A 144,179-nucleotide genomic window follows, 5' to 3' on the forward strand; every position below is an offset into this window, starting at 1 on the left:
TAAAGACATACGGAATATATTAAGAAAACTCCAATTTTCCACCAACCAGAAGGCCTAAGAGTCATCAGATAACATCTCAGGCATAGCTAAGATTTCAGCCCTTTGCTGTAACGACCTAACTAATGTCCCCACCAATGTACTCAAAAAGTGCCAGGATCACGGGCTCACCAGGATCGCAGACTCTCTTTGTTCTGCTACTGTAAAAACTTCATGAGTCTGCTCTCACATTGGAACACGGAATTTGCCATAACCTAAATCTGTGTTTCTGGGCCATGATCACTCAAATTTGTCTCCAAAAATAAACAGATAGATAGATAACCCTCTTATTCTTTTTGAGGTGAGCGCTGTTTCTGCATTGGCCATAGCAACAGAAGTCAGAGTGGGCCAGGATCTCTTCAACACTGAGACAACTTTCAATATGTATAGCTTCCTTCCCAGCTCTTCCTTACAGAGACACTTGGGAACATATTATAATTCAATTTTTAACTCAGGATTTTTACTTGATCCACTTAATACTTTTCTTACAGATAAGTTATAAATATTGAGATTAGTTGTGTTCTTGTATATGATATGGAGTTTATTTGAAGTGTATCCATTAATTTCGCAGCTAAGTTTTTTGTTGTCCTTCATAATCCAAACATTAGGAGCATTAAACCAGGCTTTTGTCCTTATAATATAAAATAAATAAGAAGACAATGGTTTGAAAAACTAGGCCTTAATTTAGACTGATGAGGAGTTTCTTGTACACTGTTTTGTTTATGTTTTACACAAGCCCATACATTTATAGCATTCTACAGAGGAATAAATAATCTCAAGTCCATGGGAAATTTTTGTCTCACTTGCATAAAGAACCATTTTCAGGTCAAAGGTTTTTTTAAATTATTATTATAATTCAATTAACTTATTTGTTAATACATTCAGTTGAATGTATACATGAATGAACACATACCTTTTTAAGATTTATTTTTTTATTTTTATGTGTATGAGTGCTTCGCCTGAATGTATGTCTCTGTTCCACATGTGTGCCCGGTGCTCACAGAGGCCAGATTTCCTGGCTGTGCTACCACGTGGTGCTGGGAATAGAACTAGAACCTGGGTCATTTGGAAGATCAATAACTGCTCTTAACTGAGGCCGCATCTCTTCAGCCCCTTAATGCAGAAATCCTAACTAATCAGTAATTCTGTTTTTAAAAGCCCAATGTAAACTCTGAATGAATGTATTAAGCCGCATTCCGGTAGTTGACACCAGTAGCAGACAGTGTTTTTACCGTGACACCGATGGTTAAACTCGGGGTCTTATATGTGCTAGGCAAGTGTTCTACCACTGACTTATACATCTAGTCCCGGAGTACATTATTTTACAGATGCCTTTTTAAAAAAAAGATTGATTTTTGTTATTTTTAATCATGTATGTGTGTGTGTGTTTCTGTGTGTGTCTGTGTGTGTGTGTGTGTGCGTGCGCGCGCTTATGTGCACATGAGTGCAGAGTCCAAGGGAGGCCACAGGCCTCAGATTCCCTGGAACTAGAATTACAGGCAATTGTGAGATGCCACAAGGGTGCCAGGAATCAAACTTCTGTCCTTGGGAAGAGCAGCCAGCGCTGTCACCTGCTGGAGCCCTCTGCTGGAGCCCTCTGTATAGGCCTGTAACAAGCCAAAGCTCGAACTGTCTTCATTGCCCAGGTCAGGACATAGAAAATAGAGTCTGGTTTCAAAACTGACTCTCAAACAGAGAACCATAACTTGGAGCCAAAGCCTGGGATGGAGGGCCATAAATTTTTCGTTGGTCCAGGTCTAACTTTATGCTAAACCACACTGTTCTACAGTAGTCGATAGAGAAAAGTTAACCACACATGCAAACTGACTGTTCTTATTAGTTTCAAATACAAAGCTTTTGCATATGTCAGCTAAAAAAAAAAAATAGGCTTTCCCTTCACACCTCAAAATAGTCTCATAATATTTTACTTGATTTTTAAGACAACCTGCAGGATTCACTATTTTTAGTTAATATTGCTCATTATATTTAGCAGTGCACATCAAATGCCTTAAAATACCTATTTCTCCCCCACTTAGAAATTCTTATCCTCTAGAAGTAGTTAAAATGCACATGTTTTGTTACAAACATTTATTTATATCAATTTATAAAACTGAAATTGTGAGTAACTTAAACGCATAAAGTAATGGTTCAGTAAATGACAGCCCTGGTATTCCAAAAGACGTGCTAATGTATCATAACATGGGGAAATTCTCATGTTTTCTTTTCATCTTACTTGGGCTGTGAAGCAGAAAAGGGCTACGACGAAGAACACATTTTTGTCACAATGCAAGGGCTTTAGTTAACCTGTAAGCCCCACTTTGCCCAAGGACAGACAACTTCCCAGAATGCCAAGGGCACTGCTGTTCATGTAAGATAACATGTCACATGTTTTAGCTTCAGTGGACAAGGTTGGTTACCCCAACTGCACCGGGTGTGCTTGATCTCACAGAGGTACAGAGGTAGGACGAACATCCGAGTATGCTTGCCCCGGACTGGACGAAGGCAGGAAGTATGCAGCCTGTGGCTTGGCCCTTCTAGACTCCTGACTGACGTAAGTCAGCGCCATTTCTCTGTGAATCCTGTGTGTGAACCTTGCCAGTGTCCACTTTCCTGACCACTATTTAATAAGAAAGCTTGCTTTGATTGGACAATCCTGGTCGGGTCTTTCTCCTCAAAGTCTTCAGGTTTAACAGGAGCTGTGTAAGATGAACTTCCCGTGGAACAACCTAAAGAGATCAACCCATGTTGTAAATATCTTTGAGCTTTACATCTTTTTCTTTCTTCCTCCCTTTCTTGTCTTCTTCATCTTTGTTTCTCCTCCTTCTTCTTCTTCTTCTTCTTCTTCTTCTTCTTCTTCTTCTTCTTCTTCTTTTTTGAGAGGATGTAAGGAGTCAGAATCTGTGGCCTTGTGTATGGTGGGCAATCGATTTTCATGTGCTGGTATGAAACAGAAAACTTCCTTCTAAACTTCCTTTTAAAGCTATAAACAGAATGGCTGAACCTCAGCTGGTTCGATCTTCTGTGCTAGGTTCAAGCTGAAAACACTCCCACAGCAGTCCTGAAGGAGTCAGTGTAGCTAGCCTCCCTGGCTAGAAACACAACGCTGTGGGTTTTCATTCACAAGCCGTGGAACTATTAATGTGTTGTTGCACTTGTGCCCATTGTCCTCAAGATAGCTCTTTAGAAATAGCCCAGAGCTTAGCACGCCAACACTCTGAGTGGTGGCTTGTGATACCACATCACAACTTTGCTTCCTGGTTCAGGAGTTGTTCTATAAGGTGGCAATGTTTAAAAACAATGGCCTTTACAAGTCACTGAGAGCCAAGAGGAAACAACAGGGGTGCCTTTCATCTCTGCTGCTGCTTAGAAGGCTCATATTGTTCACACCTGGGAAGCGGGGCAGGGAGAAAGAAGATCCTGGTCTTCCATGACATGTATAAAGATTCAGAACAGGGAAGGTGGCTCAGTAGTTAAAAGTACTGACTACTAGCGGGGCATGGTGGCGCACCCCTGTAATCCCAGCTCCTGGGAGGCCAAGGCAGGCGGATCTCTGTGAGTTCGAGGCCAGCCTGGTCTACAAAGTGAATCCAGGACAGCCCAGACTACATAGAGAAAACTGTCTTGAAAAAAGAAAAAAAAAGTACTGACTGCTCTTCCAGAGGGCCCAGGTTCTATTCCTAGTACCCACAACTATCTGTAACTGCACGTCCAAGGGCATCCAATGCCTTCTTATAGACTCTGTAGGCCATACATGAATGTGGTACAAAGACAGCCATATATACAGGCAAAACACCCATACACATAAAATAAAAAATGAAAAGTAAATTTAAAAAGTAAAGATTTGTGTCAACTTGAAATATGACCTACACTGCAACGTTGCAAGAAGTTGATACATATCTTAGCCATAACCTTCCTACTGCCTAGTCTTTCAAACAAAAACTAACAACATATAGTTTGAAAATACCCATTCATTTTTGTGTTTCTTTGAAACCATATCTAATTTAAATTCAAGTGTTTTATGGTGAGAGATTTTTTAAAAACTTCCTAGAACTTTTTTGAGACTCCCTCAACCTTTTCCATCCTTAAGTCACAACTATGAACCTCTCTCCCAAGCTTCGCCAACTTCAACTGTAAAATGCAACCCAGAACCCAGCATCCCCTCCTGGCCAGTGGCTGTGGCCCATCAAGTCACAGCTCAGTAGAATCAATAGCTGTTCCCAGCTCCATTGGTCAGCAGTCTTCTTAGGGTGCTGGCCAACGTGGCAGGCCTTAGGACTTTGGTTTGGTTTCTACGTGGTTTTGTTGCGATTATTTGAATTAGAGGCCTTTCCATTAGCACTGGCTGAGGCACTAGTTAATTTTGTGTCAGCTGCCACAGCATCATCAGATGCGAATCCATTCATTCAAACCCACACTGCTGCGTTAGGGTCAGGTACGGAAGAACTCTTGCCTCCCGTCCCCTGGGTGTATTTAGTGCTCAGGTCAGAGTTGCTGCAGCTGTGTCCTGTCACTGACTGCTTTATGGTGGCCAGGAGAGTTGAGGTTGGCTGCCAGCACTTGGAATCTGGAAGAACACATGGACACATTATTCTTTTTCTCTGAAGCTATCCAATGCCTCTTCCGGTCAGATGGAGAGATAGTTGGAGGATGTTATGAAGCAGCCTAGCAGCTTGCTGCCATGGCCGCCACCACCTATGTGTGACACTGCTGAGAGAGAATGGGCTTCCATTTACCCTCAGCCAATCACAAATGAAGGTGCAATACTGTAAAAGCTAACCCAGGCAGCTTCTGGCTTTACTTGTGAGGAACTGTTCTCTTCACTCAAAGACTTTACACTGTGTCCTGACTGCACTGCGAGGCTGGAAAGATGGGTTTCTGTGCTCACAGAAAACAAATGAGGCTTTTAGTTTAAGTTGATTTTTTTTCTCCTTTAAAAAAAAAAGTATTTATATATTCACTTTACACCCTGGTGGCAGCCCCCTCCTCCCTCTTCAGCCATTAACAATTACAGTTCTCTCTACTGGGGGGGGAGGGGAACGACACTCAGAGGCTGCAAGTTTTTACTTGGACTAGATGAGAAATGTTTTGTTTTCTTTTTTGTAAAGTGTTTTGCTCAGCGTGATGGAAAAGCAAAATACCATCATCATTATCACTGTCCTTCCTCCACATCGACTTTGCTCCAGATTCTTGCCGGTAACTCTGACTAACATCTGAGTCACCGAGTTTCAGATGTTATGTATTTCAACACAATTCCCAGGCTAGCAGGGCTTTTATTTATTTTGTTGTTTCAGGACCCTAACGTCCTTCTAAGTTTCCGATCTCCTGTCACAAGGCAGACAGATGAAACTGCTGCTTCAGGGATGAAGGGCCAAGAGTCACCGAGACGTCAAAAGATTACGAAGGAGATTCAGTTAATGATAAATATTTGTGTTTCTACCATGGTAGCAGAGTGAGTTTAAAAGGAGAAGAACAATCAGTGAAAATATGGAACGGTGAAGGCTCAGAAAATGCAGGGTACTTGCTAGTTATTCACATGGCAAAGATGCATGTTTGTTCTTGTAGCTCCTCCAACGAACTATTAGTGGACGGTCTGACCTAGCACACCACTTTTTAATAGAAAAAAATTCATTGCTTTAATTATATTTTCCTGTTTTCTGTGTCTTTTGTCATCAGTCCCAGGTTGTCTATAGACTGTCTCTGAATCTTATGTCAATTCTTTAAAAGGATTTATTTATTTCCATTTTATGTGTATGAATGTTTTGCCTTCATGCTTTTAAGTGTATTTACTGTGTGCATGCATGGTGCCCATGGAGGTCAGAAGAGGGCGTTGGATCCCCTGGTACAGGGTATGGATGGTTGTAAACTGCCACGTGGGTGCTGGGAACCACACCCAAGCCCTCTGCAAGAGAAGCAAGTGCTTTCTTCTCCTGAGCTCCCTTCCCAGCCCCTTACATCAGTTCTAAAGAGGAATTCCTAGAGTTTGGAAAGAAGGCCCCGTGAGGACTTGAGTCCAAATCCCTGCACCCACATATAAAAATTAAAATTAAAGAAAAAAAATAACTATGTATAACCATGTACAATTATAACCTCAGCATTGTCCGGGGAGGAGCCAAGAAGATTGCCGGGGCTTCCTGGCTACCAGACAGGCTGTGAGCTCAGTGAGAGAGCCTATTTCAAGAGAATAAGGTTGGAAAGTGAAGACCAAGATACCAGGATATCCTGTGTTCTGCTCTAGCCTTCAGATATGTACACACATGCATACACACATACACATACACACACACACACACACACACACACACACACTTTTACATGGGTAATTTTATAAATCTTTTTTCTTTTTATTATTTTATACATGTTTAATTAAAATAGAATCACATCACATAGGTCTTTCCCATTCCTTCTTTTATCCCATCCCAGGTCCTGTCCCTCCAACCTCCTCCTTGCTCCTCTCCAAATTGATAGCTTATTATTGCTGCATACACTTATATGTATATATGTTTGCATGTATGCACAAATAGATAGCCAATTAGGGGATTCATCCCTGGGAGAGGCCATTTCTCCTCTCAGCAGTCAAAAACCTTTCTTTGCTCATGAAATTTTTTTCATGGCATCTCAAATTGATAATATGACACTTTTCAGCATCTTTATAACTTCATTATCATATACAGTACAGAAATGCGTTGCCCTTCCTCCCTTTTACAGAAGAGAGAACTGAACCGTAACACGTTTATCTTGCTAGTTTAGTCTCGTGTTAAAGACATACAGGCCATCCTATAACTGACATTCCTATCCAAAACTATTTCACTACCTTTATTACAGAAATTTTAAAAAATCTTCTTCTAAAGCCTCCTAATGTAAGGTTAACAATAAAGCCTGGCTGGATGCATTGTTCCTCTCCTATCCGGTTCATTCAAATATAATTTAATATTATATTACATTCTATGTGGTCCAGAGCATCAAGTATAGTCCAACAAACACAAAATATAATGCTAGGAAGTAAAATAAACTTGATATTTTAAACAGTTTATTCATTGCTCTTGATAGAATGTCCTACAAGGGTATATATAGAATGTTCTGGAACATAAATTCCTAGGATTGCTTTTGTCCTTCAAGCAAGCTGTTTTCATTGTGAAATCAAAAAGCAGATGTCTTTTGAAAAGGACCTATCTGCCATTTCCCAGCCAGCGAGCATCCTAAACACATGCTCTGCTGCTGAGACAAGTGTTCTGCCTTGCCATATTGTTTGAAGGCCCTGTCGTCACAATGAAATTCTTGTGGCTGAGTTTGACACTGAAGCAGTTGGGACATTCAAGTGATGTATCTTCCAGTGTGGTTTCTGAACCACCCACAGCCCCACCCTAGATCTGTACCACGCCCAGTGGGAAGAAGAGTGTGGCCTGTGAGCTGTATTGACTTGCTCCCTGGACACTAGAGTTTGGCTGTTACCATAACAACAGCACTTTCCAGTTCCTGGAAATTTCTCTCTCTTTCTTAAAAGATTTATTTCATGTGTGTGAGTGTTTTGCTTGCATGTATGCAACAAGTGTATGTCTTATACCCGCAGAGGTTAGACGAGAGAGTCAGGTCCCCTGGAACTGAAGTTGTGAGTGGTTAATGAGCCACTGCCTGCCTGTTGACAATTGAACCCTCGTCCTCTGTAAGAGAAGAAAGTGTTCTTGTCCACCGAGCCAACTCTCCAACCTGAGTCCAGAAAAGTTCAATAATATTGTTTATGACTGTCTCCTGGGCCCAGTATTGAAGAATGAAAATGGAAAAGAGACGAGAGGCGGCTACAACAATGGCTCTAAGTGAAACTGTTGACCTGTGGCTATCACATCACCCGCTGATGCCACCAGTCACCAAGCACAGCCTGCATCCTCGTCTTTTTCCAGTTCTGGCATTTAGACATTAATAGCCACAGTACTCAGCACGCCTAGCCCAGCACACATCAATACAGTACTATTACGCAATTATTCCAATCTAGGGCAAACATTCTATCACTAAGCCACACTCCCAAAAAGTCTTTTTGGAGAAGACTGAGTCAAGAGAACTATTCCCAATGTGAGGCCTTTTAAACTCAAAGTAGGCCCTGTGCAGGCTCTGGCAAGATGTGGCAGACCAAGGACACATCAACAGAAAGCAGGACCTTGGAGAAAAGAGCAAAGAATTCGGGCGCTGGGCTAGAAGAAAGCTGGGATTAGGGCTTGAGTTTAACAACAGATTCATAAAATAAGGCTTGCTAATTGGAGTAGCGCAATTGCCTTCAGCTACAACCTGAAACAATTACAGTCAAGTGGTAAATCAGATACAGTATTTTGTAGAAAGTCCCTGCCCTAGGCCCATCGGATCACTAAGGGTTGATCGGAGGAAATGCCTGCTTGTGGTGCTTTCCAACTCCTGGCAGGTCGCCAAGATCTGAAGTCCTCCGGGATACTCCAGCCCACTTCCAACGCCCCAGAACTCGTTGCACTGCCGCTCTTTAATGCATTGACTTGGGGGGGGGGGTGTGCATTTAAAACCTGGCAGGGAGGAGTCTTGGAGATTGCTGGCCTGGGGGCTGCAGCGATGGGCTTTGGGAAGGCAAATAACAAGGGGACTGTTCAAGCTCCTGAACCGTCGCAGGCCTGTCCTATATCCCCGCAGGGTACGGAGCCGGCAAAGGGACAGGCCGCTGGCCTCCAGGGAAGCTCCCCGGAGCGCGCTCAGGTGCATCAGGCCCAGCTCCACAGCTGCTCCCGCGCGCCGCGGGAATGGAGCTCAGCTGAGGTCGTGGCTTTCCCGCCCGCAGGCTGGGGGCGGGGCGGCCCCAACTACACCCCCACGCCCCATCCCCCAGCTCAGCCCGGGCCTCCCACATCCTCCGGGCGTCTGTCCGTCCCGCGTTCCCCACGAGAGACATGGCCGGGAGCAGTGAGAAGGCGCCAGACTCCGGGCGAGGCGTCGTGGTAAATGCGAACTCCGGACCCCGGGCTCCCTTAGCTCGCTCCCCTCCCCTTCTTTCATGATACCTCTCCCCCGCCCCCTCCTTTCTCCGGTTAGCTGAAATGCGCTCGCGTGAGAACCGGCTAAGGCTTTGTTCCTCTTCAGGGCGGAGATCGCTGGCTTCCTCGCATCCAGGCCTCCCCTCTCCACCCTGTCTGACGAAACCCCTACTAAAGTCGCTTGTTCATCCCGAGTTCCTAGTAACTCCTCCCTTCCCTCGGCTTCCCGGCCTGGAAGCTTGCGTCCTACCGGGTCTCCTCTTCTGCTAGTCACGAGGAGCCTGGCCTGCGAGCTGGGGGTTTGAGAAGACCCCAGCGTGCAGCTCTAGCGACCCTCCTATCGGCGCAGCCTCCTCACTTCAATGAACTTTCGAGTTTTGTTTTCAAAACAACTATTGAGAACTCTTCTGGGCAGCATAGATACAAAGTAGCGCAAAGTGAATGGATTCGGAGCTTTGGATCTGGGGCGCCGCTCGGCAGGAGCCGGCAGCCGGAGTTGCTCTGTGACTGGTCTGTGAAGGAAGATGTGTGAAATATCTACTAATGTGTCAAAGATGGAAGGATCGGGGGTTGGGGGTAGGAAGGGCAGATCCAACCTTTTCAATTCTGGGGATCATTCAGGTGTCAACCAGAGCGTACCCACCACGTCCCAGAATCTTGGAATCAAGCTCTTAGTGAGTCCAGTGGTGGTACAGGACTAGCAGGATGGAGTGAAAAGGTGTGAGGGGGATGGGGTGGGGGCGCTGATTTGCCATTAAGATTCTCATTCCTCAGCTCAGCGTGTAATTCACAGCTAATCTGTTTATGGAAATGAATGGATTGAATTAGAATGAGTGGGTTGGAAAGGAAACACCTTTCATTTAAATAGAACTGTTCAGGTTGAAATATGGGGCTCAGTTCTTAATTAAACAGCAGGACCTGCCTTTCTTCAGGGAACAAAGCCTTTAGTCGGCCCTGCTAGGCTCTGCTCCTACAGCTGGAAACTAAGACAGTTTCTTCCTGGAACTTTCATTCTAGGGGAGGGACACAGGCAGGCGGTGTGAAACCGTCAAGATAGTTCAGGCACCCAGGGGTACAACAGGAAGGAGGGAAAGAAACAGTTGGTGGAAGTGGGGTGGGTAGCAGTGTCTTCACCCATATGATCAAAAGGGTTTGCAGTGACATTTCACCCAAGATCTGAAGCTTACTTAAACCGAAGGTAACCATGTGGGGACCCGTGGTACAGAGACACATGTCAAGGGCGAAGAAGAGATTACTTTCACAGCTTAAGCACTCCAGTCACTGTGGGTTTGATAGGCCAGCTGGGAGGGCCATGAAAATATGAAAGAGGAAATCACTAAACTAACTCCCATACTAAGTCTAAGGCTCACAGGTCAGGATGCCCTGTAGGTGATTTGAAATTCATACTTGAAACTCTAGATTGTGATAGGGTAGAGACCAGCAGGGGATAAATGAAGAATGACGTAGAAAATGGAAGAAATAAAAACAACTGTTAAGAACACATGCCTGGCCAGCACCCCCACCAAAAAAGAAAGAAAGAAAGAAAGAAAAAGGTGATAGGCACACCGTGAGTACAAAAAGGGACCAAGAGTGAAGAGCTTGTGTGGGAGAAAGCAGAGAGCAGTAGGCGCCTGGAGAACAGTTTGGTGGAAGCACATTTGCCAGGATTATGAGATCATCAAGAGTGTCAGATGCTGCCAGAATAGCAAGTTGGATGGGGAAGGGCAAGAGGCCATTAGTGAGGAGCATCTTTCAAGTAGCCACGCATTGCTAGAGTGCTTAGGGTACCACTGTGGGATGGTTAGAGTGCCACTGTATCATAAATATTAGATGCTTCTAAAGAAGCGTAGCATGCTTCAGCTTGTAGGGGTAGCTCAGTGGCAGCACATTTGCCTTGACCAAAACCCACCTCTAAGCATGGTAGCCCACACCTTTAATCCCAGCACTCAGGAGGCAGAGGCAGGTGGATCATTGTGAGTTCATGGCCAGCCTGGTCTATAGAGCGAGTCCAGGACAGCTGAGACTACATAGAGAAACCCTGTCTTGAAAAAAAAAATCCATTTCTAGCACCACAGAGTATTCAAAATCTAAAGGAGACAAGCCTATGGTACTCATAGGATGGGGGAGATTACTAAAGTCTAAAAAGCAAACGAAAGTACAGTGTAAATATAATAGTCCCATAAATTAGTGTAAAGTTCAGAGGATTGGGTGCTGAAGAAAGGAAAGGGTTGGGAGAGCTAGGGAAGATAAGTATGCTGGCAAAATACCAAGCCCTTAAAGATAGAGTGAAAAAAATCAAAAGAAAATTATAACAATAAAAGAACTAGTAGGAAAATAATGCTTGGGGTTTACTAGGCACTTCTTTTGCGTTTTTGCAAAGACTTGTACAAATAAATCTCTAAGGTGCCACACACTCTCCATTTTGCAGAAGCAAAACTGATGGCTCCGAGAGACCACAGAGAGCCTTGGAGTTACGTAGTTGTGCTGGGCACATAGGAAGCAGGTAGCAGAAGCAGAATCTGAATGAGCTTTCAAACACTGCTCTACATCAAAGGCTGTAACTCCAGAGGCAGGGCTGCTCTGGAGGACTGGTGGGTTTGTGGGAATGTACTGCTAATATAGAGTTAGGATAAAATAATCACGTGTGAGAATTGAAGGAGCTGCAAGATGGAATAGTTAGTCGGGAAGGCAGGTTTTAGACTCTAAAGTTTAGAGTAAAGCAACCAATGTGTTTAACAATGAAGGAAAAACCTGGGACAGGAGAGCTGTGATGACAAAGATGGTTAGAGAAAAGGAGCCAAGTGACACAATCATAACACAAGTACAGTCTGCTGTGTAAGAGAAGGGACTATTAAGTTTAAGGTCATAGTCCAGCTCTACCAGACAAAAGATACCTAAACAGTGAAGTCTCTGCTTCTGGGGAACAGAAATAAAGGCAAAGACCCATGGCTGCTCTAGATTGCAAAAATAAAGGCTGGCTGAGATGTCAGTCCCAGACAAGAGAGTGATGTGATCTTGTTAGGCTCAGGGAACATTGTGGAAGAGAGGGCAGAAAGAATGTAAGAGCCTCACAGTGGGAAACGGAGCTTGGAGAAAACAGGGTAGGGCAGGTGGGCACACTGACAATGGGTCCCCAGAGGTCAGGCCATCTTAACAGCCAGCTGTGGAGAGGAAAGGGACCCACAGGCCTTTATTTCATGCTAGTGATCTGTTGGCAACCCACAGATTCTGGGAGGGGAGTACGCTGTTTAGCCCACCAGGCTCTGATGAGTTAATTCCAAACTGAAGATCACACAGAGGACCCTGGCAAATGGGCCACTAAACAAAACCCAAAACTAAGAGGGGAAAGGTAGTTATACGGAGGAGGGGTTGCTAAAAGGAGCTGGAGAAAGGTGGGAAAAGGGCGGGCCCAGAATGTGAAAGAAGAATTTACTGATAAAAAAAAAATTATGGTGGGTCTTATCAACAAAACGACTTTCAGTTGAATTGGGTAGGAGGGGCATTAATGCATTAGGAAGAATAAATAGAAGTATACAACAATTGCCAAATGAAAGGATGGAGACAAAGTTCAGAGATCTTGCTCAAAGTCCCTGGCTTTGAAACTAGTAAAGTCTCCAGATATATATTGACACTCTGGTTATTTCTCGTGGCGATAAGCCTTCTCCACCCATCTGGCTTTGGGCAGAAACCTTTGTGTCTCCTGTTTGTGTTTTACGAAAAGTGTTGTCAAAGGACCCATAGTTAGTACCTACACAAGTGAGTCCGGTAACAGATGAGGAAAAATCACAGTTACTGTTGAGTTTCTGTTATGCTTGACTCTCTCCTTCCCTTATGTCCGACCTTATTCCTGTGGGGATGGGGCGGCAGTATCGGAGAAGGGAGACGGAAGGCGCGGGGATCCAAGGTGTTCTGTGGCCTGTCGAGGTCCGTCACTGCTACTTGGGCGTCTTTCTTTTAACAGTTGTGTCCATTGTTCTAACGCTGTTGAGTTGGGATCTGGGCCTGTTGATGCTGCTGTCTAGCATTGTGTGCTGATGGAGGGGCAGGCACAGATGCAGAAAACCCATGACAGTAGTCTGTCTGCAGGGAGAGGAGGGCTAAGTGTGTGGAGCTCAGAGGCGGGCAGAAACAGACTTGAGCTGTGCCATGTGTCTGAGCTTCCGCCGCCGCCGCCCCCCCCCCCCCAATGAAATTGTCTAAGAGGAAAAACAAAACCAAATCAACAAAAACAACAACAAACCCAATGACTTAGAAGGTTGTCAGTGCAGCTTTAAATGTGAACAGCAGAGTCGATGGTTTCTGGATTTGGAAGTGGTATGAAATGACTCAGTTACTGTGTTTGTCTCCTCTGCAGCTTGGAGATGTTTTGCCTCTTTGAACAGAGCAAGCATTGTGTGCAATAAACTTAGAGCATGTTATCTGTAATCCTGGAATGATCTAACGAGTCTTTGTTTTTCATTTTTTTGTTTTAAAGCGAGTGAAGCCATGACCTAAGGTCGCTGCATCCCTCTCCAGGGGTAGACTCACTCATACACAACACTTTGTGTGCAAAGACAGCAAAACAGACCTGGAGTCTTGACACTGACTGTGTTTTATCTCTGAAGTGAAAACACCATTTCAGAGTAACTGGAAATAATGGCCACATGTCATGTCAGAACAGTTTTAAAGAAATGTACTTCTTATTTATTTATTTATTTATTTATTTATTTATTTATTTATTTTGAGAAATGTACTTCTGCCAGACTTAAATTTACTGCTTGAGCTGGGGTAATAAGACTGTCAAAAAACTGAGGTTTTCATTTAAATGAGTTAAAACGTATTTATATAATTGATAACTGAGTTACATCGACAACTGGTGCTTTGGTATAGTTACATGGCTAATGTCATTGCATATGCATTATAGATTACATGCTAGTGTGACTTATATTCATTACCTGCCTTATTTAACCTTCGCAACAGCCATATAAGCCTAAGCCAGGCATTGACTTTATTTTAGAGACATTACTATGTCCAAGGTCCTATAGCTGACAAGTGTGTCCCAAAGGAGTCTTAGACTTTGATATCTGCTTTTACGCATGTTGCTCTGAGCTACTGATTGCTCTGTTTTCATGTATGGCTTTGTTTCACAATTTTCCTATCTTTTCCTTTTCTTTGTCATTCGTGTGTGTGTGTGTGTGTGTGTGTGTGTGTGTGTGTGTGTGTGTGTGTGTTCGCGTGCATGTGTGTGTGTGTTCAGATTTTTCAGTATCTGTTGTGCACTAATCATTGCACTTACTATTTGGTGTTATCCACTCATAGGTTTTATTGTATTTTATTTAGAGAAAAGGACTGGGCACAGTGGCACACCCCTGTAATCCCAGCACTCAGAAGACAGAGGTAGCAGCAGGTGGATCTCTGTGAATTTAAGACCCAGCCTGGTCTGCATAGCTAGTTCCATAGTGGCTGTATAGTGAGGTCCTGTCTCAAGAACTAAATAAAGAAAAGGGAAAACTGGTTCTCCTGATCTCATGGCAGTAAAAATGAGAGTGGAACATGACCTTGACATAGAGAGCAGTCTCTGTGATTCAGAGCAAAGAGCTGTAAGGATTTGCCATAGGGAGAGGAATGGGCTCAGGGGACCACTGGCCACCAGGGCTGTGAGTGAGTAAGCTCCAGGAAGTCGAGTGGGTAGCATCGTGTAGTCCAGACAGAAAGCCAGAATAAGTGCTTGGATGACCTCTCTGGATGGTCTTTACTGCACCAGGGGCCATCACAGGGGCTGAATGCCACGCAGGTGCAGCTGCTTGGCACTGACCGCTCTGGCGCTAGAGGTACCAGCAGGCTCCTGGATTTACAGAGTGGGAGCCAGAGTTGCCTTGTATAGGCTCACCAGTCATACCAGCCAGCTTGCTGGGAAAGGTGCAGTGGATAAGACACTTCTGAGGATGCAGATGGTATACACTCTTTGGCCAGTGGGGCAGCTATCACTCGCCAGAGCTTTGAAAAGTAGATTTTTTTCTATCACAAGAAGACAAATTGAGGGTCGAGGTTGGAGTTCTCATTTCTTTGATAGTTGAAGCCTTTTTAGTACTTACCAGGTCTCAGATCTCAGAAGTAGCTCACATTCCAGTGGAATGAGAGAAGCCAGCTTACACACACACCCGCACACGCACACACACACGCACACACACGTGCACACAGATATGAAGAAACAGAAGTGGATGGGATGGGAGAGTTAGTGCCAGCTAATATTTGTGGTCAGAAAAGGCCTCTCTGTAAAGGTGACACTGAACGAAGACTGAAGAAAAAAGAAATATTTAAACCCTGTAGTCATCTGCAGGAAGAGTATTATGGGCTGAAGAAATTTTAGCTGAACTCTAAAGAGCTTTCTGCAGATTCAGTCACTGAGGGGAAAGTGGCTAGAGCAGAGTGAAGGAGAGAGTACCAGGCAACCAAAAGAGGGAGATCCTTGTGGGCCACGGTGAGGACTCTGTTTAACTCAGCGTGAAATGAGGAGGAGGAGATGTGAGCATCAGCTGTCCTGATGCGAAGCATGCGCATCAAAGGTGCCACATTGGGGGAAGTAAAGGCAGGCTTAGCCATTTCTGTAGTAGTCCAGGATGAAGTGATGGCAGCGTAGACCCAGATCAGGATGGAGAGGGAGCCTTGGAGGGTGCTCAGGTGTGGTTCTGCTCACACCGGGAGGGAGCCAGAGAGAGGATGAACTACTGTGTGGCACAAATATTAAAAGAAGGGATAAATGCATTGCCAAGGGTTTAGGCTGGAGAAATAGAACAACATGTTACCCCTATTGCTGAGATGGGGAGGGATAGTTCGGAGGGAAAGGCTTGGTTGGCCTAGAGACCAAACTTAGGATGAGAGTGGCGTGGGCTCTAACTTAAAACCTCCTTTCTAAAGCCCGAGTCAAAGAGAGAGCTGGTTTTGAGCCCCTCGTGCAGAGGAGAGTCTCAGTACAAGATGGAGCGGCCAGGAATGGATTCTAAACCACAAGCAAACAGATACGACAGAGGGCGCAAACAGGAGGTGTGGAAATGTTCCCAAAGAGCCCGAGGTGAAGCCGCTGCTGCTGAAACAGCTGCAGGGAACCCCAGGGGACTGGGGTAGAGGGGATGGCCACGGGAGAGCAGTCAGCGAGGCTTCCAGGAAGAAGCAGGACTGACCTGAGCTTCCGAGAAGGAGGTGAACTTTGGCATAGAGACAGAGGGAGCAGGAGGAAGCAAGGGCAGTGTGTAAGACAAAAGAATGAAGTCGGAGCTGCAGAGAATTAGGTGTCCTGGGGAACCCCCCCAAAAAAAACACAGGCTCTGGCCATGGCTCTTGGGTGTCCACCAAAACCTGATGGTAAGACCCTATTGCTGAAAATCTCACACACTTTGATCACAGAGCATGGGAAAGTCAAGTTGGTACCAAGAAGTTTCCTTCCTGTTAGCTAGTTTTCATAGTTCCGGAAGATGCTATGCCCTGTGAGCTAGAATGGTTGGCATGACAAGACACACCTATAGATACCCTAGATAGTAAGTGTCATGGGAGCAACCACCGCTTTCTAGTTGGATGTAAGGCCCACACCACAGAAACACATGCCTGGTACTACAAATATGGCCCCAAGTCCTATGGCTGGGGAGCTAACAGACCACAGTAGAGAAACTTTTACAATATTTTCCTAAATGGACATAGGATCAAACTGCCCTGTAAATTCATCCCTTTCTATCCATAGATCAGTGTGGCTCTCGGGCCTCATCAGAGAAGGTTTTTGTGCACTGGATGCCCAAAGTACAGAGAGACTAGGTGGCCCTGGAGTACTCATCCACAAAGAGGACATCTGTATCACACCCCTTTCCCTTAAGGCTCAGGAACCATCTCAAAATAGGCAAAGCAAAACAAAACAAAAAAGCAAAAACCAAACATTATGAACCAGAGGTCAAGGAGGACCAGAGGACAACACTGTCTTTTGTACAAGACAGAACCACTGTTGTTATGAACTGTGGTTGCCCACACAAGACCTACACAAGATCAAGCCAGTCTTTAGGGAAGAAGGGGTTCCTGAGCCCCAACCCATAGTTAAAGAACTAGTGACCACTGGTGGCTTCTGGGGGAGTTTTTTCTAAGGGTGTGGCATCAGGTAGATTTACCATGTTCCAGTGAGTGATGGACCAATGCCCATTAGTATAGGGGCATCACAAATTGGACTTAATGAGTTTTTTTATTTTAATTATTATAATTTATTCAGATTATATCCTGATTGTTATCTCCTCACTTGTATCTTCCCATTCCCACCCCACCCCCACCCTTCCACCCTATTACCCTAGACTTCCGACAGAAGGGGACCTTCTGCCCCACCATATGACCACAGCCTATCAGGTCTCATCCAGATAGCCTGCTTCCCCTTCCTCTGTGTGCTGCCTGTCCACCAAGGAGAAGTAATCAAATTGGGGGTACCAGAGTTCATGTCAGAGGCAGTCCTGCTCCCCCCACAACCATGGAGAATGAGCTTGATGGGCTTAAAGAAAAAAAGGGGGGGTGTGGAATTGGATGGCAGATAAGGAGTCAGTCCGGGAGAAGCTAGGAAGAGGAGTTAGGGAAAATATGATCGAAATACACTGTATGCATGTATGAAAGGCCCAAAGACTTAATGAAATATTATATGTATGCATAGACATATGCAGAATCATGCCTAGACTGGAAAGCAATCTAAGGGCAGGATTACATGTAGAAATGAGCTAGAAAATCAGGCTGGGTCTATACTTTAAAAGCCCTCCACAGCTCAAAGCTGGGCAGAGTAGTCCAGAAAGTGTGGGGAAATGATTCAAGAAGGGAAGGCAAGCGAAAGTAGCTACTGAGAGGTTTTCATGTATAACATTTTCACTGCTGCATCTCTCTTGTTGATGTGAAAAGCAACTTTTACCCTTATTTTCTTCCACATCTTATTATTCTCACCAGAACACTGGTTTTTAAGGCTTAAACAAGAGCAAGGACTGCTGGCTTGCTATCAGTCCTGTGACTAGGCCAGTTTTCTTGGACCACCACATCCTAACTTAGACTGGCTGAAGTTCCTTAAAAAGGGAATGCATTTTCAGTCTTTACTGCATCGTTGGGAGCACCCAGAAGTCTGGGTGTACCATAATCTCGGGATATATCTTTTCATAGGTTAACTTCCCAGGCAGATGAGACAGTTACAGTAAATAGAAATGTAGAATATATCACAATACTGTATAATATACAATTATGAATGTGTACATGTAGTCAATATTCTTATAATAGGGATACAAATATATGCTTACACTCACATGCCTTATTTAATAATACCAAAGACTGAGCTTGAAGCTTCATACATTCTGGCCACTCTGTTCTTGAGATGCACCTTATAGTGCTTTCATAAACATCGTCTTCTATACAGTTCTATCAGGTTAGGTATAAGATGTTGAGCTTAGGTGCTGGAGAGACAGCTGCGTAGTTAAGAACACTTACTGCTCTTGCTGCGGGCCCAGGTTTGATTCCCAGCACCTATACCAAGTGGTTAGCAATTACCTCTAGCTCCATTTCCAAGAGATCTGATACTCTCTGGCCTCCTACCTGGCCTTTGAGGGCACCTGAATGTGTGCATGTAGTACACATAAACTCATGCAGGTATACCCATAAATAAAGATGGCAAAATTGTCGGGCATGGAGGCACATGCATTTAATCTCAGCACTTGGGAGGCAGAGGCAGGTGGATCTCTGTGAGTTTGAGGCCAGCCTGGTCTACAAAGTAAGTCTAGGACAGCCAGGGCTGTTACACAGGGAAACCCTGTCTCGAAAAACAAACAAGCATCAGGTTCACATTTTTATTGTATATTGCCAATAGTTAGAAGTAGGGCACATTGCTCATCATAGTGTTCACTTGCTTTATCAGGTTGCATAAACAATAACCTTGCTCAACTAAGCTTTTCACAGCTTGAGGAAATATATTAGTTTATTGAGATGTGTAGATCTAACCTCTGTGTTCAACATTATTCTATTCTATTTTCAAGTGACGGATTTTTTTTCTTGTTATTTACATTGGAAAAATTAAATTATTAATGAAAAATACCATAACCAAACTACTTTGATTTACAGCTTACGGATAATTGGCCAGGATATGATTTGGATTTATTCACGTACCCACAGCACTACTATGGCGATCTGGAGAGCGTGTTCATCCCTCATGGCATCATAGTGGACAGGTGAGTCCTGCATCCTGTATCAGCATTTCACTGGGCTGGCCCCCCTCTCATGTGACTTTTACAGTTCTGTTAAGGATTCTCTCTCTCTCTCTCTCTCTCTCTCTCTCTCTCTCTCTCTCTCTCTCTCTCTCTCTCTCTCTAAATGTTTGGGAGAACTTCCATAGGGCAGCAAATTTGAATCAAGGCGTAGGGCGTGTGCCTTCATGGAATGGTGTATGTGGGCATTTACTCAGAACGATTGGTAGGAAGGGTAGACACATATAAGCTATTATAAAACACATGCACACACTTTCTCAAAGCAATGCCCTACACACACCATGGAGATGCGGACCTGAAAGCACGCCTTTCCACCAGGAAATCTTTGTCTCGTGACTTTTCACAGACTTCAGGTTAACCAGGGGCAGATTAGGAGATGAACTTTACCTTCACAGGGCACTCTCTTAAAACCCCGGACTTTCCCCACAACTTTCATTCCCTTTAGAACGCATAGCGTGTCGCAGGTGGGCTGGTCAGCACGTTTGATTGTGTCTGTCACTGGTAATGTTTGGGGAATGAGAGGATTCTACTTCACGCTACCTGCCGGAAGCACGGATGCTTTCTCTCCTCTTCTAGGTCTTAGTCTTAGACACTTCTGTTTACTCTTGACTTACTACTGTGGCTCTGGACCTGTGGGTGTGGCCCTTCGGCAGAACTGTCCTTCATACAAATTCCTAGATGATGTAAGATTTCTACTGCTTCAGACTCGTATGCTGTTCACTGCCTCAGCCAGTAGAGTACCATAAAAATAAGTTCTAGTTTGGAGTTTATCATGGCCTAAGATGAATTTCCCATAGCAAAGTAATTAGATCCTTAAGGGAAAGAATTTCTGTCAAATAAATTTAGGAAATGTTGCGGTTTTCCAAAATGCATACTAAAGGTTGGGAATTTTTGCCCCCCCCCCCCCAAAAGTGTCATACTTAAACAGTTATGTCAACCTTATTTGTGCAAAAAGAAACCTCATTTATTCCCATTTTCATATATCTGATAAGCTGCTTCCCTTAATAACAGTTTGAGAGGCCCCGTGTGTACAAACACACTCTTGCTTTTCTCACCTGTGTTTTGTGGGTTTAGTTAATTGGGCCCTAATTGAAAACATGATTGAGTCTGCACAAAAGAGCCTTAGTCCTTTCCCTCCACAGTGGAGCCACCCAGTGAGCTTCTTACAGTGTGTATAGTCACCCTTTATGTCTAAAATTTCTCCATCAGTGGTCCAGGGAGGGGCCCAGGAATTCAGTCCTTGTCCCCATCCCCCGTACCCCCCAGACAGAGTATCTCTATGTAGCCCTGGCTGACCTGGGCTCTATATAGACCATGTTGGCCTTGAATTCACAGAGATCCTCCTGCCTCTGTCTCCTCAGTGCTGGGATTAGAGGTGTGCACCGCCATGCCCTGCTCAGCCCTCAGCTTTAAAGCAGACATTAAACATATTTTTTTAAACAGAATTCACCTGTTATGGGGAATTATTCAGCACATTTTTATGCTTGGGCTCCATCTCCACAATCCGGTCTTGGAATTTCATTAATCTACTGCCAGGCAGTTATTAATCAGTGTTCTTTCCCTGGAAATTTCTCTAGGTGTGTCATGAAAATAAAGTCATAAAATATCTAATCACTGATCCAACAGCCAGTGAAACTTTGGACTTCTAATTTGGACTTGTAAACAGAACATGTACAATTCTTGGTCTGGATGTATCTTTTCATTTTTCCTCAGTTAAGCCCTTGGGGTGAAATTATGGGCTTTCTGGTGAGTTTCAACAACTGCGGGTTGTTTCCCAAAGTGGCTGTGACTTTAGCTAGCCTCACAAGTGTTTGAGCAGGATCCCAGTTCTCACATATTTGCTGGCATTTTGTACTGTCTGTCCTTTGGGTCATAGTCATTCTAGTATATTTTTAATGATATCTCCCTGTGATCTGTACTTATGCTTTCTGAAACATTAGTGTGCTTATCGTATACTCATTTTCTTTTTCTATGGGCCCTTTGCCAATTTTTTATTTAGTTGTTTGTCGTCCTATTGAGTCATAAAAGGTTTTTTAAATATATGTACCACTATAATTATAACCATATAAATTATATAAATATATTAGCCAGTTGGTGGTGGCGCACACCTTTAATCCCAGCACTCAGGAGGCAGAGGCAGACAGATCTCTGAGTGTTCAAAGCCAGCCTGGTCTACAGAGTGAGTTCTAAGACAGCCGGGGCTGTACAGTGAATCTCTGTCTTGGAAAACGAACATACATACATATACACATACATACATATATAAAGAGAGAGAGATTAGATATGAATCCTTTATCAGATTATGATTTGCAAACATTTTTTCCAGTCTGTCTGGTTTTGTCATTTTCTTCTTGGACTATTTTGAGAATAATGTATATTCTGTTCTTCGGTGGAGTGTTCTATACATATCAGCTAGATCCGGTTTATTGGTGGGTTGTCCAGTTCAGCTTCATTCTTAATTGATTTTCCATCTGCTGTATCTGTCCATGCCTGGTAGGGGGAGTGTAGAAGTCTCTAAAATGCAATGGTGGATGTGTCTGTTTCTCCTTGCTGTTCTGTCATTCATCTGGCACCCTAGAAAAATATACACTAAGGTTGTTGTTTTCTTCAGGAACAGACAGAGATCTATGAAGATGTAATGATTCTCTTTAATCCCGATATCTATAGTCTGACTGAAAGTAAGACAATTTTTTCGGCTTTTCGTTGGCATTAGCATGATGTGTCCTTCTCTATCCCTCCACTTTAATGTGAGTCTTTATGTTTAAAGTGGGATTTGGGGGTCTGAGGAGATGCTCACTTGGGAAAGTGTGTGTTGTGCAACCATGGGGATCTGAGATTGATTCCAGAACCAACGTGAAAAGACTGGTATGGAAACATGTGTCTATCATCCCAGCTTTGGGGAAGCAGAGACAGGCAGATCCAGGGGCTTGCAGGGCAGCAAGCATTTCCTAATTGGTGAGCTCTAAGACCCACTGAGAAACACTGTCTCAAACATATGATGGACAGCGCCCAAAAAAATGATACCTTAGGTAGCCCCTGGCCTCCGTATGTACATGCACTTGCATATATATGCATATATATAAACATCCCCACATAACATGCATCTATGCACACACAAACACACACTGTGGCACATACACTAAATGAATAAACGTAATAAAAATTTATGAACTCAAACGCATCTTTGTAAAAACATGCCAGATACTCTGATGTGCAATCTTTAGGTAATCATATTTGGACAAACACTTCCTGAAAACATAGCTAACATTCTACGTGTGTGTGTGTGTGTGTGTGTGTGTATAAACACAAAGTGTTCATATATATATGAATGTATAGAATATAAAGACTCCATATCAAATATGTAGACTACAGACATTATTAAATTCTATATGAATGCATACATAATTCAGCTTGTCTGCTTTGATCTAATCCAATTTTAAATGCCACTGGAGATTTTCTTTTTAAGGTGTACACTTTGAGATCCTGCTTCTGTTTAAAGTCTTGTGTGAGGAGTGCCTACGCTCTTGTAGACTGGCCTAAGTAGAAACATGTGCAGATGGGGCCAGAGGGCGGTCAGAGGCAGGCCGCTGCTGCTGCTTGTTGCATCCAGGGAGCATCCTCCACATTGGAGTCCACACTGTATTGCCACCTCCTGCCATTGCACTCAGGAGCCTCTTTCATATATGCTGCCTTTGGTAAATATATGACTTTTTTTTTTTTTGGTTTTTCGAGACAGGGTTTCTCTGTGTAGCTCTGGCTGTCCTGGACTCACTTTGTAGACCAGCCTGGTCTCGAACTCACAGTGACCCGCCTGCCTCTGCCTCCCGAGTGCTGGGATTAAAGGTGTGCGCCACCACCACTCGGCGACTTTTTTTTTTAAGTTACTCTGAACTTGACTTTTCTTCCAGTGTAAGGTGAGTGATGCCCTCCCTGCCTTAGGGTTCCTGTTGCTGTGATGAAACACCAGGAGCAAAAGCAAGTTGGGGAGGAAAAGTATTTCTTTCCCCTTACACTCCCAGGTAACAGGTCATCACTGAGAGAAGCGAGAACGCAAGCTTAAGTAGCGTGGGAACTTGGAATGTGGAGAGAGATTATTACATTAATATTTAATATTGACTCATATTACTAATTTAGCAGCCATTAGTTCTTAACCTGCCATGTGTAAATAAAGACACGGCACTTGTTAGATTTTTAAATAACCTTTAAGCCCTGGGGCTGGGCAGATCTTAACCTTCTAAGCTGTCTTGTCTATTCCCTAGCCAAAACCCTCCTAAACACTTGCACATGTTTTCCATCCTTGCTGCCTCTCTCCATCACGCCAAGCCTTGCAGCAAGCTCCTCCCAGCCAGGTGCTTCTTGACGCTAACCCACGTTGACACGCCCCTCTCTTCCTCTCTCCTTCCTCTCCTGCAATCCTCTTTCCCATCACCCTTCTGCAACCCTTGACGCCCACGAACCTTAGCTCTGCCTACCTCTCTTCTGTCTAGCTGAGGTCTAGGCAGCGTTATTGGCCCGTCAGGAATAATTTGGGAGGCAATGTTACACAGCATCATGTGGTATGCCTGAGACCATGCAGTGCTGGTAGAACAGTAAAGATCTGGGGGAAGGCGGAAGCAAATGATTAACACTTGAATACGTAATAGCTCCAGCTCAACCACAGCGGGAACTAAATGAAGCTCGGGCTATAGAGGAAAGCTTGTTTTCTTGTTTTTTCTTTTCTTTTTGTTGTTTTGTTTTGTTGTTTTGGTTTGGTTTGGGTTTTTTGGTGTTTTGTCGTTGTTGTTGTTGTTTTGTTTTTGTTTTTCGAAACAGGGTTTCTCTGTGTAGCCTTGGCTGTCCTGGACTCACTTTGTAGATGAGCCTGGCCTCAAACTCACAGAGATCTGCCTCCTGAGTGCTGGGATTAATGCGCCACCACTGCCTGGCTGAGAGCTTGTTTTCTTATACAACCCAGGACACCTATCCCAGGGATGGCGCTACCCAGTGATCTGGGCCTTCCTACAATGCCACACAAACTTGCCTACAGGCCACTCTTAAGGAGGCATAGTCTCAAGAGTCCCTCTTCCCACATAAATGTCTATTTGTGCCAAGTTGACAAAACCAAAAAAAACAATCATCACTTCTCTGTGTTTCCACTTTTCTTTGAGGATATCACTAAATACTATTGAAACGTCTTAAAGTTTAACAAGCAGATGCTGTAATGATAGAATAATAGGTAGCATGCACGTCTCTAACCCCTCACTGCTTATGACACAGAAGCTGTGGTGTCACTGCTAGAACTATGCTTTGAACCCTGTGTTTCCACCTTAACAGAACTTTCCTGCCAGAAGTTTTCTGTTTCCCCCAGCTTTTCTCCATGTCCACCGGAATGAGCTAATCCGTATATAGCATCATACTGTTTATTAGTTGTATGCTAACGTAGCTTTCGTTTCTTCTTCCAGAATTGAGCGGCTGGCAAAGGATATAATGAAAGACATAGGCTACCATGATATTCTGGTCCTGTGTGTGCTGAAAGGGGGTTACAAATTCTGTGCTGATCTTGTGGAGCACCTCAAGAACATCAGCCGAAATTCAGATCAGTTCGTCTCTATGAAGGTTGACTTCATCAGACTAAAAAGTTACAAGGTAAGTCATTACATGTTTTGTTTTCATTGCATACATATTAGAATGCACAGTTCCTTAGGAACTAATAAAGTTATGAAAATGATGAATCTTGTGTCTAAACACTGAAATGAAAATGAAGAGCATAGTTTTGCTTTTTTGGTTTTTTGTTGCTGTTGTTGTTTTTTAAGAGTTTCTCTGTAGCCCTGGCTGTCTTGGAACTCACTTTGTAGCCCAGGCTGTCCTTGAATTCACAGAGATCCTCTGTCTCTGCCTCCTAAGTGCTGAGATTAAAGGTGTGCTCCACTACGCCCAGCTTGAGTATATATTTTTTTATGTACAAGAATACAACGGCAATCATAAGAATTTAAATAATAATCTTCTATTTTCGCATATGTGGACAGACTCTTTGGGAATGACTCCTGCATCTGTTCAGATGAATAAAGCTGATAAGTGTGGTCAGTGAAGAAAGCCCAGTGGAGGCTGATGTGCTTTGTGCCCAGTGTTATTCTTGGATTCGGGAGTCCTGTGGGAGGAGTCCAACCCTGTGGGGAGACCCAGTTCTCTGTGGCCATCATCTGTGGTGGAGAAAGGAAGCCTAGATGGGATGTCATTGTGAGGAGACCAGGCCAGGATCTTCCACAGAAGCCCTTCACCAGCCGATGATGGCCTTCTTGGCCACATCTAGATGGTATCAATTCCAATGGTTTCCCAAACACATCCTTCACTTGGCTTCTCTTCTCACCATAATGTTAACTTGTGTGATATTTTTTATTTAATGGCCAATTTATTAAAAAAAAAAACTACCATACTGTTCATTAAGAAACTCCTCTGGTCAAAATCACAGCTGTACTCATTGACCAAACTACCTTAGCCCATTTGAGTTTTATAGTTGGTCTTAATTGGTTTCCCATTGGACAGTTGCTTGGGTTAGAAATCTGAATGTGTTTACTGGGTAGTTCTCAGTCTTGACTAGCTGCACTTTGATGAGCTGAGACTTAGTACCTAACCTTTCTCCAAGAAAAAGGTGGTCCTAAGTCAGTTTCCATCTTACTGAAGGTGTGCTGGACTTGACTTCCATTCCTCCAGCCCTCAAGTCTTTGCCCCATGGCTCCTCCAAGGTCAGTTCATGGTAGAGTTAGAGGTTTCCTTCCTCACACCAGCTGGGAGGCTCTCCACTCAGGAAGGAACACTCTCTTCTTCAAAACTCAAGTATTTAGGTCTTGTTCACCCAGTTAGCTGACTGAGCATCTTCCCTCAGGAAGGAATGCTGGCCACGTCTTCAACTTCATTCACCCTCCACGTGAGGATAATTGCTCAGGATATATGTAGAGGACTATCTGCCTTGTCCGTTAAGGTTTGTAGTGTTGTGATAAAACACCATGACCTGAAGCAACTGGAGAGAAAAAGCCTTTATTTCGCCTCACCATTCTCAGGTCATGCTCCGTCACAGAGGAAAGGGAGGGCAGGAACTGAGGTAGGAACATGGAGGTTGGAACTTAATCAAAGCCATGCAAGAATGCTGCTGACTGGTCTTGACATGGCTGTGGTGGGGGTGGCACTGCCCCATAGCAAGCTGGACTCTCCCACATCAAGTATCAAAACAAAACAAAAACATGCATTACAGACTTGCCTATAGGCCAGTCATACAAAGGCACTTTCTCAGTCTCTCTTCTCAAATGACTCTAGATTGGGTCAAGTTGACATAAAAATAGCCAGCACAGCCATCTTGAGGACATGGGTGGAATTCTGCCTGGAGTTTTCATGTGACCCTTTTCCAGTTGCCTCAGGGCTAGGGCAGCTGCAGTCCAGTTGTCATTTCTTCAGATGCATCTTCTGAGTTCCTGAATCTCCCAGAATACAGTGGAGACACTGTTGTTTTCATGGGGGCATCCTCACTCGGCTGATGGGTTTTGTGTTCTCTTGAAAAAGAAAATCCTTTCTAAAAGATTTTAAGAATGAGAGTGAGGTTTATTGGAGGTTAATTTATATGCAGAAGTATTCGGTTCTTTTTGTTTTTGGCTTTTTGGTTTCTTGGTTTTGTTTTTTGAGACAGGGTTTCTCTGTGTAGCCCTGGCTGTCCTAGACTCCCTTTGTAGACAAGGCTGGCCTTGGACTCACAGTGATCCATCTGCCTCTGCCTCCTGAGTGATGGGATTGAAGGTGTGTGCCACCAGGCCCAGCTTGCATTCTCTTTTAATTTGCAGTTCGCCTAAATTTCAACAGCACCTCCCACCCGCTCCCCAGGTTGGAATCTGCAACCCATGAAGTTCCTTTTGATCTTTGTGCTAAAGCTCTCTACCAAACCCCAAGACCCTGGGAGCTACTGTTCCTGTATTCTCTCTCTTCTGAGAGTTCTATTTCCAGCACTTTCATGTGGGTTTTTTGTTTTCAACTTGATATAAACGTAGACCTGTGTGCATTTTACAAATTATTTTTTCTTCTTTTTTTAAATTTTTATTTATTTATTTATTTATTATGTATATAATGTTGTATCCGCATGTACTACCATGTGGTTGCTGGGAATTGAACTCAGGAGCTCTGGAAGAGCAGCCAGTGCTCTTAACCTCTGAGCCATCTCCCCAGCCCACAAATTATTTTTTCCAAAGGTAGTTGTTAGCAACGCTTTGACTTTATTATCTTACTGTTTTGATTTACAACTATCTATGCTTTTGTGGGTTTTGTTTCCATCTGTTTGTTTTTTTCCTCTCCCCTACTTTCATAAGATGGATTTAGCTCATAGCTTGGAGATCTTTCTTGCTGTCTAGGGTAAACAACGTGATGATATGAACTTTCCCTTAAGAATAGTTTTAGCTGCATCTCATAGACTTTTATATGCTACATTGATGTTCAGACTTTTTTCTAGTTTTGGTTGTCACTTCCTCTTTCTTTTTTTCTTTTCTCCTTTAATTTCTTTTTCTTCTTTCCATTTGGATTGTTTGAGGCTTGGTCTACTGTCTCGCTGAAACCAACAGCATTATATTCCATATCATATTAAACAATGCTGTCCTTTTTCTAACATTTTGGAGCCTTTTCATGGTCTAGCTCTCTAAACATCCTCTGTGTTCCCCAGGCTCTCGCCTAGAGGCACATATTCTAACACTTAAATGCCATGCTAAGCCACGTTTATATGTCACCATGCTAAGCCGCCCTTATATGCCACCAGCACGGGGGAAATGTGTTCATTTCTAAAACCAGTATTGTGTTCATTAGCAGTGCATCCAGCAGACAATTTTAAATGACCACAGTATTTCTGGGGCATGGGGATGCTGTAGTTCTTACCCAGGGCTCCCAGGGAGAAGGAAGGCAGCAACTGACATCATCTCTTCACCGCTGTCATCCAGTCTTGCTCATTGTGTGTCTGTTTCCACCTAGCACCTGAAGTCCTTTCAAGCTCAATTGTGATGTCTCTGCTCTTCTAGCCAAATATTTCTCCTCTCGTCTATCACCAAGGTAACACAAATCATCTCCCGAGCAATTATCTCATGTGACAGTCTGCCTGCTCACTCAGGCAGGACAGCCTTCTAATTACATAGCATCCAAAATGGATGGGAACCCCGTCGTCATAGTCTGGCCTATGGCATGAGCAATTCTCCGTCCTTGGCATATATGCTATCCGTATTCAGAGATGCCTCAGCTGTTAGGTCAGGCTGGAACTGGTCATCCCTTTACCAAACCAAGCTCTTTCACCACACCTCAGGGCAGAGGCCAATAAAAACCAAACCAAAACAAACCCCTAAGAAACTCTGCCAAATGAGGAGGAGGGGACTGCGTCACTTTTCTCTGAGAGCATCTTTGGTATGTCCTCATTCCTCCACACCTGTTCACAGGGCTCACACATCATGAAACCATCTCTGTGATAACTTGATTCTGACATGCGCTTTTACAGCTCAGGGTTGGATGTTTGAGCCAGCTGGTGTTAACACTCTGGGAGGCCGTGCACCTTTGCTGGAGAAAGTGGTCCCAGTAGGGGTTAGGCTCAGGGTTTGAAGATTATAGTCTGGGCCGAGCTCCTGTCTTGCTCTCTCTGGTTTGCTTCCTGGTTTGCTGTGATGAGAGCAGCCTGTACCACATGCTCCAGCAGATCTGCCCCTCCGTGTCTTGGGGTCTGAAACCGTGGGCCAAAATATATCCAGCCACCTATGTTTCTGTCAAGTACTGTGGTCAATGATAACAACCCCCGCTGTGTTACTCTCTCAGAAAACGTTCTCACATGCACTCCCAAAGATGTCTCTTAGGTGATTCTAAATCTTGGTAAGTTGAAAATTAAGACCGACCATCACACCTTCCATCCTGGTGTCCGATGAAAACTGGGATAAGTTATGTGTGAGACTGAATAACAGGGATGGTTGGTACCCTTGCCTTTCTCCCCATCCAGAGCCCTGGGCGGGAGCCATTTCTATCACACAATGATACGATTCTGAGGATAATAGGAGGGAAGCTCATTTCTCTCAGGGTTGTATTTTACCTTATCGCAGCCCTCAGCCTCCCTTGGTTATGTCAAGGGTACACTTGTCTCATTAGGCCTCCCTGTGGGGACAGGCTCTGAACATCTCAGAGGTCTAGGCTGTCTGACTTGTCTTTGTTCTTGTGCTAAACTTTACAGAAGACATGGAAGGGATTTGCATGAGTGGCAGCAGTCTAGAGACGGATGGCTTAGACATTAACGTGAGACTGATGTGTCGCAGGCATGCTGAACACTTCTGTTCTCTAACACAAGCGGGGACCCTGGCATCCGGCATTCCCTGACACTTTGAGTCCTCCTCCCTCCCTCCCTCCCTCCCTCCCTTCTTTCCTCCCTCTCTCCCTCCCTTCCTCCAGCCCTTCCATTTTCCCTCCAATCCTTCTTCTGTCATCACTGGCTAGCAGTCATATCTCATTTAACCCTCTCTGTGATCTGGCTGGGGCTCTCTCACTCCTTTCGTCCAGGAGGTTAGTTAAGTCACATGACATCACAAGCCAGGAAACAGTAGCCCCAACTGTCTCTCAAGCCTGTGTCCCTTGTAGCATGCAAGTATTTCCCACAGTATTCCCCTAGGGTTTTCCCAGAAAACCTCACTGTTTTATAAGATATAGATGTGTTTGCTAACATTTTAGACAATTAGTTATGTTTTCTTCTTGAAATATATACAAGAGAAACAAGAAGTATGTGTAAATAGTTATCACCATTATACAACAGTTTGCTTTTAAGAAACATTCAAATCTGAAAATCATGGATGAAAGAAAAGAAATTAAATGCATGACATCCCGCATGCACATGTGGCTGTGCTCAGTGGCTTGTCCTGTAATATTGACAAAATTTATGTTGCTATTCAATGTTTATTTTATTTAGTGAGAAATCAAACCGATTACTCCTTTACTGGTCTGTGGATAGGCACTTCTCAGCCACCGGAACCCAAAGACACATCGCGTCTTGTGACTATTTTCCTCGACTGCTTTACATAGTTAAAATGTTAAAGTATTTTATTTTCCTTAGACTCCAACACATGTGCCGTGTTCACAGGGAGAATTTAACTATGGCAGTTTCGTGGGACACTGTGACTAACCAAGAGACCTTCTCTTATTAGCCCCTAAAAGTGCTAGCAGAAATGGACCTTGGAGAGCCCTGTAAGCACTAAACGGTACTCCCAAAACGGCTAGGAATATTCAGGGGCCAAAATGAAAAGTATGACATCAGAATGTTAGGCTGGGGCAGAAGCAGGCTGGAGGAAAAGGGCAGTCTGGTTTTAATGCTCATGCAGAGGCAGATGAAAAGGTCTTGGGAAAGGCTGGAAAGATGGTTCAGTGGTTAAGAGCACAAGCCGCTCTCACAGAGGACTTGGGTTCAATTCCCAGCACCCACATGGCAGCTGGCAACTGTCCATAACGGCTGTTCCAGGGGATCTGATGCTCTCATACAGATGTACATGCAGGTAAAACACCAATGTACATAAAAATAAAATACAATTTAAAAATAAGTAAGTTAAAAAAAATTGGGCCGTGCGGTGGTGGCACACGCCTTTAATCCCAGCACTTGGGAGGTAGAGGCAGGTGGAGCGCTGTGAGTTCAAGGCCAGCCTGGTCTACAAAGTGAGTCCAGGACAGCCAAGGCTACACAGAGAGACCCTGTCTCAAAATAATAACAATAATAATAATAATAATAATAATAATAATAATTATTATTATTATTATATATAATATTATATATTATTATTATTATGGGAGGTATTATATAATAAATTATTATTATTATTATTATTATTATTATTATTATTATTGTTTAACTATTAATTAATTTGGGAGCTGGATGAGATCCCCCTCTAGTAAACCAGTGTCCTCAGCGATGCATGTGTATCCTTGACGAAAAGCCCACCTCACAATAGCAGGAGACCCTGGGGTGAGGGCAGCAGAGTGAAATCTCTCCGCATAGTATGTCGGTCTGTGTGGTGCTGGGGATCACGCCCCAGTTCTCACAGATGTCAGGCAAGCGCTGCCGCACACAGTCAGCCTCCAGGGCCATTCTTCAACAGGAATCTGCACAACACAGCCTGACAATTTAGCTTAGCTCGCCTCTGTAGTTTGGGGGACCTCATTCTAAGACCTGGATTTTAAACTGGATCTCAGGCCATGATGTCTTCGTGTTGCCTGATTAAAAGCTAGTCCGAAACCTTTCTGCAGGGAATAGCTCAATCTGGGGAGGTTGTTAGAATAATCTCTAATTTAGGATCCATGCAGGCTGTGGGTGGGTAGCCTTTGATAGTACCTGTCCTAAGGGCTTACAGAGGCCAAATAGACTCGGGAGCACTGGCAGGCGAGTGTTGTTCAGTGCCAGAAAATGGATTTTCTTGCCCTTTTGCATGAGGATTTGGTATTTGCCAAACTTTTCTCTTTCTTCTTAATTTAAAGGGTCATCAACCTACATAGAAGCCAGTGTGAAGGTGTAACACTCTAGTAGGTTGCTTTCTCACTAATTTGATTAGCTGACCTGTGAACACAGAAAATATTGACGCTTCAGGGCTTTACAGCTCTAGGAGACATGCTATTTTAAACAGGCTGGAGTTCCCCCCCCCCACACCCACACCCACACACCTCCCCCCACATCCACAGCCCCCTCCTCTGCCAGTTCTTTGAATCTGTTGTGCTTTGTATTAATTCATAATTCTTGTGTGAAGGCAACATCAAGAGGAAGAAAAAAATGGGAGGTAAAATAGAATGTAGGGCAGAACCACAGTAGGCCTGTGAGATCAGCCAGGCAGGGATGCGGGGTCCTGGGAAGCTGGCAGCAGTTTGAAAGTGGGACAGTAAAGCTGAAGGCTGGCCACAGACCTGTTCCCAGGAAGGTAGAGAAATACTGACAATCTGTTTCCCCCTCTCTTTTCCTAACAGTCGAAAACAAAGGTTTATATCAGTCTTTGGTGATTCATGCTGGTAAACAATAGGCAGGTTGGATAAACCAGCATCTCAGTGTTAGTAATCCTCACTTTGCCCTAAACCAGGCCTTTTTTGCTAAACTACCTTTCTTCTTCCTTTTTATGAGTCTGTTAGTTGGACAAAATTTCATTATGAAGTTTTTCTACCTAAATACTTTATTCATTCTCTTTGTCTCTGTCTCTCTTCCTCATGTTTCTGTCTGTCTCCCTCTCTGTCTCTCTTTGTCTCTCTCTCTCTCTCTCTCTCTCTCTCTCTCTCTCTCTCTCTCTCTCTCTCTCTCTCTCTCCACACACACACACACACACACACACACACACACAGAGCCCTCATGTAGGAAAACATCATAGCCTGAGATCCAGTTTAAAATACAGGTCTTCTATAATGCCAGCACTTGGGAGGCAGAGGCAGGTGGATCGATGTGAGTTTGAGGCCAGCCTGGTCCATAAAGCTAGTCCAGGACAGCCAGGGCTACATAGAGAAACCCTGTCTCGAAACAAACAACAACAACAACAAAAATCCAGGTCTTAGAATGCGGTTCCCCAAACTACAGAGGCGAGCTAAGCTAAAATGTCAGGCTGTGTTGTGCAGATTCCTGTTGAAGAATGGCACTGGAGGCTGACTGTGTGCGGCAGCGCTTGCCTGACATCTGTGAGAACTGGGGCGTGATCCCCAGCACCACACAGACCGACATACTATGCGGAGAGATTTCACTCTGCTGCCCTCACCCCAGGGTCTCCTGCTATTGTGAGGTGGGCTTTTCTTCAAGGATACACATGCATCGCTGAGGACACTGGTTTACTAGAGGGGGATCTCATCCAGCTCCCAAATTAATTAATTAGTTAATTTTTAATTTTATTTATTTTATTTTTATTTTTGGTATTTTTGAGACAGGGTCTCTCTGTGTAGCCTTGGCTGTCCTGGACTCACTTTGTAGACCAGGCTGGCTTCGTCTACACTAAATTCTTCTTTTTTTTTTTTTTTTTTTTATGTTGTCTCATCTTGGCCTTAGAGTGAGAAAAGAGACCCCAGTAACTTAGATATTCTCTTCTCTGCACAGGAATTCCCTAGCTCTTAAGGATGGATGTTGGATCTTTTCAGAGTTGGTGTGTAGTCACACACACACACACACACACACACACACTCAGAGAGAGAGAGAGAGAGAGAGAGAGAGAGAGTTAAATTATAGGATGAGAAAAATAACTTAAAACAAAAGTATCGATAAGAGACAAAAGTCTATTTTTATTTTTATTAAATCTAAGACATCATGGCTATAAATTACACCTCTCTCTATGTTCCATCAAGAAAAAAAAAATAAAGGTATTACAAATTAAGTCACATGACATGGATTGTTGAAATATGTCCTGATTTTGGATATAGTAAAATGTGGGAGGAAAAAATGTAACCTGGAATTGATTTTTTAAAATATAATCATTTTCTCCCCTACCTCTTTAGCAAGTATTTGACTAGCTGAAATACTCTGAAAAACATTGTCTTTACTCTGATTTGTCTCAGATCTTGGGTCCTTGTAACAGGGCTGTAAGGCCTATCTCACAGAGAATGACCCACGAATAAGCCTGGCTTGACTCCATCCACAGGAAGGCCTTAGCGTTGTTGATAGGAAATGTGATATAGATGTGATGTAAATGTAGATGTGAAAGCCCGCACATCATCTGACCTCTGGACAGAGATGCAGAGCTGTGGCTCTGCTCCGGGTGCATCCAGAGCGGTGAGTGCACACAGACCACCTGCCCCACTTTTTTCTTTACCTTCTGGTTCTGTTGTTGTTCCAAGAATTTTTTTTTTTAATGTGCATGTATGTTTTTTTCTCCATGTGTGTATGTCACCACATGGGTCTAGTGCCTGTAGAGACCAGAAAAGGGTGTCAGATCCCCTGGACCTGGAGTTACAGGTAGCTGTGAAGTACTTATGCATTCTGGGGAATAAAACTTGGGTCCTCTCGAAGAGCAGCCAGTGCTCTCAACTGCTGAGCAGCCATCTCTCCAGGCCCTGACTTCTAGATCATGAGATATGTTTACTACTGGATTTCAGCATGCATGGCTGAAGAACCTTTGGTGCAGCACATACCTAGTTTGGCCTAAAGAAAGGTCCCCGGCATCGCTGTAGGCATGGCTGCTTTGAGATTTTTGTTGTTTTTCTTTAAAACAAAACCCAACTTGTGTAATACATGTTAATTTTAATAGTTTAGGTTATTGCTCCTTATGCTCTTTTAATAAATACTTGAGGATTTTATTAATGTATATTCTTTTTAGAAGATTTTTTACTATATTTTTATTTATCATGTGTGTGTGTGTATGTGTAGGGATGTGTGATGTGTCTATGTGTATGGGGTATGTGTAGGTGTATGTGTGTGAGTGTATGTGTGTGTATGTGGAGGGGTGTGTGTATTTGTACGTGTCTCTGTGTGTCTGTGTGTATGGGGTATGTGGAAGGATGTGTGTGTGTAAGTGTATGTGTGTGTATGTGGAGGGGTATGTGTATTTGTAGGGATGTGTGTGTGTGTCTGTGTTTCTGTGTCTGTGTGTCTGTTTGTATAGGGTATGTGGAGGGGTATGTGTGTGTGAAGGTGTGGGTGTGTTTATAGGGAGAGGTGTGTGTGTGTGTGTGTGTCTGTATGTCTGTGTGTCTGTGTGTGTCTGTGTGTATGGGGTATGTGCAGGTGTGTGTGTGTGTGTCTGTGTCTGGTGTGTCTGTGTATGTGGGGTATGTGCAGGTGTATGTGTGTCTGTCTGTGTGTCTGTGTGTATGGAGTATGTGCAGGTGTGTGTGTGTGTCTGTGTGTATGGGGTATGTGTAGGTGTGTGTGTGTGTGTGTGTGTGTCTGTGTGTATGAGTGGAAGTCAGAGGACAACCTTCAGGAGTCACTTCTCTCCTTCCACCATGTAGGTTCTGGGAATTGAACCAAAGACTTCAGGCTTGGCGACAGGTGCCCTTACTGGCAGAGCCATCTCGTCTGCACTGTTAATGTGCATTCTTTACATTCAAGTTTAGTTTTCTATAGAAATATTTGCTAAGAGTTTGAATTCCCTGATGAAAACCAGAAAGTGAGATGGCAAATAAGAGAAAATGTAGGGCTGAAGAGGTGGCTCAGAGGTTAAGAGCACTGGCTGCTCTTCCAGAGGACCTGAGTTCAATTCCCAACAACCACATGGTGGCTCACAACCATCTATAATGAGATCTGGTGCCCTCTTCTGATATGCAGGTGTACATGCTGGCAGAGCACTATATATATAATAAATAAATCTTTAAAAAGAGAGAGAGAGAAAATGTAGGAAGAGTTACTAAATTACATAGGAAACCAAGTTTTGTGAAATCCTTCTGAGGATGGAGTTATGCCTAACTCACAAAGTGGAACCTGGTCACTGAGGTTAAATGGCACCTGGGGAGGTAGAAGACATGGCTTTGGGAAGGGGCATCATGGCTGTAGAAACTAGCTGAATCCAGGCCACAGTCCTGGGAAGTAGGCAGGCACGTTGTTAGCTCAGGTGAGTGTTAACCCCTCATTAGTCCAATTCACTGAGCATTTATGGGAGACTACAGTTCTGAGTGGTATGTGTGTGTTAACTCGTTGAACCCGCACAGGTCATGCACCCCCACCCACCCACCGTACACCACCCTCACCCTTGTGAAATCAGGCACACTTAGTTCATTTGCAGGCAAGGCTGTTGGGGTCAGTTGGAATAGTTGTATTCTCAAGGACTTGCGGCTGCTGGAAAGTGGCGTTCTGCTTCATCCCAGAACCACAGCTTGTAGTCACAGCTTGGCTTCATCTTGGGGCCGTGGGAGAGGAGGAAGACTCCATCCCCTGAGACGTAGGCAAGAGTGAGAGGCTTTCTCTGTGCTCTCTCAGCTGTGCTGAGTGAACTTGAAATACAGGGCTCAGACACAGGAAGGTAGGACATAGCACAAAGCAAAGCTTACAGCGGGAACTCGTTCCTGAGAACCAGGCAGAAAGGCCAAAGCCAAACCACATATTAGCACCTTGTACTGGGTTTTGCTTTGCCTGTCTAGCAAGTGCTATGACCCAACCCCACCTAAGGTCGGCTTTTTTCTTAGCTATTCTGTAGCATTGTGTGAGAAGATGAAGTAGGAATGGGGCGCCTTAATTATTAGGAGATGGCTGCGGAACCTGGGAACCAAGTAGGGCCTTACCCACCAGGCAGTGTGTGTGCTGCAAGCTGGTCCCCATCACTTGCCTCTGGGATTCAGCACATTTCGTGCATCTGCACTCTGTGTTTGTGGTTCCAAAGCACGCTGGTCCCATGGATCTTATAAATATACTGAGCATGTTAATTTGCTCTTACTTATTTGTATCTGACTTGTCTCAAAAGGGTTATAACAATGTGGTAATTTGTTACAACAACATAGCATCTAATTTCCTGCACAAAAATAATTGCAGGCAATAAACTAATTTTCTTTACAATTTAAGCTGTTCTTACCAGTGTTTGGTAACCGATGTTGAAGACCATGGCAGTCATTATAAATTTATATGTTCTATTATGTATTTTATGAGAATATTGGGGACTTTGTTAGCAATTTTTACCGAAATAATTATTTTTGAAAGGGGAAAATATAAACACAATAGGATATATAATAAAATGGCCTAGAAAATGCTCCAAACAGTTTGGATTTAATGCCCTTGTTTCCTTTAACTTGCTTAATCTCTTACTTTACATGTATGGGTATTTTGTCTACATGTATGTCAGTGTACCACATGTGTGCCTGGTGACTGTGGAGGCCTGAAGAAGGCATTGGATCCCCTGGGCCTGGAGTTACAGATGGTTGTGAGCCATCATGTCAGTGCTTAAAGAATACAGTGCGAAACCAGACACGGTGGCACACGCCTTTAGTCCCAGCACTGGGGAGGCAGAGGCAGGCAGATTTCTGTGAGTTCAAGGCCTTCACTGACAAACTTGCTACAGTCCAGAGCAGTGGTTCTCAACCTGTGGGTGAACCACTCTCAGCAAACCTCTAGATCCAAAAATACTTACATTACAATTCATAACAGTAGCAAAATTACAGTTATGATGTAGCAACAAAAATAATTATACGGTTGGGGTCACCACAACATGAGAAACTGTATTAAAAGGTTGTAACGTTAGAAAGGTTGAGAACCAGTGGTCTAGAGGGAAGTGTTTGGCACGTGACGCCCAGAGGGTCCCTGCTGAAAAGCTGGAGTGGGCCAAGCAGTGCCTTTAATCCCAGCACTTGGGAGGCAGAGGCAGCAGGATCTTTGAGTTCAAGGCCAGCTTGCTCTATAGTGCTTCACGGAGAAGCTCTGTCTCAAAAAACAAAACAACCAAAGAAAAAGAACTGTAGCGGGCTTTCCTGACCTTTAAGCCTATGTCTGGCTGAGTGGAAACTGTGTTGTAGTTAGGACAGCCAAGAGGCTACACTCTCAAAGCACGTATAAGGGCCTCGGTAGATTCCCAGCATCCCCTAGGCCCTCAAAATCAAAGCAGCCAGCTATGAACTCTAAAAAAAAACTAAAATGTATGATGTTATCTCCCCTCATAATTTTTAAGATTAAAATTTATGTTTAGATGACTTAACTTATTAATCTTTGGTAGTTCTGGCAGTCCAAAGCAGGGCCAGCAAGGAAGGCACTGTATCACTGAGCTGGAACCCCTACCCCGACCACCTCCTAGAAAGTGACAGTCTTCCTGTTGCTTCTTTTAGTCAGCTGTTACATGTTACACTGCAGGCAGGGAAATGCTTGATGGCACAAGAAATACATCTGCCTGATTAAAGCATATTTGCCCACTTGCCGGGCAAATCAATTTCCCAAAAGGTAGTTTTGTTTCAACTTTCTACAAATCTAAGGACTTAACTCTGGGCCCAGTACCTGCCAGGCAAATATCAGGCCTTTTATTCCTGTGGTAAATACTGTGGCTGAAAGCAACCTGGGGCGGAAAGGGTTTATTTCATCTTCCCACTTTCCACACAACTGAGGGAAGCCAGGGCAGAAACCTTGGGGGGGGCCAGAGCTGAAACAGAGCCATGGAGGGGTGCTGCTTAATGGCTTGCTCCCAGTGGAATGCTCAGGATGCTTTCTTCCAGTAGTATATAGGCCAACCTTTCCCGGGTGTCACTGCCCACAGTGATCTGGACGCCACATCTGTGCTAATTGAGAACCTTACCAAAGCCCTCCCACGCGTCATCTCATAGAGGCAGTTCTCAATTGACTTCTTCCTGATGACTCTGTGTCAAGTTGCTGGAACAACCAGACAGCCACATCCAGAGCCCTTTGTAGCATTAAAAGTTAGAAGTGTTAATCATCTCAGAAGATTAGCCTACAGGCTTTGAAAACTTGGACCATCCTACACTGGGGCTTTTATTGGATACAAAGAAGCTCATGTCAGAGGTAGATAAGCCCAGGCTTCTCTGGAAGTATCCACTCTCATCAACAGCGACTTAGTTTTCATATGCAGAAAAGAGCTACAAAGAAAATTATCTCCTATGTTTCTTAAGGTAGCCCTCTAGGGCTGGAGAGATGGCTCAGCAGTTAAGAGCACTTGATATTCTTTCAGAGGACCTGGCTTCAATTCCCAGCACCCACATGAGGACTTACAACCATATGGAACCATAGTCTCAAGGGACTGACACCTTTTCCTGGCCTCTGTGGGCACCAGGCATGCATGTGGTATGCAGATGTACATGTACAATAAACTCATACATATAAATAATAAGATGAAAGGTAGTCTTCTATAATGGAGCTAAATGTATCTAAGATAATAATTTATTTCTATCTAAAAGTACTACCTCAAGTGTTTTAGAAATATTAATTCCTAGGCATGGGTCACAGTCTGATGATTTAGGCATTGCTCCCATCTTACAAAGGAGGAAAAATGAGTCCAGGTGTTTATCTTAGTTAAGGTTTCCATTGCTGTGAAGAGACACCATGGCCAAGGCAACTCTTATAAAGGCTAACATTTATTTGGGAATGGCTTACAGTTTCAGAGGTTTAGTCCATTATCATCATGGCAGGAAGCACGGCAGCATGCAGGCAGACATGGTGCTGGAGGAGCCGAGAGTTCTATATCTTGATTGGAAGGCAGCCAGGAGGGGACTGGATGTGTTTCACACTGAGTGTAGTTTGAGCGTTTCAGACCTCAAAGCCCAACCTCCCTGGTGATAAACTTCCCCTAACAAGGCCACACCTCCTCCAATAAGGCCACACCTCCTCCAATAAGGCCACACCTCCTAATAGTGCCGCTCCCTATGGCCAAGCATTCAAACATATGAATCTATGAGGGCCATACCTATTAAAACAGCTACTGTGTTAAAATAAAGAGTAAAAATGCCTCATTATTACAAAGTCTGCTAGGAAAAAAATCAAGATGCAAAATTAAGCTGTTTGACCCAGACTCCAAGCCTAGTGCCTTTCCATTCGGCTTCCTGTGACCTTGGCTCACTGTAGGGAGAATCTTTCTTTTTTCTGGGATTTCTCTTATTTTGGGAATCAATGAGGCTGGCCTTTAAGTTCCCTTAATTCCCTGACAGATTTTAGTTTATGTCATCTTTAAAGGCCACATGTCTTATGAAAATGGCTGGTTGCCCCCTTAATATTTGCCTTGCATTCTCCTTTAAAATGACATGAATATATACATAAAGCCCCAGATGGCAAGCTGAACAGGAGGGACATGGCAAGGCCAGAAATAATGAGCCTAATGGCGTTGGAGGTTAAGTGTGACCACAGTGTCTGGGCAAAAAAGCCCAAGAGAAGAGCAGTGTGGCCTTGAGAGACTTGGCACTCTAAAGACAGCAGGCACAGCAGACAGGGCACTGTCATCGTACAGACCATTTTTACATCTTGGTCACTGATGTCACTTCTATTCGTACGTACTTGCCTCCCCTCACACCTAGTCACCCACTGCTGAAGGAGACTGAAGATTGATCTTTCAGGAAAAAAAAAAAAAAAAGAATGTCTAAAATATGGCTGTGAAGTAAAGCGGAATTCTGGACAGCTTTGATTGCCCTCTCTGCATGAGGTCCTAAAAGCCCAGGTGTCCTACCCAATCAACCAGACATATTATCACTCTCTGATCACTCTCTGCCCACACTGGCACTGGCATCGGACAGTAGGTGTTCTTTGCAGAAACTGAATGGGTTTGAAAAAAAAAAAAAAAAAGACTTCTATATATGACACTGGAATTCCACAGCTGAAAAGGACATCTCTCCTATGAGAACCTCCTAGTACGTCATCACCCTCTGCTCCCCAGTGGACACACATCCCTTCCCAGTAGGCTACGCTGGTAGCTTGTGTTAAAATATGAAAAGGCAGGTAAGGAAAAACACCACACAACAAAACAAAATAAAAACAACAACCAGAAAGGGATGCACAAGACAAAAAAAATCCCTTAGTTTTGCTTGCCATCTTGTGATCTGGGAAGTCACTTAAAGTTGAAATAACATCTTCCAAAAAATAGAGATTTCCTTTCACAATCTAGCATTTCTTAGAGTAAGAGACCTGTTATCTACACATAGCGGTACCTGGAATACCAACACGTAGGAGGCAGAGGCAGGGGGATTGTGAATTCAAGACACCTGGGGCTATATAATGACACAGCTTGTAACACCAAGGGCTGAGACATTAGTCACAGAAAGCTTGCTGAGCATATTCAACTCCCTGAGTTGAGCCCTAGAACTGTGACTGATGGATAGACAGACAGACAGATTGATAGATATTTTTTAGTATGATCATATTGAGTTGGTTAAAAGTTCAGTTAGATTGACCCAGATTTATAAGTGTTGCTTCGGAGGCTATTATATCCAAGTACTACCTTAAGTGTTTTACAAAACCCATTAGTCCTTGAGCACATTCTGAAGACACTAATAGACTCATATTTGTAGAGCACAATAGAAACAGAAGAAAATGTCCAGATGCTATTTCCATGGAGACAGAATAAGTAGCAAAATCAAGACTGTGACACAGCAAGAGAACACAAAGAGAAGGATTTGCTTCTGCAACTAAAAGCGCATACACTTCAATAGCTGCTCTTGATCTCCTACCCAACAGCTGTCCCTACTCCCCACCAAACTTCCCTGCCTCCATCACAGAGACAGCTCACACCAGCACCTTGCTTTCCTAGCGTCCTTTGCACTAAGATGGGTCTTCATCAAGGGGGAGGAAGATTTGCTGAGACTCTTCTTAGAGGAAAGAGTTTGCTTCTCCAGTTTAAAAAAAAAAATACACGAATGGTAGAAATCTCTCTGTGTGAAGAAGGACATTATTTTATATGAACCCTGCAGCTATGGTGACTTTCTTGAGACCATGAGATGGCCAGTAAGAAGGCTTGGGTACTAAGTGAAGATGGCAGGGAGGAAAAGGATGGAGCTTGGGTCTTCAATGGCACCAATGAGCCAAGGTGCTGTTGGCTAATGGGAAAATGCAAAAATATGGGATGTAGTCCATAAAGGAAGACGTTTAAATGGCAAAAAGAGCCTTGCAGGAAAGGGACATGCTGCTGCCACCGTTCCAGTGGGCACAGCAGTGTGGAACCCTTCCTGTCCACAAATAGTTATACTGAGTATGTGACCCTATTCTGTGTGGCAAGGTTTTAGGGAGTAAACAATGTGTACTCCTTGACATTTGGGATTCTACATTTTTTTGGCAGAACACACAAGAATTGGAAATAGAAGGAAAGATATGAAATATGTCAGTGAGAATACTATGAAAAAAACTAAAGTGGACCAGAGAGATGCGATGGAATTGAAGGAAGTAGGGCCAGAGGTCAGGGCAGCTAGCTGCTAATTGCAGGCATTTGAAACAGTGATTGGAAGAAAAGAAGAGTGCAAGTCATATGGACGGGGAAGTGAGTTCTAGAAAGCTGAGACAGCAAGGGCAGAACCCCTAGGTGGGGATGTATTTGGTACATTTGAAGAAAAGCAAAGACAGCCAAAGAAAAGTCAGTTGGAAATATTAGATGACTAAGAGAGGTAGACAGGGGTAAAATACTGTTGAGTCTGGCAGGCCGTGGCTTAGCCTTCTGCTCTGTAAAGGGAGGGGAAGGTTTTCTTGGGATTTGACTACGGTGGCATAATCTGACTCATGTTTTAAGCATGAAGTCAAAGTTCAAAGCAGAGAGGTGTTTGAAATCCATTGCAGTGAGAGACAGTGGTAGCTTGAGCCAGAACCCTGACAGAAGGCCTGGTGAAAAGCATTTGGATTATAGCTAGATCTTAGAAAGACAAAGCTGTTATTGAGGATATTCGATACTAGTGGGCTCCAGGGTTGGGCTTGAGCAAAAATATGAACTGGGTTGTCGTTCACTAACAAGGGGAAGAGAGAACTAGGAGTTTTGATTTTGGCCTATTTGTTCTTTGGTATCCAAGTTGGGTATGAGTCAGAAGGCTAAGTGAGGTTACCATCCAAAAAGACGTCAAGTCCTGATAAAGAATGGGTCACCCAGGAAATGAGCGTACATAGAGGAGAGCTCTACATAGACGGACATGCTTGGAGGCTGAGACTGGGGCATCCCAATACTTAGAAACTAGGAGGACAGGATAAAACCAATGAAGAAGTGGGGGTGGGGGGCTGCCACAGGGACCCATGCCTTGGGAGTCAAGTAGAGAAGGGCTGTTCTGCCACCAGGTAGGTGCAATTGATGTACCAGTCAAGAAGCCTGAAGCCTTACCTGTCACTTTAGCACTTGGGATGCAGAGACAGGGGGATTGCAAGTTTCGAGGTCAGCATGGATTATACAACAAAACTCTATCTCAAAATAGATTTAAAAAAAAAAAAAAAAAAGTCAAAAAGAAAACCAAGAAAAGAAAATTGAAATCCAACCAAACTTATCAAGAGGAACACGTTGCTGGCACTGTTAAACCGTGATGCTCCACGGAAACCAACTCTTCCCATGAGTCAAAATGAGTGGAGTCAAACTGGGAAGTAACTCCAGAGCTGGACAGCCTGTGAAACTCTCACCTTGCCAGTGGAATCATGGAAACCTAATTTGGGAAAGGCTCTATCTTACATTTTTATTGCTATGAAGAGACACCATGACCACAGCCACTCTTATAAAGGAAAACATGTCATTGGGTCTGGCTCACAGTTTCAGAAGTTCAGTCCACGATGGTCGTGGCAGGAAGCGTGGCAGTGTGTGGGTGGACACAGTACTGGAGAAGGAGCTGAGAGTCTCACATCAGATCTGTAGGCCTCAGGAAGTGAACTGGCCTGAGCTTCTGAGACTTCAAAACCCAGGCCCTAGTGACAGACTTCCTCCAACAAAGCCACACCCCCTCCAACAAAGCCACACTTCCTCCAACAAAGCCACACTTCCTCCAACATAGCCACACTTCCTCCAACAAAGCCACACCTCCTCCAACAAAGCCACACATCCTAATTGGGCCATATCCTATGGGCCTATGGGGACCATTTTCATTCAAACCCCGACAGGGTCACTGAAAGGAAAATGGGAAGTTTGGTGTGGTGATTTGCCCTGAGTAGATGTGGTCCATGAAGGGTTTGTCAGTGTAGAGACCATGGCAACAGAAGCCAGATTGATTCCCCTTCCCAAATGTCGGAAGCCTTTGAAGAAAGGCAAGCAGGACACAAAGCAAGATGCAAACCTCTAGCATCATAAAGAATAGAGATGTATCTGGGCTGCATGTTGGGCCAGCAGCTCTAGGGTTCAAGACCAGCCTACACTGAGTAGCAACACCAAGTGTGTGTGTGTGTGTGTGTGTGTGTGTGTGTGTGTGTGTGTGTGTTCGCGTTTGTGAGCACAGTGTGATAACCCAGCTAAGCCTGACAACTTGAGTTCTATGGTGTCCGGAGTGCACATAGTGAAAGAAGAGAGCTGACCCCCACAAGTTGTCCTCTGGCCTCCACATGCACTCTGCAGCATGCACACAAATAAACAGATACAAATGTAGGGTTTTGTTTTGTTTAAGAAAAAGAGAGATGTAATTGGTACAGATTTCAGTATAGCATACTGTGCTTTGGTACGACGTTACTGGATGTTTCTGATTGCACTGTTCTTCTCCCTGGTAAAATAAGGGCAATCTGGTAAAAGAATCTCGCAAGCAGATGGCTTATGAGTAGTAAAATGGATGCCACATGGAAGAGCCCGGGTGCTATATCACGCTACTGTCTCAGAGTTGGGCCTGGTATAGTGTTATTTGCCTTGACATAGATGCAGTTTTATACAATTCCTTGAGTGCCAGGCATGGTGGTACACGTCTGTTCTGTACTCAGGAGGCAGAGGCTGACGGATCACTGTGAGTTCAAGGTCAGCCTGCTCTACCAAGTGAGTTCAGGACAGCCAAGGCTACACAGAGAAACCCTGTCTCGAACAACCAAAATAAAATAAAATAAATTTCCCTGAAAGGCATTTCCATGGGCTGGACCATATATGAAATAGAGCAGGTCTTGGGGTCATATTTTCTTGTTATATTCCAAAATAAATGTCACTGACTTCTCTGAAGCTCCTCCCTTTAAACAAGCCCTTGGATTTGTAAGGTTAGGGTACTCTTGCACCCATGGGAGGCTGGGCCAGTGAACACCTTGTAGCCGGAGGGTGTTCCAGGCCAAGAGGAACGTGGCTGCCAGGCTGAGTGGCCTCAGGCTCACCTTTGTTCTGTGTTTGCTCTTGATCTCGTTTATTTTCAGTGTCCATAGGGCACTGCTTTTGTTCTCTCTGGCTCACAAAATAGAAAGCAGATAGCAAACGCCTAAGGAATACGTTTTTTGGTTTTTGGTTTTTTTTTTTTGAGAGCCATCATGACTTTCACTTTATTTTCACAGAAACTGAGACCAAATTGGAATCTTTCAGTAGAAACAGTCACATTCCTCACTCATGAGGAAAATATTTAAAACTTTAGCAAGTGGGCCCAGTGTCCTAAAACGTTTACTCGGGGCTATTGTTAACTTCATTTTCTTATTTAAATATGTGATTTTGAGTCCTGAACTTATGATTTATTTTTGTCTGTCTGGCTTGAAACTTTTATAGCTTTAGAGCCCTTGAGCTGAGACATTCAAAGAACACTGTGGGTTTTGAATTTCAATTTTTGTATTTCAGCTCATGGTCATTCAATTTATCAACATTAAAAAAAAAAAATTCAAGGCACATGGATATTTCCCAGAAGTCTAATGGTTTCCCCCAGGGGAAACATAAAATTTCATTAGTCTCTGAAGTTAAAAATCTCCTAGCCCTTTAAAAAAATAACCATGGAAATCCTGTTTCCAATGCGGGACTCGGGGAAGACCTGTCTATGCTTCCTGAACCAGCAGTTCAGCTTGCTGACTTTCAGGAGGTGAACTCCAGGCCCTCTGTTAGAGAAAGACTCTGAAATTTGTGTTGGAATCACTGTCCCAAGGGTTTAATTGAAAGTGACGATATGCTCAAATAGAGGCATGCTAAATCATTGGGGCAGCCTTGGAAGGGTCATTTTAGATAAGACCTCGGATAAGAGGTCTTAATGCCTGGCTTGGTTCTAATCTTCTGGTTGTTGTGATCATTAGGGAATTATATTTAACCTGTCTTCTGAGCATAAAGACCTATGAGCTTAGACTTGACATAGTTAAAGGACTTGGGGTCATAGTAACAATAATAGTACCCAACAAAGGACTTTATAATAATTGAAAAGCGCATTGATCATCTGAGAAGCCTAATCAATATGTGTGCAGTTATCTAAGGGGTCAAGTGAAGAGGAGCAGTGGCCCAGAACTCCCTGACTGTGCTGCCCTCTCGTTTCTAAGCTAAGCTGCGTCAGAGCCACCCAGGGAAGCTAACTATTGGCTTATCTGTTTCCGCAGTTGCTCTGCTCGGTGACTCTGCCTCAAAAGCTGGGCAGCCCTTTAAACTGTATTGTTTCCTCCATAAAATACTTTGTGCACTTTGATGATAAATGAGAGGAAACATTTAGAAGCCCTGTTTATATTTTACTTAGCGTAAAGACTGTGTTATACTGTACTGTCAAAATCTGCTTTTTAAACCTAGTAAATGGAGTCGTCCACACTGCTGTAACCATCCCATAGCATGGAAGATGGTAACAAGAGGCCGTCGGGACAAATGGAAGAGCAGCAGGATTTGGTTTGTGGTCGCAGAGGGTGACAGGGATCCTGCATTTAGAATGGAATGGACAGTGGGGCAGAATCTGAGAGACTAATACAAGGTTGCCATAGAGAGCTGGGTGAGAGCTGCTGAGCCAGGAGGGAAGGGCCGTGCGGGCTGAGAACTGTGAGAGCCAGGCTGTGTACAGTGTCAGCCAAGAGCCAGGACTGCATGGGAGGTGAAACAGGGTGAAGCATCAAGAGCAACTTCATAGTTTGGGCAACAGGCACAAATTGGACAAAATTATTACTAAAAAGATCCAATAAAAGTCATGTGTCCAAGTAATGTGCTTATAACTCATTCATAAGAGGACAAGTAACTGATTTTTTTTTTCTTGGTCAAAGAATTGACTAAGCCCTCTACCAAGCAACGACAGCTAAGTAGTAAACGAGGAAGTGGAAAGATGGTCAGCATCATTAGACCTGGAGGTGGGGGGACAAAGCAAACTCAGGAGGCCATATCCTTCACACCCACCAGGTTGCCCACAATCCAGAAGTGAATAGAACCCGTTGTTTATGGGTGGAGAAACTGGAACCCGCTGGTGAGAATGAGATTGTAAAATGCTCTGGCCAGTTTGAAAATCGCTTTGGCAGGTTCTTATAAAGTAAACACACAGTTAACATGACCCACATCCCTTCCCCCAGGCATTTATCCAGATGAAATGAAGACTTTTTTTTTTTTTCCAACAAGGCTGGTCTGCAAATGTTCATAACTACTGTATTTATAATAATCTAAACTAGACTCCCCAAATATCCAAGACCATTGAAGGATTAGGGAAATGGAGGTACGCCCGTGAGCTTCACACCACTCAGCAATTCAAAAGAAATACATTGCGTCCAAGGGATGAGGGCCACTGTGATGCAGCATAAAGGGCCTCAGATAAATTAGATTCGGTAAAAGAGCTGGATTCAAAAAGCTAATGACCACATTTAAATGAAACTCTAGGGGGAAAAAACAGCAGAAAGCAGAGCAATGTTTGTGAGAGGCAACAGCAGAGAGCAAAGACACAGGGACAGGAGGGACGCCAGGAACAGGGTGGGGTGACATAGTCTGCCATGTCAGGGTTGTGATGAAGGGCTCAGGCCGAATGCACTGGTCATACCTGACTAGATGAAATACCAGTATTAATGTGTATAAATTTTGCCTCAAAGGACCTGATTTTTTTTTAAAACATAACTGTAAGTATTACGGCATTTTGTGTTTGAATCAGCCCATTTTAACTGAGATTTGATAAAGAAATAAGCAGGTGTTAACATGCTTAAGCAATCTTGTAAGACAAATATATATATATATATATACATTCATATTTATATATACATTACACACACACAGATATATATATATATATAAACTCTCTAGGTATCTGCCTCCTTAGCTTTAAAGTACAAATCATAGTTACTGACTTGGGTTGGATTTTTGTTTTTGTTCTTTAAATACAAAAAGCCATGTATACTAATGATTTATGTTAATTGTTTTGAATATTATCTACTTTCAGTTCGGCATTTTTTGTTACTATTTTGTTTTTTCAAGACAGAGTTTCTCTTTACAGCCCTGGCTGGCCTCAAACTCAAAGATCCACCTGCCTCTGCCTCCTGAGTGCTGGGATTAAAGGGGTACACCACTACTCTGGAACAGTTCAGCTTTTATTTAGCGCGATCCAGTGGTGGTTTGTTTTATAGTCTTTATAAACTTTAAGTGGGTTTGAAGTACTTTGTAGGCTTATCATTTTGCCTGCAGTAGTCCATTTTAGCAAAGCTGGTGGATGTGTAATTAGAGGGCAGGGCTCTATCCCACACTGACAGCCAGACATTTGAGGTTTTCAGTTGCCTCACACGCCACTCACGATGACAGTACTTACTGTGTTTTCGTGTATGCATTATTGTAATTGCCACCAGACCCTTGACATGGGGATCATTTTCTCCACTGTACACAGAATAGAGTTTAAAACACATGAACTGTTTACCGGCTTGACTGTGGTCGGCCGACTTGTAAAATGAAAATTACGACTTCAGTTACCAGGCTTTCCAAGCACTCTGGTTTCCTCAAGCCCTCCCCTGTTCCGCTACCGGGGTGTAGCTCAGGGAACAGAGCATTTGCGGAGCATCCAGAAGACTCTTGAGTCAGACCCCTAGCACCCCCAGCCCCTTGAACATGAGAATTGTCAAGATTGTGATTTTTCACAGCCTGTGAATCCTCAGCTGTTTTCCAGCTCACTGGACAAGGTCATGTATTTCCTAAATTTCAGAGACAAGCCAACATTGCAGGTAGTTTCTGGCTGTAGGCACTAAGGAAGGGCTTTCTGCGGCACTTCACAAAGGAGCTAAGAGCTCCGAAGACTTGGAACAAGAAACAAGAGATGGCTCAGAGGTTAAGAGCGCCACCTACTCTTTCAGACGTCCTGAGTTCAATTCCCAGCAACCACATGGTGGCTCACAACCATCTGCAATGTGATCTGATTCCCTCTTCTCAGATAAAGCACTCATATACAATAAATAAATAAAAATCTTTTTTTAAAAAAAGTAACTTAAAAAAAAAAAAGAAACAAGAGAACACAAAGTATCTTTTTTTTGTTTTTTTTAAGGATAAACTAGGGAACAAGGATGTGTGAAATCGAAATTTAGTGTCAAGTGTAGCACTATCAGCCTTTGGCTACTAGATGAAAGGGGCTTGTTTTAGTCAGGGTCACTATTGTGATAAAACATGACTAAAAGCAAGCTGAGGAGGAAAGGAAGGTTTACACTTCCACACCCAAGTTCATCTTTGAAAGAAACCAAGAGAGGAGCCCAAAGAGGGCAGGAATGTGGAGGCAGGAGCTGTTGCAGAGGCCATGGTGGGGTGCTGCCTACTGGCTTGCTCCCCATGGCTAGTTCAGCCTACAGCACACACAAATCACTAATTAAGGAAAACGTCCTGCAGCTGGATCTCATGGAGGCATTTCCTCAGTTGATGCTCCCTCCTTTCCGATGACCCTAGCCTGTGTCAAATTGACATAAAACTGGCCAGCATGGGACTCTTTTTGGTGCAAAGCTGACAGAATTAAGAAACACATGTACAGGATTCTAAAATGTTTCCATTTCCCTAGCATCTGCTGAGAGTCTTTACACCAGTGATTCTGGTAGACCCTGGGAATCCAGGGGAAAATAAATCACTCAGTTGATGGGCCTCAGAAAGAAAGGCAAGCTAAAACGCAAACAGCAGCATCCTGTACCCTGACATAAGAGTGATGGGCACTCTTGTAATAAAGAGGCAGGTCTGCCGAGCACAGTGAGGTACGTCCTGTGGAGGCTGAGGCGGGGAGACCCCAAGTTCAAGGCTAGCTAGACTTTTTTTTTTTCCTCTGAGAAAATGCTCTGCCAAAGCAAGGTAGATAATCCACTTTTTACTTAATGAGGTAATTGAGGCCAGAAGGTCAGGCGCTTTGCCGTCGGTTGGCCTCCCAGGATAGAAATAGAAGTTTATGTTTAGGGGTCAGAAAAATGGCTGAGTGGAAAAAGGCTCCTGCTGCCTGATGGCCTAAGTTTGATCCCCAAAACCCCACACAATGGAAGAGAAGAGAGATCTGCAGATTGCCATCTGATACACCCCGCCACACACACACACATACACACACACAAATAAATAAGATGTAGTTTTAAAACAGTTTAAAGACAATCTTCCTCTTTCCCTCATACTGACCCCAGCAACACCCCTCCCCACCTCTCTTCGTCTTTTCCACATTAGCTGGAATCAAAGAGGTTATTTTGAAAGAGGCCATGTTGTTTCCATGCCTCCTACAATCCCAGTTGTACAGGGTCAGAGGAGAAGTGGGTCTCAAATCCAATAACGCCCTCGGTGATACATGGAAGATCCCAGTGCTCAGCCCCTCAAGTCCTGCCCACACTAGCTACACTCAGGAGAACGCTAGAGCAGGCAATTTGTTTCTACTTGAATGAGATTGTGAAAACCATCAAAGTAATAAGCATTCTTTTCATAAAAATGGAATTTGAAATGCAGTGTGGTAGTCCACTGGTGTTTGACTAAGTACCAAAATACATTGAGGAGTGTCACTCAGTGGTGGGGTTCAAGGGTGTAATGGAACTCTGGGCCCTGAGGTATTTGCTGTGGATCTAGCAATACTGGATACACTTTTTTTTTTTTTTTTTTTTTAAATAAAAGGCCCCTTTCAGTATTCATTTCAAATGTCTTGGATCATATCCTAGAAAGCAGTGCTGTCCTCAAGTAAAATTTTCCCACATTTAATGTTCCAAACACTTGACTGCTAGAAAAGTCTATGAAGAAATTTGACTGAAAGTCAAACTCCTAGGACAAAGGTCATGACATTTTGTTGCCTGACACCAGAATGAAATGATCTTTTATTCTGTATTTTCTATTTATACTGTGTTAGAAAACTTTGCTTTGAAATGATTTGAGTTGTCCTTTAAAAATAAAAAAGGACAAAAAAAAAATGAAGAAAGCAGCTACTCTAAATATTTTTTATTGTTAGATATTGCATTTGGAAGGATGTTACTTCTTCCCTAACATTGATGAAGCTGCCCAAGATAGCCAAATCAAGTAAAAGAAAATAATTAAAAACCAATTATGTGGGCCTAGAGAGATGGCTCAAAGGTTAAGAGCACTGCTTGCTCTTCCAGAGGTCCTGAGTTCAATTCCCAGCACCACATGGTAGCTCACAGCCATCTGTAATGAGATCTGGTACCCTCTCCTGGTGTACATACAGGCAAAACATAATAAATAAGTAAATCTTTTTTTTGTAAACAGTTATTTTGCATTTTTATAGAAATTATCTCTTTTATGGAACTGGTCTTGATTTTATACCTTTATCCTGCACAAATGGTAATTTATACAACTTGTTATATTTCAATAATTCTGGGAAGTTTTCCATTTTTATACTCAGCTATACTATGCCCCCCCTTATTTTCTTTTTTTTTTAATTGAAACATAAAATCATTCATATTACATCTCAATTGCTATCCCATCCCATGCATCCTCCCATTCCTCCCTCCCCTCCCGCTTTCACCCCACTCCCCTTCCCTATGACTGTGACTGATGGTGATGCTAGGGTATCAAGTTTCTTCTTGGTAGTCTGCTATCCCCCCCCCTTTTTTTTTAAGTGTATTCATTTCAGAAAAAAATATGTAGGCCTCCTCATATCTTAAGTGGGTACATATATCTAACTATGTTCCAAACATAAAGAAGAACTAGAGGCAAAGCCAAGAGGAGTGTCAAGATCTCTGACAGTTCCATGTCTTCATTCAGAGCCAAGGCCTGTCATGCTCAGATGGGAGTAAGCAGTACATAGGTCTCAAGCCAGGAGAAGACTCTTCAACATGTAGGCTTTGTGGCTGATTGGTGAAATGAATCTTGTTAGCAACCTCCTTTTTTTTATTTCCCCCAACAAATTAAAAATGTGCACTAACTGGTCTGAAATCCGAAGGCTCATACATTTTTGTGGCATCTGTATTCTATCTGTCTAAGGGGACTGTCACTTATTCATAAAAGTACCAAAAATAACCTGATCCATCTATGCGAAGAAATGTGCGTGCACAGGAATGCTATGTGAAGTTTCTGACAACTCCACACTCCAGTAGTTCTCAGCTGTTCTTCATAGTGTGTCAAGAGTCTCCTAAGGTGAGAGGACCTGGCCTCTGCTGACTTCAGAGAATGCCTTCAGTCACAGTGCAGTTGATACCAGGATAAGGCCACACCTAAGGCACAGGAACAGGTGATGGGAGGGGCACAAGGAAGAGTCATTGGCTGAGCCATGATTTGCAGAGGTAACATCTTAGGGTTTTCCTCGAAGTCAACAGCTTCAGAAACAGGAGGAGACCTGAAACTGGGATGGAGGGAGAAATACGTGCCTAGGACATGACAGGATGCCCCTCACATGTTTCTGAGGGACTGGTTGGGACCCTGTAGGCTTAGAGGGCCAGAAGCAAAGGCAGGGCTTTGAGTGTCGATAACCTGACGTAGACCTCTGGAGGCAGAAGAACTAAGGATACAAAGGTTAGGCAAAGGATCCTCTAAGATAAAGGCAGAGGGAAAGCAGACTATATATGCTTAGTGGAAACTTTATGAAAGTATTTGAAGCTGGTCGGACAAATGGTTTAATCCTCCAAACCTCAAGTTTATTGTATATGAAATCTTTATAATGACACTTCCTCAAAGATTCTAACCAGGGTGAAATGAGATGTCTGTACCTTTACTTCCTTCGTATCTCTTCCCAAATGTCACCTGTTGGACCTCATCTCAAGTAGTATTCTCCTTCCTTGGTCCCTTTTATCTGGTGTTATTTTCTTCAGAATGTATCATTGATATAGTTTGCCTGTGTGTATTTGTGGCCTCTCCTGACTATGAGTTCATGAGATGGGCACTCTGTTTTATCACTGCAGTGTCCTGTCCCCAGATCCTAAGAATGTTTGCTACATGTTTGCATCATAGTAAGCAAAGCCATGTTTTGCTATATGTTGGCTTTTGCAGAGTATGAACAGCAGACTGGATGAAGTAAACAGTGTTTGCTTTTGAAATAAAGTAGCATGGGACTAAAGTGCAATATGTTTATCTTTTGGACAGTGATTTGGACCTTATTTCTTGTTCATTTGGAGTCTTCAGAAAGTACTGAAAAAAAAAAAAAGGGCATTTCAAAAGTTGTTCCTTTCTCTTGATACCTTTGCTCTGATGAAATCAAAATAATGATTCCTTTTGCTTGGTTCAGTGTATTCACACAGTCTCCCTAAACTGAAACAGAAAGGTCAGCAAGGTCAGACATCGTCAGTGGCATTCCGTGTGCGTTCCACTGTGGTCAGGGCCTTGGAAGCACATCATCACTATGTGGCTAAAAAAAGAATCCATTGCTGCATCTAATGCTTCTCTTGTGGAACGTCATCTATTTTGGTACTTTTATCACTGAATGTTCAATGAAAGGCTATATTATTAAGCCTAGAAGACTTTATAAAATATATATGTGATATATTTATGAGTGTATACATATGTGTGTCACATATATTTGATATATATATCACATTGTGTATATCACATGTATCATGTATGTGTGTTACATGTGTATTATATGTATCATGTATGTTTAACACATGATAAACATAACCTACAATGACAACAACACCACCTCAGAGAGACACATGTTTATGTAATGAGACAATTTTGAAATGTCTTTCTCCCTCTCTCCCTTCCTCCCCCATCCTTTAATGCCTCCGTGTTTAAAGTACACAAAATCACAATACTAATCTATGAGATCATCTTAGATCTTTGGCTTCGTTTCTCATTTTCCTTGTGTGATGTTCGCATTTTAATTATATATTCGCCTTGATCGTTTGCATCTGAAAACACTGACTAGCCCATTATTTCAACATTAAGCCTATTTCTTTTGAAGCCAAAGTAATTTTTCTAAGTTTTAAGTGTGAAGGCGGCTTATTTCTCAAGATGCTCACACCATGACTTTGCCTGGGCTTCTGCTTTCTTTGAATTAGGTGCTACCTCAAGCCTAAAAAGGCAAGAACTACTTTATTTTCTCAAATTTTCAAAGAAGGCCTCATAGTCTCCATGGTGATGGCTTTCTGCTGGCTCGTTTCCTCTGGCTGAAACACCTGATATCTAATGAGCCCTTAACGAAGTGAGAAACACAGGAGAAGAAACACTGTAGCAGGGAAACACAGATGGTTCTACACAACTTCGAAGGACCCTGTGGCTGCTCACGTGACATTCCTAGTAGGCATTTACAAGGATAAGCCTCAGTACTATAGAGATACCTTAGTAACAGATGAAAATAAACAGTCGCCTAACAGATGAAAATAAACAGTCGCCGGCATACAGGGAGAAAGCGATACAATGGACCAGAGTGGCTCAGTGTGTTACTCAACACATTACATCATTTCCACATATAGGCAGAAGAAGAGGGCTCCACCCCAGAAAGGACACAGCAGAGGACTTCTGCATAAGCTGTGATTTAGGTTTCTATAGATACTTCCGGGGTCACTGGAGGCCCATAGAAGTCTAGGTGTTTCCTTGGGTGTTTCCAGGTAAGAAGGTTAGATGAAGCAATGGGGTCTGGGGAGAAGATGAAATGGCTTAGCAGGTAGCACTTGCCCCTCTAGCCTGGCAACTTGAGGACCATCTACAGAACCACATATAGGTAGAAGGAGAGAGCTGACTCCACAAAGTTGTCCTCTGACCTCCACACATACAGTGGTGACACATGCACACAAGCATAACAATAATAAATAATATTTTTTAAAGACTATGGACTATTAAAGTCAGAGGGTGATCCTGATGTATCCCAGCCTTCATGTAGCCGGCTAGAGCTCCTCCCGAATGTGCTGTGGCACGTCGCCTCAGAACCTCCAGGGAGCTCTTTGGTGTACATGTTCTTGGTAGATAGAAGGTCACTGTTGGTTTACAGACATCTGAAGAGAGACGTCACAATGAAGATACATGCTGATATGACTTGTCCCAGGAGTGGGTACTTCCCAGAGCTAGCTGCGAGAGCCTCTGCCTAGGATAAAGGTGGCCTTCAGATGCATCCATCCAGTACTGAAGAAAGAAAAGTGGTTACTTTCCACAGCACTAGCTTTTGTCAACTTGAGATGGGGGCAGGGGGGATATGGTATCATTGTGAGCACATAGCTTACGCACAATGCTGAGGTAATTCCTTTTGTTAATAAGCTGAGGTACATCTATTAATTATAAGAGTTTAATAGTTCAGTTTGTAATTTTATTTTCTAACATTTTTTATGTGCATTGGTGTTTTGCCTGCATGTATGTCTGTGTGAGGGTGTCAGATCTTGGAGTTACAGACAGTTGGGAGCTACTATGTGGGTGCTGGGAATTGAACCCAGGTCCTTTGGAAGAACAGTCAGTGCTCTTACCCTCTGAGCCATCTCTCCAGCCCCAGTTTGTAATTTTAAAGGGGATAAAAGTTTCAGTTGACACAATAGAACAGAACAAGGCCACATTTTTCTCAGCAGCCTCCCATGACAAGGTACGGACTTCACAGAGTACCACACTACTGGGACAAACAAGCATAGAATAGAAAGAAAACCAAACCAGAAGGCGCAGTGCCTGTGCTTGGCCAGTCTAGACCACCACGTGTCTCCGCTGGACGCTGGTGTTCATCTACCACTGCTTTTCTGAGAACGCTGTGATGTGGCTGTATTCGCCTACTCACTCCTTGATTACTGGAAATGGGCCAGTTGTTTGCATGACTAATAAATTTTGTATTGACATGTGACACGCAGAACAGTACACTAACCATAAGCCTGCACTCCAGTGACTGTTGAGAGGTGGTGACCCATGCCTGTAACCCCAGCATTCAGGAAGCAGAAACAGGAGGATGGCACATTCAAATCCAGCTGAGCTGCAGAGGAAGTTTGAGGCCAGCAGAAACTACACAGTGATAGTGAGGGGGAGGGGGAGGGAGAAGGAAGGAAGGAAGGAAGGAAGGAAGGAAGGAAGGAAGGAAGGAAGGAAGGAGAGCATTAACAAGTGTCTACTGTATTGGTCTTCCATTTAAAGGGGATACTAAATAATTTAGTGAGGAAAAGGTAATCGTCTTTGTCCTCAAAAATCTCTAGACCTTGTTATTCCATTTATATGGGATAATTTGTGCTGAGTCATCTGTTAGAGTCATCTTTACATCATCACTTGTTTGTTAAAAGAGTAAATGGATGACTAGCTACACTACATGTCCAAGAGAGTGAAGGAGGAGTGTACACTACCGTTGCTAGAATGATCTTTGCTCCCTTTTTTTAAAATTTGTTGGTTTGTCCTTTTTGTTTCTTTGGGTTTTTGTTTGTTTGTTTTTGTTTGTTTTGTTTTGTTTTGTTTTTTGAGACAGGATTTCTCTGTGTAGCCTTGGCTGTCCTGGACTCACTTTGTAGACCAGGCTGGCCTCAAACTCACAGCGATCCTCCTGCCTCTGCCTCCCAGCTCATCTTCGCTCCCTTTAACTCTTAGTCCTGATTCTTACGACCTTAACACTGTTGGTGAGAGAAGAATGTTCCTAAGCCAGGTGTTGTTTTTATTTGGTCCAAGTGTGAAGAAAATGTGGAGGTCAACTTCCCATGGACCATCTAGGAAAAACTCCCTTTCCCCAGACACAGTTTGCACAGGATAGGCGTTTACGATTCTAGACTCTGATGTCATGGCCAATTAGATCTCACTTGCTGAAGGTGAAGACTCACAACCCCCAGCATCTATTCCCACTCTGAGGTTCTGATGGCACTCACTTAAAAAAAGAAAAGAAAAAAAGAAACGATGTCTGGCTACAGTTCAGGATGCAGTCTGTGGCCATGGAGCAGACCAAAATAACCTGGGCCCCCTCTTCTCCCCCATCCCCCCCCCCCACCCTGCAACAGAGGGCCATTGGCATCGATCCACAGCCTGAAGAGTTGGCCAGTCATGCTGGACAGAGATTAACGCCTAACGAGAATGTGAACCATTGCTTTCCAAAAGAGAAAATTAAAGATTAAGGGGGGAAATCCTGGGCAGTCTGGTCCCATCACCATGCAGGTCTGCGGGCAGCTTTGATGAGTGACCGTCCATTGCTGAGCCATCAGCTTTCTTCTCTCGCCCCTGTGCCATAGCTTTCATTGCTGGTGGCAGCGCCAGCTGTGTCGGGAGAGGACAAATTGGTACAGAGCCCTCTTGCTCTGTTCTCAGCCTCCTCCAAACAGCCATGCACGCCACAGATAACTGTGCAGGAATGGTAGGGAGATTCCCGATGAAACGCCCAGTCTCCTCTGGCCCTTGAGGGCGAGACCTATGTGAGGACTCTGCCTTGAAGCCCTGTGTTGGGGACATGGGTGTCCAATCCATGCTCAGGAAGAAAAACTCCGCAAATGCAGAGGGACTGAATGCTACCACTGCAGATCCTGCCAGCAAACAACACGGATGACATTTTAGAAATGATGTTCCACTTCCTCTTAAAACAACAACACAGTGAATCAGTACACGGGGGCCCTGGTGGTCTTTTCTTTGGGAAGCATCCTTCTGTCTGTAACTTCTTCTTTTATCCTCAATTGCAACACAATCGGCCGGCTGCTTCCCTTTCCTCCTCTAACTGCTGATGCAATGCCAACAGAGAGACACCTACTCCATTTCTTTCTTGCAACATGCTGACTTGCTCTTGGCCCATTCGGCGCCACAAGAAAAAGGAAACAAGAGTCTGGAGTGGCCACTTGAGCAATAGATGGATTTTCTTTTCTTTATTTCTTTCTTTCTTTTTCTTTTTTTAATTTTAATTTTTTGAGACAGGGTTTTGTTGTGTGACCCTTGCTATTCAGAAACTCAGTCTGTAAACCAGGCTGGCCTGGAACGCAGAGACCAACCTGCCTCTATCTCCTGGGAGCTGGGATTAAAGGCGTGTGCATGTCCCACACCCAGTTTCCTACTTTCTTTTTCTGCCATCTAGCTCCCACACATCTCTTCAGCAGCGTACTTTCTTTTTCTCACTCTCATGGGGAGCGGACTAAAATGAGCAGGACGGTGTTGGAAGTTGACCTTACTGGATGCAGGCTCCCCCCAGGAGGCTGGAAACAGAGGAAGGCTGCCTCTCCTGCAGCACAGCTGCTGCCCACCAGAAGTTCCTTATCTTGTGCGAATATTTCAGTGCATGCCGAGGCTACAGATTTCAGAGCAGAAGAAGAAAGGCAGGGGGGGAGAACTATTTTCATTTTATCTTTAGATTGAATGTAAATGACATATCCTAGGGGTCTGAAAATTATGTGAGAGGAAGTTTAGTATACTAGAGTTGATAACAATTTCACCATTGTTTCCGGTGGGTTAAAACTTCGCTGCTGCTTTTGCATTTGAAGTGTTCTTTCACTACATGTGTGTATACGTGTGTTATGTTTACATTTCTATGTATACATGTGAAAGGTATAAACTATCTTATTCAAGTATGGTGGCTTTCTATGTATGCACCCAAGTGTCGGGACAGCCTGGCGTGCATTTGGGACACTGTGGTCGCACTGGAATAGAAGTGAAGGAAACCCCAGGAGCGGTGTGTGCCATGGCCGCATCCTCCCACTGAAGCATGCGGCTGCTTTATTTACTAGAATAAGGAAGTCAGGGGCCTGCAGAAGAAAGCAAGAGAGGATGTTTGCATCCTGTTAACAAGAGGGAACAGGCAGTGTCTGTCAACATGGACGAGACATAAACTCCCCAGACCCACCTTTCATACTTACAATAGCAGGGGGGCTATCCTTTCACTAAGGTGACACTCAGCTTTGTAATCTTAGGAGATGTTGGAGGTTGAGACACAGGTTAATGTCCAGTCCATCTGAGGAGTAGGATCCCTCACCTGTCCCCATGTGCCTCCTTACCCCCAGCCCCTGAATTTGAACCTGGCCCCTCTGGCTCATGCCCCCCATTCATGGATCCCAACTGTAACACTGATCACTCCCTTTCTTGGAGGCCAACACCAAGCCCAGGGTGTTGGGAGCTCAAAGGGGTTAATTGGTCAGAGGAACTCTGCCTACTAGAAGCACAGCCTGGATTTGAACCCAAGTTTGTCAAGCTTGTGACATCTCCTAGTAGACTGGTGGTTTTCAAGCTATTTCAACCCTAAAAATTTTTAAATTTCCTAACATCTCAGATAGATAGATAGATAGATAGATAGATAGATAGATAAATAGATAGATAAATGGAGCATCACTGGGTATAGTTAAGTTGGAACCTGAGTGTCAGCCACATGTCCCATCCACAAGCCTAGGTTTGCCGCCAGCTATCCCAGAGCCTCAAGCTGTGCTTGAAGAAAAGCCACAGCAGAGCAGCACTCACCTTGTCTCCTGCCCAGTGTCTGTCTGATGATGAAACGCTCAGACCCCACATGAGAAGCAGAGACACGAGACCATGACTCACAGTGTGAGTGTCAGTGTAGGCAGTCAGACAGCAGCGGTGTCCTGGTTCAGTTCTTCCTCTGAGGACCACAGGGGGATAATGTTGCCAGGTGCCATGCAGCCTCTGCTTTACCTGGTCACACTTCCAAACAGACATGAGAAGGCTGGGGCCCTTCACAACCCATTTTTGAGCATCAACACCACCAGCACTGCCGAGTTGATTCGCATTGATTTGTTTTATTAACATCGAGGTACACATCAGAGACAAACTTGAGGGCTCAACTGTGGGACAAGTGTGAGTCTTTGTTCTGCTTCTGCCAGATATTGGATGGGTTTGGGCTAGCCGTCTAACACGCCATTTTTAGAATTGGTGAGGTGACTCACTAAGGAAAAGAATTTGCCACACAAGCTTGGTGATCTGAGTCCTGCTGAGAGGAGAGGACCACCCCACAAAGTTCTCTCTGACTTCCATATGTGCTCCATGGTGCATGCGTGCACATGCGCACACACAACAACAACAATAAAATAAAATAAAAAAAAGTTAAGGATTTTGTTTTCTCATCTAGAAAATGAGATTATATGAATAAAATTCACTCCAATTTAGCTATTATTATTGATTACTGTTTTAGATGAATGAGGTTAGGTTTTTGTTTCTTTTTTTTTTTTTTTTTTTTTTTTAACCTGTAGGAGAATGGAAAGGATCCATTGATACCTTGTGAGCATGCATTGTTACCTGTTATGCATAGATGGGCCCACGAGCCCTTTTTGTTTTCATTAACTTTCCTTCTCAGTTGTGTTTTAATTTTTCAGTGATTTTTTTTTTCTTTCTTAAATATGTTAGATTCTGGAACATAGTTAATTCATTTAAACTCTGTCATACGGTGGATGTCTTTGTAAAGTGCTACATCTAACTAAAGATGAATAGACGTACTAAATGCATCGATGTTTGTGGGAAAAATAAATATACCATAGTTCTGTAAGACATTTAAGCCACAGGAAATCGAGTGGTGACTATACAGGAATTCACGGTCATAGCTTTGAAGCTTTTCTAAATCTAAAACTATTTTTTAAAGTTGCTTTTTAGCAGATTTCAATGACTGGAGAATTGTATGCAAAATTATCATTTCTGATGTTGTTTTTTTCTTTGCACATAACTGTTTCCCTCTGAAATCATTTTCCTTTTGCCTGAGCCATTCCTATGACACATTTCGCAGTCACGATCTCTTGCTAAAGAACATACTGCACCTCTCACCTGAAAGGCCCCTCCTCTCACCTGAAAGGCCCCTCCTCTCACCTGAAAGGCCCCTCCTCTCACCTGAAAGGCCCCTCCTCTCACCTGAAAGGCCCCTCCTCTCACCTGAAAGGCCCCTCCTCTCACCTTCAATTTTGACCTCTGTTTTTGCTGGGTGTGTCTTCTGCGTTGACAGTCTCCCGTGTGTACTTTGAGTGTGTCAGTCCACTGCTTTTTCACTGGCATTGTTTTTAGCCAGAAGTGGGTGGCTCTTGTGAGTGTTCTGTTCTGTTTTGTTTTTAAGACAGAGTCTCACTGTGTAGCCCAGACCAGCCTAGAACTTGAAGTCCTCCTGACTTAGGCTCCCTAGGGCTAGGATTACAGGCGTGTGCGTGCCCCACACCTAGTTTCATACTTTCTATTTCTGACATCTGGCTCCCATACACCTCTTCTGCAGTATCTAGTCTATAATCAGGCCTGTCTGGTTGTATAGGTTTTTTTTTTTTTTTTTTAAACTTCATAGCCAATTACCACAGTTTTCAGATCTTAATACAGAAATCTCTTATTATCTCACAGTTTCCATGGTCAGGAGTCTGGCCTGGCAATGCTGGGGCCTCTGCTCAGGATCTCGCGAGGCAGGAATCGAGGTCCTTACCAGGCTGCGTCCAAATACGCTCAATTAGCAAAAGTGTTTGCTTCCAAGTCCCTTCGGGTTGTTGGCAGAATTTGTTTTCTTGAGGCTCTTTGTCTGAAGCCATGCTTTGCTGCGTGCTGTCGGCTGCTCTCCACCCCACCCCCATTCCTACCACATGGCTCTCTCCATGACACGGTAGGAGGCAACGTGGCCGCTGGAACACACAGAATCCCAATCTGATAACTGCTGCAATTACTTTGATTTCTAGTTCTAACGTCTGGGTCAGTTCCTGGGTGATCTTAATGAGTGGATTATTCTCAACCCTTTCTTGCCTCTGTGCCTAGTAATCTCTCACCAGATGTCAAAAATTATAAAGTACTTTAATGTGGAATAGCATTTTAAAATCATGTCTAACTGTAGTTTTAAAAAGATTGTGTATTGCCAGCCGTGGTGGAACATGCCTTTAATCCCAGCACTGGGAGGTGGGGTTAGGGTAGGGGGGAGTGAAGGCAGGTGGACCCTTGTGAGTTCAAGGCCAGCCTACTCTACAAAGCAAGTCCAGGACAGCCAAGGCTATTACAGAGAGAAACCTTGTCTCAAAACAAACAAAAGACCAAGTACCATAAAAATTTTCTCTTTTAACTATTTGTCAGACTATAGTGCAGTAGGAGTACATTATACACACACACACACACACACACACACACACACACGCACACACACACATGCACACACACACACACACACACACGCACACACACGCACGCACACACACACACGCACACACACACACAATGCACACACACACACATGCACACACACACACACACACGCACACACACGCATACATACTTTGTCATTTGGCACATCTCTAGAACTTTCTGATCTTACAAAATGGAAACTCTTTACCCATTGAGCAAGTCTGGATTCTGGAAGCCACCATTCTGCTTTCCTTTCTATGAGTTCATCTACTTTAAGAAGTTAATGCAAATGGAATCATGCATTACTCTTTCTTCCCACCCGTGATGCTGGGCACAACCAGAACAGACAGGGCCCATTCATAACCAAGAGATGCTGGACCAGTCCCTCCTATGTCTCTTCCATGGCAATGATGAAAACCCACCTGTGTGTCCTGGCATGCCAGAGCTGCTGCCCTAGTGCCTAGGGTAGGGACCCTCATGTGACACCTCTAGCCTCGGTGCTGTGTAGTCCTGAGCCTGGGCTGCCTCCCTCCAAAGCCTGACAGGCAGCTTAGTTTATGGTGACAGGGCCATGTAACATGTAGTTCACATCACAGTGGGTCAGGAATCAGAGTGGGAAAGGAACCAGGGGTCACATGTCACCTTAAATGCCCACCCCTCCTGTGTATTTCCACCAGGGAGGCCCCAACTCCCAAAGTGTCCTTCCTTTCTCCCACACCAGCTGGAGATGTATTTGAGATATCAGCCTGTGCATGGAGACATCATATTAAGCCATAATGGGGCCCAAGCAAGGTGCCCTGGCCTAAAACGCTGCCATCATGAGGCCCAGCAGGGCTACAGAAGGATCAAGACCTCTAAGTGGTTCCTTTGTTTTACTCCTAAGACCATAGGATGTGTCTATGGTTTAATTTTCCTAATTCCCAGAATCCCTCCTACCTCTTAATCTTCTGTTGACTTCAGAAACCCTATGTCTGCATCAGTACTCTTGTGACAGATGTTGAAAGCAATCCATTGCTGGAAGTGTTTTCAGGTTTGAGCTCAGTCTCTTGTTATCACTTCTCCCCACCCCAGGCTCATCCCCTGCCCCCATGCAGCAAGGGACCTTGTGTTCCCCAACCAATGACAGTAAGTACACGGCAAGTAAAGGGGAAGACTAGGTGTTTTACTGCTAGTAATACTTGGGAAACCACCAAGCCCCAAGGTCTCTGTTTCACGGCTGCCGACTCTTTCCTGCTGCATCATCACTTTGGCATGCCTGACCCACAGATCACAGAGCTAGTCTAGCCTGGACACTATCCTGATGAATATCCATCTAGATGACCACACCACAGACAGAAAAAGCAAAAGTGGCCCTCTCCAGGCACCTTGCCTTCCTCCTTGGCAACCTAGGATAAGACCTCTTTCCAGGAACTTATTACCCAAGACCCTCCTTTCTCCGTTTCTCCAGAAAGCTCAGCCCTTCTCATCCAGGCACAGCAGAAGTCCTCTTCCTGGACCACTCACCTAACAGGTTCTTCCCAGCACACGGAGAAACCCGCCTCATTCTCCCCTCCACCCTCCCCGCAACCTCTTCTTTGCCCCCCACCCCCCCCCCCGGAGCTATCTTCTCACTGTGGTTACTAGGGAGGAATGCATCCCTGCAGCACATCACTGGAGTCCCCCTCTCCCTTCGATAACATGGAGAGACACATGCACTGTGTTTGCTGCTGCTTCCAGAGGAGCAACGATGTTTACACAGAATTTTCCCAAGACCACCCAACTCATTTCACATGTCGTCTCCGGCTTTCCAAGCGCCGGCCTCCAGAGGAAAAGAGAAAATGCAACAACTCAACGCCCCACCCAGTTCTGAAGACATGACTTAATACTGAAAGTATTCGCAAGCCTGCACTGCCGATCAACACGCCCACGTCAAATAAGCCATCTTGTCTTATACTTTTTTTTTTTTTTTTAATGATGAGTGTCTCTTAGAAGCATTCTGCTGTGTGACCCTCTTGTATGTTGTTCATGTCTCACTAGATACTCGGAGAAGTTTGAACAAAGGTCATAAATCTAAAAAAACTAATAACAGAAGATGAAACACGTGGCATTTGGCCTTGCCCCAGTCTCCTGTTCTACGTATATCTCACATAAATTATGTTTCCATCGTCATGCTGTATTATGCATAAAGTTACTGCTAAAGATTTTTGTCCATGAAAAATTGGTTAGGTTTTTTTTTTCAGTGTGTAAGTACATGGGTAATTTGCTTCTTACATTAGTTTTGAGAAGCAGGTAAAGCCCTGTCACAATTTGTTCACGCTGCTATAACAAAATGCTGTAAGCCAAGAGGCTTAAGAACAAGGAAGTTTATTTCTCATAGTTTTGCAGGCTGGGAAGTCCCAGATGGAGACAATGGAAGAATGCATCCCAGTTCAATTATGACACACCTGTGCTCTCACATGGCCGAAAGGACATGGTCGCTGTCAATATCACTTGTATAAGAATACCAAGTCTATTTATTTCAGAAGGGCCCACTTGAGGTGTGCCTTTAATCCCAGCTCTGGGGCAGCAGAGACAGGAGAATCTCTTTGGGTTTGAGGCCAGCCTGGTCTACAAAGTAAATTCCAGGCGAGCCAGGGCTACATATAGAGACCCACTTTCAAAAGACCAAAATATAAAAATCTTCTTTACATGTTTGTTTGCTTTTGTTTTTGAGACAAGGTTTCTCTGTGTAGTCCTGGCTGTCCTGCACTCACTTTGTAGACCAGGCTGGTCTCAAACTCACAGAGATCCACCTGCCTCAGCCTCCCAAGTGCTGGGATTAAAGGCATGTACCACTATGCCCGGCTTCTTTACATTTTTTTTTAAAAAGATTTATTTTATGTGCATGAGTGGTTTTGCCTGTGTGTGTATCTGTCTGCCATGTACACACATGGGCATAGGGCCTGTGGAGGTTGGAGAAGGCACTCGACCCCCAGGAACTAGAGTTAAGGATGGTTGTGAGCCACTATGTGGATGCTGAGAATTGAACTCTGGTCCTCTGCAAGAGCAGTAAGTGCTCTTAACCACTGAACTCCCTCTTCAGCTGCACAGCCCCACTTCTCAGTATTCCTCTATGCATGATCCAATTTCAACCAGTCAGTGGAGGGGTAGTGCAAACACTCAGACCACAGCGGGCAGGTCACAGTGCAGGAGAAAGCAACGCAACTGATTTGTTGAAGGTTGTCGGTCATTGCCATTAGTTGTCATGAACTGTTTTCACCTTATATTATCATATTGAATCTAGAAATCATCACCTCATTTTAAATTCGATTGATTTGAGTTTTATAAACATACCATTGAGATTATAATATGATAAGTGCATATTAAACATGCTTTATATTTTTTTTTATTTTATGTGCATTAGTGTTTTGCTGCTTGTGTGTCTGTGTGAGGATGTCAGATCCCCTAGAACAGGAGTTACAAATAGTTGAGTGGCCATGTGGGTGCTGGGCCTTTTGTGTCATCATGATGTCTAATTTAAATGTCGCATGTAAAGTACTCTACCCACTATACTTTGATGTATATCTGCTGGATTGAATGTTCTTCTTTTATTATCCATAAATGGGGAAAAAGATAGGCACAATAGTGAATGGTAGGTGAGCCAGGCTTTCTTGGTGGTAAGAAACCTATAGGGAACACAGGCATAACATCTCAGGTTGCTTTCAAAGCAGCAGAGGTGAACAGATGCAGCTGCATTGACTGAGGAACAGATGGCACAAGAAGGAATCAACGGTGCTTCCTGAACTAGTGCTGAGTAAAAGGAAGCGGGCTGATGGGAGAGGCGAAGTCAGTTCATAGTGAAGCAGACTTCAGTGCTGGATAGTGGTGGTTTTAACAGGCAGAGATGGTGCAGCGAGACAGTCTGTGCAGAGGGTGCGCCAGCAGGCATCACATAAAGCACAGGGCACGCACTCGGCTTAGCCAATAGGTCGGCGTAAGTGGAGCATGCACTACTAGCCAGGCATGGGGCATCACTCCAGGAAGCCCAGCATCTGGAAGGTGAGACAGGAGGAGCTTGTCTGAGGTTACATAGCCTTTTGTCTTAGAAAAAGAAAAGTAAGTAAGAAATAGGTGGTGGGAAGACAAGGAGGAAGAGGGGAGGGGAGGGGGAGGGAAAGGAGATAGAAGTGGAGAGAGTAAGAAATAGAGATGAAAGACGAGGAAAGGGGAGGAGAGAAGAGATGCACCGCCACCGCTCTAGCAAGTGACACGTGCATGCTGGGAAGGAATTGTGGAGAATGAAGCCACACAGACAGGTAGAGTGTGGTCAGCCCAAGGGAGAGGCTTCAGAGCAAGACGGAGAGGGAAAACTTAAACAATTTACATAAAAATCTTCTATTCTTTATCTATAACTCTGCCCATGCCTTCATGTCTGTATCTATACTTGTTTCTCTTACTTTTAGGGCAGTTGTAGGTTCCTGCAAAGTTGCTCAGAAGGTACGCAGAGCCCGGCCTGCCACACATGTAACTCACCATCCCGCACTAGTGCAGTACATTGATGACAGTTAGGGAGCCTCAACCACATAGCAGCAGCATCTAGCGTCTGCACTTCACAGTTAATGAGACAGGGTGTCACTGTATATCCCTGGCTGGCCTAGAACTTGCGATGCAGACCAGGCTGGCTTTGAACTCACAGAGATCCTTCTGCCTCTGCCTCCCAAGTGCTGGAATTAAAGGCGTGTGCCACCATGCCTGGCTTGGGGCTCATTCTTTATATTTGACATTCTGTGGGTTTGACCAATTGTACAATGGCCTATACCTATCGATACCATTGAAGTGCCAATACGGAATGGTTTCTGCCCTGAAAATCCTGAGCTCTGCCTACTTGCTTTTTCTCTCCTAGACTTCTAAAAACTATGCCCATGGTTTGTTTTTGTCCTGTCCGAAATATTATACATCTGGAGTGATACAGGGTGACTTCTTTCGCTGAAAAATGTGCATTTAAATTTTTTTCATGTATTTTCATGTCTCTATAGCTCACTTCTGCTTAGGACCAAATTACTAACTCCACTGTCTAGATGTGCCATCTTCCACTGCCTACACTTGGACATCTTTGTTTTTTTGTTGTTGTTGTTGTTGTTGTTTTTAACAGTTGTGAGTAAAGCTGCTATGTGCAGGCTTCTATGCAGACATGTTTTTTAACTCACGTAGGTAAATACCATAATTGCTGGATCATATTACATAGGTCTCAGGATTCGTGACAGCTGGGTGCTCAGCAATCCAGCTAATACTTGGGAAATTCTCGCCTAAGGGTTCTGACCATCAGGCTTGCCCTAGGCAAGGGTAGCTGAAGTTCCAAATACCAAAAAAACAGATAAGGCAGTTTTGTCAGGGCTGGGCTAAAGGGTCCAGGCTCATCACCTGGTGCAAGCCCCAAAGACCCTGGACAGAGTGCAGCAGCATCTGGAGATGGGGTCTGCTGAGTAGGGACTGTCCTTGCTAGAACCCAGCTGCTGTCTCTGAGCCAAGAGGCAGGAAGGAACACTGTTACCCAGGCAGCCAGGCCTGGTGATTTAGGGTATCCAGTTGGAAAACACAGGACCGTTTCATTCCTCCAGGTGGACAGCTCTTTCCTCCATCCCCACCCTCAAAACAAACAGCCCCGCAGAGAGGGGAGGAGGCTCATTTTAAATCAAGTCCATCTTGCACAACTCCGACAGCTTTCAGAGGAGCCAAGCAGCGATGGCGTGAGCCTTTAATCTCAGCACGTGGGAGGCAGAAGCAGGCAGATTTCTGAGTTCAGGGCAGCTCTGGTCGACAGAGCAAGCTCCAAGACAACCCAGACTACACAGAGAAACTCTGTCTCGAAAAACAAACAAACAAACAAACCTTGGAAGACCAAAAGGAATTAAAAACAAATGTCTTTGTGTTCTGGTTCTTACGGTACCCTCTAACTGTAGCGTCACCATCTGTATGACAAAGTGAGGCAAAACGGGACTTCACTCTGCAGGTGTGGCATCCTAGAAATAGCTTCAGATGAGCAGGGACACAGCTGCAAATCTACAGGAAGTGGGTGGGAGTTGAAGAAAGATCTAGTCTGATGGCCAGAGGAGCTGAATGCTCTACACACTTCCCAGCAGGGCATCGGCCTCCAGCATACTCCTTTAACCTTTCTTACCCCGGCCCTGCCTAGCAATCCTAACACAAGCATACAAGCTGCTGTAAGATTGGAACAGTGTTCATCTGGCTTTTTCTTTTCTTTTCTTTTTTTTAATTTTTAATTTTTAAATAATTTATTCAGATTACATCCTGATTGTTGTCCCCTCACTTGTATCTTCCCATTCCCCCCTCCCTGACCTCTTTCACCCTATTCCCCTTCCCTAGACCTGTGACAGAAGGGGACCTCCTCCTCCGCCATAAGATCACAGCCTGCCTATCAGGTCTCATCCAGATAGCCTGCTTCCCCTTCCTCTAAGTGCCACCAGGCCTCCCCACCAAGGGGAAGAGGTCAAATAGAGAGCACCAGAGTTCACATCAGAGGCAGTCGCTGCTCTCCCCACACCCATGGAGAGTGAGCTGTCCATTGGCTAGATCTGAATAGTGGGTCTAGGTTTACTGCATGCATTGTCCTTTTTGGTACAAGGGTTTGTGCAGCCCCTCCTGGGTCCAGGTCTGCTAGCCTTGATGGTCTTCTTATGGGGTGTTTTTTTTTAATGTTGCCCATTTTTTGAGCATTTCATCGCTGTATACATATTCACCCCTAAGGCCTCTCCTTAACTCTTCCCAGATGTATCCCCACCTCCATACCCCCCAGCATTGTATTCTCTTTAAAACTATGATTTAATAGTCCATAGACTCCAAGATGTGCTGTCCCTTAGGTGTGGGGCATCTACTGGAGCATAGCCGACCTACCAAGGGCCACTCCCTTACAGAAAGCGGACTCTATCACTCTCCCTCTTCTGAAGATCCTCCTGCTCCCTCTCTAGGATGGCTGACTGATCCTGTGCAGGACCTTTGCAGGTGACCACAGCTGCTATGAGTTCTTGAGTAAGGTGGTCTTGTCACATTCAGAAGATACTGTTTTGGTCTGGCCCTTTCCAACCTTGAGCTTTTCCCATCTCTGCACCCCCATCCCTATTCTGCCATGGTCCCTGGACCCTGGGGCGGGGGGGATGTAAAATAGATGTCCCACTTGTGACTGAGCACCCTGCAGTCTCTTCTGCTCTGCACGTTGGCCTGTGGTGAGTGGATGCATTACCCACCATGCACTGCCCAGGGAACCTTCTCTGATGAGGGCCAAGAGCTGCACTCATTTGCAGGCAGGAGCCACACCGAGAGGACAGTTTGACGCTGTGGCCAGTTAGTCAAATAACAGTGCTGTGTCACCCTGCAGCCTGTGAGCTCCCAGACGAGGTCATGTAGCTCTTTCGTAAAGGGTTAGTTATAAGTCTTTCCTGGATTATTTAAAGCACAGGAAGTGAGCTTAAGGAAAACTGTGTTTTAAGAGCTAGTCATCACTGGGATTTGGCCATGCACGTGTTAAGAAACACTCTACCATAGTCTGGGCGTGGGGGGCAGGGGGTGGGTGTAGGGTAGGGGGTAGGGGGGGGTCAGATATGTCAAGAGACTCAGCTTGTTTGTCCTGCTCCATGATTTTAAAGCATAAGCTGAATCAAAACAAGAAGTCCATACCATGGTTCAAAACAGAAGGCTATCCTGCCCTGCACCAAGGCTTCAGACAAGGTTCACGGAAAACACAGCGTGGTTGGATCTCTTTGGAAACTGAGTTTCCTTTTTCCTGGAATCTTCTAGAACCAGTGGAAGTGAGGCCGCTTCTGCTCTCATCCTTCTCTGTTTTCTCAGTGACCCTTCACTATTCCCATTGGTCTGTAGTTTCTTCACACCATTATATCTCAAAAAGGACTTTGTTTGGGCTGGAGAGATGGCTCAGAGGTTAAGAGCACTCACTGGCTGCTCTTCCAAAGGTTCTGAGTTCAATTCCCAGCAACCACATGGTAGCTCACAACCATCTGTAATGTGGTCTGATGTCCTCTTCTGTCGTGCAAGTGTACATGCAGGCAGAACACTATATGCATTATAAATAAATAAACCTTAAAAAAAAACTTTGCTCTGTTGAGTGGAGATTGCTCTTAGCTAGGCAGTGCACCTCATGAAGATGAGGTAGAGAGAGTACTAATCAGAGAGGAAAAGTGAATCATTGTCCTTAAACAGAAAACCACCCAGATGTGGAAGAAAGTCACACCATGTTTATGGAGTTAGGAACATTCGATTCAGGGAATGCAAAGAGAACTCAGTTGTGCATGTACCACACACACACACACACACACACACACACACACACACTTCTGATTGCAATCGCTATTTTAGCATTTTATTTGTTTGATTGTTTTTTTATGCAGGGTTTCTCTGTGTAGCTTTGGCTATCCTGGACTCACTTTGTAGGCCAGGCTTTCCTCGTACTCACAAAGATCCGCCTGCCTCTGCCTCACCGAGGGCTGAGATTATAGGCGTGTGCCACCCTACTTCAGCACTTTTAATGGATCTTTTACTACTTAATAGGTAAACTGTTGGCAATAAAAATCAGTAACTTTCATTTCAATGTGCTTTTTAAGAACATTGAGGAGACTGGGAGGTGAGAGAGTCAATAGTAGTAATGAGAACAAGGAAATGTACATGATGAGGCTATGTTCCTAGTCTCCCCACCCCCACCCATGGTGTCCCAGGCCAAGTAATTTCATATGTGTTTATCAGTCTGGTTTTTTAATTTTTTTTTTAATCTTACTCCTTTTGAGAATGAGCTCCTTCAGGAATCTAGAGGAGCAGCAAGAAAAGAACAAGAAAGAAAGAAGGAGGGAGGGAGGGAGGGAGGGAGGGAGGGAGGGCGGGAGGGAGGAAGAGAGAGAGAGAGTGCGTAACAGGCAGGTGCTACCTGTAAATGCTTCTTGTCTAAAATGAGTTGGGTGGGGAAGTATTAAAATACAAGCCAAGTGTCTGCACCTGCATGATTCTGGTGCCTCAGCAAACACTGGATGCTGCCAAGAGTCGGACACAGTGGCACAGATGGGCTAGGCTGGGCTGCAGCACCTGAAGACTTTATTCCCTGATAGTGTCAATCTCCGTAGTATGCTGCCATTGTTTGCTAACATGCAGATATTGGGAGAACGTTGTTGGGACACAGAGAAGTCAAATCCAGGCAGTTGAATTAAGAATTACTAGGCTACACCTCTAATCCTAGCACTTGGGAGGCAGAGGCAGGTGGATCTCTGAGTTCAAGGCTAGCCTGGTGTACAGAGCGAGTTTCAGGACAGCCAGGACTATGCAAAGAAACCCTGTCTTGGAAAAAGGAAGGAAGGAAAGAAGGAAGGAACAAATGAATGAACAAATGAACGAAGACAGATCAGTCTAAAGAGATAGTTCAGTACCCCACGTAAGTGCCAGGCAGGCATGGCAGCTTGCCTGTAACTGCAGCACTCAAAAGGCAGGCTGACTAGCTAGACTAACTGAATCAGCTAGCTTTAGAATCAAGTGAAGACTTTGCCTCAAGGTCTTTATCAAAAAAGACACCTGCCATCAAACTTGGATCTCCACACATGTGAATACACATGTGTACACATAGGCATACACACGTGAACACACGCAGGTACCACACACAGGTGCATGCAATAAAAAAATAATAATAATTACCTGTGTAAAGAAAGATGGCAGGATGTGGCATGAGCCAAGCATAAGCCGTGACTTGGAGGACAAAGGCTGTGGTAAATGGCTGACACACTCAGGGTCCTCTGCAGCCAGTGGCATCCATCAGCGGTGGTGAATTTGCTCACAGAGTACTCAATACTTGTTGAATTTGTGAATACTGAATTGTCCTGTTCTTTTGTTAACAAGTAGGCAAATCTATCTAAACAACTTTCATGATCCCAAGGTGATAATGTAGTCCAATGTAGGACAATCAGAAACTTAGTCATCTGGCCTAGATCCCACCTAGATCTCCTACCACCATGTTTTCAATGTGCTGGAGACCAACCCACAGCCTTATACACACCTCACATGAACCCTGACACTGAACTCCACCCCACTCCATAGTCCCCATCTTCAGAGTGGTTCTAAGGTCAGCCCCACACCAACTGATCTATCTGAGGCTGGGCGGAAAAACCAACAAGAGTCCAACACAAGCTCAAAGCACAATCCCTCGTTGCTTCTGTTGATGGAAACAGCAAAGGGGATAAAAAGTGCCTGCTAAGGGGGTCATTGTAAAGCCCAGCACTGTGACTTAGGTGCTGGAGAGTCACTGAGAAACTCACAGGTGAACTTGTCCATGACCCGGACAGAGTGGCACTGGAAGCCCACCATTCTTAAGCACATGGCCCCTGGCTTGCAGTCAGTCATCGACAGTAGGCCACAACCACTCAGCATGCAGTTTACACGTATTCACTGTATTGAGTAGCTTGAACAAAGACTTAAATCACAAACCCAGGTGCACCTGCTGCCTCAGACCACAGGTAGATGGCAAGAAGAGAGTGCGTCCTGCAAGTGATGTTGACTGCAGCATGCAGTCACTTTTCTCAGTGCCCAGTGCACACAAATGTGTCTACACCTCCTGATAAGCCTTTGAGGTTAAAAAAAAAAAAAAGAATGTATTCTTTATGCACGGAAAACTGCAGGTTATATTTCAAGTTCATATAGTATTGAAAGGGAACCTGTGGCCAGGAGGTGGTGACGCACGCCTTTAATCTCAGCACTCAGGAGGCAGAAGCAGGTTGATCTCTGAGTTAGAGCCTGGCCTGGTCTAAAGAGCAAGGTCCAGGACAGACAGGGCAACACAGAGAAACCCTGTCTCAGAAAAGAGGGGGCTGTAACTGCGACCTGGTGGGGGGTAATGTTAGCACTGTCATTTCAGCCTTTCAGGTTTAGTGGCAGCACTTTGTCCCCTGCCTCTTCTCTTGAATCCAGTAAGTGACACCAGTGAGACAGCACAGTTGGAAGCAGGCACAGCAGCAGACAATGCATGGGTCTCTGTGTTGTGTTCTTGCTGTGCCGGGCCATTCCATGCAGCTTAAAGAATTAAGGGACCCAATTAAGAGTCATGTCCTACCTTACTCTGCCCATGCTTGGAACCACCTCACTCATCCTCATTATCTGACTTGGTATTAAATATCCTAAAAAGAAAGGACTCGATGTGAGCCCTATGCAACATCTTAAGTAGAAGTTTTCCGCTGTGGTGGTTAAATTTTCATGTTCTGTTCTGTGTTGTGGTCCATTCCCAGGAGCATCCTCAGCTAACCTGAGCAGGCAGCACGTGGAGGCGTCTGCAGCGGGGAGGGTGCTGAGGATGCTTGAGGCATAGAGGTTTCAAAGCAAATTGCTCTCTGACTTGGAACATGAACGGCTTAAAGAATAGCTCTTTCCTTTATTTATGTTCTTGGCTTTCCTCTTCCGGTTCTTCGGTAGGACAGGATATTTTTAGTCATTACTCTTCCTCAGTTTGTTTTCCACTAAGTGATCTCTAAGCAGTCCAGTTCTGTATGCAGAATCACGTCACCTGCTGGGTGGTCTGGACCTTCTGTGTGTTTGGTACCTGGAAAACAGGTCACTCTAAACTAACTTTCCAAATATTTCTTCTAAGGGTGACCGAGATGGTTTTCAGAGATCTCCTTTAGCGTTTTAGTCTGTCCACACTTCCTCCATCATCAGCATTTATACCGTGATGTCATCTCTCTTGGCCATTTCAGCTGTTACATCTTACTTCACTCCTTTCCCAAGCGGCTCTCAAGCTCACTCTGTGCTTCAGGCTTCTAGGAATGCTAAGGAGGGGTGGGCCAGGTCTGCTAGACAGACCTAAGGTGGAGCTCCGCCGCACCTTAGTGAGGTGGATAAGCCCATTCATTCAAAATGTTTGGGGGAAGGGGAACACCCAGCTTACCTTATGAGGCTAGCCCAACTCTGCCTTAAAGACCCAGCAACAGGCCACTCCAGCCCAGTCAGATGAAGCAATGCTTACAACAAACACCTCCCCTCGTTCCGTATGACAGTTTGGATGTGATAGCTGGGAGCCATTAGATTTAGGTCATGGTTGAAGACAGTGGACTGGATATGTACAAATTTTGACTTTCTCCCCTCATGAAGCTTTGCTAGAATTGGTAGAAAGGAAATCATGACCCCTTCTTTGGGTTTGCAGTCTCATCAGTAAAAGAATGTAAGAGCAGACTCAAGCAGAAGTCTAGGGACAATTCTGTTAGAGTTTAAAAGAAAGCCAAGGCAGGCCATGTATAAACTGTTGTTGTTGCTGCTGCTGCTGCTGATGGTGGTGATGATGATGATGATGATGTTGATGATGATGATGATGATGATAGTGATGGTGATGATGATGGTGATGATATGATGATGATGATATGATGATGATGATGATGATGATGTTGATGATGATGATGATGATAGTGATGGTGATGGTGATGATGATATGATGATGATGATGATGATGATGATGATGATGATGCCTGGAAGAAGAGGATGGAGACAAGTAGGAGAAAAAAGGCCAGGTAGTTTATGCTAGGAGGTCTGACCCATGGCTGACAAGTGCCACATGGAGGAATGGAAAGCTTTAGGGAAAGAGAAAGGAAGCCCAAAATGCCGGAGAAACTCAAAGCATTCAGGGAAGAGAAGGAAAGACTGGGATCTTGTGCAGTAGGGGATGCAGCTGATAGGAAGGAAAAATACAGCATCTCATTAAAGGACTAATTATTCTGCCCAGTGCTCTCACTTTCCTAGGTGTGGTCCCTTTGCCAAGCAAGTGACGCAGGTGGTTGGAATGTTAGGTCTCCACTCAGGCCAGAGAGTCTTTTGACCAGGAGGTTCTTTTCTATGCCAACAGAATGAGCTCAGAGAAATAGAACGTATGTCTGCGAGGACTGAGGGAAAGAGAAGCTCCTCCGAGGTCAGCGGAGGTCAGCATTTAAGCTTTAGAAAGTGGACAGCTTGATAAAGCTCACTGACGCTGCAGGATAGAGAAAGTGGTCTATGGAGAGAAAGGTCAGCGACAGGTGAGGAGCTCAGGTGCCACAGTGTTTCCCGCCCCCTCTTCCCCTTTCCCTCCATTCCCCCCAAAGGCTCAGCAGTCTGTCACCACCTTCTTAAAAGCTGGAGTAAGAGCCAAATGGAATGAAAGCAGCAAGGTTGGTCACAGCCTACAGATGGAGAGCTTGAATCTCTCAGTGCTCTTTTCTGTCTTAGAAGGAAAACAAAAACAAAAAGGCAAAGCCCACTTATTTTTATAGTCACTAAACCAGGGGAGCTATAGACCCTGCTATGCCTGGGAAAAGGCCATTTGCTAATGGATGAAAAAGGAAAGAATGACAGTGGAAGTTTACATTTTCACCAGCTTCCCACCATTGTAACAAATACCCAAGAAAACCAACTCATAAAGAGAAAGGGGCTGTGTTTTTCTGGAGGCTTTAATCCATGACTGTTGGGTCCATTGCTTTTGGACCTTTGGAGAGGCGGCACATTATGGAGGGAGCATGGGGGCAAAGGCGCTGGGCCTGGGACCAGGAAAGGAGAGACAGGGAGTCGGGTGAAGAGTCAGAGTACCAGCAGCACTGTCAAGGACAAGCCACAGGGACAGGTTGTCCTTCTGCTAAGCCCCACCCCTTGAAGGTTCTACCTCCCAGTGCTGCCAAGATGGAGGCCAAACTGTCAATATGATGGCACTGTTGGGATGCTTGCCATCCAAGCAGTAACTTTAAGTGTCTGATGAGCCAAAGGCTGGCCACATGCCATTCTCTGTTCCCAGGGTTCCACATCAACCTATTCATTTGATCTTTAAAACCACCCGCTGGAAGGAGAAAGAGCAAGAACAAAACAACCAAAACATAAATCAGAAAGAAAGAAAAAAAAACCCTACTAGATATTAAGAACTGTGAAAATTATAAAAATAAAATATGAATATTAAGAAAAGTTAATTCATTATTTCCTATTTATAACTAATTGACAAGTCAAATTAATTAATTGAGCATATCAGATTAATTAATACTATTAGTGCCAGAATAGGCGTGTTAGATTGGAAAAATGTAGAAAATGATCTTTCTATATGAAAATAAAGAATATGATTTTTAAAAATTGGTATCTCTAGTCCATAGGGGGAAAAGAAACAATTCAGTAAAGGGTGTTAGGATAATTGACTATATACACACTTGGAAGAAACAACTTCCAGATGGGTTAAGGACAAATCTAATATTAAAAACATGTTTGGGAACTTGGCCTAAGAAAGGCTTTTGTAAATGAGACTCTCTTGGCAGCACGCTGGGTGACTTTGAGCACAGTGTTTGGTTTTCTGGTGGCTTACGCTTTGTTGTTGTTGTTTGTTTGTTTGCTTGCTTTTAACAAACAAATATAAAATCAGTAAGATAAAGATAAACAACAGAGCGTGTGTGTGTGTGTGTGTGTGTGTGTGTGTGTGTGTGTGTGTGTGTAATAACTGAATTATTTCAAAATGTACTCTGATCTATCCATCTCACTTGTTATATGGTGCTTTGTGGTTTGGCGGTTTAGCTATACATATCCCTGTCCTGAAATTGTGATTTTTCCTGAAGCTGGTTACAGCATAGCTGACTCTGACAAGCAGATCTTCCAATGTTGAGTCCTGAATCTCAGTGACCCTAGGGGGAATAAGAAAGCATTCTCTCTTGACACGTAAAGATTGCTTAAAAGTTTGACTTATGTATGTGTGTGTTTGTGTGCATGCCACATGAGTGCAAGTGCCCCTGGAGGCCACAAGACGGCATCGGATCCCCTGGAACTGCTAATATGAGCATCTGGATGTGTGATCTGGGAACAGAAGTTGGGTACCAAAAGTGATTAACCACTGAGTTAACTCCTCAGCCCTCCTCTGACTTTTTTTTTCCAAAGTTCTTAGCCACTACCATAATTGCTTGTGAATATGACTGTATTTACCAGTTTGTTTATTTGTTTGCTTGTTTTTAAGCCTAGAATTCTGGATCTTTGGTGATTCTTCTCTTTCAAGGATCAGACTACCATTGTCATCTAATTTAATGACTCCCTTTCAGACATTCCCTTCGATGCTACACTAAGAAGAAATGCTTTAGCAAGTAGAAATGACCATTTATTTATTTCTTTATTTATTATTTTGGTTTTTCAAGGCAGGGTCTTTCTAGGTAGCTCTGACTGTTCTGGAACTTACTATGTAGACCAGGCTGGCCTCAAACTCATAGAGGTCCACCTTCCTCTATCTCCTAAGTGTTGGGATTAAAGGTGTGTGCCACCACCATCCTGCAGAAGGGAATGCCTTTTTTTTTTTTTACTTTTTTTTTTTTAAGTTTTTTTTTTTTTTTTTTTTTAGTTTTTTGAGACAGGATCTCTCTGTGTAGCCTTGGCTGTCCTGGACTCGCTTTGTAGATCAGACTGGCCTCAAACTCACAGCAATCTGTGTGCCTCTGCCTCCCGAGTGCTGGGATTACTGGCATGCACCACCACGCCTGGCTAAAGGTAATACTTTTAAGGTTTTTCATTCTCTCCACTTTTGATGCTTATTTATTCATTCATTCATTCATTCATTCATTCATTCACTCACTCACTCATTCATTTTTTGGTCAAAGATACTTCACTGAAAAAATAAAATTAAAAAAAAAAACAGGTACTTCACTGGCAGAACTGTCATGTTGGTGTCTAGGCTATTTTCCCCTTCCGCGGACAAGCAATCCCCTGACAAAGTACTTCTGTAACCTAATAGCAATTCCAACCCATGGGCAGCAAAGTCTAACTCAACCCAGCTCAAGGAGATTCTTCCAGGAACTAGCTTGAGTGACTGGAAACTCCAGGGCTGGAAGTCACCTCCGGCATAGCTGCTCTCTCTACACTGCTAAGGCCTGGGCCTGCCTTACCCTGTGGGATGAGCTCTTCCTGGAAGAGAGCAGACCTTTTCAAGACAAGGATCTGCTAAACTAAGAAAGGAATGGCTGTCTGCCTTGGTGACAGAGGAACTCTCCTGATCTAGGACCCCACACCCAGTTGTCTTCTCTGGTTTATCGGTTGGATCAAGGCGTTGCAGCATCACCAGACTCCTGCTCTGGTCACGAAGCAGGCTGGCTGAGTCTGTGTGCTTGAGCTCCCCTGATGTACGCCTGCCGTGAGGCAGAGGCAGAGGACAAGATCCATTTCCATTTTTCCCCTCAAGTGATTCTTGTACACTTTGAAAACAAGTATCTGCCAGTTTGCTTGCTTGCTTGCTTGCTTTGGCGGGTTCTCTTAAGAAACTGAAATGGAAGCTGGGCAGCAGTGGTGGCCCACGCCTTTAATCCCAGCACTGGGGAGGCAGAGACAGGCAAATCTCTGAGGTCCGGGCCAGCCTGGTCTAAGAAGTGAGTCCAGGACATCCAGGGCTCTATGTAACAGAGAAACCCAGTCTTGAAAACCCACAAAAAAAAAAAAAAAAAAAAAAAAAAAGAAAAAAAGAAAAGAAACTGTAATGTTCAATACTTAAACACTGAAAAAAAAAATGAATGATAAACTCACTCTTAGAAGATTTAGACAAACAAACCTCCCTGGTTCTCATATTCTTGAAACAACAGAAGGGCTCTAAGGTTTACTCACGCATTCAGAAGACCAAATCTTCCTTGACCTATGGCCTATTGGGATTGCTCTTGTCATTAGTGAAGGGCTGAATTTTACAGAGACAAAAAAAAAAAAAAAAAAAAAAAAAAAAAGATTAGGGTTCCAATTCTAGGGGAATTTGGTTGTTCAGTGCAACCCATGGCTAGGGCTTATTGGAAGTCACTGCTGGGGCTCCCCAGCCCCCTCACTTCAGTGAAGTCCAGGAATGATTGTCTTTTCCTATTTGTCTGCCTCGGGACAGGTACCATCTATGGTATATTAAGTCTGTCTATCCTCTCTCCTGATGTCCATATCCCTCCACAGTCTTCCCCCCCCCCAACCCCCACCAGCCAGTCATTAGCTGGCTTTGTCTCAAGAGCCTGCAGGAAAGTGGCTCTTGGTAACCATGGGCAACCATGAGCCTTTGCTAGCTATGCGCACTGTATTTGCAAGGCATAGTCTAGCCATTAACCAAGGAGATGGGAAAATGTGCTTTTAAGGTTTTCGTGTGCACTAAAATTGTTGTTTTCTTTTTCTCCCCCTCACCCCCCTTTCTGTAGAATGATCAGTCCATGGGTGAAATGCAGATCATCGGAAGCGAGGATCTTTCAACCTTGTCTGGAAAGGTTTGTTAATGTAACTTCTCGGTGGGCATACACTTCTGGGGACATCTCTGTGACCTTCGTGTCAGATCAGAGCTCCAAATGCATTTCAGAAGCTTTCCCGGGTTGCTAATTCATGCAAATAGATGTGTGAAGCCCCTTTAATGGTTTCTCCTGTCCAAAGCATCATGTGTAGAAAGCGGCTAGGATGTGCTGCAGACCAAATCCTCACAGCTTATAACTCCAGTATTATTTCAGACAACAAAACCCCGGGGGCCCTTGCTGGGCTTCTTTTCTACTTCCCTCGGAGGCACCCCCACCCCAAAACAAGCTTTCTCTTTTGTCTGCTCTTCTGTGTCTGTTGTGTTGCAGCAGGCACTGTGGCGAGACATTTAAACAGGTTTATTAAAATGTACGTGGTGTCGGGCGTACTTCTTAAGAGCACATATTTTTAGCTCTTTGCTGAAGGGCTAACACCACACACACACACACACACACACACATACACACACACACACACACGAATGAAGCCTACTAGATTTCAGGGAGAAATATCCTATTTTTAATTTGGAGTTCTAAACTTGCCCTGGACTAATTATGAGGTGAAAAGACTGTTTGGCCCTAACATCAGTTCTGGGATTCCCAGGGATGACCCTGGTGGAGTGGGACTTGCCATGCAGATTTGTTGGGACTGGTGAAAGCAGCAAGCAACTGCAGAAGTCGTTTCTGTTCACCTAGCCTGATCATTGCCCTGTCCCTTACCCCCGAACAACCTCAGCTTTCTAAGTAGAGTGGGTCAGCCTCTATTACACATGCTCAATCTCTCATCCTTGGCAGCTGTTATCGTTACACAATCCTCAGATGGGGAAAAACAGAACAGCAGCCACATTTAATAAAAATACGTATCATAATATTTGGAACGCTACTGAGCTGTATGGACTCTGACTAGAAACCAGTTTCTTCTGCTGCTAAAGACAGAGCAGTGGGTTCCAGGAGTCATAAATTTTGTTCTATGGCGACTGCAGTGACCTTATTAACGTTAACACATTGCTAGCATCATTTGACGTTACTGCACTACAGCAGGAAATAGCCTAGAAAGGCTAAAATACCCGAAGCAATTTCCTGAAATCCATAGCTTTTAACACCCTGGAAGGGTTTTGGTTTCTTGTTTGTTTGCTTGTTTGTTTTTAAGTCATTTTAGCTTAGTTCTTTCCATATAGTTACTACTGCGTAAGGGCTAGATCTTGTTTGTGCTTTTGCTGAGAAGACTGTCAAAATGACAAATCTTAAAAGATTTGAGCTTCCTCTCTCCGACTCCCCCATTTTGTTCCAAAGTACGTCCCTCATAGGCAAGCACAGGTGTGCCCTGTGAACACTGGCAGGCAGGGGGGAGGGGTGTGTGGCTTCTTCCCAGTGTTGGAGTCAGCAGACGGCATGGCAGGTCGTGGCTTTGGTGACTCCTGCTGTAAATTACTGAGAGAGCCAGTGGGTGTGCACGCAGGGGACAAGGTGGATGACTAGCATTCACTTCCTGCTGGTAAGACAGTTTCATTCAGGATGCCCTGTGCTGTCAAGTCATATCTATACCCTGCTGTTTGTGGAGACACATTTCTATAGATTTAAACCGGTGCCAAGTAGGACCCCTTGAGCCAAGAACTTCGACCATGAATCAACAATGACTAGCCACTCGGAAACTGACAAACCAACTTGATTTTGAAGACTGATGTTCAGGTGCCTAGCTCCTAGCAGACGGGGAGGCTAGGCAAGTCAGGCAGACCATCTCCCAACCCCCGTGTCCCTTCAGCTAGTCTGGATATTTAACCACGTTTACCTCCCTGCCTGTCTTCCATGTCTTGACCCTTGTTGCTCAAAGTATAATCCAGGCAGGCGAGTTTTTCTATAGAGTCAAGTGTAGATATTTTATAGACAGGGTGGACTGACACTGTTGCAGCCATTCAACTCTATGTAGCACGAGAGCAACCAGATGTGAGGCTAAAGCAAATGGATGTTACAACAACAAAAAAAGGGGAGGGGGAGGGGATGAGGCTTAATGTGGCCTGGGGCCAAGGTTTATTAACCCAGGTCCTTATTAGAAATGCAGAGTCTCAGGGGCCACAGCAGAGATCCTGAGTTAGAGGCCACCTTTGCAACCTCCTAGATGGTCTCTTCTCGCTTCCCTGGACACACGTGCGTGCACGCGCGCGCGCGCGCGCGCACACACACACACACACACACACACACACACACACACACCACTGAACTGTCTTCTGAGCCCAACTTGCTTCTCTGAACTTCAGCCTTTGGTTGACTCTTGCTTGCCCTCAAACCTTTCTCCACAAAGCTGCCCAAGGGGATCTTCTTAAAATACACATCGAGTTATGCCACTTGCCAGCTGAAACCTTTCAGTGGCCTCTTAAGGAGCAGTTGCCAGACTTAACAAAAACCACGTAGCCCACTCAATTTTGAACTTCAAATATTGAATAGATGTTCAGTAGACATAAATAGTCAGTATATTTACTATAACTGAGTCTTGCATGATATTTCTGACATACTTACCCTAAAAAATTATTCATTGATTACCTGGCCTTAAAATATAATTAGGTGTGTGTGCTTTGCCTAGCAAGCCTTCCCCCCAATGCTCTATACGCACGATGCAAATCCCTGGCCACAGTTCCTTGATCTGGCTCACATTCCCGACCACATTGTCATTCTTCATTGGTCTATGGCACAGGACCCTCACTAGTCAGCCTTTCTTGCCAACCCCTTGGACAAGCCGTGCCTTCTTCCTGGAACCTATTTTCCTCTCCCTTAGGACTCATTCCCAGTGTCAGCTCCACACAGTGTGGCTTCCCTGCATAGCTGTCAGGAAAGAGGGCCTGGTCTGCTCTGTTACCAGCCCCCAGCCCCAGTATGCATCTATGTAGAGCCCTTTCTACAATTTACAATTTAGCACTTACTTAGAAGCCTGGTTTTGTTTGTTTGTTTGTTTGTTTGTTTGTTTGTTTTTGCCTTTCCCCACCAGGAAGTCAGGGTAAAGTGGGCAGGGACCATTATGTTCACCGTCACATCTCTAGCATCGGGCACAGCCCTGGTCCATCACAGGTTAGAATAAACATCGGATGGTCAGTGAGTGCCTCTTCTTACGGAGAAGTCAGAAAGACAGTTTCAGTTACTTTCGCATGAGGACATGGCAGAGAGAAATGTTATATCTAAGCCAATTTGGCAAGGTTTCTGGTGTCACATGATGAGATCCAAACTGGATTTTAAGGCTGCCCTGGCTGACTCACAGAGAGTGGTTGGAGGGCAACAAAAGTTAACGAGGGTAGCAAAGAAAGGACATATCAAACTAGCTGATTTAGTTTAGGCTGGAACAAACTGAAGGGATTAAGCACTCAACACGTAATGGGTCCTTGTTTTAGTGGTTGCAGAAGAGTTCAAAACGGTCAAATATCTGCATCGGGTGGTAGGGTTGTCACAGGTCGCCACTAACTTCCTCTTCCTTATATCCTCATTGTGCATATCCGTCCCCTCAGTCCAGTCAATACATTTGCATTTTTCATGTTATCACCCTATCAGGAATATGAGCATGGCTCCTCTCGCTCAGTGCTGAGCACCTCAAGAATAGCTTCCAGAGGCTTTCCACAAATTCCCTTTCTTTGGACAAAAAGAAAGAAAGGAATGGAGGGAAAGAAAAAGAAAAAGGAGAAGAAGATAAAGAAAAGATTCTTGGAGCTACAATGATCATAGGGAGAAGGTGGGGTACAGAAGTAACAGAAGAAGAAAGAGAAAAGAGAATCAGACTTCAACTGGGGGAACGGGAGAACTGAGAAGCTGGGCGGGGCTGGACCTTCGTGACTAAAGAAACAAGTCAGGGTCAGAACAAGGAAACGATAAAAGAGGGGAAAATGGAGTCGAGTAGGGTTTAATGGCGTAGACTGGTTGTTGTAATAAAGAGGTGAACTTGCTGGATTTGGCCTGAGGTGACATCATGGAGCTCTCTAAGTAGAAAATAATATGCTTGTGGTATATCATAGAAAGTTCTACCAATACAACTAGTTATGAATTTAACTAACATATTTCTTTAATATGAATTTTTAAAAAAAAGAGTGAGCCTGACACATGGTAGAAGGAAGTGCAAGGGACAGGACTGCCAGGGCCTGAGCCATCCTGGCCTAGTGATGCAAAGCTGCAGGACAAGGAATGCAGCAAAATTCAAGAAAGAGGCATAGAAATGGTTCTTGAGTTTGTTTCTGAAAGAGCTTTCCCCCATCAGCTGTGCCATGTGTGTCACCAACAGCTCTGGAACCTCTGGGGTCCTCTAAAGATGTTGGAGTTCAAATAAGAGAACGCATTTCATCTTTCTCTCTCCCTCTGTATCTTTTCCACTGCCTTCTCTCTCTTTAGAGGGTGGGGGAGGGGCGGTCTGAGTCATGGCTCTAAATAGGCCAGTGCTGCTGAATACAATGAGCCCTCACCGGTCCTGTTCAATCAGCTCTCATACTTAAAAGCATTTGCTCAGTGTGTTTAAGCTGTCTGCGCACCACACTCTCTCCCTCTCTGATTCTCTTCCTAGGTTGATTTAATCCTGGCACTTCAGAAATTTGTGTGGCTCCATTAAAGCAGTAAGATTGAGTTCATGTTCAAGAGAAATAAAACCAAAGGCAGGGAAGCGAGCGGGCCCAGATCTGGCACTGCAGGCACACAGCTGTGCAGGGTTGGTGCAGGGTTTCAGGGGACAGGCGCCCCACCCCCAAATAAGTTTCTAATCAAATACCAGAATGAAGCTATGAATTTTGCCAAAATCCACCGCCCCCCCCCATCCCCTCCTTAACTGCTTAAATCATTCCTTTTTATTGCTCCTGACTAGGCTGAGAACAATAGTGAAATTGCCCACTGATGGATGACTCCGGCAGTTTTGTGAGTTATCACATAAAATGAAATGCTGAGCGACATTCCTTTCTCTGTGGGATTTGTATTCGCACACCTCCTCACAGCCAGCAGCTACCATCCAGTCCATCTTCCTGCCGTGCCAATCCCTCTGAGGGTGACCACACCCACAAACCCCTGTTGCTGCTGTTGAGACAGCAGGGCATGCTGATCGCGCTGTGCCCTCAAAGGTTAAAAATGGGACTAGCCAACTCGAGGAGGAAATCGTTCGTTCGTTGTGTGATTCCTCTTGGCGTTCCCTCTTCATTAGGAAAACTCGGTGTGGTAGGCTTTGCTCGATCCTCAGGATGGCAGCGAAACAACCCGCTGGAGTCTCTTGCAGAATGTTTGCCTGCAGCCCCCGCAGACTTTTACTGGCTCCCTCAGAGGAAGTGAGCTAGGTGTGACAGGATGACTAAGACAGTAATTGGCAAATGCCTCAGATTCAGCCATGGCGGTTATCAGATGGGACGTGTCCTGGAGGCACAGAGTGTTCTCAAAAGAATCCCCAGCGTTGCCCACTCAGAAAGTGGGAACCTTCGTAGACCGCTGCTCTGTACAAATTAAAAGCAGTCGATGGCAACTAAAGGTTGGGTAGCGAAGAGCTGCGGACCATCAAAGACAGGTGGGGGTGATGTCTCCTAAGGAAAATGAGCTACAGAAAGTGAAAGAAATGAGCCAAAATTATTCATTTGTCACACAAAGTTCTATCTTTTTTTATTCTTCCCCATCTCCTTCCTTCCTTCTTTCCTTCCTTCCTTCCTGCCTGCCTTCCTTCCTTCCAAAGTCTTGCTGTATAACCCAAGCTAAGCTAGAACTCAGGATCTTCCTGCCTCTGCTGCTTGGGTGCTATGCCTACGTGTGCACCGCGATAGCTGGACCTCCTTTTCCTGCACTCTGTGCTGACCGTCTGATGATGAGCTTACTGTTTGTCTCTTACCCTAAAATCTTATGTTGGAGTATGGAAACACTAGGCTTGGTTACCTTAGATACTAATGCAAACTCTACAATTACATCTTCTATACCTTGGTCCTTCACACTGACTCACCCCATGGTGGAAAGTGGAAAGACAAGGAAGAGCTATGAGAGCCTGAAAGGGACCTGCCTCACTTTTAGGACAATCTGCTATTGAGGCAACTAAGCCATTCTTGCAGTGATGGTAATATTCTGTTAGTGAGGGCAGAATACGTGGTTGGGTCGTCTTTTATTAGGCCCTGTCTTAGTATTTACTGGTGAAGAACTTTCTAGTGCAGAAACACCAGAGAATACATTCAAAGCATAGCAGAGTCCAGTGTGTGGTCTTAGATTGACCAGACAAATTTAAAAAGGCCTTTTAAAGGACAGTTGGGAAATATTAAATGTGTAGTTGGCTTTATGTGATACTAACAATTTATCATTTTTGATTGAGCTAAGATTTTGGTTAAATAAAGTAGAGAATGTTATGGTAAATTTAACCCTTTTAAAAAGTACTACATAAGATATATACTTAATATATTTTTAATACATTTAAAAATAAAATTGGCTATATAAAACATGTTAGTAATATAGGAGGCTGAGGCCAGAACACTTGCCTAGCATGCAGGAGATCCAGCATTCAATCTCAGCCTTGCAAAAAAACAAAACAAAACAAACAAAAAATGAGGTTTTGTTTTTTTTTTAATGTATGCAGTTTTAGAACTATAAAGTACCTGTGCATATGAGAACCACAGTCTTAGCAGCCAGAAAGACAGGGCAGAGTTCAAAGTGACTGCTCTCTTAAAGCCACATGTAGGGAGAGGCAGCATTTTTCCTTAAAACTTTTCAAGCTTAAAATATGTTGAAATAACTTTAACAATATATCTTAGTATCAATACATATCCGAGTCCCACTTCCTGCCTACAGTCTGAGAACTGTGGCTAGTCTTTTCAAAGATGACTTTGGAGAGCAGGGAGATGGAAAGAGAGGACGAGGGAGGGAGAGAAGGAGAGGGGGGGGGAGGAATTCTTTCAGGGCTCCCTACTTAGTTACACAAGAATGCATACCAACATATTTTGGAAAGAAATTTTTGTTTACATAACTGAACCAAAAACAGCTTTGTGAACAAGGAAATCCAACTAACCACAGCCTTCCCTGAGCATCCTGGGTAGCTCATAAGTTTAGTCCAGCCTCAGTCAAACTGAAAGTACACAGCTAAGTTAAGTGCTGTGGATCGAGGGCAAAGGCCAGAAGGAGCCATGTTGAAAATGCTAAAGGGACTCCTGTCAGCATGAGTCTTAAGGGACACAATGGACTGACACTCACATGCAGTGGCATGGAGTGTAGACAGTATAGCCTTTCATCTTGATTATAAAACTAATATTCTTAATGAATGGGTTTAAAAAGAATGCCATCCGTAGGCGAAAAGCTCTTCTGGAAAGGCTTGCCTACATGTTTGACATGGAAATAACAACCTTGCCATGGTTCTTGCATAGGTAAATTTCCTGTTAGCATTTTTATTCATTAACTCTCCTTTGTGTCAGATATAAATAAGGAACCTATAGTTCGGTCTGACATTACAGTGTCACTTAACTGAGGATGGATGAAAAGATGAGAGGGATGGCAAGAGGCCCCAGCAGGTTAAAGCACTTGTCCCCAAGCCTGAGTTCAGTGCCCAGAACACACATGATCTGAGAAGATAATCCACTCCTAATTGTCTTCTAGCCTTCACATGTGCACGTGTGCCTGCATAAAATTAATTAATTAATTAATAAAAAAAAGTTTAAAGCATAAAATGAAACCGCATTAATTTCAAGGGATATTCTCCCCAGCTAGTGGAATGGTGTATTAACATATCCATAATTTGATGGAACAGCATTGGCAGATTATTACTCATTCAATTAATTGGTTGATTTTAATCTGTTAATAAGCTTAATAGTCGTTATTCTTTTTTCTCTTTTTTTAGTCCTTCTTCTTTTAAAAGACAATTGTTGCTTCTGCAAGCAGCCAGTACAGTAGGACAGTAGGAATGCAGCAGTGCACAAGACAAGCACAATCCCCTGCTGTGTGAACTTTAGAGTCTAGCAGGTGAAGAAGCTATCTAACAAGAAACTGGTTGTAATTTTTTTGTTTTGGTTTGTTTTGGTTTGTTTTGGTTTGGTTTGTTTGTTCTTCAAGACAGCATTTCTCTGTGTAGCCTTGGCAGTCCTGGACTCACTTTGTAGATCAGGCTGTCCTTGAACTCACAGTGATCCACTTCCTCTGCCTCCCAAGTGCTGGGATTAAAGGCATGGGCCACCATGCCTGGTGAAACTGGATGTAATTTGTGTTCATAGGCCAAAGTAGATGGATACTTTGTGAACATTTAGCAAGGGATCTCACATCTGTTAAAAAGAAAAAGAAAAAAAGAGCTGCAGCAGGGCCCTCACAGCTCCATGTTTCCTCAGGGTTGAAAGTCCCAGGGTAGATTCACTGGGGATTCTCAGAGTCACCTGAGAATAGAGCTGTCGCTCTAGTACAGTGATGTAGTTTGTGTAGGGCTGGCTTTCCTGGTGGCCTTGTAACCCCAAAGATAGGAGACAGAGGGATGGGGTACTGTTCAGATGTCATAACTTTATGGATACTCACTTCAAATCGGCAACAAGGTCTAACATGAGCCTGCTACTAACTAACCTGAATATAGACGATAAAATCGCAATACCACGTGATTCCATGGGGCTGTTAAAATGAATCCCAGACATTGCTACTCCATAACTGTAATTTCGCTACTGTTATGGATCGTAATGTAAATATCTGATATACAGGTGGTCTGTAAAAAGGACAAATGGGGTTGTGACCCACACGTTGAGAACCACTACTCTAATTGCTTGGGCTTGTAGGATGGGGAGGCCTATTCAGCACACTGAAATGCTAACTGAAAGCAAAACTTGCATCTATACTGTGACCCAGGCTTTTTTTTTTTTTTTAAATCATATTCTGAAATGTTGTTTTGGTTTTTTTATTTCCCTCCAGAATGTCCTCATTGTTGAGGTAAGCTGGCCTTTTCCTTTTCTGTATTTGGAAGTTCCAAGACTCTAATGGTGAGTTTTAAAATACTGGCCTTGTTTATCAAACTGGCCACGTACTGAGTCCCCACTGTGTGTGACTCTTCAATTGCATTGAACAGAAGCCAATGATAGGCTCTGGCTTCAGATGACTCCGAATCGACACTTTACAATGCCTAGTTGGTAGGTGGTACTGTTTTATATCCAATCTCACATACGTCTCAACCCAGTCTTACATGGATTTATGAGCCAGACACTTGTAGAGAGAGTAAACTAGCTTGTAGAACCAGTCAATACATTTACTGTTATTTATTTAACAGGAGAACCAAGGCTATAACCGCCCTCACCTAATGACCTCTCATGCTTTTAATCCATTCTCAAGCCTCAAAAATCTTACGTTCTGTGGTGGCGCACACCTTTAATCCCAGCACTTGGGAGGCAGAGACAGGTAGATCGCTGTGAGTTCAAGGCCAGCCTGATCTACAAAGTGAGTTTAGGACAGCCAAGGCTACCCAGAGAAACCCTGTCTCGGAAAAAAAGAAAAATCTTAAATTCAATCAATTGATATAGCAACCCAAGGAAAACCTATGGTGTTTGGGTAATGGTAGGTCTTTTGTTTTGTTGTTGTTCTATTAAGAAAGAAACAGAAAGGCTGTCTTGTCACCACAGTAGACTCCCATAGTAAATGGCCATGCTCCCTCCAGAGGACACCCTACTTATCCGTCGCCAGAAATCAAAGGGTCTTTTTGTCCTCGGGCTTTTGTTTGCCAGTGTGGCCTTCTGTATGTGCAGTTCTGACTTCACACACCTCACAAGTAGACCCTCCAGCCAGATGAGTGGCTGGACCCTGTCTAGACTCTGTCCTGTGGTGTTCATCCTCAGCCCCTGACAGCTGAGTTCTGTCAGGAGGACGATAAATCACAGCAGCTAATGCGGTGTAACTGTGCATCCATGGCTCAGCAATGGAGACTCCATTCTCACTCACCGCAGCTGAGGAGCTCGGACCTCCTGGCTGTCACCAGCTGCCTCCCAGACACATTTAGCTGCCCAGCCATAGCATCCCCTAAGGAGTAGGGAGGCCGGGGAGGTGTTTATCCTTTCAATGTATTCAGATGTACAGCCCATGTCCATGAAAATTCATGTGTCTCTTCCATTGTGAAATGTAACCTCCAGGCCAAATTTAGTCCCTGACTGCGCATGCAGAAGTCTAGGTGCACTCAGTGAGGCTCTCCAGAGGCTAAGCAGAATCCTTCCTCACAGCTGAAGGAGGCAGGGGCAGAAGATTCGCCAGCATAGTCTCTAGCTTCCAAAAGGAAATGCCCATGAAAACATAACTGATTTTGCTTCCTGTGTCGACTCCTGTCATCTGGCATTTGAAATTAACGTGCATTTTATTAATAAAGAATCGCTCTGCAACTATAAAGTGCATTATGCTGTGCACATTGCTTTGTTGACCTTGTCTGCTTTTTGCAAAGGATGTTGTTGGAACCGGGAGGACCATGAAGGCACTGCTCAGCAGCATCGAGAAGTACAAGCCCAACATGGTTAAGGTAGCCAGGTGAGTCGGACACCATAACACACACGCTGTCCTTTAACATGGGACTAAGAGGGCTCCTCTTACAGAGTGCTGCTCTGCCACTGGCCCCGTACCTGGGATGCTGCAGTACAACCACGCTGACAAATAGCTCAGATTGCCAGCCTTAGAGAGAAGGGCTAGAGGAAGGCCTTTGGCAGGAGCCCTTCTCCGCATGCTCAGCACTCTTCCTTTTAGCCAGCACAGCGATACCAAGCTGCAGCAGCAGAGGCGGGAATGAGCAGGCCATGGCGATGCCCCACAGGCTTGAGAGGAGTACACAGCCCAACAGTGGTTAATTCTCTTAATCTATTGAAGTGACTGAAGTAATTTCCTTTCTTTAATGGCAGCTTGTTGGTGAAAAGAACAGCCCGAAGTGACAGTTTTCGACCTGACTGTAAGTGCTGCAGAGTTTGGGTGATTTTCTGGCACTGGTGTTTTATTTTGGCATTTCACGTGAGACCGATAATGCTACGAATCCTTTGTCTCCATCTCCTTGTGAAGGGCTCTTTGAAGGCCCGTTTTTCTTTTCCCTCAAGACAGGGTTTCTCTGTATAGCCTTGGCTGTCCTGGACTCATTTGGTAGACCAGGCTGGCCTCGAACTCACAGAGCTCCACCTGCTTCTGCGTCCCTGAGTGCTGGGATTGCCGGTGTGCACTACCGCGCCCGGCTGAGGGCCCACTTCTTTGTATTTGCGTCTTTCATAACAAACCCATTCTAGGTATTGGATTTTTGTTTGGTTTGGTTTTATTGAATTTTAAGAAACCTCACTGGTACGTGATCCAGTCCAGGCTACTACACAACTCAGCTATGTAGCTGGGCTGGCCTCAAACAGGCTTCTCCCCTCTCAGCTTTCTGAGTTCTGGGATTACAGGCTGCACTGGACACTTCTACTGTTACATTTTATGCAGTTGATCAGTTTTGGGGTAGAGGTAGACTTCCTCCCCTAGACCAATTATTTTCACCAAAGAGGCACTACAAAGCTTTAGAAGAATTCTCCCCATCCCTCCCACACCCTGCACATTTAGAGAGGCATCTCCCTGCTACCACCAACAAAAATTCAGGGACACAGAACACAAGCAAGCAGGCCCCTCTGGGTACCATCCTCATACTTGACTTCAGGCATGTGCTCTGGGGGACTCCCCTGTCCAGGGCATTTTTCTTTCTTCCACTCTGTTGCCAGGAGGGATAAATAAGCCACTGAATTATTTATTATTCTTAACAACAGGTGATTTTTTTTATTTGCATAAGGCAGACTTCAGCTAAAATTCTCTACTTACATTTGCTCTAAAGCCCATAGAATAAGTTGGCTCTGGTTCTCATCAGCAAGCTGAAAAAACATTAGCCGAGGAGAATAGTATGAAGGGGTTGTGAGGCAGGGCCTCGTCACTCTAAACCCAGGTCTCCTCTGCTGGGTCCCTAATCGCATTCAGGGCACAGAGAGAGAGAGCGAGCACTATGGCCTGTTCCTGTTGGTTACTGGCCTTGGGATCTGGTCTGTATGTCACTGTCATTATATGAGGTTATTAAGCAGAACTTTTGTGAGGAAATTGTATTAAATGACATTGAAGACATAGGGCTGGAGAGATGGCCCAGCAGTTAAAAACATACTGCCCTTCAGAGGATCCATGTTCTGCTTCCAACACCTACGTGAGACAGTTCACAGCCACCTCTCAGTTCATTTTCCAGGTTGTGATATGTCTGGCCTCCACAGCCTCTTGCGTACGCACACGTACACACACACACACACACAGAGAGAGAGAGAGAGAGAGAGAGAGAGAGAGAGAGAGAGAGAATATGATAAAAATAACATCTTAAAAAATAAAACATATCCAGTTAAGGGCAGGTATGATGTCATGTGCCCATAATCTCATTCAGGAGGCTACAAAAAGATGATGAGTTCAAGGCCAGCCTGGGCTACATACTAAGACCTCATCTTAAGAAGACACAATAAAACCAAATTCAACTAGTTATGAATCTTTTGTGTCATTTTTTTAACAACAACAACATAAAATAAGAACATCTGGGGCTGGGGATGTGACTCAGTGGTAGAACAGTGTGTACCCGTGCATGTGCATACACACACACACACACACACACACACACACACACACACACACACACGCATGCACACATAACACTTTTGAGATAGAAACACACACAAACACACATGCACACTTTTGAGTAATAGCAACCAACACTGTAAGTAGTTATGATGTGCCAGGCCAGGTTCCTACAGGCAAGTAGGAGTTATTTAATTTAGTCTTCACAACAGCTCTCTAGAGGCAGCTGCTATTGTCACGCCCATTTAACGGATGAGGAAATGGAACCCAAGAAGCTCAAATAAACTTCTTAAAAATGCCAGGGTCACATACTCGAATGAAGAGGGTCAGTAATGAGCCCAGGCAGGCTGCTTCCAGTCATAGCATTTACAGGTGCTGCAGGAGCCGCCCTCATCAGTGCGCAACGGCTCCTCTGTCTGATTCCTGACAGCCCCGCTGACTCCTTGTCATCTTCTCATGCCCTAATGTCACAATATTCAGCCAATATTCTACACAGCCCTGGACTTCAGTTTTCACAGTCTGAACTACCATACCTGTTACTGATAAAATAGCATTTCCCGGAATCTAATCCTCTTCTGTTAGCTGGCTCAGAATCCACTTCTCCTTTCTTTTTGGGGTGCGTTTGTGTCTTTGACTCCTTGCTATGTGCTCAAGAGCTAAGGTCTTTTCTTCTGCCCTTGCTTCTCCTTTTTGAACTTGTTTCTCTTTGTTTAAACAGAGTCTCTCTGTGTAGCCTAGGCTAGCACTCATCTTAAAAGTCTCCTGCCTCAGTTTCCCAAGGACTGAGATTACAGACACATGCCACTGTCCTTAGTTCCTCTTCGATTATTTTTCCAAGAAACAGCAAGTTTTAGGAATCAATCGGGCTACCTACCTAGTGACCCCATAATACAGGCCCCTAGAAAACTGATTCTTTACTTCTAGCACTTTCTGTAATTTAGACCTTGGCTCCTCCATGGGAAAGCATATTGGGTCATAGAGATCAAAATGATGGGCTGGGCAGTGGTTGCGCAGGACTTTAATCCCAGCACTCCAGAGACAGAGGCAGGCAAATCTCCAAGTTCAAGGCCAGCCTGGTCTACAGAGGGAGTTCCCGGATAGCCAAGGACTATGTAGAGAAACACTATCTTGGAAAAAACAAACAGGAAACAAACAAACAAACAAAATGATAGTGACCATGAAGAACATTGCCCATGCTCCTAGCCCACAGGCTGTACCAAGGACAGTGTCATATAACTAGACGGACATGTCTCTTCTATTGTATTATAGTAAATGAACTTACACACTGAAACAAGTTTGAAAGCCACGGGGCCACACACATTTATTCTGCCTGAAGAGTTCTGGAAGAGAACCAGTATCTCTTAGTAAACATCTTCTTCATCTCAGTAGCCGCCCTCTGTAAGCCCAAGGACCTTGTACCATCTCCTCTCGTTCTACCCTCGATGGAGATAAAGAGCTAGTTAGGATCCCCGCATCGTTGATGCAGAGGTCAGCATGGAGACAACCTTCTGCGTTCTCTCCATCAAGCTGAGCATCATGCCCCTTCCCTTTCACACTGTCTCCCAGCTGAGGACAGTGACGCGGCGGGAGAACTGCTTCCCGGTTGCTGCAGCGGGCACACCGTGTTCTGTATGGCCGTGCCATGGTGCTTTCTGTTTGAATGCTCCCCTGTGCTTTGAAGTGTATCTCCTTAGGCATTATGACGTTATGTGCTGCTCGCTTTGAACAAGGCCATGTGGCTAGTTAGCATCTACATACTTCTCATCATCCACAGGGCCTCCTGAACCCTTCCTCAGCTCTGGATGCTAGAGGTCGGTTCCTCATGCATGCTTGCTTGTTTGCTGTTTGTTCCAAGCCATCCTTCCGGCCCAGGCACCTGCTGGGCTTGTCTTACACACTATTCTCACTTCTGCCTCACCACTTAAAGTGCCACAGCAGCACACGGCAATAGCATGCTTACGTGCTCTAAATATTCTTCCTTGTCTCTTTCCACTAAGATGCTGGATTTGAGATCCCAGATGTCTTTGTGGTGGGCTACGCGTTAGACTACAATGAATACTTTCGAGACCTGAATGTAAGTGTTGCATATAAAACCCTAATTCTCTTGGTCTGAGAATAGTTAATACTGGCATCATTGTAACAAATGACTAAAAACAGTAGTGAAATGACTAGGTGTTCTTTGTGATGGGGGTATGGTGGACACTCTGGGAGATACAGTGAATTCTTCTAGGTCCTCCTGTACGCTACAAGGTGGGTCCCGGCGTGATGGAGACCTGTGGTGCTTGCCTGCATTTTGTTCTGAGAATCAGGAAGCGGAACAATGACCTACACTCATTTTTCTCCGTAGTCATTGGCGATGCCCAGCCAATACCATAAGCAGCCAATGCTCCATAAGCCAGTTCATGTCTGATACCTAGGTGTTTGGGATGCCAATGACACTGGAGAGTTAATTTGAAGGAGCTATCTCAGCACACAGAAACAGACCTTCAGCATGGTACCCGATGATGTGGCCCTGATCGACCCTAAGTGATCTGGAGGAAAGCATCTTACCCAAAGTGTCCAACCAATGTCTCACTATTAGATATTAGAAAACCTGGGGTGGGGGGGGGCACACCTATAATCCTAGCACTCAGAAGGCAGAGGCTGGAGGATCTCTGTGAGTTTGAGGCTAGCGTGGCCTACAGAGTGAGTTCCAGGACAGCCAGGGCTACATGGAAAAACCCTGTCTTAGAGAGAGAGACAGAGACAGAGACAGAGACAGAGACAGACAGAGACACAGAGAGAGACAGAGGGAGAGAGATTGCTTCACTGCTCAGGTCCTTCATGGTCCGAACACATTTCTTGCTATCTAAAAGCGAGTTCGGAGTAGAGATTATATTTCCCAGTATTTTTTTTTCTCCTTTCAATGAAACAGTTGTCATCTCACCCATGGAAAACTGTCTCCACCAGTAGACATTTCTACTTTTGGGAGGCCTGGGAACCATATCCTGACCAGGACTCAAAGCTGAATCACCAGAGAACGTTTGTCAGGCATTGAATGGAACCGTAGTTTGCGTACACCCGGATAAGCACACAAGTGTTTAAGTGAACAGTAACCAGTCACAAGCCAGGCTGCTCTTACCCCATCACACTTTCTGTGCCTCGTGTCTTGTTGTCCAGCTGATGGTGATGGAGGGAGGGGTACCACAAAACACACTTCTTGAAAATGTCACAAAAGCACCTAATGAGTTTTATGTGGATTTTTAAACTAAAAGGAGAAACCTGATACCTTTTAACCCTCTGTTGTTTCAGCACATATGTGTGATCAATGAACATGGAAAAGAAAAGTATCGAATATAAGGAAGCCAGAGTCGTCAGCGTCTCTTTGCCAGATAACACGGTTCTTCTGCTCTACTCAGGAAGCTGGAGTGTGAAGTCTGTCTCCATAGCCATCTTCACTCAACAGGGTATAAGAGACTAACTACTTAAGAAATGAGCTTTTGGCCGGGCGTGGTGGCGCACGCTTGTAATCCCAGCATTGGGGGAGGCAGAGGCAGGTGGATCACTGTGAGTTCAAGGCCAACCTGGTCTACAAAGCAAGTCCAGGACAGCCAGGACTACACAGAGAAACCCTGTCTCGAAATCCCGTTCCCTGCTCCACCCCCCCCCCCCAAAAAAGAAATGAGCTCTCTTTTTCCGGAGATTAGAATGTAAATTCCAAAGGCTCTTCAGGAAAAGAAGACTGTGCTTTCCCTTGACTCATTACAAATTAAACTTCTGATCCCCTCAATTCCACCCACCGTCATGCCCCTGACTACGCCTGCTGCTGTAGTACAGTCTTACACTCGTGACAGGAATACACCCACCTGGTGACTCACATACTGTTCACCTAACTCTTTTAGTGCTATGTTTTTTAAGTAACATTTTAGGGTAATAAGAACCAGCAGCCCCCTTAGCATTCCCCCTAAGCCTGTACAATAAGAATGCAGCTCGGCTCCCTTGCTAAAACAGGAGCAAAAGGACGGCTTCACGTGAGCGTCTGTTTGCCCAGTTCTGACAGGACATTATTATCTGCTTTGACAAAGCCTTTCAGAAGTGCGGGTACGATGAATCTTAATGATGTTATGAAATGAGCCTTCACCGCGTGCTCTTGTGCTCTCGAGATTCGCTTCCTGTGTGTGATGACAGCAAATCACGTGTGCATGGATGTACTCGACTGTGTGTAATACTCTGCATTTTAATTAGAAAAAAACACACACACACAATGGCAGCAAGGCCTACCCTCCTGAGCTGAGTCTGTTTATTCCTTTAGTGGGCAAATGGTAGGCTGGAGACGTGGGGCGTCAGGGAAGGGGGGTTCGAAAATCAGTACTAAGCAAGTATAAATTTTTCCTCCTATTTGCATGGAAGGATAAAACACTTAGATATTGTCCTAAACATGAACAGAGGTTGGATTATTTAGCTAAATGTCCTTATATGACTTCACACGATCCAGGGTAACATAGGAAGCAAGCATAAGGAAGTTTTTGTACATAACACACACATACACATCACCACTATATGTGGCATTTCCTAATTTGTAGAGGTTTTAATTAAAAATAAGCTCAAGAGTCCACAGTGCTAGTTTTCTTGCCTCCTAAAAGGAACAAGTTCTGAACCATATGTGGCCTATTGTCACATTGTGGAGTCCTTTAAACTAATAACAAAGAAGACACTATGTTTCACAACTGCTCGATGTTTATATACTTTTAGTCACTGAGATGTGTATGAGCCAGTAGCCTAAATCCATGGCTGCATGTACCTGTCCCCTGGTTAACCTGGATTGCGTCCAAAATATGCACTAAGATAAGCGAGCATCAAGCCAGGAGGTATCTGCCGCTTTCCTGTTTTCCTCCCTACACTTGCTTTGTAAGAACAAGGAATTTTACTTCTGAGTGATTTCCCTGCATATCTCACAGTCTCAGCCAGAGAAGAAAACAGACCATGGCCAGAGGCCCCAAGGGGCAGTTACACCAGGAGTCACTGCTGGCTTTGTTCCATACCCGAGTCACTGGTTAATAATTGTGTGGGACCAAATTCATAAAACTCACATGTTACATACACTTTCCCATTATGCCATATTTCTACCCAAAGGCCTAGAAAAACAAACACACACTTGGCTTTGAAAAGAAATTCTCCACAAAGTATGCAGCCTGAAAAGAATTTTTTTAAATCTTGCATTTTAGTAAGCATCAGTATCATTTGCGAGGATTGTGTTTGTTCAGATTAGAAAGAAAATTGATCTATTTCTAATATTGTGAAGGCTTGATTACTTAAGCACCAAAAAGAAAAAAACAGTAAATGCACAGAAGTTTGATCATTTCTGCAATTTTTTCCTATCAGACTATTTTGACATTGTTATACAAGACTGTCATCTTGGTTAAAAAAAAAATTTTTTTTTTTTCCTTTTCTCTTACAAAACTCTTGACTGGTTTGATACTCCCAGGGTTGAGTTTACTCCCACCACTCCAAAAACATAAAATCCTTTTACCTGATTAGCAGCAAATCTGTGTATCTATTTAGCATTTGTGAGGAAGTCTTAGTAGCTTTTCTGTTGGTGGGGGGAGAACCCTGACAAGAGCATCTTATGGGAGGAAGGATTTTAGTTCCCTGCCCCCTCTCCCAGGCTGCAGTCCATCCGGGCAGGGGAGTGTAGGCCCAGGAACAGTATCTGTAAGCAGAAAACAGACAGATGAGAGCCGTGCTAGTGCTCAGCACGGTCCAAGATCCTCTAGCCACAATAAGATGGATCATTCCACACCAATTAACGTAATCATGATAACGCCCAACAGGCATGCCCAGAGGCCGTCTCCCAGGTGATTCTGGATGGCATCACTCAGCATCACAGACATGGAGTAGGGCTGGGGATGAACCGCGTTAGTGGGACCCTTGCCTGCCATGTGCAGCCCCAGCACCACAAAAGCCAAAATGAGGTGGGTGGAGAATTGTATGTGTTACAGTAGGAAATGTGGACTGTTTAATCAACAAAGTTGCAAAACTTTAGGATTTTCCTAAATGCATTAGGATGCCTAGTTATAATCTGGCTAGAATTGATTAAAGTTTCAGTTTCTTACTCAAGTGTGAAGACAGACAGGTGTCCCCGTGTTCTTTGGCTAGCTCCAGTGGTTGCAGCGTTTCTGGTATTCTGAAGCCGTGAAAACGGCCTGTCAGAGCAGTCAGGCATTGCTCAGCTCCTGTGGTAGACACGTGTGTCTTCCCAGCGAGGCAGGGTCACTCATCCCCTCCCCTCTCTCTTTGGAAGACCACACGTTCTAGAAAACCCTTAACTACACTCTCTGCCCAACTGTCTAATCTGGAAAAATTTGACATACGAAGATTTTTACTTAGTTTGCTGATCATGAAATGCATTTGGATCCCAAGATGACAGGAGAAGTGGGAGGACAGGCTGGTTCTGGGAGGGAGGGAGGAGGGAAGGAGGGGGGGAGGAAGGGAAGAGGGGATTTGTGAAGGGGTGATCCTGCCCTGATGCAGAGGTGTGTAGGGATGCTCAGGACCCATACTTACCTGGCCCCAGTCAGACTTCAGGGTTGCACTGGACCCTGAGGTAGAGATGGCCTAGCCAAAAGGTCAGTGCTCTAGGCTTTTACATGCAGGAGAGCACCGTGGGCACAACAAAGATTTGGTACAGGGAAGGGCAAAACAGCAGCTACACATAAGGATCCCGTGGGGAAAGACAATCCACACCAGTCACAAAAAAACCATGCTCTGGAAGCTTCATACACTACAGACACAGTCCCCGGACGGCCACCAGCAGAACTATTGATGCACATGGCGGAAGCTCAGAGCAGCTGGGACCATTGGTGGGAGCAATGCTACCTGAGCTTGCAACGGACACTAGGCTGGTCCGACTCTAGGCTCAACCAGCCAGGATCCTTGCTCATGGCTGTTATAGTGGCCCCCGGAAGGGGCTCCTTTTTACCAAAAATGTATCCTTAACTACTAAAATTTGGGTTGTTTGCTTTGTTTTTGATGTCTGCAATTTCCCAGCTAGAAATGGATGGCTTTTCCCACTGGAGCAGAGTATCCTAAGAGACAAAAGGCAAACATGAAGACAGACAGACATGAAGACAGACAGACATGAAATGGGCGTAGGGGCCGAAATCCTACATCTTCAAAGGGGAGAGACAAGCCTTAACTCATGTCACCCTGGCCTCATTTTTAAGGAGAGCCTTGTGAGCACTGAGTAGACTCCACTGTAAGTGAGGAAGATTGTGTGTGGATAGCTTACTTGAGAAGCCTGGCTAGGGAAAACAGCACTGGCTGTTTTAAAAGCTGGGGCATGGGGATGTGGACCACCATAGTGGAAACTTAACTCCAATATAGAAGAAAAATAAGAAAGAAGGCCAGGGGAGACACCTGTGCTTTTTTGTTTGCTACAGAGAGCAATGCAATCCAGACAGAAGGAATCAGTTATTTATTGCTTTAACTGTCTAGTTTATGTCTACTTGATACAAGCTAGAGTTACCTGAAGAGAGGGTATTTTAACTGGAAAAATAAAATCCATAAGATCCAGCTGTAAGACATTTTCTTTTTTCGTTTGTTTGTTTGTTTGTTTGTTTGTTTGAGACAGAGTCCCTCTGTGTTAGCCATGGCTGTCCTGGACTTGCTTTGTAGACCAAGCTGGCCTCGAACTCACAGTGAGCCACCTGCCTCTGCCTCCTGCGTGCTGGGATTAAATGCGTGCGCCACCATGCCCATAAGACATTTTCTTAATTAGTGGTGGATATAGATAGTGCCATCCTTGGGCTGGTGGTCCTGGGTTCTTATAAGGAAGTAGGCTGAGTAAGCCATGAGGAGCAAGCCAGTAAGCAGCACCCCTCCATGGCCTCTACATCAGCTCCTGCCTCCAGCTTCCTGCCCTGCTTGAGTTCCTGCCCTGACTTCCTTCAGTGATGAACTATGAGGTATGTGTTAGTTAGGGGTTTTATTGCTGTGAAGACACCGTGGAAGCATAAGCCAAATAAACCCTTTTCTCCCCAGCGGGCTTTTGGGTCATGGCTTCATCCTAGGAATAGTAACCCTTAACTATGACACTTTGTTACAAACCATCCCCAGGCTGAGGAACTTTAAACCAACAATAAGGATTTATTTGGTGTGTCTTATGTCTGGGATGAGAGGGGGGCGGGGTTATAGGGGTAGCTATGGGGATGGTCTGGCTGCCTCTGATCTATGAGGTCTGATGCTTCAGACAGAAAACCCAAAGTTTGAGCGCTTCAACCAAGTGACGCTTAACTGCACAGTTGGGCAGCGATTAACTGCACAGTTGGGCAGTGATTAACTGCACATGATTAAGTGAATAAACCACACATTCCCCATTTGTGCTAGCTCCGACACTATGGCGCAGTCACCTGTGTGGCATGTGATATGCTACCACAGGCAGGAAAGACATGGCAGCATATTCCCCATCTGGGTGTGTTATTCCAGCCCATATACCGAAAATGATTCGGAAAGCTACTAGCTTTCAGTAGCACCTGGAATAGAAGGCTTTGTAACAGGTCGAGGCTGCTGTGCAGGCTGCTCTACTGCATGGCCTGGTGGTACTTGAGGTATCCACGGAAGACAGGGATGCTGTTTGGAACCTTCGACGGGTCCTTGGAGGTGAATCACACAGGAGGCCTTGGCAATTTTGGATCAAGACTCTCCTGTCATACCCAGGCAACTATTCTTCCTTTAAAAGGTAGCCTTAGTGGAAGCTGAACATGTGACAATGAGCCATCAAGTTACCACGCACCCTGAGCTGCCCATCATGGGCTGAGTGTTAGCTGACTCTCCAAACATGCACTTGGATGCGCACAGCAGCCATCTATCGTCAGGCGGAAGTGGCAGAAAACGATCGGGCTTATAATCTTCTACCCGGAAACAGTTACCACCAAGTCAGCTAACAGACATTTTAAAGCCACAGGTGACTGAGTACTAATCAGCATTATACAATAGAAGCTGCTCAAGTGTTACCTAATCTAATATTAAGATATGGATGTGTGGGGCAGGGAATGGTGTTTATTTTAGTAAGGCTATTTGGTTCTGCCATATGAATAATATTTAACAATAACTGAGAAAATAGTTTGTACCACACAGCTTCAGGATGGCTGCGCAAGTTCTCATGTGTTCTCAGAGGTCTCTGTCACAAATGGAACACGGCAGATTGCGGAAGTCCTGCCTCAGGCCCAACATGGAGGCTTCCAAACATCTGTAACTCCAATTCCGGAGGGTGTTCTTCTAAACTCTGTGCAAAAAAAGTAGGCATGCACACAGTGCACACACATGCATGCAGGCAAAACACCCATATACAAAATAAATCTAAGCCGGGCGTGCCAGTACAGGCCTTTAATCCCAGCACTCAGCAGAGGCAGGTGTATCCCTGTGAGTTCGAGGCCAGCCTGGTCTACAAAGTGAGCCCAGGATACACACAGAGAAACCCTGTTCTGAAAAGCCAAAATAATTAATAATAATAATAATAATAATAATAATAATAAATCTTTAAAATTTTAAGCAGTAACAGAAAGTGAACTAGACAATATAATCCCATATCTGTTTACTCAGACGCATATTGTGTGGCATGCACACTGAATGGTCATTCCTTCAAAATTGTTCCATCCCCTCTTTGCCCTCAAGTTACCTTAAACATTGGCCTTGACATGTGATAGCTTGCATATTGCCAGGTCATGGCTTCCCTGGCAGCCACGTGTTAAGTGCTAGTAAGGCTTTTTGTCAGGTTTTCAGATTTAGAAAAAGAAATATAAACCGTAGTATTTCATCCCTACTCACACAGTATATGTGTCCATCTTGAGACAGAAATAGCAGAAGTCTCCCACATCCATGCTAAAAAAGCTTTGAAAATGCCTGTTGATTGAATAAGCCGGGGTGATAAGGCAGCTTTTTCCATTGACCTAAAACCAAACTTGACTTTCTAGCATGTCATCAGTATTTCTGGCAACAACATATTTTAAAAATACGGAGGAAGACAGGCAAGAGGGCAGAGGCAAGTGATGCCAAGTCCAGGGCCTGCCTGGCAACTTAGTAAGACCCTCTCTCAAATGGAAATTATGAGACTCTAGCTCAGCATCGGGATAGTGGGTCAGAAGCCAATTCTCAGATCATAAGTAATAGGTAAACAAACAGAAGACAGGGAGGACAGAGTGGTGAGTGTGACTGAAAGATCGATCTGGAAAGAAAGAACAAAGGAACCCTGAGGAGACCTTGGGGTCGTAGAGGTTTGGGGTTCAGGTGAAAGAATGACTCTTGAGAGTCACACAGAAAGGTGCCTGATCCCCGCTAGAGAGAAGAGATGTGCTAACCTGGATTTGTTCTGATATAGGGCAGGCAGGCAGGCATTCACCTCCATTTTCTGTTCTGTAAGACACTAAAATATAAGGACAACTTTTAAAGATAAGGCCCATCATAGCCTGGTGTCAAGTGCTTGTCCAATATATACAAGAGCCTGGTTTCTATCCACAGCTTTAAAAAACAAAAACAAACAAACAAACACCTTTTCTGAAAGGACCCCTGGGTGCAACATGAAGGGTGGCCAGTGGGGACCTGCTCCTTTGCGAAACCAGACAACACATCCCTGAAGCTCCCTGATTTGAAACATCCTCCTACCAGCTCACCAAAAAAACTAGTAAAAGTCTGCTGTTTGCCGGGCATGGTGGCGCATGCCTTTAATCCCAGCACTTGGGAGGCAGAGGCAGGTGGATCTTTGTGAGTTCAAGGCCAGCCTGGTCTACAGAGTGAGTCCAGGACAGTTGAGGCTACACAGAGAAACCCTGTCTTGTTAAAAAAAAAAAAAAAAATATATATATATATATATATACACACACACACACACACACACACACACACACACACACACACACACACATGCAGATATCCACTGTAATAATTAACCTTGATGGTCCACTTGGCTGAATTTAGGACTTTCTAGGAGACTCTGGGCTTGTCTGTGAAGTGTTTCTAGATGTGTTTAGCTGAGAAAGGAAGACCCACACCAAATGTGGGTTGCTTACCACAAGGGCCTGGACTGACTATAAAGAAGGAAGGAAGGCAAGTAGACCATGCCTGACTCCTGGCTTCCTGGCTGTGTAAGCAAGGTGGCCGACCAGCTGCCTCATAACTGCAGTTGTCTGCCTTCCCCACTGTGGATAGAAATAAACCCTGACACCTATACACTCTTGATAAAGTACAGCTTAAGACTATCAAAAAGCTAAATGTCTTCTAGGGTATTTTAGTTCTCTACTGGCCCTGATTGGGTTGTTTCGGTTTTGTTGTTGTTTTGGTTTGTTTTTTGTTGTTGTTGTTGTTTTGGTTTGTTTGTTTATTTGTTTTTTTATCACATGCTGTATACACAGTTCTCACTCACTTATGCAGCATGCTTTCGATACCACTGACATTTATAACGTGAAAGGGCCCTTGAGCTTCTCAAGTCGCCTGGCAAAGAACCTGCTTCTCCTCGTTTATAAGTTGCTTATCACGCATAGAGCAGCGTGCTTCAACTAAGGGAGCCACTAAGCTCTGCTCAGATGCTGTTGCTCTCTGTGAGTCATGAGCTTTTTTAAAACCTTCAACAACATCTGGTGGCTTATATAAGGAGAGAGGATGTTCTTTACAGTCAGTGATTTCTCTGGACTGCGAGTTTCTGCACCTGGCAGCCTTCCATTTCCTTCTTGAGTGGCTGCTCTCTTTGTGCAGTCAGACAGGCATCTTCCTTCTCCCCGGGAAGATGAACACATGCAGAACTCAGTCAAATGCCGCACCATAGACTTCTGCAGTGACTGATTCCTGGATCTCTGGTATTAAAAGTTAATCCAATCTTAAGCAAAATAAAAACAGCCAGGCGTGGTGGCGCATGCCTTTAATCCCAGCACTCCGGAGACAGAGGCAGGTGAATCTTTGTGAGTTCGAGGCCAGCCTGGTCTACAGAGAGCATTCCAGGACAGCCAGGGCTGTTACACAGAGAAACTGTCAACTGTCTTGAAATACGAAGAAAGAAAGAAAGAAAGAAAGAAAGAAAGAAAGAAAGAAAGAAAGAAAGAAAGAGAAAGGGAAGGAAGAAAGGAAGGAAAGAATGAAGAACTAGAATTGAATTCAAAGAAATAAATCCCTATGTTGTACATGTCGGTGAGAAATGCAGTGTGTCCTTTTTGTTTGCTTTGGTTTGGGCTATGTTCTTGGGACAGAATCTCACTCTGTAGCCCAGGCTGGCTTCAAATGTATAGCTATTCTTCTACCTTACCTCCCCGAAGCTGGATGACAGCTAATATGCCTGGTTTATAATGCTTTTCCTTACAGAGACACTTACATGAAGAGTCTTTGTGCGCTCTCTGATAACTACTACAAAGGAGACAAAATTTACGTTTTTCCAAAATACATCTCTAGGTAAACTTTTTTTTCTACCCAGATGTTTTTCTCATCCCTTCTGTTTCACAATCCCTCAGACAGGAATAAAATGTGCATAGTACTCATGCAGCTGGCGGGTGCTAATAATGTCGCAGGGCTTCAGGGTTTCCCTGAGTTTGTGCTTGAGTCTAGACTCTCCTTATTCTTTAAAATGGCAATGGGGAAAGCAAGTTTGCTGCTGGGAAGGGACTGTAGGCCTTTGCAAAGGCCTTTAAACCTTTCTGCCGTTACTACCTCAGGCAGAAAAGAAGTAGCATTAACCGCAGCCACTGTTCTCCACGTGTCTTCATGTCCATTCTTCGGGGGGAAAGGGAGGGGTGGGAAGCCAGGAGTTGAAAAAAATCTGTAATGAAACTGGTATAACAATGAGATAATAATTGACTCAAGATATTTAAAAGGATCAAAACGGCTCTGAAATAAGATGATGTTAAATTCCACTTTAGGATGGCCATAAATTAATATCGATTATAAATCATATGTTCAACAAAAACTACTTTATATTTATCTTTCCCTAGAATCAATTTGTCTTACTAATAAATGGATAGGCCAAATTTGGTGGTTTGAAAGAATTTAGTAAATGTAATGTTTCTACAGCCTTTGCAGTATTTATTTCAGAATATTTCCTTAAATACCAAACACTGCCAACAAGTCTAAAAGGAAAACAATTTTGTTTAAGGTAATTTGTTTTGTTTTTCAAGGAAATGAGCATATACAGTGACGATGCTGCCAGAATGTTCTTTGAGGTCTTGGCACAGTTTGAAGTGTTAGTGATCTGGTAAATCATCATAAGCAAAGCACCCCCTCCACTGCCCTCCCCACTGCCCCGCCCCCTCCACCAGACCTCAGCTGTACTCATTCTTCCCTGGCCAACACTGTGCCTCCACTTAAGAAATTACTCTTTCCTAGGACATCCATATTTGTAGCAGCAAATGTTCATAATAGCTAAGAAGTGGAGACAACCCAATCACTTGTCAAGGGCATTGATGGATGAATAAACAAAATCTGGGATGTATGTACAATGGGGTATTCAACCCCCAGAGTACAACAACAAAGGATGGGGATGTTGGTCATTTGGCTGACATTTTTTGATTGTCCAACATTCCTGAGGCCCTGGGATTGATTCCCAGCATGCTGCACACCAGTAATCCTGGCGCTTGAAATGGAGAAAGGAAGATTGAAAGTTCAAAATGTCCTTGGCTATGTAGGGAGTTTGAGAACAGCCTGGGCTGCACGAGACTCAGAAAGAAAGAAAGAAAGAAAGAAAGAAAGAAAGAAAGAAAAGAATAAAGAAAGAATGAGCTCAATAAAAAAATTGTAAAGAAGAAAAAATGAAGGAAAGGAAAGGAAAAGGAAACACTGCTGCAACATAAACAAACCTGGAATAAAACATACCAAAAGAGGGCTGGAGAGATGGCTCAGAGGTTAAAAGCACTGCCTGCTCTTCCAAAGGTCCTGAGTTCAATTCCCAGCAACCACATGGTGGTTCACAACCATCTATAATGAGATTTTGTGCCCTCTTCTGGCTTGCAGGTGTACAATCAGACAAAACATTGTATACAAAATAAATAAGTAAAGTCTTTTTTAAAAATGCCAAATGAAACAAGCTATTCAGCGAGATGCAACACTATATGATGCTCTTCCTACAAGGCGTCTAAACACATACGAGATATAAGTGAAGCCATAGGCAGCACATAGAGTGGTCTTTGCCAGCAGCTGGGTGTGCTGATTGGCTATGGAGTCTCATGTCTACCCATAAAAACACTCTAAAATTTTGCGTGTGTGTACCTAATGCTACATACTGTGTACCCCGAAAACGCTTAAGATGGTAAGCTTTGGTATGTGTTTGCTATCAGGATTATAAGGAAATACTTCATCAGAAGGGATTTTAACTCTGTAAATTTATTTTGCTTTTACATTTTTCCACAGTGGTGAGAAATGAACGGAAACCTGTTGTCTCCAGACAACCAAAAAAACCACCACATGTGAACTTCTTCTATTGCTGAATTGCATTGCTAGCAAACAATTGACACTGCCCAGATCGGAAGGAATTTGCAAGTAAATTGCCAGATTTCGGGCAAGAGGATGCTTAGAAATGAAACCGGGACGTAACCGAGCCTCGTGCTTCTCTAAAAAGCTATTGAAAACTGCAATTACCTCCTATCTTCCCTCATCTGGAGAAGTATGTCTTCTCAGGGTTCAGCAGCGGCATGGACACCCCACCTTTAAAGTGGAAAGAGTGGAGGAGTGTCCCGAGGGATGCAGCGTTTCTGCTCTTCTCTGCGCCACTGGGGTCCTGGTCTGTTGTGTGGGTGTTTAAGGCAGAGTCCAAGTGACTAAGAACTGTCTCAGACACTCCCACATGCAACATTTAAGAACCTGGCATTTAGCTCAGCTCCTAATCTGCAGCTGGTGCTCACAGACTTCAGGCAGCTGAAGAACTCCCCTTCTGGGCTGGAACCGGCACTCGCACCGGCCTGCGCTGGTGATTCCCTGCCCGCCCCACATCTCTTCCCTGGGCAGTCACCGGTCCTCTTCCTAGTCCTCTTTGCCACCCCTATCCCCCTCCTCTCTCCCTCCTCCTCCTCCCCTCGTCCCCCCCCCCACCGCGCCCCCACCTCCTCCTCAGCATGCCACCACATCCTCTACCACTGAGCCTCACTCCAGGCCTTCCCATTTTTATGATGAAGGAGTTAGAACGTTTCTTTGTTTCCAAAATACAGTAATTGTGTGTTCCTAGGTTCTTGGGTGTAACTAAACCTCCCAAAGTTTAAAACTAATGAGGTTTTTTTTTTTAATAGGACAGACACCTAGACTTACCAAAAAAATGCAGATCTTTCCTTCGCATTATTTCCTGCTTATGCGTATTATTTAATTGCTGCTAGACACTAGTCTCTCTCCGTTGGAATCGCCCTTTAATATCTTAGATAAAGACCCTTTAAGACTGATGAGGGCCATCTTGACAACCAACTAAATATTAGCTATGTAATGAGCCAAGAGTACATAGATTTTGCCTCGCTTGTGAAAATGAACTAACCAACAACCGTTCAAGTATGTTATTTCCCAAAGCACATACAGACGTGTGCCCAAGCGAGTTCCCAAGGGATCCACCCCATTCTTCCCTGTGACTGGCCAGCTGGATGCTGGTGGCCCACAGGCAGAGGTGGTTGGCACTTTGGCCCACTTTGCCTTGGCCCACAGAGACTTCTGCGTGCTTACCTGACTGCTGGACGCACACTTGGCCCATCTGCAGAGGTTCCATGGCTTGTTGGTAATCCCAGCTAGCTCCTGGCTTTGTGTCTGCCTCCATTACCCACCGCTACATGACCCCACACCTACCTGTGACCATAGGGCGTACCTCAGTCATCCCATCCTTCTCCTACATGCCTTCCTGGCCCAGTGACCTCGGGGGTACTCTAACTGTATATCCACTTCCTAGATAGCAACAAACTGACCAAATCTCCCTCCAGTCCCCCTAGACACTCATCCTCTATGTATTAACACGTCATCTTGCTTCTCTAGAAGTCCTGCGTATAATGAAAGAAGTAAGCCAGCCCCTTTCTCCATTGCTAATAGTGTTTTCTAGGATAGGAGGTGGAGGATCAGGGCACACAGGCTTCAGAAACAAGCGGGCTTGTGTCTGCGTCTAGGTTTATCACTGACTAACCAGTGGCTTAACCCGCTGGGCTTCAACTAGATGGAGCTAATCCCTCTTTCTCCGTGTGGTGTGGGGTTAAGTGGGTTAATAGATGTGAAGTCCTCAGTAGTTAGTGGTACTCAAGGACGTTACATACAAATGTATGGTCACTTGTAAATACTTCATCTGGCATTTTCCTTTTATTAATTCTCAATATTCTTTTTATCTCAGTTCTTGCATTTCACAAAATACTTCAAACAGCTAAGAATTTATTTTGTGTATGTGTGGCTTTTTCAAGACAGGGTTTCTTTGTATAGCCTTGGCTATCCTAGACTCACTTTGTAGACCAGGCTGGCTTCGATTTCACAGCAATCCACCTGCCTCAGCTTCCCAAGTGCAGAGATTAAAGCCGTGTGCCACCGTGCCTGGGACTAGCAAGCATTTCTATGGAAGATGCTATAATTTGGTTCTGAAATGTCTTCCAAAGGTTCATGTGTTGAAGGTATGTTTCTTAGATTGGCGCTAACAGAAGGTTCTGGAAACATGTTATGGGAGCCTTGAGAGGTTTTGGATAATTGGGTATAAGCTCCAAAAAAACCTGTGAGACTCATCTCTCTCCTCTCTCTTCTTCCCTCCCTTCCTCCCTTCCCTCCCTCCCCCCCTCCCTGTACTTCTGGGCTGCCTTGTCCACCACACACTCTGGTTCACTGGACTGGAACTCACTTTGTAGACCAGGCTGGCCTCAAACTCACAGAGATCCGTCTGCCTCTGCCTCCCAGAGTGCTAGGATTACAGGCGTGGGCCACTGCACCTGGCTCACCACGCACTCTGACATGATGCATTGCCCAGCTACAACTGTGAAAGCAAATAGAATCCTCTGATCATGGACTGAAACATCCAAAACTGAGAGCCAGGATAAACACTTCTTCTTTATTAGCTCGTTGTCACAGGTATTTTCTTACAGTAGGGAGAAGATGACAAACATACTAAGTAAGATTTCTTGAACCTTGGTTTCATCATTAAAATACAGAGTTTGAGCTTCTGAAGTCACTCATATTCAAATTATGGCTAAAATAGTTATAGGGCTGTTTTTAATATGAACAGATGGCTCTTTTAAGTACAAATTGTTTTGGCAATCATCTTTGAACTGATTATAATCTTAAACTTTCTAAAAGAAGTTTCCGTTTGTAATCAAGAAACCAGAGCTGGGCGGTGGTGGCGCATGCCTTTAATCCCAGCACTTGGGAGGCGGAGGCAGGTGGATTTCTGTGAGTTCAAGGCTAGCTTGGTCTACAAAGTGAGTCCAGAACAGCCAAGGCTACACAGAGAAACCCTGTCTCAAAAAACCAAAAAACAAAAAAACAAAAAACAAAAAAACCCAGGGTGTTTCGTTATATCATTTCCACAGAGTAGAAGCCCTGGGAGAGGTCCTCTGTCCTTACTAAGCCAACACCACAATCTCGGAAACAACTCTGTTGGCAGAACTTTCAAAAAGAAAGTGTGCCAGCTGACAGGAGAGCAAAAAGAATTTTTTGAAAAGCTTTTTAGATGTATATATTTTATTTTACGTGTGTTAGTGTTTTGCCTGCATGTGTGTATATGCACCACCTGTTTGCAATGCCCTCAGGCACCAGAAGTTGGCATCAGATCCCTAGAACTGAGGTACAGATGGTTGTGCACTGTGGATGCTGGGAGCTGCATCTCACTCTTCTGCAAAGGTAACAGGTATTCCTAGCTGCTAAGCCACCTCTCTGGTACCAGGGATTTTAATCTCATCACATACAATCCTTTAAATAGTATAACACAGTAGACACCCACCCTCCCTTATCAAAGAGAAGCAAAGAAGTGAGACGCTAAAGCCGGGACTCTGAACTTCTACAACACTGATACCCGATCTAGGCCCCAGTGGATCCTACCTAGCTCTTACTCTGCTTACTTGTCTTTACGTATCTGGAAACACAAATAGACAAAAGAGCCTTACTGTGTAGCTTCAGAGGATAAATAATTAATAAAACACAGGCTATTGGTAATAGCAGACTTTAAGGTTCCTATAATCAATTTGGGACAAAGAAGTGAAGATCAAGAGCTAGCTTTACTTGCTCACCCTTGTCCTGAGTTGCCCTTGTCACTGAGACAAAGCTGCTAAGCTGCCAACATTTGGAAATGCCCACTGCAGAATCAAAGGGCCTTCAAATTTCTATGGGGTCCAGAGAAGTATTTTTTAATGTAAGACACATTAGGCAAAGCCACATAGTGAGCTAAGGCCCTAAAGGAAGTCCTGGGGTTCAGCATGCTTCTCCTTCATTCCTAACATGATGGTGCAAATAATAGTCCCAAGAGTTGTCCACACCCTCGCTCCCAGAATTTCTTCTGCTGCTGCTGCTGCTGCTGCCACTGCCGCCACTACCGACACTGCCGCCACCGCTGCCACTGCCCTTGGCAGAAAGGGGTTTTCTAGTATGATTAAAGTATGGATTCTGAGACAGGGAGAGTCTCCTGGATTATCCAGATTGGCCCAGTATACTCACAGGGGTCCTTATGATGGGAGAAGAAGAGGCAAAGAAAGAAAAAAAGATGATGGGAAAGGGATCAGATTCACCAGCAGAGGTGCTTGAAGGTATGGCAGGACCAGCTGTGAGGATGGAGGAAGAGCACATAAGCCTGTACCCAAGCTTGCCCATTTTTTTTTCTTCTTTTTGGTCTTTCGAGACAGTGTTTCTCTGTGTTATCTTGGCTGTCCTGGACTTGCTTTGTAGATCAGGCTGGCCTCCAACTCACAGCAATCCACCTGCCTCTGCCTCCAGAGTGCTGGCATTTTTTAAGGCAGAATTCTGTCTGTGGTGGAAATGAGGATATTTCTCCCAGTGGCTCCTTTGCCACACTTGAAGCCATCTCCATAAAGAGGTTCTTTGATGCTCATCATCCACTGTGAGGTAGGCTGGGTGTTGCCAGGAGTTAACTTGTCTGATTGTCAATGAATCTTTAAAATATTAAAAACATTTTAAAATGCCATATTCTATAGGTCTCTGAGGTTTCTAAAGACCTTATCTAACTATTTGCCCTTATCTTTCTGTAGGACCATATCTGTCTGTTGCACCTAGGATGTATATTCTTGTGATAAAAATAGACTAGTAAATAATTGATAAGACTATTATTTGACCAACTAACAATTAACTTGTATAACGTATTTATCCTAAACAGCCCGCAATAGCACTTTCAAAGTATCGGAAGTAAACCTTGCATTATAACTGAGTTATACGGGTACAATACCTCATATTAGAGTAGAAATACATATAATGTGTGTGGAGAATAATCTTACATCTAAGGCAGTAAGCTGAGGAGTAGATTCACTAAGCTACCTTTTGTTCTATCCTCCCTATATATTTCTATATTCCCCATTCTTTCTTTTCAGCCCCTATCTCCAAACCTAACAATGGAAGATAAAGGAAAAGAGAGACATCCCTGAGTCCAACCTTGTTTTCTCTCTAAATAAGACTAATAAAGCCAGGCGTGGTGGCGCACACCTTTAATCCCAGCGCTCGGGAGGCAGAGGCAGGCGGATCGATGTTGAGTTCGAGGCCAGCCTGGTCTACAAAGTGAGGCCAGGACAGCCAAGGCTGCACAGTGAAACCCTGTCTCAAACAAACAAACAAACAAACAAAAAGACTAATAGTAATTTATAACCAACTTCCATTGAAAATAACTCTCTATAGCCCAAGAAAACAACCAAACACCTACCCAACCCCCCCCCCCCTTAAAGGAAATGAGGCATTGTTCTCTTAAGGTTTCTTATGGCTGATTTGGGATGAATAATACTTTTGTAGGGGCCCGAATAAAAATGGGGAAATGATTAAACAAGCTAGGAATAGCATTTATGGTCCAGTTTCTAAATGTTGAGAAATTCCAGGCTTAATTAGAGTCCTGTTTGGGACAGTCTGAAACCCTGGACCAATTTGGATTGGAAGCATTCTTCAAAGCTGTCTTGGGGGCTGTCTTGTTCTGATGAGGAACAGCAACTGAAGCACTTGGTGCTGGAACATGAAGGATGCAGGATGTCGGTGTCCAGTATCCTGAGAGGAATGAATCCTGTCAGGTCTGATCCAATGTCAGTATCCAGTTCTTTTGCTCTGAAAACATATAATTTCTCACAAGCATTATACAATCCTAAAATTATAAATGTGTGTGATGCACAGAACAACTCAGGCTGGTTCTCTGTTCTTTGTATGAGCAGAAAAAAGGACATCTGTAAATCTTCATTCATGCCATACGAAGAATGGCATCTAATAATAGTTCACAGGGATTCTGTAGCCAACAAGAAGCATTGTCTATGCCTAGACACTCATGTCTCAGCCAGGCTCAGAGCTGTTCCCACATAGTGGGATTAGCAATATAAGTTACCTGCTTGTTCTGCAGTTTAAATTCTTCACATCCCAACTCACATTTTTGTTTTTAGCTCTTTTGTTTTAACTCCTTGATGATGACATTGATCATGCTCCTTTATTTCACAGTGGAGGAAGTGAGCTGTAGAAGAGTGCAAGTACTTCTTCAGGTTGCGTTCCTGTGCGTTTGTGTGTGTGTGTGCACGCGCGCATGTGTGCGCGTGCGCATGTATTGTATGTGTTTCTGGATCTATGTCTGGATGTGTATAGGTGTGTGAATGCTTGTGTGTATCTCTATGTGTCTATCTGTGTGTGTGTCCCTGTCTGTCTCTGTCTATATGTATGTGTCTGTCTTTATGTGTATCTGTATCTTTCCGTGTGGGGGTGTCTCTGTGCATGTGTCTATCTCTGTATGTGTGTGTGTGTCTATCTATGTCTGTGTGTCTGTGTGTGTGTGTGTCTGACTGTCTCTCTGTCTCTCTCTCTCTCTCTCTCTCTCTCTCTCTCTCTCTCTCTCTCTCTCGGGGCATGTACTCCATGGCACACTTGCAGACGTCGACTCATGAGCATCTAGGGACTCTGCTGTTTCTGCTTCTTATCTCGCATCAGCAGTGCTGGGATTACAGATGTGCTCCTCACCCGGCTTTTATGCCTATCCTGGTGACTCGAACTCAAGTCCTCATACTTGTGTAGAAAGCACATGTACCCAGTAAGTACCTGCCCAGCCCCACATCTTCCATTCTCCCTCTCTTCCTCCCATGATCCTCTCAGGATTGAGAGCTCCAGACACAGAACCCGTCGTGTAGGTCCTTGAATGCAATGTCTGGGACTATTAACTCCCAAATTAGCCTGACCCCAAACTGTCACAGGGAGAGGGAGAGAGGCAGATGGGAAGCCTGGCTGTTCTAGCGCCTCTAAGCCTCACTTGACAGGATCCTGAGAGTTTCTTGGGTGCTCTCACACTGCTGAAGACACCGTGGGCCACATACATGTCCTAACCCAGAGTATCACTTGTCTTCTAACAGCATAGATAAGGTGATATTGGAAGAAAGCAAGACTAGTAGAAAACAAAGGGATAGCAATAAAGAAAACACACACACACACACACACACACACACACACACACACACACACACAGAGCCACTTCTAAATATAACAATTTCTGAATTTCAGCCATCTGATTGTAAGGAATGCTCCTTAGAAAAAGAATATCAACATTCTCCAAAGACATCATGCATATCAAGCACCCAGTCCATGCTTTGATACAATTGAATTGGTTTGTTTGAAGAACTGACTCTCTGCTCTGGCTTATTTTAGTCTAGATACAGCCACTGTCCCAGAAGCAGGCAGTTCTGGTCGCTCTGCCCTTCAACAAAGATGGGGTAGTTATTTTATTATTAAAATGCAGACCTCTGTACGAGGCCCAATCCTGTATATAATTGCACCACTAGGGAGACCAAGGCAGGAGGATGACAGGCTATAGGCCACCCTGAGCTACATAGTGAGACACTATCTAACCTCTCTACCTCCTGCCCTAATACAACCATTTTCATTGGCCAAGTCCCCTTTGAACTGTTTCGGATCCTTCCTGGTAAGTGTAGAGCAGAAGAATTAGTCCTTCCTCCCAGTGGGTCCCAAGCTCCTCCACTCAGGCAGCCCTTGCCTATGACTAGCTGAGGGTGGCCTGATAATAGTCTTCCAATGTCTTAGCCAGTGATGCCCACAATAAAAACAGTTCAGTTGGCTGGGTGTGCTGGCGTGTGTGTGTGTGTGTGTGTGTGTGTGTGTGTGTGTGTGTGTGTGTGTGTGTGTGTTGTGTATTTCCAATACTAAAAAGGCTGGGGCAGATGACCAAAATCTCAAAGTCAATCTGGGCTACATAGTGAGGCCCTATCTCAACAAATCGAAGGAGGTCTAGGAACCATACAACACCATTGTACATCTGTAATGGTGTTGTCCTAAATGTTCCCCAAAAGCCCATGTGCCAGAGGCTTTTTCCTCAGTCTACAGTGCTATTGGGAGGTAGGAGAACCTTTAAGGGATGGGATCTACTTGCATGAAGTTAGGTCTTTGGCATCATACTCTGAATGGGGACATTGGGGCATAGCTCACTTCTCTCTTACTTCCTGTGCTGCCATGAAGTAAGCTACCACCATGATATATGGTAGAACCCCAGGTTCAAGGCAAGGGCCTAGTGACCAGGAGCTGACACCTCTGAAAATCTGAACCTAAACAAGCCTTTCCTCTTTTTGGTTGATTTTTCCCAAGTATTCCCCCACAGCCATAGAAAGCTGACTAACAAACCATGCCTAAAGTGGGGGTAAGGCACCAGCAAGGTTCCCCAGCTCCTAGCCAACAGAGTGAGAAGACCAATAAGTGGGTTCCTGTTTCTCCCATCTGGCCTGTAACAGGGTACAATGAGCTCAGTGACTACTTTCTCCCTTAAACATGCATGAAACATGCAAATTGATTATTTGCTGCACGTAGGAAGGTTTTCAGTGATGTTGAGATGTAGGTTTTCTTCTATAATTGTTGTGACAAGCATATTTGCTTTTAAAAAAAAGAAGAAAAGCATGCTTAGAGCATGCCAGTCATGCCCTGGAAGCCCAGCACCACGCTGTAGAGCTCTCTCACGCTCCTGACTGGATTTACGCCTCTCATTTAACAGTCTCAGGATGACTGGTGGTGGCCAACTGTGGTCTTCTGGGAAGGCAAGCAAGGTATGTGTTTGTTTTGCCTATAACTGGCCTCATCTCTTACCTATCAAACCAGGGTAGATTCTTCAGCGTCTCAAATGGCGAACAGTTGCTACCTTCAGGTATGGCAGGAATGTTGTAAAAGTTGGTTTGTCTTCATGAGGTCATCCTCATGGCTTGTTAGTACATGGTCTGTGGCCCCTCCACACAGACCTGCTTACTGCCAGTGATCAGTGGCCCCCCCCCTTTACCACCCCACACCTCCACCACTGCCTTGACTTCTAGGCATGAATGGCAGCTTTCCCCTTTCTCCAGACTCACAGATCTCTTCTCTGTGTGCTTTGGAGTCACCACTATCCCAGGAAGATTATCCTGGAGGTCTGGTTGTCTCTGTTCCTACACTTTCCCCAAACTCACAGGGCGGAAAAGGTCTTTAAGATGCCCATCCGTACAGGCTTGTGTCCACTATGTGCCCACAGGTTTAAATGCAAACTTGGAGCCAGAGAAATCTTATCTTGAGTTTCTTTCCCATCAATTCCCTGCCAACACAGGCACTGGAAAACACTGGGACTCTCAACAATTTAGCCAAGTTCACACTTTGGTTTAAATGTGCCCCTGAGGTCCATGTGCTCTTTACATGTGACAAATGGCACTAAGTGGGCTTGCTCTTTTAGAGGGATACAGCGTAGACCTCACTTTTAATCCTGTCACCATCTTGAACCCCCATGTGTGGTATAAGTCAGGACATGGTGATTCACGCTCCTCTTACGAGAGTTCCCAGCCCAGAGCACCGTTTGGTCCCCACAGTGTTCCCTCCAGCCTGCTTCCTCTCTTCCCATTGTCACTGTTGGACCCCACCAAGACAGTCCTGACATCTAGAACATTCTTGATGTATGTAAGCTGTTCAGGAGATGGTAGTGATATGACGAGTTGGCCAGTCAGCCGTTCCCTGGGCACACGACTTTCTGGAGGGTTTGTCTGGAAGTAAGCAGGCTTGCTGGGGCTACAAGTCCCTGCCTGTGCAGTCTCGTCTCAGACTAACTCTTAGAAGGACACCTACAAGACTCTTGGAGACTTCTTTCCTGCTCAACTCTGTGCCTGTGCTTCCTGACCTCAGAACTCTCTAATGGCGATGGCAGAGCTGACCATTTCATCATAGACGTGAGAGCCTCCCACACTAGTGGAATGCTCTTCGACACACACAGTGCTTTCCTGGGAGGCTCTGGGTGCACATTTCATAGGACTCTTGAGGTGTGAGTTTGGCTAAGGTACCAGGGACTGAGAATGGTTCCCACTCACAGGGTTCTTAGGAAGACTCTAGGAATCACAACCCAGACAGTGACATAAATGCTCAGCCGATGCTCATTAGCATTATTATATTAGAGAGCCTTTTCTACCCCAAGTCTCAATAGAGCCTTCACCCACGTGACCATAAAGCTCAGGCAGAGCAGGGAGCAGCCAGCAACTTGCTGAGAAACACAGAAGCCGGGGGTGTCTCCTGCCAGTATTTCTTGGCAATGGCAGTGAATTGTGAGCATCTAATGTCAGAAGGGCTTATAAGTGAAACAGCTTCTAACATCTCTACAGCATTTTTACCACATAATTTTGTATGGGCATAAAAAATAGAGTTTTGCCTGGCGTGGTGGCACATGCCTTTAATCCCAGCACTTGGAAGGTAGAGGCAGGTGGATCTCTGTGAGTTCGAGGCCAGCCTGGTCTACAAAGCAAGTCCAGGACAGCCAAGGCTACACAAAGAAACCTTGTCTCAAAAAATAAAAACCAGTTTTAATTATATCTTATGCGAGAGAGAGAGAGAGAGAGAGAGAGAGAGAGAGAGAGAGAGAGAGAGAGAAAGGAGGAGGAAGAAGAAGAGAAAGAAGAAAGAAAGAAAGAAAGAAAGAAAGAAAGAAAGAAAGAAAGAAAGAACGAACCACATCCCACGTATCTTTTCATGCATGTCTTTCATTCCCAATAGAAAGTGGGCTTCTAAAATCATGACCCCTGGTGGAGGGTCTCTTGGTCAGGTGGAGCTGGCCAGTAAAGCCCGCTGTTACTGCAGGAAATGAGTGCATTGTGTTGCAGGCTATTTGTTGCTCCATTGTTTCCCAGGCACGGGCCTGTGTGGGAATGTTTGTCCTCTAGCACACACTGCAGCCATTGTGTCCTCTGCAACATCCTACATGCAGCTGTGAACACTTGTCCCCGGGCCAGTTTCTGGGCTGTGGAATTCACTCAGAAAGGAACTCTGTGAGCCACATACCAAGGCAGGGCCCTGCTTTTCTCTGGGACTGCCTTGCGCTTTCCAACATTCCTCTTTCTACTTGTCCAAGAACAACAAGTAAATAGAAGGTCTCTTTGATGTATGCACCCTAGGATATTCAGAGGTGAGACTTCTGGGGAAGCAATTTCCAATCTGTACAAAGAATCGCCATTCACAACTTTCTGACCCAAAGCAGGGCTAGTGATGCCCACGTGGCCAGGTATAGCTTTGGCCTATGGCAGCTGCTTCCTATACCAAGCACTCTTGGTGCCACTGTCTCTGGGGCCACATGGTGTCCCCATAGAAACAGCATCTAGGGGATGACATCATCCTAGCCAGAAGCCTAAGGCTGCTGCGCAGTATGTCTCTGAAAACTCTGTGGTCCTTTTCACATTTCCTTCAGCTAGCAGGAGTGTCATGTTTAAATCATAGGACAGGAAATATTGGTTCCCCGGGCTTGAGATGTGTGTCCAGGAAAACAAGGCTGTGAGTTCACAGCCAGGGTTACACAGAGAAATTCTGCCTTGAAACAGATAGATATATATAGATAGATAGATAGATAGATAGATAGATAGATATAGATAGATAGATATAGATAGATAGATATAGATAGATAGATAGATATAGATAGATATAGATAGATAGATAGATAGATAGATAGATAGATAGATAGATAGATGGAAGGGTGGTTGTGGTGGTATGAATAAGAATAGCTCAGAGAGGCTTGTATATTTGAATACTTAGTCACCAGGGAGTGGAATTCTTTGAAAGGATTAGAAAGATTAGGAGGTGTGGCCTTGTTGGAGGAAGTGTGTCACTGAGAGTGAGCTGTGTGGTTTCAAAAGCCCTTGCCAGGCCTAGGCTCGCCCTGCCTATGGGTTATAATGTAGCTCTCAGCCTGTTTTCCGGGACCATGCTCCCCACCATGATGAAAAACGGACTAAACCCCTGAAACAGTAAGCAAGCCCTCAATGAAATAGTTTCTTTCATAAGAGTTGCCTTGGTCATGGTGTTTCTTCACAGCAATAAAACATGGACTAAGACAAGAGTAGACTAAATTATTATAACTTACTGCTCATTTTGTTTTATGTTAAAGCCAGAGTCTCAGTGCATAGCCTAGACCTCAAACCTAGATCCTCCCACCTCTACCTTTAAAATGCTTGAATTACAGGCACGCACCACCATGCTTAACCCACTCTAACTTACTTCTTTGTTTTGTTTGTTTCTTTGTTTTTGTTTTGTTTTTCTTTTTTTCTGTCAGGGAATTTTTTATTTAAAAATAATTACAAACACCTCATCCTGTATAAAACATTGAAAAGCTCTATTTCCCCCCCCCCCCCCTTGATCCCCTTTCACTTTAGTGCACTTATATTGTTTTGTTTTTCAAGACAGGGTTTCTCTGTGTAGCCTTGGCTGTCCTGGACTCACTTTGTAGACCAGGCTGGCCTCGAACTCATAGCGATCCGTATACCTCTGCTTCCTGAGTGCTGCAATTACAGGCATGCACCACCGAGCTGGGCTCTTTAACTTACTTCTTTAAGGCAAATATTCTCTTTCAGATTTTCCAATGGAAAGCAAGCCTAAACAAATTTATAAAATAAAATGTGAAACACATTCATAGAAAGTAATCCATTCTTTAAAACATATTTACAAAAATCAACATCAGAGCTTGGACATTTTGTTCACACTCTCTGTGACCCACTCAAAAGTGGCAATTTGAAAAGCTGATCACTTTCTCACTTTCAATGGTTAACATCTGCTTATATAACTGCTGGGGACGTCACTTCCAGCAGAATGTAAAGCGTAGCATTTGAAAGTAAAACAGCCTGTCATTCTCACATGTGTCTGCTCATAGGTCTAAACCATTTAATGCTCATTTCCTTCTACAGGAAAAGTGTTGTTTAATATGTAGAGATGGGACAGCCTGGCTTTTTCTCTATTCCATTTTACTCAAATCTTTTTTGTTTTGTTTTGTTTTGTTTTTGTTTTTCAAGACAGGGTCTCTCTATGTTAGCCATGGCTGTCCTAGAGTCACGCTTTGTAGACCAGGCTGGCCTCGAACTCACAGCAATCCGCCTGCCTCTGCCTCCCGAGTGCTGGGATTAAAGGCATGCGCCACCACACCTGGCCTACTCAAATCTTCTTTATCCTAATGAGATTAAAAGTCCTTTATTAACCATACTGATATAATTCCTTGCAATGACACAGGTTCATGAACTGTGTTTATGGATGGAATTTGGAAGGAGATTTGGAAATAGATTGACGTTTTGAGGAACTGCAGCTACCCTAGGAGATTATTAGGGGTTTAGTTCAACATCTTGCTCATTATGACTGAAGATAGCTAGCAGCAGGGGGTCAGGGACAAAGCCATTCCTACCAGGTCATGCTCAGTGAGCGAGCTTCACCATCTTCTCAGGGGACAAGAAGGAAAGGAGTGGGCATGGAGACTACTATTAGCATGGAAGGCATGGTCTCTATAAAACCTTAGGAGTCAATAGCAACACATCACTGGGCTGGAGTATAAGAGTATGCCCTGGTGGGAGCTGGAGAGATGGCTCAGTGGTTAAGAGCACTGTCTGTTCTTCCAGAGGTTCTGAGTTCAATTCCCAGCAACCACATGGTGGTTCACAACCATCAATAATATGACCTAATGTGCACTGTATACATAATAATTTTTTTAAAAAAGAGTATGCCCTGATGGATACAGAAAGGTTTGGCCCTGATCTCGTTAGGCCACCTAGCACAGGGAGTCACCAGACACCATGAGACTGCCCCCTCAGGAAGCTACAAGCAGCTACAGCCACCAGACTAATGCCTACTCTGGTGGTAGCTGCCCCCAGGAGTGAGAGAATGCACCCTGTAGGCATGAGCCTCATTGACAGGCCCATCAGAGAGCTTTGGCTCCCTCAATATGGTGTTGGCACCACAGTTCTGAAGTAATGATGCATTTAGTACTGGCCAGTGGCTCCAAAAGCAGTTGGCAATACCAGTCACAGGAGTGACCAAGAGTCAGTGCCTTTGCTTAGATGAGAGGCCTTGTTGCAAGTTCCAAGGCGGCAATTTCTAAGGGAGCCAGAGTAGGAGAGCAAATAGCCAACACTTGAAGGATTTATAGGCAGAGCCACAAGAAACACCAACTAGGTATCTCAGAAATATGTACCATACATACCCAAGGGCCCTAGAGGTACTGCAATAGACCAGTGAGCCATGACCAAGAATGCATGGACTCATTTATCTGTGAGATATAAACTAGGAATTTTACAGTATGGGATACTGCACAATCACATTAAGTGAATATAGTATTACTGTGGACCACACCAGAGGCAAGTATAGAAGTAGAAGAAGAATAAATCAGGGCATAGCAAAGCCTGCATTCTAATTTTTATATAATCAAAAGAGTTGGGGGGGGGAGCCACAGTTGATGCGCAACCTTCAGTCCCATTCATTGCCATCTTAGTTGAAGGGTACTAAGTAGCTGGTTTTAATTATAGCTTCAGAGAGCTTGACATTATATGAATGAGAAGTACTTATTGTGTGAAGTATTTTACTGACATCTATAGCAGTAGTCTATAGAGGAATTTTAATCCAGAAAAATGGCTTCTGTGGCAAGAGATCACATCTGAAGACCTAGGATATGTGATCCATCTGGAATGCAGACATGCCACACACCTTTCATCCCTCTGGCTGGAATACAGACATGCCCTTAGTACACACCTTTAAACCCAAACAATGAAGGTAAAGTTAGTTTGTAGAAGGAAGCAGTGATGTTTGAAAGTGATGTCTAATTGAGGGGCAGACAAAGTGATGAATCAGAGAAGGACTTGACAGAATGAGCCAGAGATAGGAGACACCCAACTCTCATGAGAAGAGACAGGAAAACTAGGACTTAGGAGAGCAGAAGGAGAAAGAGGAGGCAGTTTTACCAGGATAGTTGTAGAGAAAGGACAAGCTAGACACGGGTGAAGACAGAACAAGCCAGAGAATGAGAAGGCACCAGAAGAATAAAACATATTGCCAGAGTTAGTATGAGGCCAAGCAGAGCAATTCAGAAACTGAGAGAAGCCAGTCTGAATCAGTCAGTTCTTAGAGGAGTTTTGAGCCAGACAGCTGAATTGAACCAGCCAACCAGAGTTCAGAAAGAACAAGAAAGGGGAATTTTATTCAGTCTCAGAGGCTGAAAACATTCTAGGCCTAGACCACACTGTATCATGGCTCGAAGCTTCCAGGACTAGGCCTAGGTTAGCAGGAGGAGGCAGAAAGCCTCTGAGATGACCATTACTTCAGGTGAATAAAAGTTACTTTAAGAGCGGTCTCCTCTCCTCTGAGCAAAATGGGGTTGTGGGGTTCGGGGTGGGGACAGACAAGAAGAGGCTCTGTGCTCCAGAGAAGATCTACAGTACAAAACTGAAGCCCTACAAGACTGAACATGTTTGCAGAAGAAGTTGTACCTGCTACCATGCTGCCTTTGCTCTTTTGTTTTCCCAGTAGAATGAAGCACCCCTTTACTGAAACTGTGCTGAGTCCCAGAAGCTTTTGGCTCTTGAAGACAAGTCACTGTGCCTTCTTAGAAGCTCCCAGAGCCCACTTCACACTAACAGATACTGCCCGGGTCAGGTGCTGGCAGTGAGGACAAGTGCCATCAAGCCCAAGGCCCTGTAGCACAAGCCGTCAGACTCCCTTACTGCTCCAAACTGCAAGGAAATGAAGCCATCAGACCAATGTCCATAAATTGCTTCAGTTCTGTATTATTGGGGGTGGAGGCTTTTGCAAAATTGTAAAAGTCTTTTCTCCTTCCTTTATATCCTCTGCACTACCCACGACACTAGTAAATACTGTTACATTTAAATCAGGTGCCCTTGAATCAATGGCCAAGCAATACAAGACATCATCAGGGGTCACACTTACAACTGCCCTGAAAAAAATCTTCCTTTCTGAAGTTGCTTCCACAGAGAACTCACTAGGCTATAATCTTACAGGGCCTGTGCATTCTGCTGTGGCCTGGACTGGATCCCTCTTGTTACCAGAAGCTGGAGATGTATTTGTGGACTCTTAAATGTGTGTAATTAGCAAAGAGCAGAGAGGGAATAAGAAAGAAAAGGAATGAGAGTAGAAGCAGTTCAGGTTATGCCACAGTTTGCATATGCTTAATCTGCTTTATACCAGAACACCCAGAACGTTCAGGGTCTGCAGATCCTCCCAGAACATCACAGGTCCTCCTCCCCCATCCGGTCCCCCATCTCACCCTACAGATCCTCCCAGAACATCACAGGTCCCCCTCCCCTGCCCCATGTCCCCTCTGCTCTCTACTATTGGACAGGGCTGAGTGTGGCAGGTCAGCAAGAGCAGGGTCTCTCACCCAACCCCACGTTAGCTACATCCTCCCAAGCATTTCTCATCTATTTATAGAGAAGGAACCAGATGAGAAAGAGGACTTCCTGAAGACAAGGAAGAGGAAGCTCGGGCATGCCGTGCGTTCATGTGAGGCTCTTGACCCATCCTGTGCCCACTTAGAATAGCAAGTGAAGCCTTGCTGGGCAAGCTCCAACTTCTCCCTGCAAACACTGACAACACATGCATCGTCAGAAAAGAGTCCTTTTATGTGCTGCTTGAAGCCTAGTTACTAAAGAGTGAGCCACCTGTCTGGTATTCCACCAATAGCCAGGAGTCCAGCTGTTCTCTCTGTTTGCCTGCAATGGGCTTATTAAAAAACCAAAGTAACATTCCCAACAATCTGTCCCCAAAGGTAACAGTGATAAGCATGATAAACACACACACACTACTTTAAACAGGTTGAGTGTATTTTGTTTAAACACATCCTCAGGAGCTGGTTCCTATTGTCCCCCACTTCACAGCCAGAATCAGAGACACGAGAGGTCAAGTATCTTGTACAAGGTTAAGTCACTATCAGGTAATGGAGACAGGATACAAAGTTCCAGATTAGATTTGTAAGCAGTCTCCCCAAACAACTTAGAAGTCTGTATCCTAGCTCAGCCCAGGTATGTAAATAATAAACCAAGGAGGAATGGAGACATCAGTAGAGGTGACCTTGAGCCAGAAGGAAAGCCTGGAGTCCATTGATATTGTATGAACCATTTTCTGCCAGAAGGAAGGAGTTAAGTCTATAAAGAAAAGAGAAAGCTGGGTGGTGGTGGTGGTGGTACTGGCAGTGGCGAACACCCTTAATCCCAGCACTTGGGAGGCAGAGGCAGGCGGAGCTTTGTGAGTTCAGGCCCAGCCTGGTCTACAAAGTGAGTCCAGGACAGCCAAGGCTACACAGAGAAACCCTGTATCAGAGAGAGAGAGAGAGAGAGAGAGAGAGAGAGAGAGAGAGAGAGAGAGAGAGAGAAATTGTATGCTCCAGTTCTTTGTCTGGTTTTAGTAAGTGACATACACACACTGCCAAACAAATTCCTTAGTCAGAAATTGAAGGCCATTTGTAGCTTGTAAGACTCACTCTGAAAGCCCTATAAATTTTTGGTTACATATGATGAGTTTAATACAAGTCACATAAATCTAAAAAAAAAAAAAAAAAGAAAAGAGAACAGAAATAAAAAATAAAAATTTGAATAGTAAGTGAATGCTATGCTAATATCTTTTTAAAATGATTTATCATTTATTTTTATATTATGTACATTGGTGTTTTACCTGCATGTATGTCTCTGTGAGAGTGTTGGATGCCCTGAAGCTGGAGTTATCGATAGTTGTGAGCTGCCATGTGGGTGTGGGGAATTGAACCCCAGTCTTCTGGAAGAACAGGCCCTCTTAGCCACTGGGCCACCTCTCCAGCATCAACATCGCTTCAGAAAACAAAATGGAAAGGGAAAGAGGAGTGGGGAGCAGACCCTAGAAAGTCACAGCTTTTAGGATTGCAAGGGCCTTGGGAGCCAAGGTCGTCAGAGGCTGCAGATACAGATGCGGCAGTGTCTAAGCCAGCACAGACAGCTTGGTCTCCCACCCAGAGCTTCACCCATTGTGCTTTCCCTCAGCTGCAGTCATTGTGAGTCAATATCATAAATAAACAGACACAATAAGAAAGTGATCCCAAAAATTTCTAGGGAGAAAAATCAGTTCACTCAAAAAGTATCAAGAATGAAAACAGCATTGGTTTGTTCACAATAACAAAATAATAATAATAATTAATACACTGCTTTTTGATCTCTAGAAAAATCCAAGGAAATTTTTTAAGATTCAGATTTCTAGATAGAGCCAATTTTATCCAAGTGTAAAGATAACAGGTCATTTTGGATATTTAAATGCTCAATATTTTACCTTTTATACATTTTTGTTTTAGAAAAAATGTTAAATATTGCTCTTTGAAAACTAAGATCCATAAATGGAAGGAAGTGGGGGCTCCACTGAAGCTCAGCTGTGAAGGAAGCAAGCGTGGACGGGGATCGGTCTCTAGCACATAATGATGAGGAAAGTCTCCAGGGAGAAGAGCCTCAGATTTAAACCAACAGAGGCCAACAGAGCAAAGCCTGATACATCTGAATGTTTGCTGGACAGAAGCACAGAACTATGAGAACAAGTCAGGGTGACAATTGCACAAGCTAAAAAAAAACAGATACTGGCTTAATAATTCTAGGAACAGCCAGGCATGGTGGCATATTCCTTTAATCCCAGCACTCGGGAGGCAGAGTCAGGTGAATCTCTGTGAGTTCGAGACCAGCCTGGTCTTCAAAGTGAGTCTAAGACAGCCAAGGCTACACAGAGAAACCCTGTCTTGAAAAACAAAAAAAATAATAATTATTATTGTTATTATTATTATAGGAACGCTTTGAAAATGTGAACAAAAAAAGAGACATAATTACATTATGCCATTTATCTCAAGTCAAAAAAAAAAACAATAATTTACATAGACTCTGCTGATTTACCTCCAAATTGCTATGTCAGTTAGGAAGAGTAGGGAGTAGGGAGAGCAGTGATGTGACCAAGCTACAGCCTCATATGCGACAACAGGCCTTTAAATTTCAAAAATAGTAAGTCCAAAATGTAGGTATGAACACACGATCTTAAATTATAGATGAAGAAAGGGCTAAAGATGCAGCTCAGAGGCACAGTGCTTGCCGCTCCAATGCGTCCAAGGCTTTATCCCCAGCTTTTCAAGAAGATGAAGCTGAGAGAGAAGAGCCACTCCTGACAGAACATATCTGTAATCCCAGCAATCCAGATGCAGAGGCAGGAGGAGCACGAGTCGAAAGCCAGCCTGTGCTATAGAGGTGGGGCTTTGTCTCAAAGCAAATTGTTTTAGATAATTTAATTATGGAGAAAATGCCATAGGAAAGGATATTGTAATAGGTGGGTCTTGAGAACAGAGTTAAGGATGCTGGGAGTGCACACCTTTAATCCCAGCACTCGGAAGGCAGAGGCAGGCGGATCTCTGAGTTCGAGGCCAGCCTGGTCTAAAAAAAAATGAGTCCAGGACACCCAAGGTTATACAAGAACAAAAACAAACAAAAAACAAGAAAACAGAATTAATGCTGGAAAAAATTTTCTGCTTTCTTCTATGTTCTTTTTCATTTATTTATTTACTTATTTATTTTACTTATTTTTTTCAGAGAGGGTTTCTCTGACAGCCCTGGCTGTCCTGGAACTCTCTTTGTAGACCAGGCTGACCTTGAACTCAGAGAGATGCGCCTGCCTCGGCCTCCCAGTGCTGGGATTAAAGGCGTGCGTCACCAGGCCCAGCTCACAGTTCTTTTTCATAAGACAGCATCTCACTTTGTTGTCCATCTCACTCCTGGGTGGAGCCATCCTTCTCACTCAGCCTCCCGAATAACTGGATTACTCCTTTTCTTAAAAAGAACACTGAGTACCTGAAGAGATAGGTCTGTGGTTAAGAGAACTTGCCGCTCTTCCGTAAGACCAGTGTGGCACCCATCAGGTGGCTCTTCCCTGGCCTCCACAGGTAGCCACACATGCATGCTCACAGGTAGCCACACAAGCATGCTCCTATACACACATGCACAGACATACACACAAATAATAAGATAAACCTTTTACAAAAGCATCTGGGAAATACTATTAGATTTCTAAAAATACATCCATGAGTTATTTTAGGACAAATGAAAAGTAGTTTACTTTCTCAGGCATCTGGGGCTCCCTGATGGTGTGTCTGCAACGCGTCATTATTATTCATAACGAGAAAAAAACAGCATCCAAGGGAGAGGAAGGTAGCCAGTAGGCTATGATTGGCTTCATTACTGCAATAATCCCATGGGAACCTGGTAGAGAGCTCAAGAGACAGTCAAGGTGTTCTGATGAGTTTATAAGTGTATACTATGCAAATAATAGTACTATATCCATGCATAATTATAACGGTCATATTGTATAGGTGTACATGCTACGTATATTCCAGCACATGGTGAACGATGCTGACTTTGTGAATAATCTTGGATTTCATCTCTGTGCTGTAATAGAAAAAAAAAAAAAAAAACACAGCTGTTAAATGAGCTCATGAATAGCGACTGTGTTTTCTGTTTGCACTCTCTCTTGCACTTCAGAATTATAACACTTAGAATTGGAAGAGACAGGGGATTCGATTAAGATGGCTAACTGGGCACAGATGCCTAAAATTGGCAGAGGAGATTATGTGTTTAGTGATAATCTTATAACGTAACTGGAGAGCAGCAAGGCACAGTTTATGAGTCAGAAAGAAAAAGGTCCTTTCAGGAAGAGAAGTTAGGCAGGATTGGGTCAATAGAGGAAGCTGTTGTAAAAATATCTACAGTGTCTCAGACACTTTCCTCCATTGGTAAAGAGATCAAACATACAGGTTTACAGTTCTCGCCTTCAGAGGGCTTGTTTTTTGTTTTGTTTTAAGATTTATTTCATTTATTATTATGTATACAGTGTTCTGGCTGTTCATACACCTGTAGGCCAGAAGAGGGCATCAGATCACATTATAAATGGTTGTGAGAATTGAACCATGTGGTTGCTGAGAATTGAACTCAGGACCTCTGGAGGAGCAGTCAGTGCCCTTAACCTCTGAGCCACCTCTGCAGCCTAAGGAGGACTTCTTCTTTACAAACAGCAAAGGGCTATTACAGAAAGGAGAACTCAGTCTGCTCTGAGCCTCCAACTACAAGTTGGATACAGCAATAGGAGCAGGATGGGAACCCACAAAAAATTTGGGTGTTAGTGGTTTCCAAAGTACATTAAACATCTGATGGGATAACCTCTGACCTCTACTCACCAGTGGTTGTAAGAGGTTGTCCTGAGGGGCTTGGGTTGATTGTGAACTTCAGAAGAATGCTCTGTTGGTTAGTCTTTGTCTGCTTTTTTTTTTTTTTTGGTTTGGTTTGGTTTTTTTGTTTTTGTTTTTGTTTTGATTTTGGTTTGGTTTTTTGAAACACAGTTTCTCTGTGTGTAGCCCTGGCTGTCCTGGACTCACTTTGTAGACCAGGCTGGCCTTGAACTCACAGAGATCTGCCTGCCTCTGCTTCCCAAGTGCTGGGCCGGTGCCACCACGCCCAGTGGGTGGATTTTCTTAATTGATGGTTTATGTGCAAAGGCCCAGCTCTCTGGGGACAATGCCACTCCTGGGCAGGTGGTCCTGGGTGATGTAAGAAATAAAATTGAGCAAGCCGTGGAGAGAAGTGTTCATCCATGGTCTCTAACTCGGATCCTACCTTAGGGTCCTGCCTTGAATTCCTCCTTGGCTTCTCCTGATCATGAACTGGAACTTGTAAGCCAACAAACCTTTTCCTTCTTTAATTGCTTTTGGCCATGGTGTTTGTCATAGTCATAGGAAGCAAACTAAGACTGGTGCCTTAGCCAGGGAGGTGGTGGAACATGCCTTTAATCCCAGCACTCCGCCCAGGGAGACAGAGACAGGTGGATCTCTGAGTTCGAGGCCAGCCTGGTCTACAGAGTGAGTCCAGGACAAGAGCTATACAGAGAAACCCTGTCTGGGGGTGGAGGAGAAGGCTGGTGCCTCAGAAGATTGATGTTACACTCTCTGACAAGGCAGACCCAGCCCCACTTGAGAAGGCGGAGAAGTAAATACAGACTGCAAGGACACACCAGCTCGAGTGTGAATTCACAGCTGAGACTAGTCAGTCATTCAAGAAAAGAAAAGAGTGAGCTGAGGTGTTTGTTTGTTTTTATAGTCTTAGGTAATACCCTCAGGGGGCTAAAAGGATGTTGTATCCCTAAGGTTAAATGGAACTTGGTGGGTTTATTTTTATTTTTAAGAGAAAACTACTAGGCCAGGCGTGGTGGCGCACACCTTTAATCCCAGCACTCAGGAGGCAGAGACAGGAGGATCACTGTGAGTTCGAGGCCAGCCTGGTCTACAAAGTGAGTCCAGGACAGCCAAGGCTACACAGAGAATCCCTGCCTAAAAACAAAAACAAAAACAAGAACAAGAGTGCCTTTCAAGCTGGGCGTGGTAGCGCACACCTTTAATCCAGCACTCGCTGTGAGTTCGAGGCCAGTCTGGTCTAAAAAGCGAGTCCAAGACAGCCAAAGCTAACACAGAGAGACCCTGTCTCAAAAACAAAAAAACAAAAAACAAAAAACAAAACAAACAAACAAACAAAAAAACAAAGAATGCCTTTCAAACATTTGCCTTCTACTTTTTACCTTTGTGGTCTTGTCTCCAGGCTAAATAGCAGCTTGTTTATCAGCGTCTTGCCAGACAGCTTTCTGAAACTTACTCTTCTGCTAAACTTACCCCAAAACTCTTCAGATTTTCCTCACTATCTAACCCAGAGGCCATCACAGCAGCTCTGGAGTTGCTCGTACTTCAGATGCTTTGTTTTATTTTTCACAATGATATTATTACTTCCTCTGATTATGTAGATGCTATTAATACATGTAAGTCCACATGAGCAGGGTGCCTTCCCCGAAGAACTCCAGGAAATGAGTAAGCGGGGTCTGTTCCTCTAACGTTTTATGTCAGGTTCGTGTGTTCAGTAAATATTTATTGACTGCAGAGCTATGCTCCAGAGACAGTTCTAGGTGCCGCTGGGACTTCTAAGGCACTTGAAGCTGAGTTCCTACCTACACAAGCTTAGTATTTACTAGGAACATGAAGACATGTATCCAAGTAACCTCCATTTTACAGCACAGCGCAGAGGGGAGGCCAGAGCTGTGGGTCAACAGACACACACAAACTAAAAGCACAAACACTTCCCACTAGTCAGTATTTCAAAAGGCTGGGGTCAGAATGCCAATGCAGATTCCTTCCCTGGCTTGGATCTTGTTTTCCCAGCTTCCGGTTCCGGGTGTGTCCTCAGTGAATGCCCATTTGTTCTTATTTCTCCCCTCCACTTAGAGATCTGCAGAGGAGCCTGGCTTTCAGAATCAGCCACCTAGCAACCCCACTTCTTTGTATAAGCTCCCCCAGCACACCCCAGATTGTAAGTAGGGAGTTGAATAGACATGTGTGCATCCACCTTATGAGAAAGAGTGTATTCACATAATCCAGAGGTGGAGGCACCCTGAGGAGCCACTGCTGGATGATGGACAGTGTGCTTACACACACACACACACACACACACACACACACACACACACACAATGTGGTATTGTTCTGTCAAAGCTTAGGGCTTCTGACACATGCCGCATTAGAAATCATTCTTCAAGATGTCATAGGAAGTGAGATGAGCTAGTCACAGAATGACAAGCATTAAATGACTCCACTTACACATGATTCATGGAGATGGAAAGACGGTGACGTTTGCAATGGGGCAGGGCCCTGAGAGAGTGGGGAAACTGCATAATGGCCACCGAGTTTCACCTGGAGAAGATGTAGTTCTACAGATGGTCATGTTAGCTGTGCATCGGTGTGAATGTATGTGCTTGTGTGTATGTGTCCCTATGTATTTGCAGGTACACACACCTGAGTGTGCACATATGAGAGGCTCCTTCTGTACTAATCTTCACCTTATTCCCTTGAGACAGGGTCTTTTACCGAACTAAGGGCTTGCTGTTGTCCATCAAGGAGAGCGAGTGATAAGCTCCCGGGATCCTACTGTCTCTGCCTCCCAGCATGGCGGTTACAGGCCCATGTGGCCACAGCTGGCTCTTAACATGGGTGCTGGGAGCCTGACTCAGTTCTTCATACTTAGCCACTTAGCCACCTCCCTTTCTGTGTGAATGAATATATGTGTGTCTCTGTCTCTCTCTGTCTCTCTGTCTCTGTTTCTCTCTGTGTCTCTGTGTCACTGTCTCTCTGTCTGTCTCTCTCTGTCTGTTTCTGTGTCTCTCTGTCTCTGTGTCTCTGTCTCTCTTTGTGTCTCTGTCTGTCTCTGTCTGCCTCTCTCTCTCTCTGTCTCTCTCTCTCTCTTTGTCTCTCTCTCTCTCTCTGTCTCTCTGTCTCTCTCTCTCTCTCTCTCTCTCTCTCTCTCTGTGTGTGTGTGTGTGTGTGTGTGTGTGTGTGTGTGTGTGTGTGTGTGTGTGAGTACCACATATGCACAGGTGCCCTCTGGGGTCAGAAAAGGATGTTGGATTCTGTAGTTACATGACCACCACCTACTTACAGGCGGTCATGAGCCAAGTGATGTGGGTACTAAAAACTGAACTCTGGTTCCCTAGAAGAGCAGCGAGTGCTCTTAAGCACTGAATGCTCTATCCAGCCCCTTAAGTGGCAAACATTCCAGTCTGCTTACTCTACTATAATGAAAAGCCATCCTAACCTTGGACTTCAGATATTCCAGGACTCTATTCTCCAACTCGTCTCCTGGCTCGTCCCATTGTGGGTCGACCAGAAGGTCCTCTTTATGTAGAACAAGTTCATAGCTGCTATGACTGTGATGAGGTATAGGCCAAGGAAGAAGTATGTTCAGAACCAGAGTTTACCTTCAAGGGCCATAACCAACACACCTATGCTGGAGTCCTCTGGGGCGAGGCTCACATTGTACTCAGGGCCTCCCCTTTCTATAACCCTTTATGGAGGAGGCCCATGAGCCAAGCAGCTTTCTTTGTCCATATCTGGACTGAATTTGAAATCAAATCTCCCTATCCCATCCCAGGGAACCCACTGGCTTCTCTAGAAGCTCATATGTTCGGAGGGTTCCTCTAGCATTTGTCCCTCAGTCGCTAGAAAATAGTCTCACAGTCCTGGCTACACCCTTAGCAGTGCCAGGGCTCATTGGTAAACAAGCCATTACTGGGAAGGAATGCAATATTTGTATCATAAATAACACTCTGTTAATTTATACTGAAGCAGGTTGTTGAACGTAATTATCTATGATGAGTTACAGTCCACTAGACTCTGTCCAGAACTCAGTGGAACTGAGTTGTGCCTGGAGCTTGCCTATTTGGTTAGTCTAGCTAGCCAAGTATCCCAGGTCTGCCACCCAAGGACTGAGATTGGAGTGGGCTGTCTTGGCCATCCGGCATTTACTTGGGTGATGGAGGTCTGAACTCTGGTCCTCATGCTTGCATGAGCCATCTCCCTAGTCTCACTGATACATTATTTTTATGTTAAGACTATTCTACAAACTGGGTGAGGTGGCTCACGCCTCTAATCCCAGCACTCAGGGAGGCAGAGGCAGGCAGATCTCTGTGAGTTCGAGGCCAGCCTGGTCTACAAAGCAGAGTCCAGGACAACTAAGGCTACACAGAGAAACCCCTTCTCAAAAAACCAAAAATCAGCTAGACATGGTAGCATATGCCTTTAACCCCAGCACTCGGGAGGAAGAGGCAGGTAGATCATTGTGAGTTCAAGGCCAGCCTGGTCTACAAAGCAAGTCTAGGACACCCAAGGCTACACAGAAAAACCCTGTTTCAAAAAAAAACAAAAAACAAAAAACCCAAACAAATAAAAAAGCCAATGGTGAGAGTACATTTGAGAAGGGAAGACCATTTTGTCAAATAGGAAGCAGAGAAGAGCTGGAGGAGGGACTTGCTGTCATGAGAGTGGAATGTCCCAGAAAATCTGCTTTCATTCGTTCCATGAGCAGTGTCCTCAGTGACATAAGGACTTTGTGCTGCCCCACCCCCACCCCATAGGGTTCCTCACTAACACAGTGACAATGAGCAACATACTCACCTTATGAGTGCTTAAGAGACACAAACAAAACACAGCCAGATCCTACTGCCTCCTGAATGTCGCCCAACTCCTAAATCCATCTCACTAAGAGTTAGACGATTGCTTTCAGTCCTTGCCCAGAGCACTTGTTTTATAAAGAATAATCCTGTTTCCTTCTGTGGTACTTCAAGGCACCCACCAAATCTAAGACACTGGAACTGGAGCTGTTGAACTCACGTACACACACACACACACACACACACACACACACACAGGGGAGGGGGGACAGAGAGAGTGGGTTGCACCATGCTGCCACTCAGCAAGCTGCGAGCTGCGGGCCTCTGGAAGAGCAGATTTGTTTTTCTCCCATTTCCTTCCCCTGTAGCAAGGCTTCCCTGAGCTGGAACTGACTGACGCAGTAGCATCCAACAATTAGCTCCAGCTACACAGTCTTGGAATAAGGAAAGGCCATCATCCAGATTACAATTTACATGAACACAAGCACCTTCACCCTCATCCCAGAAGAAAAATTCACCTCTGGTAGTCAAAGACTTGATGCTTGGCTCCATAGCTCCATATCCCGCTATGTCCCTTTTCCATCACTCCCAGTCACCTATCTGCATCCCTGGATCCCAACACCTTCCAGTTTGGGTGTGCCTTCTTCAGGAAGAGGTACAACCTCACGGTTGAAGGAACTCTTTGGCTCAAGCAATCATCTCATCCGGTGGTCCCTACATGCTGAGCAAATTCCTTTGCAAGATTTTGACCTGTCTTGCAAGCTGGCCTCCCAATTTCCAGAGATGGATGCCTCTGTGCCATACCCGTCACTCCTTGTTGGCCTGTGGCTGCTCCACTTGGGTTACACTTTTCTGCCCTTCCCTGGATGACATCATCCCATTCATCTGAGCAAGGCCTGTATGCTGTTCTAGTTGAGGTTTATGAGCCTTCCCTTATCCCCAGACTACTTCCTGCTGACAGTACCCTTCGAGACCTATTAAAATGCCTCTCCCTACCCAGCTAAGCAAACTTTTTACAGAAACCATCTTCTTCACTGTCCAAGTCTAGTCAGCACTTACATACCCTTGTTCTCCACCTGTGGGAGGAATTTTTGCATCATGCTCAACAGCGAAACAGCAGCAGGATTTATTGAAAGCTAGCTGCCCAAGGGATTTGCCCTTCTCTTTTCTTCTGTCATTATCATCTGTCCGGCAGGCCAAAGAACCCAGCCTGGTTTCACAGCCAAGTACACAAGAGATGCACTAGCAAATACTATTCACATAATATAAGATTTTGCTGGCTGCTCTCAGCCAAAGTGTATGTGTCTACAGTGGGGGAAAGGCACGTGGACACACATGCACACATTATAACATGCACACGTACACATGTGTTGAGGCCAGAGGATAGTCTCAGGTATCAGTCCTCCCATACGCTCCATCCCACTGGGGGGAAACAGGAACTCTCCCTGGTTTAGAGGTCATTAAGTAGAGGATGCTGGCTGCCCAGTGAGCTCCAGATACGGATTGTGCTGGATTCCCAGGTGATGGGATTACAAGTCTGTGCTTCCACACCTGGCATTTTTTATATGAGTTGTAGGGAATATCCCTCTGTCCTCATGATCTGATTGGGGTAACTAGGCTATCTCTCCAGTCTTCATGTATGCTCATAAAATTTTTTCATCTTGTTTTGTTTTGTTTCAGAAATGAGGTCTTGCTTTATTGCCCAGGTTGGTCTCAAACTCAAGTAATCCTTCTACCTCTGACTTTCTTGTTTGTTTGTTTGTTTGCGGGGCTGGGGTGGGGTGATCAATGGAGCCAGCTAAACCGTGTTATTTTGCACACCCCTAAAGCCTTTATTGGCTCTTAGACTGAACAATACACTTGCTCAGGCCATCACACACCTGCTCCCTTCATCTAGGCATCAGACTATGAGCTGCATCTCATACAATTCTGCGATGCCTTCCTTTGCCCTCTCACTTCGTTTTCAGCATTCTCACCCCACTGTTTCTCTCCCTGTTCAAAGCCAGGGTATTGTGTGCGCAGAGCGGTTTCTGTCCAAGGCCGTGCAGGGTGTGCTGGGAGCTGTGTGGACTTTGTAGCTCACAGAACTGCCCTTGGGAATACTAATTGCAGGGCTGATAAATTGGGGCGGGTGAGCCTCAGGGACAATGCCAGACCCACCCGGCTGAGCACGGAACCGAAAGCGCATCTGCAGAACCAGCAGTCGATCAAAGAAAGCAATCTTTTTCTCTCTCCTGAATTTTCACCTCCTTTGCCTTCCATCCTCTCTTAGGCCATTCCAGGATCAACTCTTTCAAGAGCCCTGAACAAAGCAGAATCAGGCACCAAAAAAAAAAAAAAAAAAAAAAAAAAAAAAATCAAGGTCTCGGCTGTTTTATCAAGTTCAGGATTAGCTCTGCCTTTCTGGTCTTGTGTTGTCCCCCGCCCCATCATGAAACTCCGTTTTCCCAAGACATTCTTGTAGTACGTCATCATCCACCAATCAGAGAGCCCAGTGGGATAATATTTAATTCATGTATGTCAATCAGGACACAAAGAAAAGGCCTTCAGCTGGCCAGAGAGACTCCTGTGCTCACCGAACAAAGAGTCCGCGGGGATCTCTGGCCCAGCCGCCAAGCACTCTCTGGGAGCCGACTTCACACTACCGAGCCCCTCATGTGGTTTCAAAATAATTGTGGCTTTGGAAGCTGCGAGGCAGATGAAAGAGATTCAACAGAGCGTCCCGGTGACAGTCGGGATGGGATTGGGACTCTGGGGTCTGAGCCCCTCGGCCGCGGATCAGCATGTCCTTGGCATCAGACCTCTGTGTCCCGTCCAAATATTTGAATTTTAGAGGCAAGGCAGCAGTCTGACCTTCCCGACTTGGCGGTTATACTAGCTCCGTGATTTTTAAACACACAGAGAAGAACCAAGTTGTTAAGATAACAATCTTGATATGAGAAAAAGAAAAAAAAATTTTTTTTTTAACCTCACTTCCATGCCTGGCATTGATCTTGGAAAATTGGAGGGATATGCACAATAAATAAACGAAATGAAACACTTCCGTTGCAGTTGTCGGCAACACAAACACAGGATTCAGAGCAGCAGAGGGATGACAAAGGAACCTGTCCTCGTGTTCAAAATTAGCTCATGAGGACTCCCCCTCCCCCCTCCCCCAAAACAGTCACTGGGAAGTGCAGTGAGCCTGTCCCCTCCCTTTCTCTGCCTCACGCTGCTGCGGGGGATCTAGGGGCTTGTGCACTTGACCCTAAGAACAGAATCCGAGCTGCTGCTGTGCAACCCTATGAGATCCAACTCCTCCGTTCTTTTTACTCGGAGAACATTCATTTCACACCTTTTTCCCTTCAGAGTATGTTTGCCTTGCTCGCTCACTTCAGTGGCGGTAACAAATGGCCAAGTGTGGGGGGAGGGTAGGATGCGGGTGAATGAGGGGTGGGTGTAGGGAAAAGTGCCAAAAGGAATGTGTGCGGCCCAGAAAAGACCAGTTTTTTTGTTTTTGTTGTTGTTGTTGTTGTTGTTGTTGTTGTTGTTTAGTTTTTCTTTTTAATTAATTTATTCTTGTTACATCTCAATGGTTATCCCATCCCTTGTATCCTCCCATTCTTCCCTCCCTCCCATTTTCCCCTTATTCCCCTCCCCTATGACTGTTCCTGAGGGGGATTACCTTCCCCTGTATATGCTCATAGGGTATCAAGTCTCTTCTTGGTAACTGGCTATCCTTCCTCTGAGTGCCACCAGGTCTCCCCATCCAGGGGACATGTTTTTTTTAATCTTCTGCCCTCCCCAAGGCCTGGCTCTCTGGGTCTGGCAAGAGCTTAACCGCCTTGATCTTCAATTTCCTGTCTGGTGAAGGGGGTGGAGGGGAAACACACCTACTTGCAGTATTCTCATTACCATCAAGTGAGATTACATGACTGGAGTTCTTAGAAGTAGTAGTTTCGTCCATAACACAGCAGAGGGTTTAGAGCAAACCTAAATAGTCTGCCTGTAACCTGGATGTCTGCCCTCTTCCCCCCCACCCACCCCCACCCCACCACTACCAGCCAGCTCAATTTACTGTTCCCGGTAACAGGTTGCTCTGGCATTGCACTTAGGCTACCGCCCTTAGGGTTCCTGTCCTGCTGTAGCGGCAGCAGCAAGAACAACAGTCACCCTTCCAGAAGGCTCCCTCTTTCTTACTGTTGCTCTTCTTAAGAACATCTGAGGCACGAGTAAGGCCAAGAACAGGTTAACCCTGGGTCGTAGTTAAGCTTGATTGACACCTTGACTGGATTTAGAATCACCATGGGAACAAGCCTCTGGGGCTGCGTGTGTTGGTCCACGCAGAGGGAAGCCTTATGGCACCAATGATGGGCTGGGGTTCTCAACTGAATATGATGGAAAAGTGAACAGCACCATTGTTCATCTCTCTGCTTCTTGGCGGTGGACATCATGTGACCAGCCACTCCACCTTCGCGCCAGCCCGTGTGCCTTCCCCTCCCTGATGAAGGATATCCTCTTGAACTATAGGCCCCAAAGAAACCTTCCTCTACTTGTCAGGAATTGATCACAATAATAATGAAGACAACTAACAGAGCCTTTTAGATTCAGGCAGAACTTATATGTTATATATGCCTATCCTCTTCAGGATATAATTAAAGGTTGTTTGCTCGTTTGTTTTGTTTTGTTTTGTTTTTTGACACAGGGCTTCTCTGTGTAGCCTTGGCTGTCCTGGACTCACTTTGTGGACCAGGCTGGCCTTGAACTCACTCACAGAGATCCATTTGCCTCTGCCTCCTGGGTGCTGGGATTAAAGGCATGCACCACAACTCCTGGCTTATAATTCAAGTTTTTGTTGTTGTTGTTGCTGTTGTTTTGTTTTGTTTGTTTGAGACAAGGTTTCTCTGTGTAGCCTTGACTGTCCTGGACTCACTTTGCAGGCCAGGCTGGCCTTGAACTCACATCAATCCTCCTGCCTCTGTCACCCAAGTACTGGGTATAATTAAAGTTTTAAACAGCTGTAGTCACAACTACTTGGGAGGCTGAGGTGGTAGGATTGTTTGAGCTCAGTCTAGAGCCAGCCTGGGGGAAATTATTAAAAACAAAAACAATAAGCAGTATTTGGAATATATATATACATATATATGTATGTGTGTGTGTGTGTGTGTGTGTGTGTGTGTGTGTGTGTGTGTGTATGAGTTCAATCCTAAGCACTAAAAATAAAATTTTTCTTCACCTTTCAATTGCATCTGCTTTATAAGGAGGGAAGCTATCATGGTAGTAGTAAGGTTTAAAAATGCAAGTTGGGCCGGGCATGGTGGTGATGCACACCTGAAATCTCAGCGCTAGGAAGCAGAGGTGGAAAGATCAGGAATTCCAGGCCAGTGGAGACTACAAAGCCAGCTCCCCAACTCCTCCCCACATCTTTGTTTCCTCAGCTATAAAATGAGGTGTCTGACAATATTCCTGGGGGGGGGGGTATTGTTGTTGTTGTTCTTTATGTAATTCCCCATTTTCTTTCTTCCTCCCCCGCCCCCCCCCCCAGACAAGGTTTCTTTGTGTAGCCTTAGCTGTCCTGGACTCACTTTGTAGACTAGGCTGGCCTCGAACTCACAGAGATTCTCCCCAAGTGCCGGGATTAAAGGTGTGCACCACCAGGCCCAGCGTAATCCCCATATTCAATTACTATAAAATGGAGCTAGGCTTGCATCCTTCTCTCTCTCTCTCTCTCTCTCTCTCTCTCTCTCTCTCTCTCTCTCTCTCTCTGCTTTCTGAACTGCTGAGATGCGAACAGGCAGCTGCTACACATGGCGGCCTCCAGTGAGCCACCCGCTACCATGTGTTAGCTCTGCCTCTTCCCCATCAAGCTGCTTCTTGCTGGATATTTGGTCATAAAGGTTCTTTTGTTTGTTTTTGTTTTTAAGAAACCAATAAAAAAAAATTGAGTGAAACGGGCTTGTTATGATATACTTAACTATGATTCCCAGGTTTTCAGAGCCAGCTTGTGGAAGGAATGTGGGAGAATTGGTTTAGCCTAGAGCACTCCTAGTACCCAGCAAGCAAAGTTTGATGGGCCATGCCGACCCTAGCCTGGGAGCTAGAGAGCAGATAGAAACATAGAGTGGAGGCCAAGCTGATAAGGTTTCTGAGGGGAACAAGGATTCTCCTAGGAATGGGGCAGAAGCCATTCATGCTATATTTTGGCAAAGAACCCATGCTCTGCCTGTTTCCTGAAAACCTGAGTAAGGCTGAATCCAGGCAATGAACGAGTTTGTTAGACCAAGGTCATGTCAAGGCAGCATAACAGGCAGAGGTGTGGGTTTTACTTACTGCCTTCACTCAGCTTACAAGTGAGAAAGAGCAGAAAGCAGAGTGTGGCGTTGTGAGAAATGAACATAGGTTAGGACAGGAAAGGTTCAGGAAAAACAAGTGACTGAATTTGAGGCCAGCGTTGTCTACAGAGCAAGTTGTGGGACAGCCGGGACTATACAGAGTATACCTGTCTAGGAAAACCAAATACACACACACATATGAAATACCAGAAACATGAGTGTCTATTAAGAGCTGCAGGCATGGAATAGACTAAGCAGAGAGGCCATGAGCAGCCTAGGAAACAGCTGCAAGGGTAGGGATACCCAAAGGCTGTTGGAGCCCAGATGGAGACACAGGATGTGGAGCTGCAAAGTTTGCTGTTCAGCCTGTTGGTGTCAGGCTCTTATTTTTTCACCTATGTTTGCTGTGCTGCCGTGTCTCCTCTTGGGTACATACATTCACTCTGTCATTGTATATTGGAAGTACATGACTTGATTTTTAATTTATGGTTGCTCATAGTTAAGATTGGCTTGAGTCGCCAGGCATAGTGGCGTACACCTTTACTCCCAGCACTCGGGAGGCAGAGGTAGGCCAATCTCTGTGAGTTCAAGGCCAGCCTGGTCTACTGGTCTACAAAGAGAATTCAGACCAACCAAGGCTATACAGAGAAACCCTGTCTCAAAATAAATAAATAAATAAATAAAATAAAAAAGAGTGGCTTGAGTCTTAGAAGAGATTTTAAGCTTTTGGATATTGTTAAGACTGTTAAGAAGGGAGATTCTTCCTTGAGGATTGGGGGTGGAAGACTATAGTTTTAAAGTTATTTGGGAGGGGTTCAGAATCACCTAGGAGGCTCCTCTGGGATCAACCATGAGGGCACTTCAATGGGGGGTTAACTACACAGAAGGAAGTCCCACCCTGATGTGGACAGCACCAACCAGTGGAAGTCTATACGGATGTTCAACTATCTTATATTAAAATAAAGTAATATTTGCATATAAGTTAAACACACCTTTCTGTATGTTTCAAGTCATCTTTAGGTTGCTTAGAAAACCTAATACAAAGGACGGGAGAGATGGCTCAGAGGTTAAGAGGACTGGCTGCCCTTCCAAATGTCCTGAGTTCAATCCCAGGAACCACATGGTGGCTCACAACCATCTATAATGAGATCTGGTGCCTTCTTCTGGCCTCCAGGCATATATGAAGGTGAAACATTATATACATAATAAATAAATCTTAAAAAATAAACAAACAAGCCAGGCAGGGTGGTGCACACCTTTAATCTCAGCACTCTGGAGGCAGAGACAGGCAGATTGCTGTGAGTTCTAGGCCAGCCTGGTCTACAAATTGAGTCCAGGACAGCCAAGGCTAACATGGAGAAAGTCTCAGAAAAACAAACAAAAACCTAATACAGGCTTTTAATCCTATCACTTAAGAGACAGAGACAAGTAGATATCTGAGTCCGAGGCCAGCCTGGTCTGCAGGGTGTGTTACAGGACAGAGAGTGCTACACAGAAATTTTGCCTTGAAAAACAAAACAAAACAGCAAATAAATAATATAAATAAACAAATAAGAAAAACAAAATGAACAAACAAACCTAATACAGTAGGAATTGGGGCCTGCTAGTATCTCTTCTGTCATGCTTGGATAAAGAACCCTGGGTGAGACTTAGAACTCCAATGGCCTGATCTCTGTCCTTTGCTGAGGTCTGGCCCCTGCCCAGTCCCTGTTCTCCAAGACTGGGAAGGTTCTTCACAGTCTAATTACCCTCTAGTTCTGGGACCAGTCTCCTGTGCTTGTAAGGCTTCAACACCAAGGAAGTTATCCGCAGCTCCCCACACCAGCCGTCATCTCAGTGGCTCTCTGGAGGTAGCACATAGCTTACATTGCACCACCACCACCACCACCATGACCATCACACCTACCACCATCACCACCATGACCACCATCACCACCACCACCTCCACCACCATCACCACCACTGCCACGACCACCACCTCCACCACCACCACCATGACCATCACACCTACCACCATCACCGCCATGACCACCATCACCACCACCACCTCCACCACCATCACCACCACCACCCTCCACCACCATCACCACCACTGCCACGACCACCACCTCCACCACCACCACCACCACCACTGACCCGAATGCCTCTGTCTGTCCATCTGTCCATGCCCTCCTCTCAGCTGACTCACCCTGAAGCTTAAACTAACTTGGGGTCTCATTCAGTAAGACTTCCTCCAGGCAGAGAAGCTCTTCCTTCTCAGAGCTCCCAACCCAAATACCTCGGTCCTGCCTCCATCTTAGTACATATCCTGGGTGAGCTTGTTTTACTGCCCATCTGAAGAGAATGCGAGTTCTATCTCTTTGTCTCCAACTAGTGCTGGACCCGGAAGTACTCACTTTAAGTTTGATAAGTTGATTTTTGTTTGTTTTGTTTTTTGTTCTTTTTTTTTTTGGACACAGGGTTTCTCTGTGTAATCGCCTTGGCTACCCTGGAACTCTCTTTGTAGACCAGGCTGGCCTCAAACTCACAGAGATCCACATGCCTCTGCCTCTCGAGTGCTGGGATTAAAGGTGTGTGCCACCATGCCCGGCTTCTTCTTTTCTGAGACACAAGTTTCTCTGTGTAGCTTTGGCTGTCCTGGATTCTCTTTTTAGACCAGCCTGGCCGTGAACTTACAAAGATCTGCCTGCCTCTGCCTCCCTGATTGCTAGTATTACAGGCTTGAGTCACCATGTCTGGCTAGTAAGTCCATACATTTAGCAGTTCTATACATTTAGCTTTGTAGTGCTTGTCTTCTGTACTTGAACCCAGGCCAGTGCTGTGCATGTTTAAAATTTAGGTCTGTGGCCACCAGAGACCTCAGACTAGACAAATCACACAACTTCCTAATTGCAGATCCTGAAAAGATCTCAGCGGTCGGCCATTCCAACGTCCTCTCCTTTGTAGTGTAGAACTCGCTTACAGATGGTCATTCGCTCTCTTCTTAAATAATTCCCAAGGCTTTGACATTCATTAGGTTCAGGAGTACATTGTGGAAAACACTAGCATGCGGGGAGACATTACCAAGAGAACATTCTGGCACACAGCACCTGACTCACGCTGTGGAAGAGGACAGAGCAGTTCAGAACACACAGATGCTGGCGGGGAAAGGACATTCTGTTTTTGATGGAGCTTATTTTTCTTTCAGATTACAGTCCGGGGGTGGGGGTGGGGGGGGGGAAGGAGACTGAGGAGCTCCTAATCTTATGGGCCCTGCTCTGTTGATGGTGTTGGCTATAATTCTGCAGGTGGCATGACCAGAGCCCTCTGCTCACTCTTCCAGGAGCCTTTGTTATCACCACCGAAAGGTTTGGACTCGAACAGTTTTTGGAGATGAGAAAGAGACAAGGACAGTGGCTCTTTGTGTCTCTCAAAGGCAGCACTGTTTCCCCATCCTGGCACAGCCCCTCATCAACGTGCTGCCCTTCATGGGAGATTATTTGACTGCACTGGCACATGGCCTGCCCAGTGCCAGCCCTCATAAGGGAGAAATGCTGGTGTCTCTTGCAATGCCTTTGCAGAGCAGCAAACAGAGATAGCTACCCCAAAGGGACTGTCAGCGACTCCTCATACTTCCTGTTGCTAGCATATTTGTGGATCCTGTATCTAGTTGCCAAGAGGGGCTTTGAGCTTAGAAATGGAATCGGTAAAGACCCCTCTCATGTTTCTGTATTTGGAGTCACTGTCCCAGGCAATGAGTCAACAGCATGTTAATCTGTAAAGACAGCTGTTCGTGAGTGCTACCACAACTGCAGATCGATCCTACACCACTCCTTCACTGATACAGGTAACAAACACTGAGAGCAGACTTTATGCCACCTGCCCCAACCACCAGAGTGCACACTCACACACCTAGCTTAAGAGTGTCATTTGCAGGCATACTCAGATAATCAAGTTTATTCCTTCTCAAGTCTCTGAGGGAGTTGGAGACCAGGTAACTTAGTTTTACAATGAAGTTTAATTGTTTAGGGGTTAAGATGTTTTTAGGTCTAGATAGGTGTTCTCAGTTGATAATGACAATATGTGATGGAGACTGATTTACATTCAGAAATTTAGACACACCAAGGTAGGAAAGATGTCTACTTCAAGGCTGTCAAATACAAATAGCCAAAACACTAAGAATGGAACATTTATATAATTCCTGATTGTGTCATGGTTCTTCTTGCTCTAGGTAATCTATTGTACATATGTGTAATAATATAAATGTATATGTAAAAAAATTTTTTTAAAGAAAGAGTGTCACTTGCAGCCAGCCTACCTGTCTTTCATTTATTCTTTTTGCTTGATTGATTTTGTTTTTTTGTTTTTTGAGACAGGGTTTCTCTGTATAGCCCTGGCTATCCTGGCCTCACTTTTTAGACCAGGCTGGTCTTGAACTCACAGTGATCGCTTGCCTCTGCCTCCTGAGTGCTGGGATTAAAGGCGTGTGTCACCACTGCCCAGCCCTTTTCATTTATTCTTAAAGAGGTTGGGAATGGTGATCACCATGTTGAGAGAAACAGGCTAGACTCAAGAAAACAGATGGTGCATGTTTTCTTTCATGCATGGAATCTATACTATATATGATATGTGTGTTTAGGGGAGTGAGGGGGGGAAAGGACCAGCAGGAGACAGGAAGGGCACAAAAGAAAAATTAGGGTACAAATGTTGTCAAGGTACAATGGTATACATCTGTGAAAATGACATAGTGAAACTCGTTATTTTGTATGCTTTCTAATAATAATGATGGTTGATGATGGTGATGATGATGGTGATGAGGATGAGGATGTGTGACTTTTCATTAGAGGAAAGACTGTTACTTTTGGTGCTAGGTGAGTGGGTCCCTGTTGGTTACAGAAATATCAGTGACAAAGGACAATGCTACCTCCTTGAAGCACCAAATACACTTTTGCTGTCTTAAGCCTCTGAAATCCGGGGTGGATTTGTAACTAAAACATGGACCATTCCATCCTAACTAGCATGGAGTTTATCATACGCTGACATTCTTGTACCCAGGTCATAGTTATTCTTTGTTTTAATTTCTGTCCTTGTTTCTATGGTGATAAATCTTGATTATTTTTCCTTTGCTTCCATACTGTTTATGGAGCTGCCCTAATCCTCTCCGCTGACTTTCCAGTGGGTTTTATTTTCTGCAAAATAGTCACATCACAAAAATCTTTCTTGAATGACTATCAATAGTGGAGTAGTTGGAATACATACTTTATTCATTATATTTGGCAGAGAAAAAGTATAGTTCTTTTTAGCAGGTCCCCACCCTTCAGCTGCAGCTCATTACTGTCTACCTAAATGGCCTGACCTAGCCAGAAAGCAACTGTTTCCCATTACACATGGCATCCATCAGCTAGTCTCAGCAATAGGCTCCCTTCAAAATTGATCTAGCTTGGAAGTAACAGTTATGACTCACTACTGGATCTCTTCATGCCTTCACAGTGAAAAAGTACAATGGATGATATGATTAACCTTGACCCATTGCATCTTTCTTAGGCATACATAAACCTTAGCAGTTATTTCTCTGGTAAGATATTACTTTTGGCTACCAGTTCCAGAAGACCTTCCTCAACAGTTCTGATGGTCTTTCATCTGCAGGCAAGCGCTACATTTAACAGGTTCTCATATAACAGACTTGTGATTCTAGTTTTTAGAGCCGGCTATCTGATTCTGTAGTGTTGCCTACACGGTGAATTATGCTAAACAATGTTTGAGTAGATGCTCGGGTTCGTATGTCAATGCTGATTGAAATATTTGAAGCACCCAACTTCCTCACGGGTTACATTCTGAAAATGTGCGCCCTGTCTTTTTGGAACTTAGGGGAAGTTTCCCACACCTGAAACCAGAGTTTCACAGCTCTGAAATCCATCATTTGTTCCATCTCAAAACCAGCTTAATCATGAGAGCAGATGACACATACTTCTTTGGTGTGCTAACTATT

At 44.5% G+C, this 144,179-nt stretch overlaps 1 protein-coding gene across 1 annotated transcript; it reads left to right on the forward strand.

The window, feature by feature from the left end:
* Positions 1-8,867: 8,867 nt before the first annotated feature.
* Prtfdc1 (phosphoribosyl transferase domain containing 1) lies at positions 8,868-95,150 on the forward strand. Its single transcript, XM_051151243.1, has 9 exons — positions 8,868-8,984; positions 19,113-19,219; positions 24,697-24,880; positions 78,900-78,965; positions 87,834-87,851; positions 89,341-89,423; positions 89,789-89,835; positions 93,500-93,576; positions 94,794-95,150. Exons 1-9 carry the CDS (start codon positions 8,937-8,939, stop codon positions 94,839-94,841), a joined length of 678 nt encoding a protein of 225 aa, XP_051007200.1. The 5' UTR covers positions 8,868-8,936; the 3' UTR covers positions 94,842-95,150.
* The last annotated feature ends 49,029 nt before the right edge of the window (positions 95,151-144,179 follow it).

Source organism: Acomys russatus, chromosome 9 (assembly GCF_903995435.1).
Source record: "Acomys russatus chromosome 9, mAcoRus1.1, whole genome shotgun sequence".
Classification (NCBI taxonomy): Eukaryota; Metazoa; Chordata; class Mammalia; order Rodentia; family Muridae; genus Acomys; species Acomys russatus.

What these genes read in the sequence shown, in the direction of transcription:
- Prtfdc1 (XM_051151243.1), top strand. Translation starts at nt 8,937, where the DNA reads ATGGCCGGGAGCAGTGAGAAGGCGCCAGACTCCGGGCGAGGCGTCGTG. An exon ending in ACTCCGGGCGAGGCGTCGTG is followed by an intron (nt 8,985 to 19,112) that starts GTAAATGCGAAC and finishes TTTGATTTACAG; the next exon opens with CTTACGGATAATTGGCCAGG. An exon ending in TCAGACTAAAAAGTTACAAG is followed by an intron (nt 24,881 to 78,899) that starts GTAAGTCATTAC and finishes CCCTTTCTGTAG; the next exon opens with AATGATCAGTCCATGGGTGA.